Source organism: Cavia porcellus, unplaced genomic scaffold, assembly GCF_034190915.1.
Source record: "Cavia porcellus strain 051 isolate PalLab524CR breed Dunkin Hartley unplaced genomic scaffold, mCavPor4.1 scaffold_7, whole genome shotgun sequence".
In the NCBI taxonomy this organism is placed as follows: domain Eukaryota; kingdom Metazoa; phylum Chordata; class Mammalia; order Rodentia; family Caviidae; genus Cavia; species Cavia porcellus.
In genome coordinates, this window is record NW_026947490.1 from 13810400 (window position 1) to 13919881 (window position 109482).

At 41.0% G+C, this 109482-nt stretch overlaps 1 protein-coding gene, 1 long non-coding RNA gene and 1 other non-coding gene across 5 annotated transcripts; 1 reads left to right on the plus strand and 2 right to left on the minus strand.

Moving 5' to 3' along the window:
- Window positions 1-2710: 2710 nt before the first annotated feature.
- Window positions 2711-10895, plus strand: LOC134476840 (uncharacterized). The gene is made up of 3 exons (XR_010048604.1): window positions 2711-2801; window positions 5160-5260; window positions 6378-10895. It is a non-coding gene; the product is annotated as an uncharacterized LOC134476840 (long non-coding RNA).
- Garre1 (granule associated Rac and RHOG effector 1) lies at window positions 6503-107122 on the minus strand. Of its 3 annotated transcripts, none has more exons than XM_003467198.5 (14): window positions 107057-107122; window positions 69072-70327; window positions 46777-46986; window positions 40685-40825; window positions 40380-40475; window positions 40097-40258; window positions 38670-38828; window positions 34946-35043; window positions 20768-20893; window positions 18406-19430; window positions 13335-13500; window positions 12480-12617; window positions 9577-9655; window positions 6503-9146 (listed from the first exon to the last, which is right to left on the minus strand). In XM_003467198.5, the coding sequence occupies exons 2-14, from the start codon at window positions 69564-69566 to the stop codon at window positions 8838-8840; spliced, it is 3204 nt and encodes a 1067-aa protein (XP_003467246.2). In that variant the 5' UTR covers window positions 69567-70327; window positions 107057-107122; the 3' UTR covers window positions 6503-8837. The 3 variants fall into 3 exon arrangements, with proteins under 3 accessions (XP_003467246.2, XP_013005242.2, XP_063108635.1); XM_013149788.3 differs by lacking the exon at window positions 107057-107122 and adding an exon at window positions 73784-73941; XM_063252565.1 differs by lacking the exons at window positions 6503-9146; window positions 9577-9655; window positions 12480-12617; window positions 13335-13500; window positions 107057-107122 and adding exons at window positions 14555-15614; window positions 73784-73941.
- On the minus strand, window positions 23126-23262 carry LOC111756017 (small nucleolar RNA SNORA2/SNORA34 family). Its single transcript, XR_002790520.1, has one exon. It is a non-coding gene; the product is annotated as a small nucleolar RNA SNORA2/SNORA34 family (small nucleolar RNA).
- Window positions 107123-109482: the final 2360 nt, after the last annotated feature.

Genomic DNA, 109482 nt, shown 5'->3' on the forward strand with positions numbered 1-109482 from the left:
GGTGTTGCAGGTGTGTGGGTACACAGTGTTACAAAAGTAGAATATAGGGTACGTCGGATGCTGGTAAGTGCAACTGAGAACAATCAGCCTGAAAAGGATGCTTGGAACTGAGTTACAATTTTGTAAAATCGTCAAGGAAAAAACAGTAGGCCAGAGATATAGCTCAGTGGCACAGTGCCTGCTTGGCAAGTATGAGGTCCTGAGCATTGATTTTCAGTGCTAAATAAAAATAGATAAATAAACAAACACTAATGAGGTGACACCGAACAAAACCCATAAGGTAGGGGAGGAAGCCATTTGACTATCTGGGAGGAAAGTGTGGAAGCCAAAGGAAGCAGCAACAAAATTCCTGAGGCAAGAGCATGCTTAGATAATGCAGAAACAGAAGGCACGTGTGAATGGAATGAAGGAGAAAGGGATAAAAAAGGCGATCAAAGAGCAAAGGGAAGGCAATAAAGTCACAAGATCTTATAAATTATTGTAAGAACTGGGTGTGGTGGGCCTGGGGATATAGCTCAGCAGCATAACCACCTGCCTGGCAAGTGTGAGGTTGTGAGTTTGATCCCTGGTGTGGTGGCTCATGCCTGTAGTTGCAGAACTCTCGGAAGCCAAGGCAGGAAGACTGCGAATCTGAGCCCAGCCTGGGCAATTTAGAATTTAACAATTCTACAGTCTCAAAATAAAAAGTAAAAGGGCTGGAGAGGTAGGTTAGTGGAAAGGACCTAGGTTGAATCCTCAGTACTGGGAATGCAGCGATCATTGTTACAGATGTTGGTTTTTGTTCTGAAAAAAATGGGAAGCCACTGAAGAATTCTAAGCAGAAGAGGGACATCATCTGACATGTTTACAAAGGGTTAGACTGACAGGAAGCAGGAATATAAGGACACAAATAGGCTAGTGCAATAATGCAGGCCAGAGAGAAAAGCGGCTTCTGTCAGTGTGGTAGGAGTTGGGCATGGTAGTCTGGATGAGGGAAGAATTCAAAATTTCATGGTGACAGGTCAGAATGACATCCAGTTTTGGACCTAAGTTCCCAGAGACATGGCATTATCAACAATTCCAATAACGAGTGTGCTTGTCCAACATGCCCAAGTCCCTGGATTCCATCACCAGTGATGCAAAACAAAGTAAAATCACTGAAGAAGAACAGAAGTAGTGCAAGTCTGATCTTGATTTTTAGACATATGAAATTTCTAAAACCCGTTAGACATCTTTGTTTTGGAGACAGGCTCTCATGTAGCCCAGGCTGGCCTTGAACTAGCAGTGATCCTCCTGCCTCAACCTCCTTAGTGCTGGGATTACAGGAGTGCACTACCATGACTGCCTTCTGTTAGATATCTAAGCAGACCAAGTGAAGGTACCAAGTGGGGCATTCATGTCAGAGGTGCAGGGGAGAAGGCTGAGCTGAAGGAGAAATTTAGGAGTCATGAACAAATAAACAGCATCTGAAGTTAAACGCTTGGATGAAAGAGGGCCTAAGAACTGGACTCTTAAATCAAGCTATTGTGTCACCTGGCTCCCTAGAAAGGCTGACCCACCATGAAGTGTGTCCATTCTATTATAGTGCCAGGCCTGTGATTTCCCTAGCCCACTGCCCACCTCCACGCAATTGCTCCATAGAGAAAGACCTTTCTCTCTGTACCAGAACAATTTGAGATCCTAAAGATGAAAAAGGAAAATAGAAAGTGGCTGTCAGACCTTTACAAGTGGATGTGGCTAAAATGCCAACTCAAAAGACAGTTGTTTAGGGAAATGAGTGATCCAACCAATGACGTCAGTGCCAATCCTTTTGGATCAGCATAAGAGAAACAGACATGCACTAGGAAAGATGCAGGAACCTATTCAGGAAGGTTATCAGTCACTGGAGTCTGGGGATGACATCTCTGATTGAATAGGGGTGGGAGTGGAGTGGAATATGTAGTTTAGAAAAACGTTAGCGTAGGGGCTGGGGATTTAGCTCAGCGGCATAAGTGCCTGCCTTGCAAGCAGGTAGTCCTGAGTTTGATCCCTGGTACCGATAAAAAGGAAAAAGACAAAAAAAAAAAAAAAAAAAAAAAAAGTCAGTGTAAGGTACTTGTACACCCTAAAGAATGTTAAACTTCACTGCTGTCTACTTCTATAACCACTATCATCACCATTTGTGCCAAGTGCAGCAAACAAAGTGTAAGATTAAGACGCATGGTGGTCCTCGACTCAAAGAAGCTCCTTTTTCATGCTCTTAAACTGGGACTAAGGAGCACCCCCTTACCCCCACAAAACCAAAATCTGGCACAAAAACACAAGAGATCCTCCTTCAGCACCCACCACTCTGGAGCACCTTCTGTAAGATGCTCTGGCTCCTGCCAATTAACGGATCAAAGGGGACAGTGTAAGCAAGTTTAGGCAGGAATAGCCCTAATAGCTCTGGAAAAGGAGGCGACTGCTACTTTGCCTGGGCCACAGTTTCAAACAAGAACCCCATTCTAAGACGGGAAAGCTGAGGCATTGGCATTTAGATAAGCCAGGCCTTAATTCCTGGAGGCTAAGTGATCATAAGAGTAAAGGAGAAGGACATAGAGGAGATGACCCGGAGTTGAAACAACCCACAGGAAGCGCAAAGCCAGGAGAGCTCTTTCCACACTGACAGATTTTTAGAAGTTCCGAGGAGGCGTCTCTCCAAGACGCTGAGTCACGATGGGTGGGGGGGGGGGGGGATCGCGCCTCCCTAGCGCCATGAGACGCTCAAGGAGTGGGCATGCGCTGGGTGTGTGCGTGGGATGGGCAAACGAGTCCACGCGCAAGGCGGACTCGACCACGTGCAGGTACAGAGGAAGGGAGGGCGCGCCTGCGTGGGGGCTGACACGTACGGGGTGGACGGGACGAGCGCATGTGCGATGTGCGCGTGCGCCGCAGGGTCTGGGGTTGGGCAGATGAAAGGTGACTGGCGGAACATCCTAGTATGCACGTCTGGGATGGATGCAGTGTGCGCTTGTGCGCACGCGCAGTGGGGCTGTTACGCTTGCGCTCGCTAGAGGTCGCGGTCATTAGGGGGTGTCTGCTCCCTGTGCCCTCTAGAGGCTGTTTGCTTGCCTTGGTCTTCGACACGTCGCGGTTTCCTTTGTGAATCTGCTGCTCGCACTTTTAAAACAGTCTGACCCCGCCAACATAGGGTGCGGTTGCCATGAGAATAGAAAGCTTTATACTTATTAAAGATCTATGTAGTCCGGTCCGTGTGTGGTATTTTATAGTATACCTATATAGATATAGATGTAGATATATGGATATATACCCAGTACTGAATATTGAGCCCACGACCTTTGCATTGAGATACAGCCCCAGCTTTTTATTTTGAGGAAGGGTTGCAGTAAATTATCCAGATAAGGCTTGTTACTTGTGATATTTGCCACGGAACCCAGTGTAATAGTGTGTATTCCTTTTATCCAACATGAGAGCCTTTTTAAAACTCTGGTTTGTTTTATTTAGTTTTCAGCACCTCCTTTCATTTTTCTCAAGTTGCTTGGCTGTGATACTGGGAGCTGTGCTTCTCCCTGGACCTGTGGCCTTCTAGCCTCCTTGCTGTATTGAGGCCTTCTAGTGGGCAGAACAAAAGCCAACACACAAAATTCCAGCGCAGCGTTAAGAGGTGTGATGGATGAAAAAGCTAGGTTAAAAACGACGCTGGCCACAGGTTACTGAGAGGTTATTGAGACGGGCTCAGTGTGTAGTTCAGACTGGCTTTGAATTCAGACTTTATGGCAATCCTCCTGCTTGAGCCTCCCAAGTGCTAGGATTACCATACCTAGTCACTGATGGATTCTTAAGCAACCTTAAAATCAACAAGCAAGGTGCCAGGATGTAGTTCAGTGGCATGGTGCCTGCCTGGCAAATGCAAGGTCCTGAGTTAGATTCCTGGTAAAAAAAAAAAAAAAAAAAAATCAACAGGCAAGATCGTGTGGTTAGGATAGGGGTGTTGGCTGTATGGATGGGAAACCTTGAGATCCTAGAAAGGTAGGAGAGCCTGGGGAGCGCCTGATGGGTAGAGATGTAAGACCATGCAGGAATTCAAATGTACTTGGATGGGCTGGGGATTTATCTCAGTGGCTCAAGCACTTGCCTGGTAAGCACAAGGTTTGATCTCCAGTACAAACCAAAAAAAAAAAAAGAGTACCCCATTTCAGATGTACTTGGAAAAACATGAATAGGGCTTTCTGACTACTTAAATGAGAATAAAAAGAAATCAAGAATGATTTCTAGGATTTCAGTCTGAGCCACAGGCAAACCACTGTGTACTGTGGTACTGTTGCTCAAGATGGACAAGGTAGGGGTGTCTACACTAAAAGATGAGTTTCAACAGTAGGGACTGTATCATTTTCGTAGCAAGGGCCTAGGCCCTACGAAATAAGCATGGTACTCATGAAACAATCCTTCCCTGCTACCTATGCCCATGTCCCCAAGTTGGTCCCAACACAAGCCACATCCAGTCCCTTCCACGGGAATAGCAGCTTGCTTCTATCCCTTAAGAATCATAAGGCTGCTAGAAGCAACATGCCTGTCCCTGTCCCTGGACTCCTCCTGGGTCGGAAGGTCCATATATTTCTACATGGCTTTTCAGCAATTCAGAAGGTGACTTTTAGGAGGTATTAATTTGTTTGAGACAGGGTATCTTTATATAGTTCAGGCTGGCTTCTTGAATTTGTGGTTGATTCTGCGGCATCCCAAGTGCCTAAATCAGCTCTAACCTTAGGGCAGCCAGTGGGAGGGCTATGGTTGTGTGCAGCTTTCTGCCCATCCACTCCAGCTCCTCTAAATCCCTAACCTGTTTTCCCCCTTGATGGGTCTCACAATCAGAGCCACGATGCCCAGCCTTTTTCTTTTTTTTTTTTTTAGACAAGATCTTGTGTTTTCCAGAATGGTCTTGAATTTAGGGCAGTCTTCCTGCCTCTGCCGCCTAAGTGATTACAGTTGTGCACCACCATGCCTGACTTTTTTTGGCAGTTCTGGGGCTTGGATCCAGGGTCTTCATACTGAGCTATTCCCCTCCAACCTACCCCAGCAGCTCTTTTTTTAAATTTGAGTTGTCAAATTTTCTAGGCTAGGCTCAAGCTTGCAGTCCTCTTGCCTCAGCTTCAATTACCAGGCCCAGATGGAAGGTGTTGATTTCTATTTTGTTTTCAAATTAGGAGGCAAGTCACAACTGTGGCCACACAGCACACAGGGGGCCATCTCCTCACAGCTGCACCTGGCAGGAGCACCTGAAGTAGGAAAGGAGGATGCAAATCTTGTGAGTACCTTAGCTGCTGTGTATTCTCCATTTCTTAAATGAGCCAAGGCCCCCAAGAGCTCTCTTAAGAGCCCAAGTATGACATGTGTTCCACTGAATCAAAACAAAAACCAAAGAGCTTTCACTTTTACTGCTATCCATTTACTCAGCACATAGAATCGCAAGACCTCTCTTACAATGTTATGAGCTGAAGCTGGTAAACAGCACTGGTTACTTAAACAGGAAAACACTTGAATAAAGTGGGTGATTTTTCTTTTTCTTTTTTTTGTACCAGGGATTGAACTGACAATCTAGATGCTGTGCTGCTGAGCTAAATCCCAGGCTCCAAAGTGGTTTCTTTTTCTTTCTTGGAGCCTTTTATTAGGGTACTGGTGCTAGGGATTTGGATACAGGACTGTGGGTGTGCTATGCATGTGCTCTACCACTGAAATACATCCCCAGCCCCTTGCTAGCATTTTTCATATGACTTTCCGATGGGAATGCAACGCAACACAGCTGTTAACTAAGTATCCTTGTCCTGAGGTACATTTGGAGGGCTCTGGGGACTTGGTCCCTGTGCTCAACTTCAGGGTATCTAAGCAGTAAGCCTGAATGGCTTGTGGATTATATATTAATGTTCACATTACTCTATTTTCCTAAGTTCATGAAAAAAAAATCCACTTCAGTAAAACGTTGCCTTTTGGTATGCGAAACTGAGTTGAAATTCTTCTATAACCTACCATCCACTTGTGGTTTTCATGATAGTCTATCTTCCTTCTGCTAGGCAGGATGGCACCATTTAGGGAAACAGGTTTTTTTACTCCTGGGAGGGAAGGTCTCTCAGCAAAGACCAATGTCTCTAGTTTTGGCAGGGAAGACAGAACAAATCTGCTTCCGTGGGTCTGCTCCTTGGAAAGGTGGACAGGCAGGTCACAATACCTGTATGCAGTAGGACATGTCAGCAGATCCCAACCCAGAGAGCGTCTTTATCCTCCTTCAGGTGTGTCACTTGTACCTGTGCGAGGCCTAAAGCAGCCACATCCCTGGGGCAGCCAGCAGGAAGGCTATGGTTGGATGCAGCTTTCTGCCCATCTACTCCAGCTCCTCCGAATCCCTAACTCCTCTTCCCTCTTGACAGGTCTCACGGTCAGAGGACAGACTGATGTAAAAATCAACTCATGCACAGCTTTTCACAGTGGTAAGTCAGGTAGCACTTCTGAAGTGGGATCTGCTGTGGTTAGGTTTAAATAAAGATACAGAGTATTATTAAATGTATATATTTTTTAATAAAGCCAATAGTTATTTTACTTATAGGAGCTTTAAAAGTAAGATACAAAATGTAGAGTTCCAGTTTGGAAGCATTGTAACTATTCACAAAATGTCCTGCTGATGCCGGAGCAAGGCAGCCATGCCCGGCCATGCCAAGGACACACTCACGCGCGCGTATACACACATGCACACACACATGCGCTTTGGCGAGACCCCTCTGCCGAGACCCCTCTGCCGAGCGCAGCACCTGGAATTACCAGTGTTCAGAGCAAGGCGGTGCTGGGAACACAGCACTTACATGGAGACTACACAAACAGCTTCACACAGTCTCTCAGCCCATGGAGATACAGTTATGAAATATCTTCCTAAATTGAGAAGAACAAACTGGAAAGTGACAATTAGCAATGTCACTTGCACTGGGGCATTGAGCACTGACCTCTGTCCACCATGAGGTCTTTGGGGAGGCCCTATTAAAAGTACTTTATTATAACAGAACTCCAAGTACTGGGTACTCTGGACACATTACTGAAGGAAACAGAAAACTATCTTACAAGTAAAACAGCCACAAAGAACTTTAACAGAGATTAGTGTGCACACTGTGACAGCTAATACAGACAAGAGCCACACAGGGTTGATGCAAAGCACGTGCCTGAAAAACTCTATGTACACACAGTTTTCTGTAAACAAGGTGAGGTGAATGTGTGAAAGGATCATTAAGTACAGGCAGCAGTGACATCTCCATACGGAACAAAAGACAATACCCAAGGCCTGGAACAGCCCGACAGCACAGTACTAAAAATGCAGGTGGCTGGGCTCAGACAACCTAAGGGTCCTCTGTAATGTGTGTGTGTGTGTGTGTGTGTGTGTGTGTATGGTATGTGTACATATATATATATATATTTATTTATTTATTCTTTTTGGTATTTTTAAATATAAATTTACTTGTATTTGTAGAAAAATGAGAACATAAATGTGTTATTACAATCTTTGCTGGAAAAGCTTATATGGAGTTAGAAAGAATAAACCATTTATTAGTAGTTAACATATATTAAAATGGTTTAATGATTTAAGAAAATATAAAAAAAATATTAATACTGTCAAACTTTCATACCAGAAAATATCATGGATTTTTAATTAGACTTTTTCAAAGATGAAATATGAAAAATTTAAATAAGTTTTATATAAAGAACTTTCTGCAACCTCAGTTATACAGTGGGATATGTCTAGTCTATATAGATATATTTATTATTTCTCAATTTAAGCACCATTCAATTCTGGATCCATTCTGGCTGGAAAATATCCCTAAATCCACAAGATGTTATCTACTTAATCATGGTACATATTAACTGAAAATGAGGTGTTGTTTTGTTTTGTTTTTTTTTAAAGAAAAGACTTTAATTCTTGCTCACATCTTAATTGGTTTGTCTTCTGAGCCAGCTCACAGATATCACTGGTTTCAAGTGCAGGTGTCTCTTGCAATCCAGTGGCTACAGCTCAGCATCCCAACGACTGCACAGTGCCTCTGTCCAAGTGTGGAAGCTCTGAGGGCAGCAGGTGCAGCTCTGTCTGCCCCAGACATCAGCCAGCTGGCTCTTCTCCATGCACCATCAGCAACAGAGCTCCGGAATCACTTTCACAACCCTGCTTTTGTGAATCTGGTAGGGGGTACATCCCCTGGGTGTTTCCGGGGTAGAAAAAGCTGCCCACTCACAGAACACCAGGTGATACTTCTGGCTGCAATATTCTCTACCTTGCCCATTTTGAGTAAGTTTAAGTATAGTGTTAGCACATCCCCAGACTGTATCTGTTATCTTAAACTACTGAATGCATTTTAGGCAGATGTTTTAACTAAAAGCCTACATGAATAATAGCTATGAAATCAGTGATTGGTGTGGTCACCACTCAATGTATTAAGGAGGGAAAAGGAGAAGCTTTCAGAAGAATGGTCAGTTTTGCTGTCAGCCTTCAGGCCTGACACCTTCCCAACACACAGCAGGATTAGCAACCTTAGAACTGTGTTTTTCAGAGTGTGGCCTCTGGCCCCCTGCATCAGAATCACCTGAGGTGCTTAAACATGCAGATTATCCAGCATCCCCCTGAGTGTCAGAAATCTCCATCTTCAGCTGGTTTTCCAGGGGTCTGCTGCCTTCAAAGTTTGAGAAACCAGGCGATAAAGGCTTGGAGCTGCCAACTACCCCTGTTGCCAAGGAGCCCTCCTTGGGACAGGGTGCACTGGTCCTCTTGGGGGCTGGTATCAACTAGTCAGCCATGGGGCAGAGGTACTGGCCCCAACAGCTCTGGGCAGGCAGGCAGGCAGGCTGACCCTGCATCAGTACTGGGGCAAGTAGGCTGGCCTTCGCTCAGCCTTCCCAGGGAAGGCCTTGAAGCCCTTGGGTGCCGCCTTGTGTGCGGGTGGGGCTGGGGGCTGTGGTGGAGTCTGCATGTAGGTGAAGGAGGTGGCACTGCAGTCGTTGGTTGCAGCCCACACAGGGGACTGTAGCATCTGCATGGTGTCGTTCCACTGGCTTCCAGGGCTGGCAACTGCATAGAGCGGTGCACTTGGGCTGGGCATTGTGCTGGGGAGCGGAGAAGGGTGCTGCCAGGGTGCTTTGGGTGGCCACGTTTTGGTTTTGTTATCCTGAGAGAAAGAAGAGTTCTTAGTGGCATGTTTGGTGATTTGTCATCCTTTCCCACCTCCCAGATCTCTGGCCTTTTTTTCTACCTAGTAGGCAGGCAGGGTGTGAGTCCCAGCCTTGCCCTCGTCCTTGAGCACTGGAATTTCTTACAATAATAACAGTGATGTATGTGTTCAACACATAAGCCTCTAGTCACATATGGCTAATGCACCCATGGAACTGAATAACTGAACAGCTGCACATGGCAATATGGGACAGTACAACCCTAGAGCTTCTTCTACATTTGGATGAGCCAGCTGACATAGTTAATCATTCAGACAATCAGGAAAAAAAAGTGATTCAGCACAAAGAACCCTCACGACTTAGTGGTCCTCTTAAACTGAAGCTCTGGAGCTTTGCTCATGGTTTTTACAATGGGCCAGCTGACAATACCTGGTTCATGTCTTCTACTGTAGTGAGGAGAGATGGCGAGGGCAGCGTGTTGGTCTCTTGCTCTCCACTGCTGTGTTTCCTGAAAGAACCAAGAACCCAGAATAGTAGTTGCCTGGCTGCTTGTCCTGCTTAGCTCTGGGGGACACCCTAGTTGCTTGTCTCTGGTGTCGTGGGACTCCGGTTGTATGTGAAGTCCTGAGTCTGTCATGTTCAGGGGTCAGGGAAACAGCACATGCATGCAGATGGGATGGGCAAGGCAGGCATAAAGAAGAGTACTGGCTTTTTTCATCTGCTGGCTGAGACCACCAGCTTTGGCTTTCATTAAATGGTTCAGTAGACCCTGGCTGTTTACCATGTACAGAATTAAAAGTAAATGAGCCCTGAATGCGAGGCAGAACGCAGGTGAGAGCCAGTGCTCTGTGTGCTCCTAGCAGTCTCTGCAGAAGTGGCTCTAGTCCTGGTTCACAGCAGTGCTGCATGCAGACACATGGGCCTCGCACTCGCCTAAACCCTTATTCCTTCACCCTCACACAGCCTCTGCCAGCTGTTCACTCACTTCGGTCAGCGCTCTGTTGTTTAGAGGCCTCATTCACCCTTCTGAAAGGAGAAAAACCCATTTGTTTCTGCAGTTTCAACCCTCACACCTGCTGTATTTTTATTCACAACACCTAACCCAACATGACACTTTGTAAAATCTGCCTTCTTTACTAGTCTCTAAGTTCCATGAGGAAGGAAGGCAATTTTTTGTTTGCTGCTATACCACAAAGGCATAGTATATAACAGATGCTGATGTATGAATGAATACATTTAACTTTGAGCCTCAGTTTCCTCACCTGGAAACTGGGAGTAAACCTGTACTCATATGGTGACTGTTATAGTTGAACTGTCTGCTATCAATTCATATGCTGAAGTTCTAAGCTCATGTGACTGCATTTAGAGATAGGGCCTTACAGGTAAGTAAGTTAAAATGAGGCAGTAGGTTGGGCCCTAGTCCAGCCTGGCTTTTTTTTTTTTTTTTTTTTTTGTATTTTTCCTTTTTATTGGTACCGGGGATCAAACTCTTGACTGCCTGCTTGCAAGGCAGGCACTTATGCTGCTGAGCTAAATTCCCAGCCCCTCCAGCCTGGCTTTTAAGAAGAGACACACTGAAGGGAGATCATTAAAGCCAGAGGGAGAAGCCAGCTATCACCACTCTGCAATGGTAAGACAGGCTGTCAGTGCCATTCAAGGAGGAGGGTTTCAGAGAAAACCAACCCTGCCAACATCTAGATTTCCAGTGTTTACAACTGTGAGAAAATAAATTTGTATTGCTAATGCCATCTACTCTATGATACTTTGTTACGGCAGAGCTACCTAACAAGACAACACAGTGATAGGGAAAAGTGAGCAAATGCATGTGAGGTACTTGGCCCAAGGCCTAGTCTACAGAGAGCACCTATAGCTTGTCATCATGGTCAACATCACTACTAACTATTCTCTGTAACCTACCCTTCTATCTTCATCGACATGCCTCTCACTACTCATCCACTGCAGCCTGGCCCCTCCCACAGGGGCCTGGGAACCAGGGCTTCCCACTTGCACCTCTCTCACCTTGGTGCCCCGCATGCTTTCACATTCTCTCCATGTCCCTTAATTTGCCACCTCTGAATTCAATTTCCTTTGACCCACAGCAGTCTCCAACCTTTTTCTTTTTTGGACTCAGGGCCTTTACGCTAAACTATATCTCCAACCTTTTTTTAAAATTCATTTTTATTTATTTATTTAGAGATAGGGTCTCCCTACATAGTTTGACTGGCCTTGAACTCACTATGTAGCTGAGCTGGCCTCAAACGCTTAGTTTGCCTCAGCCTCCTGAATGCTGGCATTACAGGTGTGTGCCACCACAAAACTCCCCTCCCCTTTTTTTGAGGTAGGGTCTTGCTAAATTACTGAGTTGCCCATGCTGGGCTTGGACTTGAAATTGTCTTTCCTCAGCCTCCCAGAGTGCTGGGATTAAAGCATGCACTACCATGCCTGGCTTCTCCATTGCTTTTTAATCAAACTTGCCCCTTATTTCAAGTCCTACTGCAAAATTTTTTTTTTGATACTGGGAATCAAATTCACGACCTTGCACTTGCCAGGCGGGTGCTTACACCACTGAGCTAAATCCCCAGTCCTCCCAGTGCAATTTTTAATTTTTTTTTTTTTTTTTTTTGGTACTGGGGATCAAACTCATGACTTCATACTTTCAAGGCAGGCACTTACATCACTGAGCTAAATCCCCAGCCTTACAATTTTTAATTTTTATTAAATTGAAATCATCTTGGATCTGAACATGTGATACCACTTTCAATTGTGAGTGCCATTCAGAAGTCATTGTCCCCAGTACCTCCTTTGACAGAGAAACTGAGGATCAGAGAGGGCCAGGCCCTTCCCTGTAACTGGAGAGTCTATTGATGAGGCTAGGTTAGAAGTTACCCAGGCCCTGCTTCTCCCACAGAAAGGGCTGTCTCCTGCGAGGAAGAGACTAGCACGGGCAGACCTTGTCTCTCGAATCCTCTCGAATACCAGTATGATCCACCTATCATACTGACACTTTTGTCTACTATAACCTATTCTACTAGCGAGAACTCAACCCCACATTAGGCCACCTGGTCTACAAGCTTGTGTGGTGGTCCCTCAGAAGCTTCACTAGACCAGGCCTCTCTTCCTTGCAGTTACCTCCTGAAGGTGCTCTTTTTTTTTTAATTAAAAAAATCTTTTTTTATTTCTGAAGGTGCTATTTAGAGGCCTTTTGCCAGACAGTGCTGGAAGAACCCTTTCAGCTCAAAAAGCAAACTGGCAGCAATGGGGTTCCTGACTTCCCCACAAGGTGGCCCTGGGTCACACATCCCACCCCTCTACGTTTAGGAGTCTCTTCCTACCTTCTCTGCTTGACAGCAGCAACGAGGTCAGGCCCGGAAAACATGGAGAACAAGCTGTCCCCGTTGGCTGAAGATGTCTCATCACTGGAGCTGGCTGAGTCACCCTGAGCACCTGACCAGCTGCTATGCAGACCATCCCTGGAAGGTAAAGAGAAGCTGATCCACAGCCTCCTGCAGTCAATCTGGATGCTGGCTGGAAAGCCAAGGCAGTGTCACTACCCACCCAGCCCTAAAGGAGTAGGAGACCCTGCACTTGTGTCCTGACCAAATAATAGTCATGTTTCTCCTATCGAAAAACTTGAAATTTTCTTCTTTCCCCTTGTTTCAAAAGTAATATATAATTCAGTACCTACTTTTATTCCACACAGAAGCCTGTGGCTTCCACGTGAAACCTGGTATGATGATGGTGGTGCTGGGGAGAGAATCCAGGGCCTTGCACATGCTATGCAAGTGCTCTGCCAGTGAGCCACAGCCCAGGCCCCGCTTTCCTTCAGGCAGGCTATAATGATAGCGTTCCATAATTCCCAGAGTTTCAGTCCTGCTCACTGCAGCACAAAGATCATGTTCAATATTATAAACACTATCAGGTAAGATCTTTGTCTCAGATAGAAAAACTTGTTTTAAATCATGAATTTATATGAAGGTTGTATACACAGGGGCACATCATGCCACTTGACAACCTACAGTCATAAAAACTCTAATCCCCTGCAGCTTTAACCTCATCACTCTCTCCTGAGGGCTTGGAACTGAACTGGTGACCAGTGTATTAAAAGGTCAATTAGTCTTCCTTCTCACAGACTCCATTTGGAACACCCAGATACCAAACCTGGCTTCCCTGCTGTACCCAGCACTTACCCTTCTGTGAAGAACTCTGGAAAAGGCCAGGTCCGGTGGGCATCATCCATGGGTGGCCAGTTGCCCCGAGGGTTGCCTGGGCGGTGACTGTGCTGGGCTTGCCGCTTCTGCTGCATTGCCTGACTCACACCTGCCACGTAGCGTGCAAATTCGGGGTCTGAGCCCACTGGGTTGAGACAAAGGAACAAACAGGGTTTGAGGTTAAGTTGCCCTCTTGGTTCCTGCCACACGTACTGAGGACATGCTGCTTGCACACCATGGAAAGTGGTCAGGAGCTGCCAGGCTGGGTCCCCAAAAGTTGGCTGCAAGCTGTGTCTGGTAAGGTGAGATAGAACTTTCAGCAGGCAGGTATGAAACGTGAGGACAGAGTGTGCAGAGACGGTCAGAAAGTACTATGCCTAGGAGAAAGGCATGCTGGATGTGAAAGGAAGATAGAAAGTGAAAATTTTAATTTATGTCTGATTACATTTTTTTTCCCATTTTTTTTTTCCATCTTTTTCCTTTTTATCGGTACCAGGGATCGAACGAATTCATGACTGCCTGCTTGCAAGGCAGGTGCTTATGCCGCTGAGCTAAATCTCCAGCCGCCATTTTTTTTTTTTTGGAGGCAGAGTCTTGCTATGTAGTGCAGGCTGTAGTGAGGCAGAGATCCTTCCACTTCAGCCTCCTAAGTACTGGGATTACCCCAGGTATGTCACCACCCCTGGCATGTATAACTACTATATTTTGTTTTATTGTACTTTATTTATTTTGGTGCTGGGGATCGAACTCAACGATCTCGCGTTTGCCAAGCAGGCATTTACACCGCTGAGCTAACCCCCCGGCCTCCATGACTACATTTTAAAGACAAATACAGTGGTATCTCGGTTCATGAACCATTTGGTTTGCAAATAAGCATCTAGCAAAGTTTTGTTTTTGATTATAAACAGCATTGGGTGACAAATATGAACATAGTCATCTTTTCCACACAAACACAAATGTGGCCATCATTTCCAAAATCATAGAACAAATTCAGTTTTTAAATAGAGGCACCACTGCACTAATTACATCTACATTTTCCAGTATCTTGCTGCTATGTACTTAGTTCCTAACAACCTAGGAAGTCAGATGGCCAACCAGTGACTTGAAAGTTAGCAAAGCATCAGTCAGTCGGATAGAGGCTGGTGATATGGCTGGTAAAGCACTTGCCAAATAGGCAGAAACTGGATCCCCAGCACCAGGGTGGGGTAGGGTGGGGTAAAGATATGGGAGGAAAGTATCTAGGGGTCACAAACAAAATATGATTCAACACTGCATACCTTTTACCTTCTAATTGGGAAAGATTCTAGGGCACAATTCCATTTCTTTTCTTTTCTTTTTTTCTTATTACCAGGGATTGAACACAATCCCATTTCTAGCTAGTTTTTAGAGCACTGTGCGAGGACATATACTAGACAGGGCTGCAATTAAGGATGGGATCTCAGTTCATAAAACCATGCTCCAGGAGTTGTGTTTGTTGAACAACAAGGGCCATTCTATTCTAAAGTCCTTTGTTTGTTTGTCTGTATTTCCTTTTTCAGATATGATCTTGTTATCCAGTTCAGGCTGACTTTAGGCTCACTTTGTAGCCCAGGCTGGTCTCGATCTTGGGACGGTCTTGCCTCAGCCTCCCAAGTGCTGGTATTACAGGAGTGTACCACCTTGCCTGGCTAATGTCCTTAATTTGCACAAAAGGCTATACAGACCTTGAGACCTAGAAGTGGCTTCTACAGGAGGTGATATCAAGGACTTGCAATTCAGAAAGGAACACTTTTAAGAGTAAGATTTGAGGTCAAAGACAAAAAACTGTCAGGGCCTCAGTGTAGCTCAAAGATGATTAATTCTGCCAAACAGTGCTTCGACTCTTTGACACACAGGGTCTGGCAATGTAGTAAAAGGCCCAATCCCCTTGCCTTTTTTTTTGGAGGCAGGGTCTTGCTTTGTCGTGCAAGCTACCCTTGAACTCACATTTCTTCCTCTCCAGCCTCACAGATGCTGAGATTACTGGTATGTGCCACCATTCCTGGCTGTATCTGTGTTCTTGATTTAGTTACATGACTGTCAAGAAGTGTTCAGAACATTTATCACCAACTGGGGAAATAAGTCATGCCCAGCCCACTGGTGGCAGCCAGGGGGGATTGCACTTTCATAGAAGGGTAGAACTTTCCCTGGTCTGTGGCCCAGGACTATGGGTGCAATGTGCCCTGCATCCATCTACCCAAGAAGATGAACAAGCCAGCCTGGGCAGCCCTGGGAGGTTTTCTGAAAGATAAAAGCAGACATATCTTTCATTTAGTGCTAGGGTATTTTAGCAAAGAATCTCCTTTTCTGGTGTTTATTTACTTGGACAAATATTTGCTATGCTTATTTATAATATTTCCTGGTATTCTTCCTATGGATGGAATATATTTCTCACTTCTGAATTCCTTTTGCTGAATTAGAAAAAAAAAGGGGGCTGAGGATTCAGCTCAGTGGTATAAGCGCCTGTTTGGCAGGCGCAAGGTTCCCAGTACCAAAAAGAAAAAAACAAAAACTAGTATAAAGGTCTGTATCTATATACCTAAATGGCATGTACTTTATCATATACTCTTAATAATTTAGAAGCTTTTTTTAGGAGAAAGGAGTTGCTTTTTTAATTTTATTACCAACAAAGAGATGTGCTTTTGGGGAGAGTGCAGGGATGGGGATTAAATTTAGGGCATTCTCATGTGAAATACATCCCCAGCTCTTTTTAAAAATTTTTCATTTTGAGACAGAGTCTCACCTAAGTCACTAAGTTGCCCAGGATGAGCTCAAAATGTGAACCTCCTGCCTCAGCTTCCCAGAGTGCTAGAATTACAGGTGTACCACCACACCTGGAGAGAAATACTTTTTCTTAATCTATAATTTCCTAGAGTTTATACACTTACTTTACTTTCATCTTGCTGCATTTGCTAGAAATTCTAAGTCAAGAGTTACATGCTACAGATTAAAATGGCTAACCCCGGCTGTTTACTGTTTTTTTTTTTTAATACTGAAATGATTTGTTTCATTATGTAAGACATTATTTGCTACTGGCTTTTGATACAGTCTTTTCTATATTCAAGAAATTTCTGCCAGGTGTGGTGGCACACACCTTTAATCCCAGCACTCAGGAGGCTGAGGCAGGAGGATCACTGTGAGTTTGAGGCCACACTGAACTATATAGTGAACTTTTTGAGACCGTGTTTCAAAAAATCCAAAAAGAAAATTTCTTTTATTCATATTTTACTCTGAGGGGCTTATTTTGTTTTGCTTAAAAATTGCTAGTGTCTTTTATCAAAAGCTTTTATAGCATCTATTGATAAGATCAATTTTTATTTCTTGGTTGATAAGTAGTACTGGATTGTTGTATAGTAGCAGAGCTCCTTATAGGAATCATTCTTATATCCCCAAAATAAAAATTTTAGTATCAGTTATTATGGTTTTGAAACACTGCTAGATTTTCTTGCATCTATCCATAGTCTCTGTATTATAAGTGAGATGCACTATACTGCTTTTTAAAATAATCTTTATAACCGTGTGTGATGGTGCACACATTTAATCCCAGCACTCAGGAGGCAGAGGCAGGAAGAGTATTGCAAATTCAAAACCAGCCTGTGCTACAAAGTGAGCTTACAACCAGTCTAAATTGTACAGTGAGACCTTGTTTCAAAAAGACAGGAAAAAAAAATCCTTTTGAGTTTTTTTTTTTTTTTTTTTGTCTTTTTCGTTTTTATCGGTACTAGGGATTGAACTCACAACTGCCTGCTTGCAAGGCAGGCACTTATGCCGCTGAGCTAAATCCCCAGCCCCTCTTATAGAGTTTTTTATGATAAAGTTATGTTGACTTCATAAAAATGAATTAGGTTATTGGTTTCCTCTTTCTGTGTCCATAGTAGTTTAAAACTTAGATTTATTTGAGCTCTAAAATTTGAAAAACAGTTGCCTATGAACCCACTGCTCCTGGTACGATTTCAACATTTTCCTACCTAAGAAAATAATATACATACATTGCTATATATTAACCCCCCAACACCGCCAGATACAGGGGATTAAACAAGAGCCTTTGCACTAAGTTATAACCTCAGTCCTTTTTTAATTTTTTGTTTTGAGAAAGGGTCTTGCTAATTGCCCACAATGGGCTTGAACTTGGTCCTCCTGCCTTATTCTCTTGGAATACCAGGATTATAGGCAGGCACCACCATGCCTGGCTATATTTTTTCATTTTTTCTGTACTGGGGATTGAATTCATGACCTTGTGCTTGCTAGCACTGAGCTAAATATCTAGCCCTGTATTTTTCCTTTTTATTAATTTGGTTTTATCTCTCTCTCTTTTTTTTTTTTTTTTGGTACTGGGAATTGAACTCAGGACTTTGTGCTTGCCAGGCAGGCACTGTGCCACTAAGCCACATCTCCAGCCCCTTATATCTTTCTCTAATTCCTTAGAGTCAATCTGATGGTTTTGTTTTTTACTATCTAGGCTAGAAGAAGCTTCATAGTCTATGAAGGCAGAGGGGTGTTCTACCATCTTAAATAAGTACCAGCATTTAGACAAATGAGCACCACCAGAACAAGCTGTATAACCAGAGATAATGTTACCTACAAAGGGCCATCTGCCTTGACTCTCAGAAGCAGGAGGGCCTAGACTGATACCCATTTAAGCTACAGGAGTATGAGCAATTTGCTCCACTTCTTTTAGCCTCAATCCTGTCCTGCATAAAGTGAAACGTAGTTGCAATTACCTTTTCCATCTCTTTCTCACTATTGCTTTCTTTCTTGCTAGATCTGGCCTGTACTTGCTTCTCACACAGTGAAAAGTGGTCTTTAAAAGAGAATTCAATTCTTTTACCTTTGTAAGTAAGAGTATCACAGACAGGGCTTAACAGTCACTATTATTATTTTTTGCTATATATTCCAGGTTGGACTTGAACTCACAGCAATCCTGCCTCAGCCTTCTGAACGCTGAGGTTCCAGGCATGTGCCACCATACCCAGCCAGAGAAGTCCTACATTTTATGTTCAAATGGTGTAAGAAATGGGAAGGTCTCACGTACCTGCAGGATCAAAAGGCAGAATCTCTCCCAACATTCCAAAGACTCCATCACTTTGGTCACGGTTTGGCCAGGTGTTATTTCTAGGTCCCTGTGGCTTCTGTCCCAAAACCTCCGACATCACATTATCCATATAGCTGCTCACTAGACCCAAGCTGTACAAGTCAGAACTGAGATCAGATATGCCAGGCCACTGAACAAGAGGAGACAGACCTGCTCCCACAGGCTGTGCTGGCTGTTGGGCTGAGCTGTGTACCCATTTTCCAGGTGCTTGAGGCTGAGGTGGGGGCTGCTGTGGCCCAAAGGGTTGCAGCAGATTTTGGTAGTATTGGACTTGGGGCTGCGGTTGCTTTGGGGACTGTTGCTGAGGTGCAGGACCTGGCTGGGGTGTCAGAGTTGTGTGTGTCCTAGGTTGTGTCTGCCGCGGTGAAGGGGGCACTGGCAGTGATGGCTGCACGGCTCCTGCCTTCTGCTCAGTCATCATGGCTGTGACAGCAGAATTACGCCTTGTCACCAGTGGAGAACCTTGATGCGACTGGCTCATGTTAAAGCCTGAGAGAAAATCTATCACCTCCTGCATTTCCTGATCAGTTGGTAAGTTCATGCCCTTTTCATCTTTGCTGTCATCCCCATGCAGGAAGTTTTCACGCCTCTCCACGAGAAAACCATTGGCCATTGGATTGTTGGAATTTTGAGCTGATTGTGAGGGATCTGTAGTCCTAGGGAAATTACCAGTGTTCAAAATGCTTTGTAACCGTGTATCAATATGAGTGGGCATTTTGGCCTTCTCTTCTGAACACCCAGCTATGAAGACATTTTTGGAAGGGGTATTTGGGATGGAATAATTTGTGCTGCTGCTAGAGCTGGTACATGATGCTTTCTTGGTGAAGCGGGATGTCAGTTTGGAGAATGTCTTCTGGAGGCCACCTGAAGGTTTGTTTCCATTTCCAGAAGGCAGGTCAGCCTGGTTCCCAAAGTCACAGATCTCTCTTTGAAGCTGGATCTGGATGCAAGGTAAAGCTTGTTCCCTATTTGGGGACAAACCCCCCCCACAAAACAAAACAAAACAACAGAAACCAAATTTACATATTGGAAAATGAAATGGACCTCTTTGGGGTTTTTTTGGTACCAAGGATCAAATTCATGACCTCACACTTGCCAGGCAGTTGCTTACAGCACTGACCTAAATCCTTGGCCCTGGACCTCTTTGTATGTAAGAAAGACTTCGATGCCTAGCATCCATGAGGCTCTGGGTTCAATATTCGGGAACACACAAACCCAAAAACTTTAAAAACAAGAAAGACCCTGTGGTTAATATCAGGTTCACTTATTTCCCATATATATAAATGAGCACTCAAGTGAGATTTGAGTGTTCCTAATCTATACCCTCTAACACAGGGCTGAGAAAATGCTAACGTTTGGTAGCAAGGGAAAGCAAAGCATGGATAGACTGGGGGATGCAACTGGCTGGGCCTGGCTCTGTGTCTTCAGGACAGGGACTAAGAGCCAGGCAAATCCAGAAGGTCAGTGGACAAATCTACACAGTAGATGGTGGCATAGGGAGGACTCTGGTCACTATACACCAATATTGTTGAATGGATGGCTGTTATTTCTAAAGATTTCTGAGCACTCTTTTCCTGTGCTGAAAGGGAACAAGAAGGATAAAAAAGGGCAAAGCGTACAAGCTCAGGCAGATGATGGCTGGTGTAACCACACAGAAGTCATGATACTGTTATCAGCCTTTGTGTGTGTACTCAGGAGTTAAGAAATAAATGGAAAGGAGGCACAGCTAGACTTTTTTTTTGGCACTAAGAATCAAACTCAGGGCCTCACACTTGCCAGGCAGGCACAGTGCCGATGATCTACCTCCCTGGCCCACTGGTAGAAGTTCAAGATCTTTATCAGTTCAAAAACTAACAGTTCACAAAGAGATAATCTTACAACAGATCTTACAACAACTTTCAGACACAAGTAAATTTCATGAAAGACATAAGTAAATTTTCTAAACGTTTTTCTGCTCCCAGTTCCTAAAGAGATTGTGAACTGAACTGAAAGTTCCCCTGATGGACTTACCCTCATGATAAAAAAATGAGGGCAAAGTGTGAACAAATTAGGGAATCTGAGTAAATGGCAAAGAGCAATTCTTTGTTCTATTCTTGCAAATGTTCTGTGAGTTTAAATTAACCCCAAGATAAAAAGTTGCTGAAGAGCTCTCTTGGTTGCTTATTTACTCACACACAATCAGTGACATGAGCACACACAGAACCTATGAGGCTGCACCCCCTCTGGGTATGGACCTAAATGATTTTTTTTCTTTTACACACAGCTCTTGCACAGACAATTCAAGTGACTGGTGCGTACCAACCTTCCTGCCCTCCAACGATTTAGGTCCAATACAGCTGTGTAGAGCACATCCACTAGGCCCAGGGTCTTCTCAGGATCCAGGCTTCTCTGCAGCAGGGACATGGTGGCAGGATCTTCCTTCAGGCACCTAAGCACAAAACAGGCTGCATTAATTTTGGCAGTACTTCTTCGCAAACAGGTTTCAAGCAAGTTTCACAGAAAAGGTTACAACCCTTACAAACTTTTGGCATCCAATAAAAACCCAGTAATTATAAGAACATTTACAGAATGACAGGGCTAGCATTGGAACTCAGGGACTGCTCTGCAAATGTAGAAGAAACAATAATACATGGAGTCTCATGAAAGTAAAAAATACAATTAAAAAACTAAGAAAGAATACTTCCAGTGGGATATGTACTGATAAAGCCACTCTAGGAAGAAACTACTGTTAGTAAAAAAAAATGCATTTGATATACATTTAAACTAAAAAACATTATAGATTAGTCTTAAACCTATACTATAATTATGCCCAGAACATGTACACTAGCCTACTACTGGACAAAATCATTTAACACAAGCCCATTTTACGTTGAATATCTTACGTAATTTACTGAATACTATATGGAAAGTGATAAACAGAGTAGTTGCATAAATAAGCTTTCACACCATTGTAAAGTTGGAAAAAGTGTTAAGTTAAACCCTAATGTTAGAGACCATGTGCATAAATTTGGTTTCTGTCTCCAGTTCCTGACACAGCAGCACACCCAACTGTACAAAACAAATATTACTAGACATGAAAAAATCAAATAAGCATTGGGCTGGGGATTTAGCTTAGTGGCATAAGTGCCTGCCTGGCAAGCAGAAGGTCATGAGTTCAATCCCCAGTGCCAAAAAAAAAAAAAAAAAAAGGAAAAATCAAATAAGCACTAATACAGTTCTAATGGGGGACTTCAATAGCCCACTGTCACAAATAGACAAATCAATTAGACAAAAACATCAACAAAGAAATATTAGAACTGAGCCAAATTTCTTAACAAATGGACTTAGTAGATGTCTATAGTGTATTCTACCTCACAACATCAGAGTATACATTCTCAGCTACATATGGATGTTTTCCAAAATAGACCACACACTAGCTCATAGAACATGTTTAAGTAAATGCAAAATAACTGAAATTATCCCATGCATACTATCCAACCATAGTGCAATGAAATTGGAAATCAACTGCAAAAGAAACCACAAGAACTTCATAAACACATGGAAATTAAATAAAACCCTCCTGAACAACCAATAGGTCACACATACAATTAAAGAAGAAATTAAGACAGTTTCTACAATTAAATGATAATGCCAATACAACATACTGGAACTATGGGACACAATGAAAGCAGTCCTACAAGGGAAATTTATAGGGGTGAATTCCCATATCAGGAAAATAGAGCAAACTCAGATATCCTAAAGTTGAATCTCAAGCTTTTAGAAAAAGAGGAGCAAGTCAAGCCCAAAGCTTGTATGAGGGAGGAAATTATAAAGACTAGAGCAGAAATTAATGCACTAAAGACTAAGAAAACAATACAAAGAATCAATAAATGGAAGACTTGGTTCTTTGAAAGATTAAATAAAATTGACAAATCCTTAGCCAATTTTATCAAAAAAAGGAAGGATTCTGGGGCTGGGGATTTAGCTCAGTGGCATAAGCACCTGCCTTGCAAGCAGGCAGTAGTGAGTTCAATCCCCGGTACGGATTAAAAAAAAAAAAAAAAAAAAGGAAAGATTAAAAGTCATGCAATTAGTAATGAAAAGGGAATAATCACAGCACATCCTGCAGAAATCTAGAAGATCAATACCTGTGTCAAGAATCTGTTCTTTTTTTTTTTTCTTTTAAAGGGGGTAAAATTAAACACAACAAAATAGAACAAAATAGGACATAAGAAAGCAATGTAAGAGATATAAATTTCAAAGCTAGACGACCTGATATCTTCACTATCTATCATATTGTCTCTTGTTTTCTTCCAAATAGTTGTCCACGTCTTCACATACAGAGATTTCATACAAAACAACATAGTATAAAACTGATCCAAATAGAATGAGGAAGGCGATTTAGGTCTTCAAAACCAGATATTAGGGAAGTCACCAATGGCAGTCATAGAGTCTCTCATTTTCTTCAAAATAGCTGTCCATACTTTCATGTATACTTAAGTTCAACAAAACAAAACAGGCAGAGGGGGAGGGGTTGCTTGGTTTCCCAGTGTTCCAGGTCCCAGTATGGCGCAGGTCCCAGCAAATGCTACTGTCCTGGGCCGTCAGAGCCTGCCACATTCACAGCCGCTGGGGTGGGGGGTGGGGCGCTGCAGGGGTGGTGGTGGTAGTGGTTGCTTGAAGCTGTTTCTTTCTAATGAATTGACCATTTCACTGCCCAAGTTCTGAAATGGCAAACAGACCATAGAAAGACATCTCTTTAGGCTCCTGCTTGAAACCAACATCATTAGGAAGCTGCCGGCCTTGATTCAGGGTCAGAAGAATCTGTTTTCTTTTTCTTTTCTTTTCTTTTGATACTGGGGATTGAACTCATGACCTTGCACTTGCCAAGCAGACACTTACACCACTGAGCTAAATCCTTGGCCAAGAACCTGTATTCTAATAAGATAGACCTAACACTGCTAATAAAAAAGACCTAATGCTGCTACTTATCAACACAGAAGAAATGGACAGATTCCTAGATACACATGAACTTCAAAAGCTGAATCAAGAAACTATAAAAATTTGAAATAAACCAATATCAGATGAAATTTGAGAATGTAATTAAAACACTCCCAACAAAGAAAAACCCAGGCCCTGATGGATTCACTGCTTAATTGTACATGAAATTTAAAAAAGAACTAATGCTGCTACTTCTCAAACTCTTTATAATGAAATTGAAAGAGAAGCAGTACTTCCAAATTCATTACTGGAAGCAAGCATTACCTTAATACCAAAATCAGAGAATAACTCAACCAAAAAAGAGAACTACAGGCCAATCTCTCTAATTAACATAGATGCAAAAGTCCCTAATACGGTACTAGCAAAATGAATGCAACAAATCATAAGAAGATTATACACCATGACAAGTATGGTTCATCCCAGGAAGACAATGATAACCATCATATACAAATCAGTAAATGCAGTACACCACAGTAACAGAGCCAAGTACAAAAACCAAACGACTATCTCAATAGATGCATAAAAAACATTTGCCAATGTCCAAGACCGATTCGTGATAAAAACCATACAGAAAATAGGAATATATGGTCTCTTTTTTTGTCCTTTTGAGACAAGGTCTCACTACGCAGTTCAGGCTAACCTTGAGCTTACTTTGTAGCCCAGGCTGGTCTTAAACTTACAATGATCCTCCTGCCTCAGCTTCCACAGTGCTGGGATTATGGGTGTGTGCCACTAAACTTGGCTTTTGAAAAATGGTCTTTATTTTAACCCGATAAAAGCCATCTATGATAACAAAACAACAGCCGATATCATACTACATGCATAATAACTGAAAGCTTTCACGCTAACATCAGGAACAGGACAAAGATGTTCACTGCCAGCACTCATATTCAATATACTTCGGGTAACGTTAGCCAGAGCAATTACAGAAGAGAACAAAATAAAAGAAAGACAGGAAAGGAAGAAGTTAAAAGTATGATTACTTGCAGCTGACATGATATTCTAAGACCCCAAAACTTCTCTAGGTCCTGACCCAGAACTGCAGAAACCCTGCAACTTCCTGGGTGATAATGGTGCTAAGAGCAGCTGTTGTTCTAGTATTTGGTCTTTGACCTTAGCCCCTGACTCAGAGTGCCCAAATCCCTTGGAATTTCCGGTTCTTCTGTGCTAGCGAGATTACTTTTGATGGGCTCCTGAACATCTTCAGGATAGGAGCTGGTCCCAGAAAGACCAGGCCATCACGAAATACTTAATACTTTCAGCTCCTGGAGGAGAGTGGGCAGAGCTCCAGACCAAGTTAATAATCATTCCTACACAATGAAGCTGCCATAAAACATTCTTTTTTTTTTTGGTCTTTTTGAGACAGGGTTTCTCTGTGCATTTAAGGCTGATCTTTTTTTTTTTTTTTTTTTTTTTTTTTTTTGATTTTTTTTTTTATTTCTTTAAGGAGAAAAGAAAAAAAAAAACAGTGAAAGGGTACAAGTTATACAGATTTACAGAAGAAAAAAATGAACAGTAGGAAATCATTAGTTAATGGATTACATATTGCCATCTTAGAAATAATTGTTCAAGTCACAAAATTAAAGCTTGTAGAGTGGACATTCCAACAATGATACTGCAAACAGTTCTGTTCAATGATCCAATAAAACTCTGTGATATCATTTTCTATCTTATACACTTAAATATACATGCAGCTATATAGTTTAGAGCACTTTCTTTTCCTCTCTTTTGTACAATGACTATTACACATTTTGGGTTTCATTGCTCCCACTGTTATTATTGCTTTTTTGGAAGAGAGTAAAACCAAATGAGACATAACAGAACAGAATCGGTCAAGTCAAAAGGGTGGACATAATAGATAATATAAAAACATAATACAAGGTGATCAACAATGGTTACCATAATGCCTCCTGCTATCTCTAATACAATAAGGCTGATCTTGAGCTCACTTTGCAGCCTAGGCTGGTCTCGAACTCTCAAGAATCCTCCTGCCTCAACCTCTCGAGTGCTGGGTTTACAGGCGTAAACCAGCATGCCTTGCCACCATAAAAATTCTTACATGATGGGGTTTGGAGAGCTTCAAACTGAGTGAACACATCCTGGTACTCAGAGGGGGAAATCTTTGGGGAGGACAGGGGTGGCTGTTTCCTTCTTCCCATATGTATTGCCAGTGTACCCCTTTGTCTGGCTGATCCTCTGTAACAGAAGAGATCTCTGCAATTACAGATCCTCTGTAATTTAAGAGAAGCCAGTAAACATCTAAATGTGTCCTTGAGTTCTGTGAGTCATTATAGCAAATTATCAAACCTGAAGAAGGGGTTTGGGAACCCCCAATTGATAGCTAGTTGGTCAGGACATGTGACAGTCCAAGGCTAGAGTCTGGGGTCTGAAGTAGGAAGCAGTCTTGTGGGGCTGAGCCCTTTACCTGTGGACTCAGTGCCAACTCAGGGTCATGAGTGTCAGAATGAACACGTATACCTATTACTAGCAAAGTAGACAACTGCTTGGTGTAGGAAACTCACATACTTGGTGTCAGAAGTGTGTGCATATGGGACTTTGTAGGCCTCCACCAACGCCTATCTATGTTGAGTCTCTTTAGGAGGAAGAGAAAAACGCAATGAAGGGCTGCCTTCAGGGGTCCTAGTGTCCTCTTACTGTGCAACACCAAGCACAGCCCTGACTTTCCTCAGTGCCCTACTCAGATTCTGTGGTCTGGCACAAAATCTACTTTTTTGCAAAGCTCTGTCCCTCTTTCTTTAAAGCATTTCATGCCTGTACTTAAGAAAGTGAGAGTCAGTGAAGGAAAAACACCCTGACAGTCTGCCACCTGCACTCACTGTGAATTTCAGACAAACAACAAATATGGCCCCCCCCCATAAATTAATTTTATCCCTCTTAAAATGACTATCCCTGCCAGACATGGCTGTGAATGCCTGAAATCCAAGAACTCTGGGAAGCTGGGGCAGGAGGATCCTAAGTTCAAGCTCTGACTGGGCAACTTAGCCCCATCTTGAAAAGAAAAAAATAAAATGGGCTGGGCATGGAGATCAGTGTGCCAAGGTGACAAGTTCAACCCATAGTAATAAAAAAAAAAGTACCCCACACTCCTTTCTCTCCAATGCAATGATATGCTTATCACCTTTCCCATTCTTACTTTCTATTTATTTAGTTAGCTACTTATTTTGCCTTTTTGAGACACAGTCTCACTATGTAGTTCAGGCTGGCCTTCAACTCATTTTGTAATCCAGGTTGTTCTCAAACTTGCAACAATCCTTCTGGCCTCAGCCTCCTGACTACTGGGATTACAGGAACGCACCACCATGCCTGGCTACCTCTCCCATTCTTTTCTATCTCAACTCTCAATAACTGAGAAAATATATGCAAGCAGATGAGAGCTACTTCATTTTCACTCTCCAGTAATTTCACCAATTAACCAGCCTTTGTGTCTACACATCCTGTTTCCTCCTCTCTTAACGCAGGCTCACCCTGTACTGCAACAGGTTGGCTTCTTCCTGAGTGCTGGATGCTGGGTGTCCTGCCTTCCCAAAGGTCACAGAATCAGCCTGTGTCTCTTTGAGTGACACTCCTTTTGGCAATGCAATCAGTTCCTCAACCATCATTTCAGCCCTACATTCTATTCATTACTCTCACTTCTTCACTCCTCATGTTAGTAAACAGTCTCTTTTTCCTACTTTTCTCCTTTGGCTCCATTTTGATTGGATTTTTCTTATCTAACTCCGCTGAAACAGCTTTTTAGTTTTTCCTTTTCATCTTGCTCCCTGCTCCTCAGACAATGTCTTGTTATATGGCTCACACTGATTCCAAACTTCTGGACAGGATATGCTCCTCTCTTAGTCTTCCAAGTGCTGGGACTAACCACATGCACCACAATGTCTGCCTCAAAGTACCTTTGTTTTTGTCTTTTTGAGACAACGTTTCACTGCGCAGTGCAGGCTGATCGAACTCACTTTGTAACCCAGGATGGCCTTGAACTCGCAGCAGTCCTCCTACCTCAGCTCCCAATAAAGAAGTTTCTTCTTTTACTTTTTATTTTTATTTCTGTCTTTTTTTGGCAGCTTCTTAAAATCTAACTTAGGTCTTGACAAAATCAAGGGTCATTACCCGTCTCTACTGTAATCTCTCACAACATTTGCATGTTTTTTCCACCTAAAAAACGCTATTTTCTTTTCTTTTTGTCTTTTTCCTTTTTATCGGTACCAGGGATCGAACTCACGACTGCCTGCTTACAAGGCAGGGGCTTATGCCGCTGAGCTAAATCCCCAGCCCCATAAACGCTATTTTCTTTAAGCCAGTGGCCGCATACCTGGTCCATTTTTCTCCTACCTCACCAGCAGCTGATCTTTGCTTTGCCCTGATGACTCCTCCTACTTCTCTTCTCCTTTGGTATCTCTGTATGCAAAATGCTCCAGGGCTTTGTGCTCTCTCCCTAGAGAATCTGTTTTATTTTTTTTTTAAACCAGGGATTGAACTTTTGACCTCACACTTGCCAGGCAGACACTTATGCCGCTGAGCTAAATCCCTGGCCCTAGAGAATCTTTATTGATCATCCCTAGGCTTTCTTCCTAAACTACAAGCTCACAGACCCTGCTGCATGCCTGACGTCTTTCCTGTACATAGGATGGGCATCTCCAAGGTCACCTCATCAGTACAACTCTTGAGTTCCTTCCCTCCCCAAAACCACTATGACTCCTGCAAATCTTCTAATACATAAGTGACACGTGTCTACTCCATAACTTATGAATCATTTTTAGTTCCCTCATATCCACAAGTAATCTGTCAGCAAATCCTTGGAACTCATCTTCCAAAATGTATTCTGAATCTAGGTACTTCTCACTTCCTTTCTCTCTCTCAATCTCTCTCTCTCTTTTTTTTTTTTTTTTGGTACTGGGGATTGAACTCATGACCTTCATTTTTCAGGCAATTGCTTATGCTACTGAGCTAAATCCGTAGAGCTCCTCACTTCCTCTCAGTCTACTCCAGGAATCTATCACAGAAAGTAACTCCTACTTGGTCTCTCTCTTTCTTTTTTAATTTTTGTTTGATCTCTTTCTTTCTATTATTGTCCCTCCAAACTTTTCATACAGCAGCCAGAGAAAGCATCCTGTAACAAAAATTGGATCACATCATCCTTGCTTAAAACACCCCAATGGCATCTAATCATGATAGAATGAAATTTAAGCCCCTTACCACAGCCATAAAATCCTATTGCTAAGGTCTTCTCCTGTTCTGAGTGATTTTGTTCCTATCTAAGGACCTTTTGACTGGACTGCTGTTCCTTGAGATCTTGGTATGATCTGCTGCTTGTCATTACTCAGGTCTACACTGTCCTTTCAGGGCACCTCTACCAAGTAACCTCTTCTGAGAGGAAGAACTGTCTGAGAAACATGGTCTACAAGGAAGGTGTTGCTTGTCAGCTCATGGGCTATGCTGAGGGTTACTATGGAAACGTGTGCTAGGGAAGCTACAGTGAGGAGGCAGCAGTACTTGCCAACAGGACTTGGCTCAAGAAGAAATCTATGAGCTGGGCATGGTGGCATCTGCGTGTAATCTTGCCCTTGGGTGGTTGACACAGATACAGGAGGATTGCTGCAAGTTCAAAGGCACCCTGAGCTACATACATAGTGAATCCAGGTGAGCCTGAACTACATAGTGAGACCTCAGGGGGGAAAAAAGGAGGAAGGGGTAGAAGAGGAGGGGATAAGGAGGAGGGGGAGGGGAAGGGGAAGGAGGAGAGGAGGAGGAAGAAATCTATGTGAGGATGAGAGCTGGCCAGCCTCAGTAGTATAGTAAAAGGTGTACAACAGAGAAAGCACAGCTAGTGCCCAGTCAGTGTGCAGTCAGACTAATTCCTGGGAGAGAATCTTGGCCACTGAACCAGGCCAATGTCCAAATGCACTCAGTTCCCTCAACCTGGACATACTTGCTCCGTGTTCCCAAGCCGACTATAGTTTTTCCTGTGATTTTTGTCCAGTAGGAGATTATGTGCTGGTCATGCAGATAAGAGTAATGCAGTTTCAAGTGGTAATGATTTTTCTTTCTCAAAAACTGATGAACTGCCATTTTTATATTCATTAGTCTTGCAAACTGATCAATAAAATGCCCTTAACAGATAATCCAAGCTGGGCATGGTAGTGAACCCTTGTAATCCCAAATTTTGGGAGGCTGAGGTATTACACTAGCAAATTTGAGTTCATCCAGGGAAACTTGATAGACTAGGCTAAATCTTGTCTCAAAACAAAAAATAAAGACGGGCTAGGGATGTAGCTTAGAGTGAAAGCCCTATGCTCAATCCCTAGTCCTGGAAAAATAAAAACAAAAAGACCAAACCCATTCTACTGACAAGTCATAAAAATTTGCTTGGGGCCAAGGATATAGCTCAACAGCACAAACCCTGCCTGGCAAGGTCCTGAGTTTGATTCCTGGTACAAACAAATAAACAAACAAACAGATTTGCTTAAAATTCTCTACCTGTACTTAAATAAAAACCCAACTCCTTCATCCTCATCATGATCTCTATCCATGCCAGTTTATTTCCCAGGCCTCTGCATTTGGTGTTCCTTCTGCCTTCATCTGCTCTGCACGGCCAGCTCGCAAATCAAATACCACATCCTTAAATTAAATATCATACTGTTTCTGTCTGACCTCATCACCTAAAATAGTCTCCCCTCCTCCTCTACCTTACTATTCTCAATCATATAATGTCACTCTCCTCATACGCCCCTCATTCACCTGTCAGCGCTTGCACTCATCTCTTCAGTTACTGGCTATCTCCTCCCCTTCCCTGTTACCAAGTCAGCTCTATCAGAGGCACAGATCCTGTCTGTCTTGCCTGTCTCTAGAGCAACACAGGCACAAAGTAGATATTTAGTAAATGTTTGTTAAAAGAAACAGTGGGTCGATAGCTTTAAAAAAAAGCTTCAAATAGTGAGGTAGGTATTTGTTTTAGAAAAAATACAGTATTATTGGGCAACTAGACACTAAAAGCAGAGTATATAATAAATTCTGCTTCCTGGGTTTTTTTTTTGTTTTGTTTTTGGTGGTGGTGCTGGGGTTAAACCCAGGGCCTCATGCATGCTAGGCAAGCACTCTGTCGCTGTGCTACATTCCCAGTCTGTGTATAATACATTCTTTTTTTTTTTTTTTTTAACTTTTTATTGGTATTGGGCATCGAACTCGCGACCACTTGCTTGCAAGGCAGGTGCTTATGCCGCTGAGCTAAATCCCCAGCCCTGTATAATACATTCTTGACTTGCTTTGCCAACAATATTATTTTTCCAAAGATGGTTAAGTTAAGCAATCACTTCTGTTTGTTTTCTTTTCAACAAGCACTTATTTTGTACAGGTTGAGAATCTCTAATCCAAAAATCCAAAATGCTCAAAAATCCAAAACCTTTTGAGGGTCTATCTGACAACACAAGGTGAAAATTTGATACCCGATCTTATGTGGCAGATCACAGTCAAGACTTAGGTGCAATTAAAAAAGTGTATAAAGCTGGGAATTTAGCTTAGCAGGCACAAATGCCTGCCTGGCAAGCACAAGGTCATGAGTTCAATCCTCAATACCAAAAAAAAAAAAAAAAAAAAAAAAAAAAAAATCTGGAAAAAAATACTATATGAAATTACCTTTACACTTTGTAAGGTATATATGACACATAAAGGAGATTTGTGTTTTAGACTTGCATTCCATCCCCAAGATGTATCATTACATACCCCAAATCCAAAATACTGTATTTGAAATTTGAGATACTTCTGGTCCAAAGCAATTCAGGTAAGAGATACTCACAGTACTATTCAGTGAAAACCAAATCAACCCAAACCAAACCAAACCCAAAATCACCCTTAAGATTTTGTATCATTATTGTTTCTCCAGTGTGAGAAACTGAAAGTGTGAATAAAGACCAAAATGTATAATAGATATTGGGAAATGGGAATAAAATGTTCAAGTGAGAAGAGGTATAAAGGAAAAAAGAGGGAAAGAAAAAAGGGACAAGAAAAAAAAGAAGGAAGGAAAAAATAGAGACAAGTTTTTGTAAATAAGGAAGAAGTATTAAAGGGAGCAGTGGAGAATGGCAAAACAAACAAACAAACAAACAAAAAACAAGAAACAAGATATATCATATACGGCTACAAATACCCTATGATGAATGTTATTACGTACATCTAAAATGTACCAGTAAAATAAAACATTTTTGCATCATTACCAAAGATACACAGCAGAGGGAGCCATTGCAAGGAATCACTAGTTTTTTTTTTTTTTTCTTGGAAAAAGGAAAAAACTGCACAGGGAGAGTTTTGGAAGACACCTGAAGTGCTAGCTATTTATATTCACCCAACTATATAAAAGTTCATTCTGTTTTCATCAAAATGAGAATCCTAACAAAGCTTAATTTTTTTAATAAGAATTTGAATTGGAAAATTAATGAGAAATTCAGGAACTCACAATCTTACAGAAAAATAATCTTTTAAATTTATTGTTTGACAGAAATGAGTATGGTTGGCTGGACATGGATTACATGCCTGTAATCCCAGCACTTGGGATGGTGAGATAGGAGGATTGCTATGAGTTCAAGGCCAGATGGGCTACAAAGTGAGTTCAAGCCATCCTGAACTGCATGGCAAAACTCTGTCTCGAAAAAGACCAAAAACAAAAACAAAAAGATATGCGTATGAATTACAAGTAATTTCAAATAACAATCAAATCAAAATTCTGAGGTAGGTGTGGTGTGCTCAGGCATGATCTCAGAATTTGGGAAGCTGAGGGATAAGGATTGCAATTTGAGGAAGTTGTATTGTAAGTTCAAGGCCAGCCAAAGGAACATAGTTTTTTGTTTTTTAAAATGGATGTTTTGGGACATAAAATGAATTGGTAACTCTTAATATAGTAATGGGCTCTAAACTCTTCTGTCTGAATCTACTATTGTTTCAAGAGTAAATAGGGGGAAAAAAGAACAAATGGTTCAGGGCTGGGAAAGTAGCTTATGTGAGGTCTTAGGTTCAGTCCTTGTACCTTAAAAGAAAAATTTAAATAAAACTTGTAAGCCAACAATGGTAGTGTACAACTATAATCCTAGCACTCTGAAGGAAGATCACAATTTGAGTACATCTGTGCAACTCAGAAACTTAGTGAGACCCAGTCTCAAAATACAAAATAACAAAGGACTGTGTATGTAGCTCGATGCAAAGGTCCTGTGTTCAACTGCTACTACTGTACTGAAAACAAATAAGTAAACATGTATGCATTACCCAACCACCACTTCAGTCCACACAAGGACTAATAAGTGTCTTTGTTCCTTATTATTTCTTCCTATTCAAACAATTTAAACATCTTCTCTAAGTATGCATCCCGATTATAATTTTAATACAAAAATTAGACATACATTGGAAGACATTTGCCATGTGCTATTAGTAAAACTCTAATGGCAAACTGCACAGACAAATCTGTATGAATATTGGAAGAACAAATCCTTAGAAGTAGAGTTGTATAACCGCTGAGGTCATATCCTTTATTTTAGGTTTCTGATATAATAAACTACTTTCCAAAAAGGCAGTGTGATTTATTCTCTATTCAACCTTTCATTCTTTGAGCTTGTAAGGTAGACCAAACCAGTACTATAACATTATTTAGCACTGTTATTCTAAAATAGTTAACATTTTTGGCAAAATGGCATCATGTGGTTTCTTGATGTCTTCCTTTGGTCATTTGGAATGGTTACATATTTTCTTCACATATTTGTTGACCACATGAATTTTGTTTGGGTTTTCTTTGCTTTTTTTCCCCACAGTACTTAGGGCCTCCACACTGAGCTGTATTCCCTATCCCTTTTTAATCTGAGACAGAATCTTACTAATTGCTAAATTTCCCTAGGCTAGACTCAAATGTATCCTTGTGCCTCAATCTACCTTTGGGAGTAGGTATTTGTCACTATGCCCAGATTGTTTTTTTTCCAGATGTTTATTTTTTGAGACAAGATCTCACTATGTTAACTCTCAATTCTCTGTCCCTAGCTTCCTGAGTAGCTAGGTCACTGTGGATGGTAATTATTATGCGTTCCTTCTATCTGGTCACATCCTTTGCCTGTTTTTTTCTGACTTCTAAGGAGCTTTTTTTTTCCCCCATTTAAGTACTGGGGACTGACTCCAGAAACACTCTACCACTGAGCTACATTGCCCAGCCCTTTATAAAAAATACTGCCCAATTCTTTGTTTTTTTTTTTTTTTTTTGTCTTTTTGAGACAGGGTCTCGCTGTGCAGTTCAGGCTGGCCTTGAGCTCACTTTGTAGCCCAAGCTGGTCTTGAACTCCAACGATCCTCCCACTTCAGCCTCCCAAGTGCTGGGATTGCAGGCGTGAGCCACCACGCCCAGCTTTGTTTTAGTTTTTTTGAGACAGTCTTGCTATGGAGTCCAGGCTAGCCTTGAACTCATAATCCTCTTCTTCCAGCCTCTCAAGTTTGTCAGAAATATTTGCAAACATTCCTGGCTTTTCTTTATTTGGTGTCAGGGATTAAATTCAGGACTTTTGCACTGAACAATATCCCCAAGCCTTTTAAATTTTTTGAAAAATTTAATTTTTTTGTAGCACTGGGGATAAACCTACACCCTTTGCATTGAGCTACACCCCTCACTTCAACCCTTCGTTCTGAAATTTTGAAGCAGGGTCTTGTTAAATTGCAATGTTCCATCCTCAATTTGCAATGTTCCATCCTCAATGTCGCAGAATGCTGGGATTATAGATGTGTGCCTTCATCACGGCCAGCCTTATTTTATTTAGCGACAAGGTCTTGCTAAATTGTCTTGGCTAGCCTGAATTTGCCAACAGCCTGCTTCTGTCTCCCAAGAGGCTGGAATTACAAGTATGTTCCTCTATACCTGGCATAGGAGCTTTTTAAAAAATAGTAACAAATTAAGAATAATCCTTTGGAAAGAAATAAAAGATGTGCAGTGACATTGGGTATGTGATGACACCAACTCAAAAGCATCAGACTGTGGCTGAGACTGACAAAGCAGATGAAATTCTATGTTCTTTACAGAAGTAATGGTTGAACTGGAAAAAATGTTCTTTACAGAAGTAATGGTAGAGAAATGATGTACTGTATAAAGTTTAGAAGCTGACTCTAATAAAAAAAAAGATACTGTTGCCCCATTATGATTCAAGAGTACTGACATTTTAATTACGTTATGGCAGTGAGGCTATCTTGCAAGCATCTTGGCCTCCTTCCTAGACCAGTGGAGGCGAACCTATGTCATACATGCTGCAATGGGCTGTTTGCCATCACTGACAGCTCAAAAAGGTTTGCCATCACTGTCCTAGACCAATAATCACAATCTATACCACTAACATACCACTAATGCCCATAAACCTGTACATGTAACAATCAATATCTGCTGCTTCAATTAGCATAGATTCTGTTCAAAATAAAGCAACCATTTCAAAGGTACACAAACATCAATCAGCTTCTGGTAATTTAGGAGTCAAGTTACCATGTGGATGGGACTTGAACCACGATTCTGGTGCCTTCTAAACTGATTTGGGGGGCATAGGCTTCTTTATTTTCAATCTGTGCTGTGTCAACCACCACCTAAGAGAGAAATAAAAATAGCCACTAGTTTTCAGGAAGGAAAGTGGAACACAAACATTATCTAATACACACGCCTGTCAGTGCTGAGTGACCGGCAAGAATTATTTCCCTGACAGCACATTATGGCCCAGTTAGGGCCCCATATAGACAATAGCAGGTAACCAATATAGAAACACTTTACTAAACTGAAAGCAGTTTCCGGATGTGTGGTTTTCTGAATTTTCCAAGCACCTCTAACATTCTTCCACACTATGAATGTTAATCAGGAATTACTCTTTCCTGTATCTTAGTATTTTTATTTCTCTGTATTTGAAAGAAGTAAAAATGTCATTGAAAGTTAAAACTTTCAGGAGCCGGAGATTTAGCTCAGCGGCTAAGTATCTGGCTGGAAAGAGTGAGGTTGTGAGTTTGATCTCCAGTACCAAAAAAAAAAAAAAAAAGTTAAAGTTTCAGAAAAATTCATTTTTAATAACTAGATATAAAGCAGAAGTTGGAGAAAGTTTTTAAAAGATTATTCTATTGGGCTGCTGATTTAGCTCAGCGGCATAAGCATCTGCCTTGCAAGCAGGTGGTCATGAGTTCAATCCCCAGTACCAATTAAAAAAAAAAAGATTATTCTACCCTCAACCATATGAGGTAGTATACAGTTGGGGGGCTGAAGCCAGAGAACTGTTTTGAGTTTGCCAGCCTGGGCTACAGAATGAGTTCAAGGTTGAATTATAGAGCTAGACCCTGTCAGAAAAAACAAAAACAGTATCTATATTTCAGAAGGGATAAAGCTGCACAAAGGTGCTTATGATTCCAAATTGGCCTAATACAGCTGATTTAACTGCTATAAACAGAATTCCCACAGATGGTCCCTTCGGAAAAGATTTCCTGTCCAAGGAATAGCCTTTGTTGGATCTGACAGGTGTTTCCTTTCTCCTCCCAGCCCTAGAGCCATAATCTAAAGGTTCTCTGTGAGTCAGACACAAAGGTGCCCTGCAATCAGTGGGCAGGGAACTAAGAAATTGTTTCTGGTCTCTGAATAAGACAGAATTTTTTTTTTAACTTACAATGCTTTTCAAAAGAGCCTGTGTGTCTTGCCTCCTGTTTGTACTCCTTTCAGAATACAGGGCCATGGCTCTCCCAGTTTCAGCTGAGTGGTCTTTGGGAAGTGGTCTAAAGGCAGAGGGTTTTTTTACAGTTCAGAAGGCATCTCCAGTTTACTATTTTTTGGGGGGTTCTTATGATATGGAACAGATTTGAGAGGAAACAGCAGCTTATCTCCGTGGACAAGCTCTCATCTGGCTCTCTAACAAGGCAGCACTGCCCTAAGCTGGGCCACCTGCCCCCTTATCTTCTTACAACACAAGACAAAAAGACAAGCATCTTCCCTCTCGATAATCTTTTTTTTCTTTTGGTGGGGTGGGGCGTGCGGGATGCGGGTGGGAGTAGGGGTGGCAGGGGTGGGTTTTGAGACAGAATTTCACTATGTAGTTCAGGCTGGCCTTGAATTTAATTTATACCCCAGGCTGGTCTTGAACTTGTAGTGATCTTCTTGCTCCCCCTAAATGCTGGGATTACAGGGGTGTGCCATCAGGTCTGATCCCAATAGTTCATTTCATGAATGAAGGAGAAATCAGACTACAAAGAATTCTTTTTCTTTTTCTTTTCTTTTTTTTTTTTTTTTTGGTACTACTAGGAGATAAACACAGAACCTAGACATCCCCAGCCTTTTTTGTTTTAAATTCTGAGACAGGGCCTCACTAAATTGCCAAGGCTGGGCTGGAATTTACAATCTTCCTTGCCTCAAATGGGATTATAGGTGTGCTGGCTCAGTGCCTAAGATTTTATGGATTAATGATGCCAAACAAAAAGCTAAATGGTTATTTCAGACATTTATCTTCTAATGCCACCCAAGATTGGTAAAAATTTTTTTTCTTTAATATATGCGAAGACTAAATCACTACTTTTGAACTGGTATCATTTTATTCCCAATAGGAGATAAGCAGAGAGCTGGGAAATGAAGTGACTGGATGGGGTACAACCTATACCAGTATGTTTAGGGAGGGGAAAAGATCCTGGAGCTGACACCTGGAACTGTCAGGAGCAACCATTAAGATCACAGATGAGTCTCTAGGCTTAAGGTGGCTTAAGTGCAAAGGCCTGAGAGAGCACAAGTTTGGCATATCTGAACAGCAGAAAAACACCTGTGGTAGCTGCAGAATAGTCAGGTCAGGTGAAGGAGCTCTGTCAAATGGGCGCTACTGTAATGTTTGCCCTAAATGAGGAATCCCTACAGCATTTTTCAACTAGGTTTCCTGAAACTACATATTATCAACCTTTAAAAGAAAATCTCTCTCTTTCCTTCCTTTCTCTTTCTTTTCCTCATCTTCCTGCCTCCCTAGAACCCTTTATTTCTTTCATGGTAGGGAATAAACCCAGAGCCATCACACTGAGGTACAATAAGTCTTTTTTAAAAACTTTTTTGAGACAGGTCTTGCTAAATTGTTCCAAGTAGATTCAAACTTGTGTTCCTCTCATCAGTCTCCCAAAGTGCAGAGATTATAGGCATGTTTTCACTGTGCCCCCCACTGCCCCCCCAAAAGACTTTTTTTTTGCCTTTTTGAGACAGGGTCTCTGTTGTAACCCACCCAAAAAAAAGGCCCCGTGATGAAAAACGGGGCAAGATGTCTTTCTTAAAAGATGCGCTTTTATTTTAGCTGGCCCAACAACACAGTGCAGATGGAATTTGCAAAGCTGTGCAACTGAGCTGGAATTTTGACTGATTTTTATAGTTTATTTATGATTAGCTCATTGATCATTAAGTACATAGTGATGAGAAACAGAAACAAGGTGGCCCTTTGTTCCTCTTTGCTTGAGGTAAGAGGCATTTCACAGTGGGTGGTTAGCCAATTCATAGCCCTTGGTCTGCCAATTCCAGGAACATTTGTGTCTCATAAAGGGAACAGTGGTTGACACAGCACCATTTGTCTCTTACAAGGGGAACAAAGGTTGACATAGCACACAGGTTACTTGGGGGGGGGGCGACGTATAAAGACGCATAAAGATGCGGTCAGTTAATCTATAACTATGTGGTTGGTGCTTGGTTACTAGGGTAACAAGTTCAGTACAGAATGACAATAATGCTAATAACTATCCATTAACTATTTTTGCTAATTTTCTTTTAATCAACTATTTTAATTTTTCAGCATCTTAGTATAACAGTCTTACTATGCAGTTTAGGCTGGTCTCAAGCTCACTTTAAAGCCCAGGTTGGTCTTGAAATTGCAATGATCCTCCTGCCTCTGCCTCTCCAGTGCTGTGATTATAGGCATGTACCACCACACCCAGTTGAAAAAAAAACTTTTAATGCTGCTCTTTCTTTTCTTTTTTTTTTTTTGGTCTTTTCTCGTTTTTACCGGTACCGGGGATCGAACTCATGACTGCCTGCTTGCAAGGCAGGCGCTTATGCCGCTGAGCTAAATCCCCAGCCCCAATGCTGCTCTTTCTTAATCTATTACTTCAACACTAACAAATTTTGAGACATTTCATATTTTCATGCATGAACCTGCACCACACCTTCAGGTGCTTGAAATGTCTCTAGTCTCTCATCCATTACACATACATGCATGCTCACTTACCAATCCAGCCTGGCCAAACAGAAGCTGCACAGCAGTCTTGCAGGCACCCCGCCATGTGGATGGGCATACTTGGTTCAGCACTTCTGTCACAGGAAAATCATCCCTGGATGTGATTCCATTATAGCAGCCTGCTTCCTTAATCAGTTGTAACATCGTGTGCTACAGATTGACAAGAGAGTTCACACCTCAAGATAAAGCCATGCAAGATTCTAAACCTTGTCAGAATGCATTAACACAGTCATCCTCAGGATAAAAGCATATTAAGTACACTCGAATCCTGAAATTATCAAGAGATTTTCCCATTCCTATAGTATAAATCCTACAGATTTAGAAACACACGTATAAAAAATACACACATATGATTTCTTTTGTTTTTGTTTTGTGGCACTGAGGATTGAATTGTGGGGATTTGCTTTAAACTTCTTTTATTGTGATACATGGTCTCACAAAGCTGATAAACTGCTCAAACTAGGTTCAAACTTGTGATCCTTCTCCATCAGCCTCCCAAATTGCTGTTATAGGCTTTTTCTTTTCTTCTTCTGTTTCTTTTTGTTTGCTTGGTTTTCTTTGTTTTTAAATACTAGAGATTGGAGCCAGGGCCTCACACATGCTTGGCAAATGCTCTAGCACTGAGGTACAGAAGGATCTTAAGTATTTTCTTTAATTAATTAACTGATTTATTTTGGGTACTAGGAAAACTCAGGACCTCACGCTTGCCAGGCACTTGTAACAGTGAGCTAAATCCCCAGCCCCTTACAGGGTACCTTTAAACTTCTTAGGTTAAACATCTGAAAAAATTATGTACAAAATTTTTTTGGGATATGTCTCATTTAAAACATTGGGCTGAACTCTCAGTTCAGTGGCCTAACATATCTGAAGCTCTGAATTCAAACTTTAGCATCACATAAAGGGAAAACAGTTACCAAAGGGTCTGCTTTCAGACATTCCTGAGGAGAGAGAGAGAGAGAGAGAGAGAGAGAGAGAGAGAGAGTGTGTGTGTGTGTGTGTGTGTGTGTGTGTGTGTGTCTCCTGATGGGGTACTGGGGATTAAACTCAAGGTGTTCTACCAAGGAGCTACACGAGTCCTGTCTTTTCTTTTTTTTTTTTGAGACAGGGTCTTCCCAAATTGCCCAGCTGAATTTGAACTTACAACTTTCCTGACCTAGCCTCCCAAGTAGCTGGTATTGTAAGGATATACCACTGCATCCAGCTCGATTTTGTTTTTTTAACCTACATTCTTCATAAACCCTTAAATTCCCCTTAACAATTCTATTTTTGGGGCTGGGGATTTAGCTCAGTGGCATAAGCACCTGCCTTGCAAGCAGGTGATCTTGAGTTTGATCCCCAGTACCGATAAAAAGATTAAAAAAAAAAAGAACTCTATTTTCAAGTTTATTCTTGGTTGTTAGAACTCCATGGAAAGCTACCGTTTTAAGTTTCAGATTGTCGGCGGCAGACTCGTTAAAAGAGACACCCTTCAGGAAGTGCAATCCTATCTGCACGGGGACGGTGGGAAGTTCACACTGCATGGGCTGCGGGGGTGTCTGCCTCCGCCCTGTCTGCTGGGCTTCTACCTCGCTGCAGCAGCCCTGGAAAACAATTGGATGGGAGACAGGTGAACCATTGCTCAACTGTTAAAACATCTGGTTCATGCTACATGATGCAAACATCTCCCAAAGCTCCCCATAGCTACCAGACAGAAAAGTATACCTGCAAACTTGCTTCAATCGCCTTTGGATTCAGGTGGAAGCCAGCCTTCATTGCATATTCACAGTGGCCCAAACTTTCCAGAGCTATCTTATATGCCTGCAAGTAAATTATTTTCAAGAACCAAGAATATATAGCAGATTTGAATGATAAAATCCGATGAAAATAGGAATTTCAAATATCTATGGTTATCAAAATGCTCCAATTGCTACTTTATTATTCTCTCTAATTGGTTCAGCATCCCAACTTTAATTCCTCCCCTCATTCATATCATGTGAATATCAATATGAGGATTTTGAAAAGCTTACTTGCAAAGCACTGTCAATTTTTATATTCAGTTCTTTTAGCTGGTGCTCAGGAATTGCTGCACTTTGAGAACAGAAGAGCTGCTGAACTTCAATTCCTGCTAGGCAGCCATCACAGCCTCTTTCTCTTAGTCTAGATGTTGCCTACAACATTAATAATGACTGGTAAATACTTGAGATGTTACAGTTACTAGCAACATTAAAACAACAACTCAAACAAAGCATAAAGATATCTAAGCATTGTATATACACCTGAGGTTCTGGATTCTCCATACTGAAAGTGTACAGTCTAAAATTCTGAAAGCCTAAGTTAACCATTTTAATGCGAAAACAAACCTGATCTATCATTACCTTATATGACAAATCTTGGAAAGAAAAATAAGGCTGGCATACCTCTTTTTTTAATACATATATAGCATTCATGAATTTCTAATTCCCCTGCTTTGAAAAGGCAGATTACCTAGGATACTAACATCTGGGGTTTGCAGAATAAAAAAAGGAAGAACACATAAAGGTTGAGTGTTTCCCACGTGCCAAGGCAAAAGCCACAAAACTGAACAATAAAAACAAACATTGGCTTAGGAATGAAGAAACAGAACTTTTGAAATATGCACAAGATTGTTGTACAGTTATTAAAACTTGTTGAAGCAAGACAGAAAAACAAGCAGAAACTAATCTGTGTCATAGTATACACGTTATGCATGTGGGTCAGGACTAGAAGATAATACAGAAAAATATTTGATTTACTAGATGGGTGAAGAGATCCAGATAAACTAACTCACTTTTTCTTTTTGTTGTAATTATATTTGTGAAATAAGTTACATTTTCTGAACAGCTAATTTTTGTTTTTCAAGGCCAGATACTCCCTCTGTGGAGTATCTCTGACTACCAATTAAACTCTGACCCTCTTCAGCTGGAAATAGCCAGACTGGTCTTCACCCTTTGACATCTCACAGCAGTTAGGTGTATTACTTCAAATGGGGAATATTACAGGTAGCTAAGTTACTACAGGTAGAAATATTGTAGGCAGCCAGACAAGGATGGGCCCTTGAGAGGTCAATGCATTAGGTAACTGATGTTGGAGGCATATTCACTGAAGGCCACGCTTCAAGAACAACTACTTTATACTTCCCCTAGGGATGAATAGCAGTGATTGATAATCTAAGTAGGTATCAATTTTTTAATTATAAATAAGCACTGATTGATATTCTAAGTAGGACCAAACCTCCTTAACCCACTCCTTCCAGGAAAGTCCTTATCTAACCCTTGTGTGCTTGCTATGTGACTTTCCAATTTGATCCTTATTAGTTTACCATATTCTTATACCACCATATACCTACCTTGTGATTTCTAACTGGATCAATATTACCTAAGTAACTGTACTTACAATCTTATTGGTTGACTATATAGTTCTGTCCTATCTTAAACCTGCCCCCTTTTGTAGCTTTGCTCAATAAACACCTTGGAGAACAGGGGTTAGTGGGCAACCCACTTTCCAGGCCCTCTTCTCTCTCTCTTGGAAGCTTTCTTTCTCCCCAAAAATTCTTTTTTTTTTTTTTTTTGGATACTGGGGATCAAACTCATGACACGTACTTAACAGGCAGGTACTTATGCTGCTGAGCTATATCCCTGGCCCCAAATTTTTCCTATTCTTTAAAACAAAACAAAAAAAAAAGATTCTCCTCTCAGCCTCTTGCTGTAGTTATAGGTACGTGCCACTTAAAACTGCAAAATATTATGTTACTTCCTGCAAGATACCTAGAGGATAAAACCAGATCCCAGTAGTCCTGGAGCTGATAGCCTCTTGAGCAGAAAAGGTAAATAAAACGTTGAATTAAAAATGGAGAGGGTAAAAGATACAGCTCAAGTGGCACACCACCTGCTTGCAAGCACAAGGTCCTGAGTTTGATTCCCAGTATCAAGAAAGAAAGAAAGAAAGAAAGAAAGAAAGAAAAAAAGAAAGAGAGAAAAGGCTATGCATGGTGGTGCATGTCTATAGTTCTAGCACTTGGGAGGCTGAGGCAGAAGGATCGCTGTGAGTTCAAGGCCACCCTGGGCTACAAAGTAAGTTTGAGATCACCCTGAACTGCACAGTGAGACTTTGTCTCAGAATGACAAAAACAAAAACAGAAACAGAAAAACACATTGAGGGAAGTAAAATACTGTAACAGGGAGCACCTGAAAAACTGAGAAAAAGGCATTTTGACTAAGAGTTAAAGAAGCAGGTGGTCAAAGGAACTGAGTATGTATGGATGTGTCAGGACTAGCAAACAGGTCCCAACACACCTAGGCCACAGAGCCTAGGAGAACAAGAAGACAAATACACAGAACTACAGCCCATGTGAGCCAGGGGGAAGAGGGGCCTCAGATAAGGCTGGCAAGTAAAACAAGAGCCAGACATGGCAGGATAATGCAGGTCATGGGGAAGGGTCCACACTTTACTCTGAAGAAATGAGAAGCAACATCACCCAATTTTTTTTTATCGGTACCGGGGATCGAACTCACGACCACCTGCTCACAAGGCAGGTGCTTATGCCACTGAGCTAAATCCCCAGCCCCAACATCATCCAATTTTAAAACAAAGGATAGCACAACAGGAAGCACAGAAAAGAATCTAGAGAAGTAACAATCCCCTGAACTTGGACAGTGACAGCAGACAAAAAAAGAGGAAGAGATCTGGGAAGTATTTTGGAAATGGGACCTGCAGGACTCTCTTAAGGATGGGACTGATACAGACTTGATGCAAAGACTAAAGGATAAAGCGTTCGTCAATCAATGTCCCAGTATAGGGTGGCACCACTTACTAGCAGAGAGAACTGGAGAGAATCAGATATATGGAGAAAAACTGAAACTGAGACCGCTAAGAAGAGCTAAGGTGGGCAGCAGCCAAATTCAGAGGGCCAGAGCTCACAGGAAGTAGCTGGTTATGTATATCGAGGCATCTCCCATAATAGGGTGTCCTAAGTTTGCTAAGGACATGCCCTGAGGAGAAGGCACCTTGAAATGAGCCTTAAGAAACTCACATTCAGAAGCTGTACTGAGGAGAGTCTAGGAAAGATGAAGGAAGAACAGCCCAAGAGGAAAGAGGGTAACCAAGCAAACCTGGACCTTGAGCTGGGGATGTGGTAGGAGTGGGTAGTTCCAGCAACTCAAGAGAGGCTGAAAGAGGACTGCTTCACAGCCGGGATACATGTCAAATCCCTGTCTTTCTCAGCATTCTCGAGGCTGAGGCAGAAGAACTGGAAGTTCAAGCCTAGCCAGGTCTTAATCTGGGCAACTGTTATGGCCTCATGCAGTTTTAGATGGGGCTTTTTCAGAGGTGGCTGAATCTAGAGTGTATGACTGATTCATCGTGCAATGCTGGGATTAAGGGTGGGTAATTGCTGGATCAGTCCACTGATTGGACTGGCACTAGACTGGATACAATGCAAGGGACAGAAGGAGGCTTGTCTTGCTCTCTCTTGTTCCACTGCCATGAACTGTTGCCCCTTTGCCATATTCCACCCTACATTGGAGCAGCCAATTCTAAACTAAAACTTCTGCAAACTGTGAGCTAAGTAAACATTTATCCCTTTAACTGTGGGTGTCAAGCATTTGGTGTTAGCAATAAGAGATGAGTAATTAAAGCATTGACTTAGCAAGATCTTGTCTCAAAATTCAAGAAGGGTAGTAGATGATTTGGGGAGGTAGCAACAAAAAGACACTGGACTTAATCTCCAGTACTAGGAGGAAAAAAAAAAAAAAAAAGAAAAATGAAATGCTGGGTATGGTTGCACATGCCTACAATCCCAGTACTCGGAAGGCTGAGGCAGGAGGATCATTGTGAGTTCAAGACCAGCCTGGGTTACAAAGTGAATTCAAGGCCAGCCTGAACTGCATAGTGAGACCCTGTCTCAAAAGACGAAGACGAAGACGAAGACGAAGACGAAGACGAAGACGAAGACGACGACGACGACGACGAAGAAGAAGAAGACGAAGACGAAGACGAAGACGAAGACGAAGACGAAGAAGAAGAAGAAGAAGAAGAAGAACGCTGGTTTTTAGACACCAGAAAAGTACAGTACTGCATTTACCCCTTGTAAATACTATGAACTGCTGACTGGAGTTAAAGGGCTCACTGGATTTATAAACACAGAGGGTGGACACCAGTGACTTTGACAAGAGAAGGCATATTCTTATGTAGCAGTGAAAGCCAGGTTTTGGCAAGCTGAATAAAGTCCTTTATATAAAGTTTTAAATTGTCAAAATAATATATTATACCATGCATGGATATACGCAGACACTAAAAACATGAAAATATGCACAGGAATCAGACTGTAAATTCAAGAGGTTTATCTCTACAGTGGAAAGGATGAAAACAGCCAGTAGAGAAGTAAAAAGGGATTCAACTGGATCTGTAATAACATTTTTTCTGTTAAACACAAAAGGCAGGAAGCAAATGTGACACAAAGCTAAGATCCATCTAGCAAAGAACATGGGTGACATGTTTTATATGCTTGAATTACTTTGTAATAATTTTGCTTTATAATGAATGAAGGTGAGAAAAAAGGTAGACAACTCCTCTAGTCTTGGCTGTGAAGAGCAGAGAAACAACGTAGCAGGGTGGATTTTTCTGTTGGAACCATATTTGAGTGCCAGTAAGAAAAAGCAGAGGATGAAGCAAAGAAATCACAGGGGTCACAAAAGCTAGGACCTCGGGGCTGGGGATTTAGCTCAGAGGCATAAGTGCCTGCCTTGCAAGCAGGCAGTCGTGAGTTCGATACCTGGTACCGATTAAAAAGAAAAAGACAAAAAAAAAGGTAGGACCTCAGGGATGGAGGCAGAGTGGGGTTAGGGCAGGTCTGGACAGGAGGAAAGGGAACCTCCTCTATTATTATGAAGGGGAAGGAAATAAAGATGGTTATAAGGTGGGGCCAGGGAACTGTGGCATTTTGGCGATGGGGTGGGACACTGGACAGAAATAAAGGTAGGACAGACTGAGCGGGCAGAAGATAAGCCAAGGTGATGTGGCCAATGTACCACCAGAAAGCTTCATGTGGATACTCAGCATGAAAGATGCCAGCAGGTGGAGCAGAATAGACTGGCCAGGTATTATGGTTTCTGAATGTGAGCAGCATAATCAGAAGCTGGACTGAGAAAAGTAAAGCTCAGTGAGAGAAGTCTGAACTACCTACCACCCAGCAGTCTAAGAGGAAGCAAATGGGATGCACCCCTAATGCAATCTCTACTAAGCATGTTGGGGTCTTTTGATAAAGAGCAAGAAAACAGGAGGCAAGCCTTTACCACCTTTACCATGAAAGGGCTGGAATATAGCTCAGTGACAGCACCTACTTGGTAAGAATGAAGTCTTGCGTTCGAGTCCTGGCACACAAAAAAAAAGTCTAAAAGAAAAAAATATGATGCAAGCATTTCTAAAGTAAAGTGATTTGGCTATCAAAAAATATAGAATTTCCTATGTCCACTGAGTTTTAACTCTGGCGTGGCTGTGGCAGGGGCCTGTCATTCCATTGTCTGCCAAGCACTCCGGCTTGCCTACCTGGCTGCCTGGCTAAGCACCAGTGCTCTCCAGCCTGCTCCACCCTGTGTTTCCTGACACAGGCGCTAGCCATCTCCCTACCCCGTTCTTCTCAGAAGCTTTCCTGCACCACTCCCACTTGGGAACCGAGCCCTTCCGCCGGGGTCCTGTGCATCTCCACCACAGCCATTTACCCATTTATCCTTCTCCCATAGGCTGTGGGTAGAGGTTGTCAGCTCAGTGCCAGGCATAGACCTGGCATAAATTGGGCATTTGCAAGGACAGTCATGATACATGAATGAATAGGCTAATGATAAAGAACTTAAAAATTACGTTTCTAAGAAAGTGGCTCAGGGGCTGAGGACTTAGCTCAGCGGCATAAGAACCTGCGTTGCAAGCAGGCAGTCGTGAGTTCGATCCCTGGTACCGATAAAAATGAAAAAGACCAAAAAAAAAAAAAAAAAAGAAAAAAGAAAAAAAAAAAAGAAGAAAGTGGCTCTATTTGAGAGCCAAAAGGCAAAAAGTCTTCTGGAACCTCTCCCACTTGCACCCAGGGTCTGATCTTCCTGCGGACACTTACCTCAGCAGCACCCCGCCAGGAACGCACAGCTTCTTCTAGTTCGGGTGTGTGGCCCATGCCAGATAAGCTGCTGCCACCACTGCTGTTCTTCTTTTCTGGTACAACTACCTCAGCAAAGCAAGAGTGAGCTACCGGCTGGACTTTCTGTAACGCATGAGTCAAAAACTGGAAATGGACTTGCACCACCGTCAAGAAGCACCGCCCCAATACCTGTGAAAACGAGAGCCAGGGCTTTGAGGTTGTAGGTTGCTGATGGATTAGCACAAGGAATTCTCAATCATCAACAATTTCAGAATTACAGATCTTACAAAGTTAGAAAGCCCTCATACTTTAGAAAGATCTGCCTTTGTTCTGATATTTGGACCTGGGTGCTAATGAGGAAAAGTCACAACATTTCAACCAAATAGCAAACTTTCAGGTTCAAGTGGGCATTCCAACTTCATACCAAGCATCTTTGCTCCTTTCTCCACTCCCCTCACCTGGACTCAGGCTTATCACCTCTGAATGTTTCAAAGCTACTGCAGAACCAGAATAATCCACAATCCGAATTATATTCATTCAGTGTTCAAAAGGTAAAGAAAAAACTACGTGATTAAAAATGAGACAATTCAAAAGATGCAAATTGGGCTGGGGATTTAGCTCAGCGGCATAAGCACCTGCGTTGCAAGCAGGCAGTCGTTAGTTCAATCCCCAGTACTGGTAAAAAGAAAAAAGAAAAAAAAATATGCTGCAAAAGATGCACATTAAAACAATACTGAGATTCCATCTCACCCCAGAAAGAATGGCTATCTATCATCAAGAAATCAAGCAGTAACAAATGCTGGAGGAGTACAGGGAAAGAGGAACCCTTTTCCACTGTTGGAGATAGCAGGGACTGGTGCGGTCACTGTGGAAATCAGCACGGAAAGTCCTTTAAAAACTAGGATTGGAGGTTCTATTTGACCCAGCTATTCCCCTACTGGGTAGCTTCCTAGAAAAAATAAAAATATCATACCACAGCAATATATATATATGCACCATGTTAACAGCTAGATCTTGGAAACAACTCAAATGCCCACCAATCAAAGAATGTGTAAAAAAGATGTGATGTTTTTTACAATGGACTACTCTGTACTACTACAGTACTACTACAAAGAAGGATAAACACTAGGCTTTTATAAGTAGAGACTATACTCATAAGTGAAATAAATTTGTAAGTAGAGACTATACTCGTAAGTGAAATATATTAGACCCACATACATTGTATTATCTCTCCTGTGTGAGAAGCTGACAGAAATGATATGTTAAGAAAGTTATACCACTAACTTCTCATAGTTCACTGAAAAGAAATGTTTGTGCTAATATTGTTTGGACAATTAAAACCAGTATCTTGTATTCTGAGTGACTAAGGACAACAATGTGCGATGTATTAACTACTGTTACAATCTTTATTATCTTCTTTTAAAATTTTATCTTATTTTCTTAAAAAACAATCAAACTGAAGTGAGGCGTGGTGTAATCCCAGCATTTGAGAGGCTGAGGCAGGAAGATCACTTTGAATTCAAGGCCAGCCTGGACTACAAGTGAGTTCAAGCCCAGCTTGAACTGCATATTGAGACCCTGTCTAAAAAAACAAAACAAAATAAAAAACACCAAAAAATAGATACTAGTTACTCAGTGTTAACACAGTTCTTAACATAGTTGATTGTTGTATTTATAGCCTTATGAGACAAACCTGACTAATCAATCCTCTAGGAATCAACAAAACATACGAGGGAACCCTATTCATTAATACATGGAAATCTAGTAACCTGGAACAAATTAATGGTTGGTCAACAGTCCAAGTAGAAACTTTTTTTTCTTCTCCAGTACTGGGGATTGAACTCAGGAGCCCTTTATCACTAAACTACATCCTAGACCTTTTAATTTAACATAGAATCTTGCTAAATTGGCCAGGCTGACTTTGAACTTGTGACTCTCTTTCTTCAGCCTCTAGCGTAGCTGGGATTACAGACATGAGCCCCTCCTCCTCGAGGCTGAGAACTCATTTCTTCAAAGACCAAAAACAAAACAAATAAACTATATTTATAAAGGCTAGATACGGTGGCACATGTCTATAATCCCATCACTGAGAGGCTGAGGTAGGAGGATTGCCACAAGTTCAAACACAGTTTGGACTACATAGTAAGTTCAGGACCAGGCTGCACCACGTGGTGAGACCTTGTCACAAAATGAAACAAACAGAAAACACACACAAATACTATGTACCAAAAAATTTAAAGATATGAAAGTGTATTTCTCAAGCAACCTTCTGGTACCAGCTGTTCTCTGACACCACTGCTCTCTGTTTCCTTTCTTGGCTTAACCACAGCTACAATGTTTTCTCTAACTTTCCTATTTCTCCTTCTTTAAACCAATATTGTACTTGCAATTTGCAAAGCAATTCTGAGCAGAAATCTTCCAGATTATTGACATTTTTTCCTAATCACTTACAGTGGTTTTGCCCACAGCAAATTTGACAATACCAACAAAACCCTTCTGTAACTCTTTTCTCATGTTCCTTCATCTTTGAAATTTTTTTGTATGTAGAAGGTATTTATTTATTTTCATTGGCTTACATAGATTACTCATAAAGGGATTACTTTATTAAGTTAGCAATTCATTCAACTGGTAGGAGCAAACCTAAACTCTCAGTGGTGGATGTTCAGAATTGTTTTCATCCTTTGTCCTACCCACTCCCCAGCTGCCCATGACTGAAAGTTTAATCTATGGAGTGCAGAACTACATTGATCTTATTTATTTACTTGGTACTGAGGATCAAACTCATAACCTAGCACCTTTATCAATCTTATTTTGAAATAGGATCTCACAAAATTACCTAGGCTTGCCAAGAATTTGTGAACCTCCTATTTCAGCCTCCTGAGTAGCCAGGACTATAGGTACATCCAGATAGTTCCTTCAGTCGCTTGACCATTGCTTATCTGCTGTCCATCCTGCTTCCTAATAACTTGTCAATGGTCCTGTACAATCCAGTTCCTAACAGTTTGTATTTGCTCTCAACAGCTGGATATAGTTTAGGGCTGGGAGCACTGAGACCAGGCATAGGACAGAACCCGAATCTTAAGCAGCACAAGCTGAGGGGCTTCTGGAGCTCCAGATTGTACAGACTAGGAAGGAGGAATAGAGCTGACTCCACAGGGATGGACATACTTCCTTCTCCTCCTTGAATCTTAGCAAGTGATGCCAAGGGGTGGGGGGGTGGGGAGATTCTCACAACTTCTGGCCAGTAAGAGTCATTCATTCTTGCAATAAATATATTGCTAAGTGAATGTCTAAAGCACACAAAGCCTGAAGATACCACAAGACATAGAATGAGCAAGTCCCTAAACTCATGAGGGTTACTAATCTAGAAGTACATGCAGTCAGGTGCTGCTGGAGAATGAACATCACAGGACAGATCTGTCTGATGGAATGACCTAGGGAAAAGTGCACCATTTACTTTCCTAAAAGTCAAAATCCTAGGAAAACGACTTTGTAGTAGTCAGAATGTTATACTGTTTTCTTTACTGTAAATAATGGTGAACAGTGGTCAATAGATAGCTTTATATTTAAAAAAAAAGGGGGCTGGGATTTAGCTCAGTGGCATAAAGAGCCTGCCTTGCAAGCAGGCAGTCGTGAGTTCGATCCCTGGTACCGATAAAAAGGAAAAAGACAAAAAAAAAAAAAAAAAAAAAAAAGTGGAAATGCTGAGTAATAGCTCTGAAGGCCTGAGGCGGGGCCCAAACAGGAGCAGCCCGGGCAGGGGCAGGTCCTCTTCCTGCACAGTGCTAGGAATGTGAACAGCGGAGAATGCTGCTGAAGGAGCAAGTGCAGGGAGAAATGCCAGGCAGCTTCAGTAGGTGTTGTTAGTGTGCTTCTCCATCACTTATTCCACGTGTAGCCTTAGCTGCGTCATTTAGTCTAAGTTTCTTCTCTGTAAATAAGGAATGACAATAAGCACTTAGCCAATGAGCACCTCCCTCTTCCTTCCACAGTGTGTAAGGCATCAACCCAGATTATGATTATAACAAATTACGTGTTGTAAATAATTCATTAAAAACCAACCAGGCCAATAGTTATCCTGAGATTTAGAAAGAGCTATTTCTGTGACTATTCACTCTAAAATTTTATACAGAATAACAGATGCATAAACATCACCTTTCTGAGGACAGACTTCTGTGTTCAGCTTGTTTCTGCCCACTCCTTATCTATCTTACTCCTTAGCCTGGCCCTCCTCTTGTGTCAGATTTCCCCCTTCTTGAATCAGGAATGGGTCCTTGAGGATCTTCCTGACACAAATTTGGGAAGAGTATGATAAGTTCAGAGCCATAGGTATTTTGTCCTTCATATGGAGAAAGTTTCCTGGGTCATGAGTTTCCATAGGATTACAGGACAGATGCAGTAGACCAGAATGGACAAATGGAATGGTCAAGGATAGACATTTAAGTTTAAAGTAACAGTGAAATGCTGGGCATGGTGTCACATGCCTGTAATTCTATCACTTGGGAGGTTGAGGAAGGAATAGCCATGGATTTGGGGCCAGCCTGTGCTACCTAGTGAGTTCAAGGCCAGCCTGAACTACACAGCAAGTCCCTGTCTTAAAAAAATAATATTAAAAAAGTAACAGTGAGGCAGAGGATTTAGTTCAGCAGCATAAGAGCCTGCCTTGCAAGTGCGTGGTCATGAGTTTGATCCCTGGTATAAAAAAAAGTAACAGTGAAACTCTTTAATAGCTACCATTTACTGAGTGTTTCAGCCTACCAAACACTTTAGACACATGGTAAAGTGACCCTCTGTGAGGTGTATTTCATCCTTTTTATAGATGAAAGCTAGGTGGCATACACCTGTAAGCTCAGTTGCCAGAGAAGCTGAGGCTGGAGGATCACAAGTCCAAAGCCAACTTGGGCAATTCAGTGAGACTGTCCTAAAATAAAAAATTAAAATAGAATGGACTGGGGATGTAAAGTTCAGTGGTAGAGCATCTGTGGATTTGATCTCCAGTACCTCCAAAACAGAGAGAGAGGAAGGAGGGAGGCAACAAGGAAGGGGGAGGGGGATGAGAGGCAGAGAAAGAAAAGAGGGAGGGAGGGGGAGGGGAAAGGGAGATAAATTTGCTTAATATCAAACAGGTATTAAGTGAGGATCTGAGGATATCAGGTCTGCGTGACTCCAAAATGTGATGTCTAACCACTACGCTGCCTTGTCTTCCTAGGACAAAATCTAGTGGTAGATACAATAGAGGATAGATACTAAAGAGAAGAAGCTCTGAGTTCTAGGCAACCACCAAGGTTCTACTGAACTAGAACCCTATTTTTCAGGAATCCCTGGTGGTGCAAAGTGCACATCTTGACTGCACAGGCACCACAACGTGGATGTTGTGCATGTGGATATAACCAGGATTGTTTTTCTTCTTGGTGACTTATGTTTTATGCAGATTGTAAAACAGATTTTAATTTAAGGTTACCCTATTTTTTTTTTTTCATACTGGGAATCAAACTCACAACCTCACACCTGGCAGGCAGGCTCTCTGCTACTGAGAAATATCCCTCACCCTAAGGCCACCCTATTTTAAGTGCCAAAAGATCACTTTTTCTATGAGCATAGTTGTTGAAGATCAACCTACATGTCAAATCTATCTGTGCAGAATATTTCAAAATTTAGTTGTAGTTATTCTTTCGCTAGGCTTAGGGCCTGATTCAGCTCTAACATGTGTATGACTGAAATTATGAATGCCCAAGTCTACCCTATTTCCCAGAACATTTTATGATTTTTCATATTAATACAAATAACTTTTCACTAAAGTTCGCTGTTATGCATAACTTTACTCAACAGTTTATCTTTCTCAACACCATACTAAATGAAGAGGTAAACCTGACATATATACATTCACCTCTGTTAACACGTTAAAAAAAAGTAAAAAAGTAAAAAAAAAAGTAGAGTGACGCAAAGTAGATCTCAACTGGCTACCCTTACTAGAAATTCCAAAGCCATTCAATCATTTCTTTTTCCATTCAATCATTTCTTTCTCTTCAACACTTCTACCTTACACATTACATTTGGTTCCAAATGTCCTCAACGTTGCTCTTAAATGAGGCCTCTTTTGTCTTTATGAGAATTCCAGAGTCCTTACATAATGATTTAACCAACAGACTAGAAAGTGATACTAAGACTTAAATGTGTCTCCAGAGAAATAGAATGCAGGAGATGGTACTTAAATATTACAGAAAATGCTTATGCAGATTATGCTACAGTATAAAAATGTAGAACACAAGTTCACTGAAACTTATAAAACTATCAAATGAGCCCTGGGGGTATAGCTCAGTGGCACAGTATAGCATGCATGATGATGCTCTGAGTTCAATTCCTAGGACTACAAACAAACAACTAACAAAAGAATCACAAAAAATCTCATTGCAGTCACTGTTGGAGCACAAGGGTAGCTGTCAAACTACATATACAGAAGAACTAAGGAAGGAAATATAGCCAGTACACTCTCTAAGGTGGGACAGTCCATACCAAATTCTAACAACTCAAAAAACCCCTGTATTTTGCCCCAGGACACGCTGCTTTGCTGCTGATGAAAATAACAGCAGAGATGGTTTTGGATCTCGGACTTCATGGGCTAAGCACGATGGTGTACTGAAGCTTTTATATTAGAAGTACAAGGGCTGAGGGTAGAGGTCAGTGGTGCAACACCTGCCTGTCTTCCAAGTGCGTAATCCTGAGTTCGATTCTAAGTAACCACAAAAAGAAAAGGAAAAAAGAAAAAACCCAGAGGTACATATTCACTAGAAATAGATAAAAGGAGAAAAATATCAACTAAATACAATGAAGATGATACTGTGTAGTTTTATAGCTCATCTCAAAAACTTAATACCAGGTTGAGGACATGGCTCAATGGGACAGTGCTTGCTTGAATGCACAAGAGTCTGGGTTCTATTCCCAGAACCACAAATGAAAAAAAATTACCATGTAATATTTGCAGAACAGGAAGTCTTACAGTTCAGCTACTGCAATATATCCTTTCTTTTCCCAACTACTGGTATGGAACGTAGGGTCCTGATGCGTGCTAGGTAAGAGCTCTACCACTGAGGTAGATCCCTAGTCAAACTATCTATCTAGATTATTTGCTGGTATTGGGCATCGAACTGATGACCTTGCCCTTGCCAGGCAGGTGCTTATGCCACTGAGCTAAATCCCTGGCTGTTTTTGACAAAGGGTCTCATTGTGTTGCCCAGGGTGGTCTTGAAATTGTGCTCTTCCTGCCTCAGCCTCAGGATTGCTGGGACTACAGACTGCACTACCACACCCAGTCTGTCTCAGACTCTCGAGCAGCTGGGATTACAGGCATTTTCCATGGTGCTCCACTGAGTTGTGAGTGCATTTTTTTTTTTTTTGCGGTGTGTGTGTGTGTGTGTGTGTGTGTCAAAATCTGTCACTTTCATCAAGAATACTTTGAAGCTGAGCCTGGTGGCACATATCTGTAGTCCCAGCTCTTCAGGCAGCAGGATTACTAGAACCTACCACTTCAAGATGAGCCTGGACAATAAAGGGAGATGTTTTTTCAAAAATAGAACAAAGAATACTTCATACCAACACTTTATAAACTACCTCATTCAGACAAGGACTACTGTTCTTATCTGTCAAAGTCACTTTCATCCATATGATATTCTAACTGGTGATAACTATGATAAGTCCTGGAGAGAGGCAAGAAAGAGCCCCCACCTCCCACTGAAGCATCTGAGAAAGCGGGCCTTGTCCTTCACCTCGAAATGCTACCTTTGCTGGTGTCCAGCACACAATACGTGCTTCATTTTATTCTTGGCTACTTCCCAGTCATCCTCTGCTCTCTGAATGTTGGAGCTGTTCTCTAGCTATACTCACCTGATGATCTCATCCAGTTTTCTAGCTTTAAATACCATCTACTAACTGACAACTCCCAAGATTTGGACCTTAGCTTTCAATTCTGAATTTGTGTCTCCACAAGCTGGGAACATAGCTCAGTAGTAGAGTTCTTGGCTAGCATGCATGAGGACCTGGGTTCCATCTCTAGCACTGTAAAAACAAACATGCAAAAAAAGGAAAAAAACTGGACATGGTGGTGCACATCTGTAATTCCAGCACTCACGAGGTAGAAAGATTGTGAGGTTGAGGCTAGTCTGGCTACAGAGATAGAGACAGATAGACAGACAGACAGAGACAGAGAGAGACAGCAAGAGACAGTCAGTCAGTGAGAGATAGAAAGACAGAAAGGTGCAATAGTCTATCCCTACAGTCCCAGCACTCTGGGAAGCTGAGGCAGGAAGACCTCACATTTAAACCTAGCCTGAAGAACTTATTGAGATTGTCTCAAAATAAAAAATAAAGGAAGTGCTGAGGATATTGCTTAGTGTGAAAGTCCTGAGTTCAAACTTCAGTACTGAGCAAAGAAGAAAATATGGATATTCAACTATCTAACTGAAATCGCCCCTTGAGTATCTAATAAATATCCCAGACTTAGGTTTCCAGCCTACTCTTACCCCAGCACTCCTCACTCCAGCACCACTGTGTGTGTGTGTGTGTGTGTGTGTATCCCAGTGCCAGGGGCAGAAACTCTGGTGCCAGCTTTGACCCCCATCCCAACACCACAGCACTACAATAAAAGTAGTACTTAAAAGAAATATTCATCAGCCTCTAAAAGGAAGGACATTCTTACATTGTATTATAGCTAAGCCTTAAAGCCATTATCCTAAGTGAAATAAGCCAGTCACAAAAAGGACAAATATCCTATGATTCTTCTTCTTCTTTTTTTTTTTTTTTTCTTTTTTGAGATGGGGTCTCACTATGCAGTTCAGGCTGGACTTGAGCTCATTTTGTGGCCCACGCTGGTCTCGAACTCACAACGATCCTCCCACCTCAGCCTCCTGAGCGCTGGGATTACAGGCGTGAGCCACCACGCCCGGCTTCCTATGATTCTTTTTATGGGGTGTTCCTAGAGTGGTCAAGTTCCTAACAACAGAGGTAGAATGATAGTTACCAAAGGCTGGGGAGAAAAGAGAACCAACAGTTATTATTTTAAAATGTAGTTTTAGTTTGGAAAGATTAAAAAGGAAGTCCCAGAGATAGACAGTGCTCAATGGTTGCACAGGAATTGTAAAATTTTTTCTCCTAGTACAATGGATTGAACCCAAGCTGAGCTGTATCCTTAAAGTCCTTTCTGTTTTCTTATTTTGAGATGAGGTCCTGCCAAGTTGCCTAGGCTGGCTTGTAACCTGTGATTCTCTTGCCTGAATTTCCTGAGCAGCTGGGATTGACAGGTGTACATCACCATGTCAGATGTGAACATTCTTAACCTTACTGAACTGTACACATATAGTTAAAATGTCAAATTTTATGTTATGTATATTTTACCACAATAAAAAATGCATAACTGCTTCAAGTTGTCTCCTCTGAAACCATTTCAAGTACTATTATCTTTTGATTGGTAACTGTAATGACCTCTTAACTCTACTTGCTCCTGTTCAGTTAGGGTTAGAATTATCTATACATAGTAATATGCAAAGCCCAAAACCATATAGGGCTTATTCTTTTCTAAGGTAAAACAAACTCAGAGACAAAATCCAGAGCTGGAATGGGGATTCCAGGACATCATAAGACGCTCAATTCTCAAATTTTTGCTCTGTGTTCCCAGGTAAGGTTTCTATTCTTAAATTACTTCATGGTTCTAAATGGCTGAGTGACCTTTACCATTCTACCTGCTTTCTGGATAGTACAGGGTTGCAGGAAAGGAAGAGAGCACACCTTTTCCTTTAAGGACACCTTCTAACAGTTTGTTGAGTTTTTCAAGTTACCTTTTTTATGGACCAGATCTTAAAATCAAATGACCACTGCCAGCTGTACAGGAGACAGAAAAGTGTGATCCTTATCCCTGAAAATATATCAATACAGTATGTCTAAAAGACAAAATCACTCCGACTGAGCCACAAAGCTCTTGGCCCTGGCCCTGCTCCAGCTTGTCCAGGATAGGCAGAAGGCCCTGCTGGGAGGGTCGGTGGGATCCTGAGCCACAGTCTAAGTTCTTACCACAATCTTAGGCAAATGTTGTCTATGAGTGATCTGATTTCAGATTTGTAAAAGAGGGAGGGGGCCGGGAAAGAGGCCATTATTAAGTCCTACAAAGTAATACAGCTGGCCAGCAACCAACCATAACAATTAATTCAAAATGTAACTCAGTAGCAGAGTGCTTGCCAGGGCATGAGGCATACTTACATATTCCTAACATTCTAGGGAGGCCGAGGCAGGAAGATCGCAAGTTTGAGTCCAGCCTGAGCAACTTAAGGGCTTAATGAGGCCCTGTCTCAAAATAAAAAAGACTTGGAATATAGTTCAGTGTGGAAGCCCTGAGTTCAATCCCTAGTACCCCCCAACACACAGCTAGTTCCACCTAAAATTATAGTCAAGAACTCTTCTGTTTCCTTTTCGTTTGCTCATCAAGTCTAATTTCCCCTTTCCATTCATTCAAGCCTTTTTAATACCTCTGAGATTTAAATTAACAATTTTTTTCAGTACTGGGGATTAAACCCAGGAATGTCCAGGTATATTCCCAGTGTTTTAAATTTTCATTCTAAGAAAGGGTCTTGATAAATTGCCCAAGCAGGCCTTGAACTTGCAACTATCCTGCCTTAGTCTCCTGAACAGCTGAGATTACAGAGGTGTGTACAGATGTGCGCTACTACACCTAGCCGATTCTTCAATTTTAAATTATATTTTCCTAAAATAAAGCAACACTGCCACTCACTTACTAGTTACCAAAAGCAGGATCACATTATTCTTTCCATAGCTGGAAGGTTAGCTCAGTGGCATAAATGCCTCCCAGGCAAGTGTGAGGTTGTGAGTTCAATTCCCAGTTTAAAAAAAACCAATGCCACATTACTGTTGAGACTCACTGCCTGCTGGGGTCCTCCTTTAGAAGGTCTTTACTGTTTTTACTTCCCTTGATTCTTCCTTCCTTCCTTCCTTCCTTCCTCTCTCTCTCTCTCTTTCTTTTTTTTTGAGACAAGGTGTCTCTACGTAGCCCAGGCTGGCTCAAGCTTGTGGTGATCCTCCTGCCTCAGACTTCTAAGTGCTGGGTTACAAGCATGCATCATCATGACTGGAAGCCTAGATTCATTTTTACTCTCTTCATTTCTGCACCTTGAGTTTTCTTATTACTCAATAATAGTCCCATTTGACAGAAAATCTCTTCACATATCAAACTTCTCCAAAAAATGGTCCTTAGATTCATCATTTCTATCATATATGTACTGATTTTTTTCTTATTCAAATTTGGCAAATGCTTAAACATATACATATACAGAAGCAAAGCATAGCAACCCTCCCCCACATCAAAAAGCTTCCATGTCAATACTATGTCATGTGTTATGGTTTATGTTCAGATGCCCCCCCCCCCACAAGCCTCATGCAATCATGGAGGTGGCTGAATCTAGCATTTGTGATTGGTTCATTGTCTAGTGCTGGGATTAGTGGTGCAAGAGTTGCACCTGGTGCCCCTGCCCAGGGGTGGAGCCAGCATACAATATAAGGGAGGCAAGGAGGTGTGCTGCTCTCTCTTGCTGGTTCATGCCTGGCTATTTGCAGCAGCCATGAATGGCTGCCCCCCTAGTCATGCCACCCTGCCTTGCAGCCAGCTGAGTATGGACTGAAACCTCCAAGAACTGTAAGAAATAAACCTTTCCTTCCCTAATTTTGGGCATCTGGTATTTTGTCTTAGCAGGGAGAAAAGTAACCAAAACAGAATTTGGTATCAGAGGAGTGGGGTCCTTACTATGACTGTTTCTGATCACATGATTCAAGAGTCTTTGGAAATGGCTTGTGGAAGAGTTTGGAAAGGTTTGGAGATGTTCCCTGAATGCATACAGCTGGAACAGCTTAGGTTGCTCTGCATGGGAGATTTTTGGTCAGAGCTCAGGAGACCAGAAGGCTGATAGAAAGCCTGCCAGTAAAGACCAGGCTTGGGAGATTTCTTATGAGAAGGACTACATTGGTTATTGGACTCCACACAACGTAAGCTATGGCTTGGCAGAAAGTTAGTCTGCATTTTGCTTATGTCTGGAAAGTGCCTGAGACTACCATTAAAGGCAACAGACTGATTAATCTGGCAGAAGAAATTTCAAGGCAATCAAATGTTGAGGCAGTGCCACCACTATTGTTGGGAGCTTTTAGCAGGATTTATGTTGCAGATCAAGAGCAAAGAGCCCAGCAGGATGATTTAAAATGTTGTGTTTGACCAGAAAGTTGTGAACTGTAAAGATAAGAGCTGAGACCCAACTGCTGAAAAGGCACAGAAAAGTAAAAAAGATGGCTTGGGGGCATCCCAGGAAGCAGCATATCTCTACCCTTTGCAGCTTCAAAACTGCAATAGGGAACCACTTTGCTCAGAGGAGAAAGATGCAGTGCTCCAGATTTCAGAGTGGTGACAGAGGCCACAGAAGGTTCTAAAATGGCAGTGGCTGCATCAGGTTCCAGAATGATGGCAACACAGAGAATCTGTTCCTCACAATCAGGTTCAGAGTACTCAATAATCCAGACATTCCATCTCTACAGCTAAGAAGAGGACAGCTTGGCTAATGCTCCAGCTGGAAGCAGACTTTGGCAGAATCCATGTAGTACTGGTTTTAAGTACATGGAGAATACACAAGTTGTGAAGTTGAAAAGGCTTCTACCTCAATTTCAGAAGAAGGCCTGAGAGGCCAGGCAGTGTGCCCCTGAGAGGGCAATGTGTGAAGCCAGAAATGCAATGGAGAACCACAAAGTTTGGAAAAGGTAGGAGCATGATCACCTAAGGAAAGCTACAAGAATTGGGTGCAGCAGGCCCAAGAAAGAAGCTCTGGGAGCTGAAACTACCAAAAGTGCCATGGAAGTGGAGTCACTCAAGCTCTTTGGAGCGTGCAACCAGATTGCTTCAATGCTGAATGTAGAACTCCAGGACTCAATGTTTGCCCTACTGGATTTTGGATTTCTTTTGATCCCAATCCTTTGTATTCCCACCTGTACCCTTTGGAATGATAAGGTTTATCTTGTGCCATTGTAGGTTGGAAGTGTTTAACTTTGTTTTCATTTGTACAGGGGCTTAAAACTAAGAATTTGTCTTACATCAGAAGACTTGGGACTTAGACTTTTCAGAAATGCTGAAACTGTTAAGACTTTGGCAATTCTTCAAGAATTGAAGAATTATTAATTATTAATCCAATTGAAGAATTGGATTAAATGTCTTTTGTTTAAAGGATATGCCTGAGTCTTTGAAGGGCCAGGGGTAGAATGTTATGGTTTGTGTTCAGATGCCCTCCCCATGCCTCATGCAATTATGGAGGTGGTTGAATCTAGCGTTTGATTGTTTCATTGTCTAGTGCTGGGATTAGTGGTGTGAATGTTGTACCTGCCCAGGGGCAGAGCCAGCATACAATATAAGAGAGGGAAGGAGGCGAACTGCTCTGTCTCTTTTGCTCTGTTCACTCGTGCTGCTTGCAGTGGCCATGAACAGTGGCTAAACCATGCAACCCTGCCCTGGAGCAACTGAATATGGACCGAAACCTCCAAAATTGTAAGAGATATACCCTGGGGGCTGGGGATTTAGCTCAGCGGCATAAGCACCTGCCTTGCAAGCAGGTAGTCATGAGTTTGATCCCTGGTACAGATAAAAAGGAAAAAGACAAAAAAAAAAAAAATACCCTCCCTTCCCTAATTTTGGGTGTCATGTAGTTTGTCTCAATAACGAGAGAAAAGTAACTAAGACATCATGATTCTTTCATCTATTCTTCTTCTTCCTTAATCCTTTTTTTCCCTCTTTTTACCTTTAGTTTGAATCTCAACTTCACAAAGGTATTTACTTCTTAAAATTTATTTATTTTTCATTTGTCTTTTTAAGACAAGGTCTTGTTAAGTGATTTGGGCTGACCTTGAGTTCCCTTTGTAGCCCAAGCTGACCTTGAACTTGCACCAATCCTCCTGCCTCAGCCTACCGAGTGCTAGGATTACAAGTGTTTGCCTAGCAATGCATTTATTTTTACTTATTTCTACAGTACTGTACTGGGAAATGAAACTAGAACCTTCACATTGAACTATATCCCCATACCTTTTTAAATTTTTTAAGTTTTTTTTTTGCTGTACCGGGGATCGACCTCATGACCTCATGCTTGCCAGGCAGGCACTTATGCTGCTGAGCTAAATTCTGGGCCCTAAATTTTTTAAGTTTTGAGGCAGAGTCTTGCTTATTGCTAGATTGCCCAAACGGGTTTGACCTGGTGATCCTCCGCCTCCCAGAATACTGGGATTATAGGCATTTATCATCACATGTGGCTCATTTGGTTGGTATAACCTTTAAATCTCTCTCTCTCTCTCGTTTTTGAGACAGGGTTTCATTGGCAGTGCAGGCTAGTCTCGAACTTGCCACAATCTTCCTGCCTCAGCCTCCCAATCCTGCTTGGATTACAGGTGTGTGCCATCATGTTGGGCTCTTTAGTCACTTTTAATCTAGAACCATACCTTATATTAGTTATTTTTCATGTAATCAACAATATGCCACAATCTGAAATTTGTTAGATCGTTTTCTGCAATATTGTATAATTTATTCTACCATACCTGTACATATTTTCTGTGGATTACAAAGTCATTCTAGAAGCCTGATTAGGCTATTTCAGTCTCTCTTCCTTTTTAGGGGAGGAAGAGGAGAAAGTACAAAAATGTATTATTGTTGTGCTATGTGGTTCTTACTATATCACATCAGGACACACGGTCATCTGTCTGTATTTTGGTGACACTCAGACTGATCAATGAGCCTTGTGTGGGGAAGGTGAAATGATTCCCCAGATGGTTTTATTCTCCACTGCTGGCCACAGTTCAGTCACTGAATTCCTCACAGTGATGAAATTTTTTTCTAGTTGCACTAACGTTTACAATTCCCTCATCCATTAGGGTTATTTGGATACACTGAAGAACACAGCATAGCAGGAAATCTGCATAATTCCTCACTTTCTCTTTTTAATTAGTGACTTTAAAAACAGTTAGTTACACAGACATGTCTTGGCAAATCAAGGTCAAAGGGCAAAGCCCCTCCTACAGATCATATTTTTCATTTCAGTGGCAAATGCTCTCTGATGGTGGCTTTTATTCACACAGAATGGGTTAGGCAGACACTGACTCATGTTTGTGGTTCACAATGTAAATTTAGAGTTACTCAAATACCAAATGCTTAATTAATTACAATTCAGATAATAGCAGATTCATGCCAGCAAAAATTAATGTCAGGGCTAGCTTAGGATGTACAGTGTCAGGATGTAGTTCTGTGGCAGAACAGCCAGAGTAGTGGATGGACTGGTAAGATCAGATTTATACAAAACAACTTCCCCTGAAACACATGATGAGTTTGTATTTGGTCAACAGGCTTATCCAATGGTTGCTTGTTATGAAAAGTGCTATGGTTTGAATGAATAAACCCCAATTACCAAAGGTCTGTATGTTAAAGGCTTAGTTCCCAACCCACAGCACAATTGGGAAGTGGAGGAAACCTGAGGAAGTGAGGCCTGGTGGAAGTTAGATCATTGGAGGAGCACCTCTGAAAGGGATGCTGGGACTTCAAGCTTTCTTCCTCCCTCTTTCTTTCCTGATTGCCACGATGTGGGATGCCTCAGGCTATTCTGGCAGATTTTGCTGGAGTTGGTCCCACAGAGATGAATGGGAGTCCCAGAACCTCTGCAACTCTGTTCCCCTGGTGGCTCCACCTTGGGTGCAGATCAAGTGATTGTGGGGATGGTGCCCCCCTTGGATTTGCAGACTTCACTGGGATGGTGAAGCCTGGTCTTCTAAGATCATCAAGTATGTGGCCCCTTAGTCTCAGGGATCCACTTATCTCCAAAGGATCACACCTCATTGAGAGCATGAGCCTCAAGACTACAAGCTTTCTGTGTGGGGGAGCAGCTCACGAGGAGGACTAGGAGAAGGTTCACCCTGGCAGAACCACGAGTGCTGCAAGATCTACTGCAGTGTTGGCTGCCTTCTGGGTGAGGAGCTTGGGGATAAGGTTTCACAGGTCGAAGGAGTAACTGCCCTTTAGGATTTGCCATTTCAGCCACTTCATCACTCCCATAGAATGGAGGGTGCCCCCAAACCAGGTCAGATAGCATGACACCCAGGCTCCAAACATCCATTGCTGCTCCTCGATAAATTTTGTGCAATAGTGTGTAGCCAGCCATGGTCATCTTATGCCTGACAATAAACCTGGTCCCCAAACCATAATCAGTAATTTTAACACTGTCTTTGGTGCCTACCAAGATGTTATTAGATTTCAGATTCCTGTCAACAATGTCCTGGTCATAGCAGCAACTATGGTGTATAGTGCACATGATCTGCTGGAATATTCTCTAGCCCTCTTCCTCTGGCAGACCATTAGCCCTCTAGATGTACTGCCTCAGGTCTCCCCCATCTGCATACTGAGTCTTGCTGACCTCAGTAACTGGGTGACACTGGCATGATCCAGGGCTTTTAGAATCTCCACCTAGTGCAATCAGGGCAATCTCTTGTTTCTTCTTCCATACCATGCTAACAGCCACCTGAGTTCCATTGTTCAGATGCTCAACTAGCAACATCTGGACAAAGCTGCCAAGCCAAAAGTCTTCAGGACTCTGTAGTTATCCATGAGGCTCTACCAATGGGAGGAGGTACCTGTGCAGTCCAGCAATGATACTACCTAATTATGCTCACTACAAAAAAAGGCCACTGTATCACAGTGAAACTTCACAATCTCCAAGTCACCAAATTATCAAACAAGGGGGCTGGGGATTTAGCTCAGTGGCATAAGCGCCTGCCTTGCAAGCAGGCAGTCGTGAGTTCGATCCCTGGGACCGATAAAAAAGAAAAAAGCCAAAAAAAAAATTATCAAACAAATATACTGAGTATAAGCTTCAGAGGTCACTACTAAGAGGCTTCAAGAAGACAAAAACCCACCCCCGCCATGGCTTTATATAGCTAACCTTTGAAATGATCTCACACTGGTTCCATGAAGAGGTCATAACTCACAAAGGTCACCTTGCTTTTTGGCTTCAAAGACCTTTTGGACTTTAATTTTAAAAAAGATCCAAAAAGAATCTGGGAAAATAAAAGGGACTTAGGTTATGGAGACTGACACTTGGTATTAAAACCATATGATTAGGGCTGGAGGTTTAGCTCAGCAGCATAAGTGCCTGTCTGGCAAGTGTGAGGTCCTGAGTTCAATCCCCAGTACAAAAAAAAAAGTAAAACCATAGGATTCTTCAAAGTCCTTTTCCAGTTTGAGAATCTATAATACCTTTTGTTTTTTGAAATTTCACGATGTTTACATTCAACATATCTAATTCAATTTCCCTTTAAGTTTTTTTTTTTTTGAGACAGGGTCCCACTATGTAGTTCATGCTGGCCTCAAACTCATAGTAATTCTCTTACTTCAGCCTCCCAAGTGCAGGGATTACAGTTGTGCTCCATCATGTCTGGGCTCTTATTTTTTTTTTTTGTCTTTTTCCTTTTTATCGGTACCGGGGATCGAACTCATGACTGCCTGCTTGCAAGGCAGGCGCTTATGCCGCTGAGCTAAACCTCCAGCCCCTTATTATTTTTTTTTTTTGAAATAGGGTCTTACCGTGTAGTCCAGGCTGGTCTTGAACTCATTAGGTACCCACGCTGGCCTTAAAATTTGCAGCAATCCTCTTGCCTAAGCCTCTCAAGTGCTGGGATTATAGGTATGTGCCACCAAGTATGTCTCTCTAAATTCTTAGTGATCTCAAAATACTGCTACAATTTCATTGTATTATAATAATGTAATGTTCTGTTTATAAAAATGCAATAGGGCATATTAATATCTATGAAGCAGTTAAGAAGGTACCTATTATTATACTTTCTCCCAGTAATAATCACTAGATTTCTCATCAAAAACCTTGGATGTCAGAAGGAAACAGGTTGAGATGTACAGTGTTGAATGAAAAAGCAAAGCAAAACAAAACAAAACAACCCTCTAAACTAAGAATTATATATTCAGCAAAACTGTCCTTCAAAAGGGAGAGAGAAATTCAGACATTCCCAGATCCGAGTAATGAGAGATTTATTTTCCTACTATTAGACCCATCCTGCATAAAGGGGGTCCTTCAGGTTGACATAAAAGAATATTAGGCAGGAATTCAAAACTGTCTAAAGAAATAACTCTGATAAAGGTAAATAATGGATATTTATGGGTTAGGACTTGTTTTATTTCCTACATAATGTAACAGATTCATGTATCAAAAAAATATTGCTGTTAAAAAAACAACAAGAAGCAGGTAAGTACAAAAAAGACTAAAGATAAAGATAAGCTCACTCTTGAGAGCTACTTAGTCCTACTAGAGCAAGAACTTACACAAGAAATACATTAATCCCTTTTACTGGCCTAAAGAACGCACTATCTTTCGTCATGGCCACACATGGTCAGCAGAAGACTTGCTGGAACAAAACACATCCAAACAACAGCAATAGGCCTTGTCTAGCCCATCAAGTTCAGGAATATTAGGCTACAAAACTTCTTTCCCCAGATAGGAATATTAAAAGAGCTTTCTCATAAAACTTTTGTTTATAAAACTTATAAAACAAAAACAGAGAAAATGTCCAAAAGCCTAGCTATGTCATCTGAGTTGATGGACATTCTAAGAAGAGAGACCCTTATTGGCCTATAGTTAAATCTCCTGGCAGTACACAAAATCCAAAGACAACAAATAACTCCTCAAGGGAAAAAGCAAACTGTTAAGCCTGTAGTCCTACAGTCAGCAGTCATATTTTAAAATTGACTTATAAAGCAGATGTTTGAAACTTAGAATAGACCCAATATTCTAAAACTTCTAGTTTCCAGACTAGCCTTAGAAAGCCTGTGAAGTCCATTATATACAAAAACCATGGCAGTATTCCAATTATCAAAATCTGCATTTCAGTGGGGAAAGCCAAGTCAAAATTCTAAGCTACAATAAGAAATATTTCCCCCTTTCTCAGCTCAAGTGGTCTCTGTTGGACACGGGAAAAAAAGAAGGTAGATACCAACATATTTCCATGGCTCACTAGGGCTCCATATTCTATGGTTGGTTCATCCTCTATAACCATCCTGACCTGGAGAATGAGGGCATTTGCTCTTTTGAGCAAATGTACAGCTCTATGTCCTCTAAGCTGTGGAAGCATAACCTGAAGAGCTCAATAACAATAATGCTCTGGTTCACACAAAAAGTTTTGGCCTTGTTTTTCAAATGATTTGCCTGAAATCCTAAATCAAGCTGAAAGTGCTATGGTATGATGGAATGATAGCTGTAATACTGTTCCATGCTTCTCAAAAGAGCACAGAGTTTTTTCTTATTGCTCTGTTGCCTACCTCTGTTCAGTAGTGAGTAGGCACAATGGTGAACATGTTTTTTGTTTTTTTTTTGGTGCCAGGGATTGATCTCATGACCTTGTGTTTACTAGGCAAGTGCTTGAGCCTCTGAGCTAAATCCTCAGCCCAACAACATGGACTTTTACAGAAAACAAGTCAAAGCCATGCACTTAGTATACACAAATATGTATTTGTTTACATACACAGAGTAATATGGAATGGCACACATAAACCAGTTAATAACGGTCACTTTGGAAGGAAGAATGGAATGGAAGGGAAAAGCAGAAGCTTTAAATTTCATTGTTTGCAGAGCATGGTGGTGCATGGTAAGACAGGAGGATCACTGAGTTTAAGGACAGTGTCGGGAACATAGTGAGTAGAAGGCCAGACTGAACAACATAGTGAGACCCTGCCTCAACCAAAACAAACTCAAACCAAACTAAATCAAACTAGATTCCATTGTCTGAATTTCTTTTTGAATTACAAGCATGGTTTATGTGTAAAATTTTACTGATTTGTTACTTTTTGGTACTGGGAATCGAACTCAGGTCCTTCTGCTTTCCAGGAAGGCATTGTGCCACTGAGCTACACCCCTAGTTATGAGTATAATTCTAAAAATAAAACCATGATAAGCCACTTTTTAAAACATTAAATGATAATTTCTCTGGGTATAAGATGTGATAGAGAAATAATAACTTAGCCTGGAAATGTAGTTCAGTGCTAGAAATTATAAACATACTTTATTAGAGTGATACAAAGTACAATGACCCAAGCAGGTTATTATATATCTAAATTAGAGGTGCAGCAAGCTACACTGACCAAATTTATCCTGTGGAATAGACCAGTTCATGAGGTAAAACTGGTTTGTATACTGTTTTTTAAAGAGTTGGAAAAGAGCTGGGGATTTAGCTCAGCGGCATAAGCGCCTGCCTTGCAAGCAGGCAGTCGTGAATTTGATCCTTGGTACTGATAAAAAGGAAAAAGACAAAAAAAAAAAGCGTAGGAAAAGAACAAGTTAGAATATATGACAAAAAAACACATGTGGCCTGCTAAAATTTCCTTTCTGATTTCTACAGAAAACAATATTATGATCCCTGATTATATCAATGACTTCATAGCTTTTAAAAAATTTTTCTAGCCAAATGTGGTAATGCACACCTATAATCCCTGCACTTTGGAGGCTGAGGCAGGAGGACCACCGTGAGTTTGAGGTAAACCTACATAGGCTACACAGTAAGACCCTGTCTCGAAAACAAAACAAAAGGGCTGGGAATTTACTTCAGCATCATAAACACCTGTCTAGCAAACGTGAGATTGTGAACTTGATCCCTGGTACCAAAACAAAACACAACAGAAAAAAATTATTCTAAACTGGGCATGGCACTGCTTGCCTGTAATCCCAGGGCTCTGGGAAGCTAAGGCAGGAAGATGACAAGTTTAAGTCCCCCCTTGACAACTTGGTGACTCCGTGAGATCTTGAATTAAACAAAAAGAAAGAGCTGAAGACATAGTTCAATGTGAAGGCTCTGGATCAGATCACCAGTATAGCAAAAACAAGCACACAAAAAACTAAGTTCCTCTGGAAATGGCTTCAAAATCACTTTTAAACACAGTAAAAATTAGTTATACTATTTAATATTCTGTTTTTTTTTTTTTAAACGCAGGCTGGGGGGTAGCTCAGCAACATAGCATTTGGCTCTAGTCCCTGGATTCAATCCCAGCACCACAAAGAACAATGATGATAACTAAACAAAAACAGTAAGACCCTCAGAGCAGTATTAGTTAGCTTATTCAGCTACTTTGGTTATCAGATGTGCCTCAAAAGTCTATGACTAGAGCCTCAAAATGGGGAAAAGAACATTCTCCCTTCTAGCACCTCACATCTAGGAGCTTAAAATAGATGTACAAGCACATACGGAAGTCAATCTCAGATTAACCATTGGAGCTGGTAAAAATAATTTTAAAAATGTATCAGTTAAGTCAACATAACAGACCAAAGTTTAGTAAGTCATTTTGTAAATGAAGTAGAAAAAAAAGTCATCCATATTCTGAATGAAATATATTTGCATTTTACATTTTAATCCAGGGGCCTGAAAGAGAGTATTCCATTTTTACCATCAAAGATTCCCAAGAAATGCAGAATTGGATAAGACTCAAGTTTATCTGAGTATGAATAGCTGTGAATTGAGACTGGCGAACTAATTTATCCTATAAGCATGAATGGAAGCTGGCTTTTGCTTTTTTTTTTTTTTTTTGAGACAGAGTATCACTATGCAGGGAATCTGCCTGCCTTAGGCTCCAAGTGCTGGGATTACACGCCTGCACCACCATGTGTGGAACTTTTTACCAACCAATTCTCTACACAATGTAATGAAAATTCACAAAACTTATCATCACATTTAAAATTCTAAGTATTTTTTAACAGTATATTATTTGGAAATTAGTTTCTAATTTGAGGATTTTAAGGAACATACAAACCAATTGTTTGGTATTTCTTTTTATTATGATGCTGGGGATTGAATCCAAGGCCTTGTGCATACTAAGCCCATGGTTTACCATTAAGTTATGACACTACTTCAGCTTAATAATCTTTTAACTTCCTTAGTTTGACATAAAAGTCATTCAGAACTTGGCAAACACAGATTTCTTTTTTTCTTTGAGACTGGGCCTTGCTATGCAGCCCAGGCTGGCCTTCAACTCACAGTGACGCTTCTATCTGAGCCCCTCAGTGCGGGGATCACAGATGTGCATCACTATGCCCACCTTAAGCATAAATTTCTTACAGGAGAAGAATATTAATGTACAGTGATCTGAGAAAAACTAAAACGGTACCTTCACTCACCTCTGGAATACATTTCCCTACCTAAGTATGACACAGAAGTTACTCTACCTCAATGTCCTGGAGACTGAATTCCTTCTGATCTGTGAAGTTTGCTGCCCCAGCACTAAGTTCCATCAGCATCTTGGCAATCTCGGGCTTTATGGCTGAAGTTAGCCGGCTGGCTGCTTCCATGACATGCTCCTGCACATCTTTGAGTTGCATGGCTGCCTTTGAATAGTGAGAGTTCCTGAATACAGTGCTGAACAGATCTGTGAGGAAAGTACTGGCACGGCAGAAGACATTGAGGGCGTCCAGGTACTTAGAGATGCCCTGCTGGATGTCAGCAATAGGAGTGGAGTGGGGCATGGCATGGTGGCAGCTGCCTGCAGCAGTCAAACTGCCCAGTGGGACGGGGGTGGCCGTCGATGCTAGGGGAGCATTCAGTGCCCGGCCCAGCTCTGGCATCGGGTACTGCTGGTGCTGCTGCACCTTCTGCTTGGACCCGCCAAGCAGGAAGCGCCGCTTGTAGTCCATTTTACTGTCCTGGGCACTGCAGCAATACATGCGGGGAACCTGTCCCAGGGACTGTGAGCAGGTCAGGGTTCTGATTCGTTTCTTCCAAAACTGTAGCTAGGTATAAAAATAATGGAGTTCTGCAAATCGAAGTTTTAAAAAACGCATTTCCATGAGGCAGGTGACCAAGTGATCAAACATAGAAGTGAAAAGAACAATAGGTTATAGAATTAATATTTTCAGTGTAGGCAGGATCTCTGACAAAAAAATGAAAGTGTGTCCAAAATGCTGTATAAGAATTGTTTAGCATTCCACTCTCTTAATAAAAACGTATGCTTGTTGAAAAAATGTTTACTTTATAGTTGCTCTGCAAGAATATTTTGATACCTGTATTTACAACGGCAGAAAAATAACTTTTAAAAATGTAATATAATGTATCTTTAATACACCAAAAAAGTTAGAACCCCAAAACCCACAAGCTGTTCAACAGCAGTTTAAAAAGCAATACAGGGTTATTCCACACACAGTCCTTAAGAAGGAAGATCAAATCTCTGTAGAATGTTGACAGAACCTGCCTGTCAAATCATTTACCTGTAAAGCTTCTCCTCATGACTAAAAATCTCCAAATTTCCTGTAATGTTTTCTGAAAACAAGTTTTCTTTAAAAATGGCATTCGTTATTATAAGTCTTCCTTTCCTTTTGTTTGCTGAGGTAGCAGTTTCCTTGTAATATTAATAAGCGATGGGTTGGCCTTCAATTGTAAAGTCTGAAGCAAGAATGCATGGATATTTATAAGGCCTCTAAGTCATTTCCTGTGAAGGGAAAAAAATAAAAAGTCAACAAGGCTGTAAGACAATAAGTAATTCTGGAACATTAACGTTGGTAGTGCTGTCCTACATATAGGTGGGCTACAAATGAATGTGAACTATAAAATGATGACTTAGGAAATTCATCAAGTGATAGTACAAAATAATGCAACAAAAATCTGATTCCACACTAATCACTCCAAAGCCGAGGCTAAGCGGTATAAACTGGTCAGTGTTTGGCATTCCTATATTTCCTTCTCAAAGAACTTGCAAATCTGCAAGAAGATCAAATGATTTCAGCTGTCCTTGGATATCCATGTGGACTGGTTTCATGACCATATGAGACACAAACTCTGAGCATACTCAAGTCCCTTATATAAAATGGAATGATGTTTGCATTTATCATTGCACATCCTCCGGTATGCTTTTTTTTTTTTCCAGTACGGGGAATCAAACTCAGCTTGTGCTTGCCAAGTAGCTGCTATGTCACTGAGCTATATCCCCGGCCTGGCCTCCTGTATATTTTAAATCACTCTAGATTACTTATAATACAATGTAATGCTATGGTAAGTAGTTATACTGCATTGCTTAGGTAAAAATGACAAGAAAAACACCTTACATATTTAGTATACATACAATATTTTAAAAAATATTTCTGCTGCTGGGGATTTAGCTCAGCAGCAGAAGCACCTGCCTTGCAAGTGTGTGGTCATGAGTTCGATCCCTGGTACCGATACAAAAGAAAAAGACAAAAAAAAAAAAATGTCAAAAATTTCTGCTAGATGTGGTGGTACACACCTGTAGTCTCAGCACTCTGGCAGGTTGAGACAAGAGGATCACAAGTTTGAGCCCAGCCTAGGCAATTTAGCAAGCCTGTGTCTCAAAATAAAAAAGAAAGGGCAAGGGATGTAACTTAGTGCAAAAGCCCTAGATTTAATCCACAGTACCACACACACAAAAAAACAACTGAAGTAAAGCTAAACATTTTTGATCTGCAATTGGTTGAAACTGTATCTGGAATGTGTAGCTATAAAGGTCTGGGTGTACGAATGTTATGGTGAGGGTTACTGATGATTCACATAGATCTCACAAAACTTTGAAGGGACTGCAAAAGGGAGAGATGTAGTCAAAGTGAGAGTAATGAGGAAAGTCATTACAAAAATACTGTTCTGAGATAGGCCTTTATAATAAGGGCAGATTCTGACACGTCCTAAATGGATGGTTCACCAAGTAAAGGGATAATCCCAGCACAGGCCTGGAACCAGGATAGCTTCTGGTTTCTTCAGGATACCCAGCCAGACTAAACTTAGGTGCAAACACAAAACCTGCAAAGGTAAGTGGTTGGCAGGTGGCAGTCAGGAGACAGGATTCTTGTAGGCTCCATCTAGTTACTGATTTCCTCTCTAGATGTTCAGAGTGGAAGCCTGGCAGAGTATGTTGGTTTTCACACCCTAGGTTAGCATCTGTGGAACCCTTGGTAATAGGTGTGCTCAAATAGCAGTACCTAGACATTACTGGCTATAGTTCTCAATACCTATAAGGGAGGACTAGCCTGATGAGAGCAAGGTTCCGAGTTTGATTCCTGGTACCAAAAAAAAAAAAAAAAAAAAAAAAAAAAAAAATGAGGAATAGTGCAAGTTCTTATAGAACTAAAATTGGAACATTTGCTTGATCTGTTCTCGCAAATACAATAGTATGAAAAGAAAACTATATATATATATATTCTTTTTATGTGGGAGGGAGTGGGACATTACTAGTATTGAACCCAGAACCTTTGTACTGAGCTCTATCCCCAGACCTTTTTTTGTTTTCTGAGACAGGGTCTTATTAACTTGCTAAATTGCCAAGGCTGGACTCAAAAGTGGAATATTCTTGCCTTAGTCCCCTAAAGTGCTAAAATTCCAAGTGTGAGCCACCACACCTGGCTTCAAGTATATTTTACTGAAAGTTTTATATAGTATGTAGTAAACTTCAACCTATGTCCAGGTGTGGTGGTACATGCCTATAATTCCAGCACTCAGGAGGCTGAGGCTAGCCTTAGCTACATAGTGAATCCAGGTCTGTCTGAACTACACAGTAAGACCCTGTCTCAAAAAAAACAAAAAACAAACAAACAAACAAAAAAAAAAAACCAAAAAAAACCCCACCTTCAATGTATGTAATATCTGTATATAATTTGGCCTGCTTATTTCTTCCTCCTGTGCTGGGGATGAACCCAAGGTCTTTTAAGTGCAAAGTAAGTGCTCTACAACTGACACCTCCAGCCCAGAAATATCAATTGACAAACAGGTTTTCTTTCCATTTTCCTTATATGTAAAAAAAACCTATACATGATATACTGTATGTATATCATATTTTGCCATATTGGAGCCAACTATCATAACACTCTGCAGTTGTGATTGTGTAAAGAACACAGGAAATTAGGTAGTTTATAAAAGCAAGAGATGAGACTACTGAGGACACAAACACATGTGAAAATTCAAGTCAATAGTCACTATTTTTGGCTGTATGTTTAAGAAAGTTGTTTTCAACGTTTTGTTTTCTTGTTTGTCTTTTTGAGACAGGGTTTCACTATGTAGTTCAGACTGACCTTCCCAGTGCTAGGATTATAGGCATGCACCATCACACCTAGCCTAAGAAAAGTGTTAACACTTAAAAAAAAAAAATCAACAGTATAATAGCACACCTATACTTAAAAGCATTCTGGAAGGCTGAAGCATGAAGAACTAAAATTCAAGCCCAGCCCTGGCAATTACACAAGACCCTATCTCGAAAGAAGAGAAGCAAAGCATGGTGGTACACACCTGTAATCCCATCACCCAGGGGCTGAAGCAGGAGGATCACAGCAATGGAGTATAGCCTAGGCTACATAGTGCATTCGACGGCAGCCTGGACTACACAGTGAGATCTTCTCTCAAAAGAAAAAAGCTCAGTGTAGTAAGTGTCACGTGCCTGTAGTACCAGCACTTTGGGAGGACAGCCTGAGATAGTTATTTGTAACAAATTCGTTCCCCAATTTCCTTCTTCAAACTCATGACAAAGAGTTAGTCCATATGTATTCTTGCCCAAATGCTCTATCATAATAAATTTTAATGCCCAGAAGTAGTATTCAACAGAAATAAAGGAAGGCAGGCTATTCACATGGAAACTTCAGCCTGTGAAAAACACCTTTGCCTCAAGCTGGCTGGCCATCCTATCTTAGCAGCCTTGAGACACAAGTACTGTCTTTGTTTAATGATGTACCAATTCCTATCAGCATTATTTTACAGTCAAAATGTAGAAACAACTTAAATGTTCACCAACTGGTAAGTGATAAACAAAATGTGGTACACTAAACAGTGAAATATTTAGCCAAGGTAGGAAATACCATAAATGCTAGAATTTGAATAAGGCTTGAAAACATTAAGGTAAGTCAAACATAAAGAGGTCGTATGATAGACAAGAACAGTGTGATATACATACATGCAAACCCAGCTACTCAGGAAGCTGAAGCAGAAGGATCCCAAGTTCAAGGTCATTTTCGACAACACAGCAACATTCAGTCTCAGAATAAAAAAGAATGCAGATGTAACTCAGTGGTAGAGTGCTTGCCTAGCATGTGTGAGATCCTTGATTCAATCCTTGGGGAGGAAAAAAGAGGTGGGGGTAGGAGAAAAAAAAGAGGAGGTGAAGAGAAAGGGAGGGAACGGGAGAGAGCGAGAGATCAGATGTTTTATGATCCAGATGGGTGGCTGGGGATTTAGTTTAGTGGCATAAGCACCTGCCTGGCAAGTATGAGGTCATGAGTTCGATCCCTGGTACAAAAAAGAAAAACAAACAAAAATTCCAAATAAAGCATATTTAAACAGATTTGTGGTGGCCAGAAGCTGGGGGAGGAAAGCAATGGGGAGTGACTGCTAATAAATTCAGGATTTTTTTGTGGGTGATGAAAATATTCTGGAACATGATAGTGGTAATGTTTGTTCAACTTTGTTAATATATTAAAAGTATTGAAATTAAATAATAAATTTTATGGTATGTGAAGGTTTACACTAGTGACCTCAAAAATGTTTATTTAGAACAGACGAAGGTTTGCTATGTTACATCTGAAAAATGATCCGCTGGTTACTGGGTGGATCTTCAGATCTATAGTAATCTCTGACTACTCAGGTTAATGATTATCTGAGCTTATGTATATGGAGATAATTCATCATATTATCATTACCTGTATACTTTTCCTATGTATTATTCTTCAGAAAAAAAAAGTTAACTAGCAAACAAAGGAGAAAGGCCTGAGGCCAGAGATATAGCTCAGTAGTTCAGCCCCTGCCTGTTAAGGATGAGGTCCTGAGTTTGATCCTCGTACCAAAAAAAAAAAAAAAAAAAAAAAAAACCAAAAAAAAAAAACAACAACAAACAAACAAACAGAGACACAAAGGCTTAGGTAAGGAAACTTGTTTCAAGAAGAACCACATTACTCTGTAGTCTACATTAGAATCAAGATGAACTGTAGATGAAAGGCTTTGGCAAGTTTTAAAATCTAATCCAAACTATAATTTTACTTAAGAGAGAACAATCAGCTCATTAAAACAAACTAAAAAAATAGTAAAAATAAAAAATAAAAAGGGGAGAGATATGATGTCACAAAAGTGGAAAAATAAGACGCCCCTCCTACCACTTCTCCCCTTCATAGAAATAAGAAAACTGGTAAACAGAGCCAAATTTTTTAGTGCTCTAGAAATTAAAAGGCTTGAGCAAACTGGGGAGGAGCATTTATGCAAGAAAAACCGCTGAATCTTGGTAAGAACAATGAGTTCTACAGCATTTTAATTTGACCTAGAAACCCATTACTAGTTCTCCAATTCCACTGCAGCATTAAAAAACAAACACCTGCATTCTCACTGAAAACCAGGAGCTGGCAGCCACTAGAGGAAGCCAGCACAGTTCCTTCAGCTTCATTCCCAGGATATTAATTACTATTTGGTCTATCTGATTGTTTCTGGGAAGACCCCAATTACAAAAGTCTCTGTATTTGACCTGACTTGTAGCTTACCAGAGGAAAGGGGAGAATCAGATTTCCAGACTTGCCATACTGTATCATTTAAAATTTCCAGTTTTTAACAAAAATTATAAGATATGCAATGAAGTAAGAAAATATAAGCTCATATACAGGGGAAAAAACTAGGCAGCAGAAATTGTTCCTGAGGAAACCCAGGCATCAAACGTACTAGAAAAACACTTTATATTGGTCTTTTTAAATATGCTCAAAAACTAAAAGAAACTAAATAATCAAATGGTAGCCAGGCATGGAGAATCATGTGCCTATAATTCCAGCACTGTGGGAAGCTGAGGCAGGAGGATTACAAATTCCAGCCTACACTGCCCCACCAAAAGACAACTGGAGACAAAGGCTCTGGGTTCACTCCTAAGCCCCTGCCATGCCCACTCCTCAAAAAAAAAAAAAAAAAAGCTCTGGGGTATGTTCCTTAATGATTGGTTCCTTAGTTCCAGGTTTGATCCCCAGCACTCCAAAAATTTGAATTTAAGCAAAGTATGAGAACAATGTCTCAGTAAATTTACATCTTTAATAAAAGATAGCCATCACTTTTCAAAAGAACTAAACAGAAATTCCAGAGTTCAAAAAACACAGTAATTGACATAAACTATATCAAGTGGCTCAATATTGGAGCAAGAATCAATGAACGTGAAGACAGGACAACTGAATGAATGAAAGAAAAGAAAAAAAGAACAAAACCTAAACAAAGACCTGTGGTGAATCAGGTGTGGTGATGGTGGTGCACGCCTGTGACCCCAGCACTCAGGTGGCGAAGCAGGGGGATGACTGTGAGTTTGAGACCACCCTGGATTTCACAGCAAGATCAAGGCCAGCCTGGACAGCACCCGCCTGGCAAATTTGAGGGATCCCTGGTACAAAAAGAAAGAAAAGAAAGAAAGAAAGACAGACAAACAGATAAAAGAGCTTTGGGACACCACCAAAAAAGAAAAAAGGACTAGTGGGACACTATCAACCATACCACCATGTATAACCTGTACTAGGGTCCTAGAAGAGATGCAAGAAAAAAATATTTGAAGAAATAATACCTAAAAAAAAACCCCAATTAGATGAAAAACTATATACATCCAAGAAGCTTAACAAATTCCAAAAGGCCAACCTCTTAAAAGATACACATTTAGGATACACTATAATCAAAATGTCTAAAAGCAAAGACAAGAATATTTTTTTTTGTCTTTTTCTTTTCTATCAGTACTAGGGATCAAACTCAGGACCACACACTTGCAAGGCAGGTGCTTATGCTGCTGAGCTAAATCCCCAGCCCCAAAGACAAAGAATATTGAAAGCAGCAAGGAGAGTACAAAAAGCTAATTCTCATCATTTAAAATAGTCATACAATGTTATCACAAACACTGAGTTAAGAAAATACTAAGCCACCACTCCTAGAAGACATTCAGGCCACACCTGAAACATCTACAATACCAGGAGGCTGAGGCAGGAGGAGCCTTGCCAGTTCCAGGCCAGCCTGGGATACAATGCGACTTTAAGAATAGCCTGCGAAACCCAGCCTGAACTGCATAGTGAAACCTTATCTTAAAAAGAAAACGAAAATTAGGAAATATAAGGGTAGAGTAAAAAAAAAAAGAAAAGAAAAGAAAAGAAAACGAAAATAAATAATTCAGGTTCTAGGCTGGGAGTTTGGCTCAGTGGCCTAAGTGCCTGCCTGGTAAGCAAAAGGTTGTGAGTTCGATCCCCGGTACCAAAAAAAAAAACCCCAAAAATGCAGGTTCCTCTGAGTCATACCATTTTCACCAAGCAAGCAATATGTAATTCTGCTCTGTGTATGTTTCTATTCATAGATACATGGGCTTGGGTGTGGCTCAGGGGTAGAATGTGTGCTTAGCCCCGTTCAACTGTTAGTGCCCAGCAACAAAGTTTAAGTAACATAACACATGACTGATTGATATGGAACTTACAGCAAACAGCACATAACTCAAACCTGAATGAAAATTATCTAATATACATTTTCTCTGTAAGGTAAACCACAGCCTCCTGTGCTTAGGAACATTAAATTCCACTTTGGCATTATAAGCAATGAAATTGCCAGCAAAAAAACACATGAACGCAAAAATGTGACATTATAAATAGACCACCAAACAGAAATTTTCTCTGAAAAGTTTTGAGACAGGGTCTCACTATGTAGTGTAGGCCAGCCTTGAACTCACTTACACAGATCAGGATGCCCACAAACTCACAGCTATCCCCCTTCCTCAAGTACTGGAATTATAGGCATGGGCTGCCAGGCCCAGGAATAGTCTGAGAGTTCAAAAAAGAAGGCAATGCAAGCCAGGCATGGTGGCGCATGCCTGTAGTACCAGCACTTGGGAGGCTGAGGCAGGAGGACTGTTGTTGAGTTTGAGGCCAGCCTGGACTACAAAGTAGGCTCAAGGCCAGCCTGATCTGCATAGTGAGACCCTGTCTCAACCCCACCCCCCCACACACATGAAAGGTAGGACATATATACTGGATGGCTCAAACTTTTCGCTCTGTGCATGGGTTACAAATAAACTTTACCGAGTAGACAAACTCACAAATTCAGAATCTACAAATAATGAAGATTGACTATCTAGTACCACTTATAATACTTGTATTCCTGCAGCCAGGTGTGGTGGTACATATCTATGATTGTAGCACTCAGGAGACTGAAGCAGAGAGATTACTGCAAGTTCTAGATTTTGCTATACACTTTGCTATACAGGTTCAAAGGCTGAATTTGGGGTGGGAGATGTGGCTTAGCAGAGGAGCAGTTGTCAGGTATGCCTGATTCCCTGGGTTCTAGCCTCAACAAAACATGTACACGTGCATATGCACACAATTTAAAAGGGACATTTAATGCATACAAATTATATTTCAACAAAGCCACTGCTGTTTTTTTTTTTTTTTGAAGTTAGTACTCATCTTTCTTTGCCATTTTTCTTTTGTAACTCTCCATCTACTACCAAAAGATATAAAAGATGCTTCCCAGGGATGTCTTTTTCTTTGGTTTGTTTTGAGACATGATCCATGCAGTTCAAACCGGCCATGAGCAAGCTACATAGCCCAGACCTTAAACTCTTGATCCTTCTCCAAATGCTGGGAATGTATGTACCACCATGCCTAGCCAGAGAGGCATTAATACTAGACTTTTTCTTTTTAAATTCAATTTCTGATTCTTTATTTATTTATTTATTTTTGTCTTTTTCCTTTTTATCGGTACCGGGGATCGAACTCACGACTGCCTGCTTGCAAGGCAGGCGCTTATGCTGCTGAGCTAAATCCCCAGCCCTGATTCTTTATTTTTAAAGCATAGAAGTTATACGTTTTTAGGTGCTGGGGATTTAGCTCAGCGGCATAAGCTCCTGCCTTGCAAGCAGGCGGTCGTGAGTTCGGTCCCTGGTACCGATAAAAAGGAAAAAGACAAAAAAAAAAAAAAAAAAAAAAAGAAGTTATACATTTTATTTTGTTTCTAAATTTTTTTAATTTTTAATTTTTCTGTCTTTTTGAGACAGTGTTTCACTATGCAGTTCAGGCTGACCTTGAACTCACAGCAATCCCTCTTGCCTCAGCTTTCTGAGTGTTGGGATTTAATGCCAGACTTATTTTCTCCTTTTTGTACTTCAGTTGGAAATCTGTATCTAAATGCTGCTACCCAATCTCCCTGAAAGAACTAAAAGTATCATACCACAGCATATATACACACACTTATGTTTATAGTGGCAGTTTGCAATAGCTAAGTGTTAGAAGTAGCCCAAATGCCCATCAACTAATGAATGGATAAAGATGTGTGTGTTTTCTTACAGTGGAGTCCTACTCTGCCACAAAGGATAAACTTGAGATGTTTCTAGCTAAATGGATGTACCATGAGACCATCCTCTTAAGTGAAATAAATCAGACACACATATAAATATTGCAGTTTTTCTGGTGTGAGAAACCAAAAGTGTAAACAAGAATTGAAATGTATAACAGACGTATGGAAATGGGAAGAAAATGTTTAAATGAGAAAGGGAATGAGGTTGGGAGAAGGAAAGAAAGGACAAGGAAAAATAGAAGGGAAAAATGAAAACAGAAAGGGGAATGTAAATAGAGGGAAGGGGAGAGGGATAGGAAAAAAAAGGCAAGATACACCATGTACAGGTAAAAATTGTTGAATACTATCACTATGGATACCTAAAAGGTACCAATAAAAGAGAAACAATTTTAAATGCTGCTACTCAAAATCAAGATGTTAAATTGCCCCCACTACAACCAAACAAAAAAAAGCTTTTATAGAATATCTAAAGATAGCTGGGTGTGGTGGCACACTCCGGTAATCCCAGCACTCAAGACGCTAAGGCAGGAGGACAGTTGCAAGTTCAAGACCAGCCTTGGCTACAAAGTGAGTCCAAGGCCAGCCTGAACTGCACAGTGAGACCCTGTCTCAAAAAGACCAAAAAATCGGGGCTGGAGATTTAGCTCAGCGGCATAAGAACCTGCGTTGCAAGCATGCGGTCGTGAGTTCGCTCCCTGGTACCGATAAAAATGAAAAAGACAAAAAAAAAAAAAAAAAAAAAGACCAAAAAATCATCAATCAATCAATCAATCAATCTAAGGCTAGGTGTGGTGGCACATGCACTGGGGAGGCTGAAGCAGGAGGATCACTGTCAATTTGAGGCCAGCCTAGACTACAAAATGAGTTTAAGGCCAGTCTGACTACATAGGGAAACTGTCTCAAAAAACAAACAAACGAACAAACCCTGATTTACAGATGAAGGAAGGGAAAAAAATCCCAGCATACTAAATGTCTTACATTAAACCATATAACGTCAGGATCAAACTTGGGTATCTTGACTATCAGAATTCCAAATAATGTGAATGTTCTGATCTGAACTGTTTAGGTACACAGATAATGCTGCAGTAATAAATCCTAAAATGAGGCTGAACCTAATGAAGATTTGCTTCTTGGTCACACAAAATTCAGCTCTTTTTCCAACTTTCAGGGGTGTCATTTTCCATAATCACTCTCTTGCAGAAAAATAAAGTGAAAACACATACCTTTCAGTAATCCACTGGAAGGACACATATCATTTCCTTTCATAGCCCTTTGGCCAGATTTAGTTACACAGTGCCAAAACAAATACAAGAGAGGCTGGGGAAATATAAGCAAACTTATGCAAGCTTAGAGTCACCCACAGCTGTCCACCTAGCTATGTGTCGTACAATGCTGATCAAATGGCAAAAGCAATGTGGACTCTGCACGGAGAGGCTGTTCTACAATGCAGACTCATAAGTGCTCCTGAAATCTCAGTTCCTTACCACCAGAGGCTGCCCCAGGACACAGTTTCTGTTGTGTGGATATATGGAGACTGTGAGAGTAGAGGACTGTGGGACAGGGAAGTCCTTTGAGAAACTGAGAAACTAATTAAAAAACACTCCTCAGTCAATCTCATATTCACACTGCCAATGTTTCCATTGAGTTTTATAAATGGAGGCCTAGGTGAAAAGCCAACTGCCTCCACATCATCATATTCCCTTTCTCTGAGAGGAGGTGACATGCAGCAAGAGGTACCACATGACAGCTTGAAAACTGAGCCTGACTTCTTGCACTCAGCACTGGTCCAGGAGGTTACCAAGCACAGGTACTCTAATGCTAAAGTATTTTGTGAAACCACAGAAAAATATATATAGGACCTTCCTATTTACACATATTCTCAAGGTACTCAACTATGAGCATCAGAAAGAACCAAACTGTCCACATCCAAGAGTAACCCGTTTTATGGACTGAATGTTTGTTTCACCACAAAATTCCTATGTCAAATCTAATTTTCAGTCTGATGTCAGTTATAAATAGAGTTTTGGGGAGGTAATCATCTCAGACGGGTGCTTTTAAATAGGATTGTTTTTCTTAAAACACACACACAGCTAGTTCATTCTCTTTCTGCAATATGAAGATATAAGAAGTTGGAAACCTGTGAATCAGAAGAGGTCTTCACCAGAACCTCACCATGTTGCAACCTCGATCTTGGACCTCCTGGCTCCAGGATTAGAGAAACAAATTTCTGTTGTTTATAAATACTTAATTCTGGCAGCCAGAAACTAAGATAACCTGTATGACAGTGAGTCTTCTCTCTGTAGGTCATAATAAAATACATGGGGTGGTAACAACACCCATTGAAGATTTTTTTTTTTTTTTTTTTGGTACTGGGGATCGAACTCACAACCTGGCACTTGCTAGGCAAGCGGTTATACTGCTAAGCTAAAATCTCTCACCTGAATATGTTAAGCATGGAAATAGGGAGCCGTGTATAGTGGTGCATACTGAACTCTGGGAGGTAGAGGAAGGAGGATTGCAAGCTGGGCCCCGGCTGGGCAATTCTCTTTCAAAGACCCTATCTCAAAAATAAAAAGTAAGCTGGGTATGGTGGTACGTGCCTATAATCCAAGCACTCAGCAGGTTGAGGCAGGAAGATCACTGCCAGTTCTTAGCTGGCCTGTGCAACATTCTGAGTTCAGGACCAGCTTGAATTACGAAGTAAGATCTTGTCTCAAAAACAAAAACAAAACACAAAATAAACAAACAAAAAATGAAAAAAGTTCTAAGGATATAGTTCAATGCAAAGGCCTTGGACTCAATTCTGAATACCATGAAATGAAACAAAATAAACAAAAACAAAAAGAGAATGAGAACAGTGTGGAGAGACTAAGTGAGGGTGTAACTCAGTGGCAGAGCACTTGTTTAGGAAGTGTGAGGCCTAGAACTGGAATTAAAAGAGTGGAAGAAACATTTAGCATTTTCACAAGATGAACATTAACCTTAGTAAAATTAAGATATTAGTAACTAAAAAACTTATGTGCCAATAAATAGGAGAATTTAGAAAAAATGGGGCCAGGGAAAGAGCTCAGCAGCACAGTACCTGCCTGGTAAGTGTGAGGTTGTGAGTTCAGTTCCTAGTACCACAAAAAAAAAAAAAAAAAAAAAAGGTTCCTAAATGCATATGAATTAACACAACTGAACCAAGGTTTAAGAACCCCACATAATCCAGTAACAAGCAATGAAATTGAAACAGTAATAATAATAATAATAAAAACACCAATGAAGGAAAGCCTAGTGAATTCCAATGAATTCACTGCTGAATTTTATAAGAACTTCAGGGAAAATCTAATGCCAATACTCTTCAAATTCTCTAATAAAGTTGAAAGAGAAGGAGTACTCCCAAAGTCATTCCTGGAAGTCATTATCCTGACTCCAAAACCAGAAAAGGACACAACTAAATAAAACGACAGGCCAATCTCTCTCTCTTTTTTTTTTTTTGTCTTTTTCCTTTTTATCGGTACCAGAGATCAAACTCACAACTGCCTGCTTGCAAAGCAGGTGCTTATGCCGCTGAGCTAAATCCCCAGCCCCCAGGTCAATCTCTTTAATGAGCACAGATGCAAAAATATTCAACAAGATACTGGCAAACAGAATGTAACAAATCATTAAGAAGAATCTTCTTAGGGAAAAATTTTTTAAAAAGGGAAAAAAAGAATATAAAGTTTTAAAAACAAAGAGGAAAAGAAGGACCGAAGGGAAGGAAGAGAATAGGAAAATAAAGGAATCAAGATATATCATGTACAGGTACAAATTTGCTATGATGAATGTGACCATTATGTATACTTAATAAGCTTAATTTAAAAATGAAGGACCTTCTCTCAATCTGATAAAAACCATTATGACACATCTACTGCCAATATGATATTAAATGGAAGAAAACTGAAAGCTTTCCCTATAAAATCAAGAACAAGGATGTCTACTATCACCATTCTTATTCATTATTGGTACCCAAAACACTAGCCAGATCAGGAAAGAAAAAATAAATAAATAAGTAAAATGGAAATGCATAGGAAAGGAAAAAGTCAAACTATCATTATTTCCAGATGACATGATCCTCTACATAGAAGACCTAAAAAAATTCCACCAAAATACTATTAGAATTAATCAAATGCAACAATACAGCAGGATACAAAGTCAAAACACAAAAATCAATAGTGTTCTGCTACACCCATAATGAACTCATTGAGAAAGAAGTTGGAAAAATAGTACCACCCATCAGTAGCATCAAGAAAAAGCAAATACTTAAGAATTAACCAAGGGTCGGGGATATAGCTCAGCAACAGAGTGCCTGGCAAGCGTGAGGTCCTGAGTTAATTCCCAGTGCCAAAAAAAAAAAAAAAAGAATTAGCCAGCCAGCCAGTGGTTACAAAGTCAATACTCAAAAATTAATGGTCTTCATAACAGTGATTATAATATTGTGTCACGTGAGTAATACTCACTGTGACAGAAATTAGAGAAACAACACCTCTCCCAATAGCATCCAAAATAAATGAGTCATGTAGGAATCAATCTAATTCAAATGTTGATTCTTGGGATATAACCCAAATCTAATGAATCAATTTGTACACACAGGAACAGACAATACATTTATTTTTTATTTAAGAGAAAAAAAGACAGAAAAGAAAAACAAAAAGCAAAAGAGACAACAATAACAAACCCAATACAATAACGGTATAGGGTTACAAAACAAGATGATAGGAATTTGACAATGGTTGTAATATTGCATATTGTTACCTTCAGAAGGGTTGCTTAGAATAACAGAGACATATAAAATTTGATCTAACCATAAGAATATTAACTGTTCTTTTCCAATAACTAATACAATTGGTAGTATAATTTTGTTTGTTTCTGTTTTGTTTTGGTACCGGGGATCGAACTCAGGACCTTGCACTTGCAAAGCAGGTGCTTATGCTGCTGAGCTAAATCCCTGGCAGTAGTGTAATTTTAACTACCATACACACACACACATACACACACACACACAAGTTTATGTCTTTTCCTTTTCCCTTCCTTCTTCCCTTGTTTCCCATATCCCAATTACTTTTCCTCTTTGAGCAGTTTCTTACCCTATACAGTATTTATTGTAGATTTTGGATAATACATACTTTACAGTTTCTTACACTAGACAGACAATACAATATTTACACATGTGAGTTTATTTCACTTATGAGTATGGTTTCAAGTCACGTCATTTATAAAAGTCTTGATGCAATCTTTCTTTATAAATGAGTAGTATTTCATTATATAAAAATATCACATCTTTTTTAGTCATTCCTTGACTGATGGGCACTTGGGTTGTTTCCAAGATCTGGCTATTACAAATTGTGCTGCTATAAACATGGGGGCACATATATCACTGTGGTATGATGTTTTTGATTCTTCTGGGAAAATGCCCAGAAGTGGGATAGCTGGGTCAAATGGAATCTCTAATCCTAGTTTTTTAAGGAATTTCCACAATGATTTGCACAGTGGTTGCACCAGCCTACATTTCCACCAACAGTGGAAAAGGGTTTTTCCCACAGCCCCTCCAGCATTAGTTATTGGTTGATTTCTTGATCTTGGCCATTCTTTCTGAGATGAGATGGAATTTCAGTATCATTTTAATTTGCATTTCCCAAATGACCAGTGATGTTGAACATTTTTTCATATATTTATTTGCAATTTGTATTTCTTAATGTGAAAACTGTATATTCATCTCAGATGACCATTTTTTGATTGGGTCCTTCAATTTTGGGGGCCTGATTTTTAATTCTTTGTGTGTTGTAGATAGAAGTCCTTTGTCTGAGGGACAACTGGCTAAGATATTTCCCCGAGAATACATTTTTATGGTAAATTCCCTGTGTGATATGATGCATGCTATAATTTGAGAGCCAAACTGGTCAAACTGAAAGCATGCTTAAATCTACCTACCCAGGGCAAGAGTATCACATGTTTCATTATGTCTAATTTGTACTTTTTTTTTTCTTTTTTTGGTCTTTTTCATTTTTATCGGTACCAAGGATTGAACTCACAACTGCCTGCTTGCAAGGCAGATGCTCATGCCGCTGGAGCTAAATCCCCAGCCCCCTAATTTGTACTTAAATAGACTACAAAGAGAAATGTAATCTTTAAATGAATTAAAAATTTCCCATTGAACTAAAAGTGATAGCCATGATTTATGAATACACAGAAGTTTTTTGTTTTTGCAGAACTAGAAATCAAACTAAAGCCTCACTCATAGTAGGTAAGAGTTACACCACCGGTTTCTATCACTTCAGCCAAAGAATAATTTAAAACCACTGAGGCACTTAGCCAATGGAAAACAGTGGCAGGCAGTACCATCATCAGCACTGGCATGGCATAAAGGAGCTTCATTTCAAGACAATGGCACAATAGGCCATTACCTATTTTGCCATTCTCCTCAAATCCCACTCACAAAACTAAAAATGTTCATGACGGAATGACAGCTAATGTGAGGTCTGAGGGCCAATTTTTAAATGCAGGCCACTTTCTAGAAGATAGAAGAAGGCATAGGAAATTGTACTACAAGAAAGGACAAAGCAGAGCTGGCCACTTGCCAGATTATGCAGTGCCAGAGGACAGAAAGGCAGAGGCTATTTTCCTGGAGGAGCTCGACAAATGACTGGCTTTCAGTCAGCAGGTACAGAAAACAAGAGTGGGAAGTTGGCTAATCACCTTAAGCTCATCTGTATTTCCTGCTCCTGATCACTGCATTAGAAAGCTCCCAAAATTGAGAGAACTGCTAGATAAACAGGAAATTTCTGCCAATGAGCTATACAAACAACTCCTTTTTTCATTGGTAAGGGTTACCAGGTATCAAAGAGGCAACCAAGAGAACAAGAGAAGAAAAGGCTTACTGTGGTGGTGCACACCTGTAATCACAGCATTAGGGAAGCTGCAGCAGGAGGATTTCACCAAGTTTGAGGCCAGCCTGAGCTATAAAGTGAGTTCAAGGTCAGCCTGAACTACATAATGAGACCTTGTCTCAAAAAGACTCCCTCCTCAAAAAAAGACAAGAATCAGATCTCAAAAGAAACATTTTTTTTCTCTCCACTCCCCTTGCCCTTTTAAAAATATCCTTCAACAGATGAACATTCAAAGAAAGTGAGATAGCTATATAATGGACTATTTAGCATTAAAAGGAAGGAAATTCTGATAAATGTTCTAATATAGATGACCTTGGAGATACTGTGCTAAAAGTGAAATAAGCTGGTTCACTAAAGAACAAACATTGTATGAATGCTCGTGGACAAACATTATATGAACGCACATGCTGTCTAAGATAGTCAAATTCCAAAAGTAGAATCTGGGGACAGGGATTTAGCTCAGCAGCACAAGCTCCTGCCTGGCAAGTGCAAGGCTGAGTTTGATCCCCGAAACTTGAGATGGATGGTGTGATCGCTCCACAACAATATGAAGGTACTTAATGCCACTCAACTAGACACTTACAAATGGTTGAAATGATGTGCTATGTATATTCTACTACAATAAAAAAAATCATGAGTTTATAATGATATTAAGGAAAATTGAATCTTCGAGACTTGGTTAAGACACCAAGCTATTATTCTGAACACTGACAGAGGGGAAAAAAGTCAAGTAATTATTCTGCCTTTCCTGTGTATACTGTTCTGTACGATATTCCATTTAGAAAGGTTCTTTAAAGATAAAACAAAAACCCAGGGAGTAAATCCAGATGAAATGCTAAGAAGACCACTATCTTGGATCCTAATGAAACAGTGGGTCTAGCCAATGATTATCAATCATTGTTAAAACAATTAATTAATGCTAGGTTTTGTATGCTAACAATCAGTGTATATTCAGTGAAATGTAAACATACTCCCTTTCTCTTTGACCAGTATTAACTTCTGATGATATTATTGCTTGTCACTTGAATGCTATAGCTGTCATACATCTTTGGTATAAGCAACATTTGATTTTTGAAGTGTGCAGACCATTTTCATATTTTCAATATGTAATTATACATTGTTGCATTTTAAAAAGTTTGGCCATCATTCTTGACACATGCTTCTAATTCACATACCTGCACATGTGACCTCTGTGAACAGAAACTTGCATGTATAATCTGTGTTTATTTGTAACTCTCTGGTTTGTTTATATCTGTAGATTCAAGTTACTGAAGTGAATACCAATAAAAAGAAAACCCAGGCCATGTTCTTTGGTTATACATGTTTGGAATGTTAACCAAAAGCAAAAGAAACAAACAAACAATTATGTAAAAAAAAAAATTATTTTTTTTGGGTGTCGGGAATTGAACTCACGACCTCGTGTTTGTTGGGCAGGCGCTGTATTGCTGAGCTATATCTCTAGCTCTGAAAATTTAATGAGGAAATTTATGATGGAGTCAGGTTTCATTATACTTGAACCTAGTGATTAATTCTAGCACCATTAAAAATTAGGAGTAGACATATACACTGTTATTGTGATAAAATATAAAGCACATAGTACCACACAAGAAATATTTTTGTCTAAAATACTGAATCAAAATCCAATCAAGTCTCTTTTCCTAGTTCCCAATTTAGAGGAAACATAAAAGATAAAAAACAAAATTTCAAGAATTTTCTGTAGTTCTTTTCTATTTTATTGTTCACAAACATTTCTAATGACCAATCTGCCAGGGATTTAGCTCAACCTGGCAAGTGCAAGGTCGTAAGTTTGATCTCTGGTACAAAAAAAAAAAAAAATCTAATGACGGATCGTATATCCTAGGTGAGTTATGACTTAAACAGGATTCTCAGAGCAATTTTACCAGTGTTGTCTTTCAGTTTCATTTTTATTCCTATCACCCTTTTAATTTTTTTTTTATCGGTACTGGGGATCCTTTTCTACATATAATTTACAAAGAATCTATACCCAAGTGGTTCCCTGGCGTTTACAGTAAAATCAAACTCCTCACATGACCTCACAGCCCTATGTCCCTCCAACTATATATTGTACCACCTGACCCTCACCCATTCAGCTACACCGCTTATCTTCCAGTTCTTCTTGCAAACCAAGCTCCTTCCACAGGCTGCTGACTCTCTCTGGAAAGCAGTTGCCTTCTTCCCACTCTCATACTCATGTTGCTCCACCCTACTATGTTTAGCTCTTGAAAAAAGTATCACTGTCTCAGAGAAGCCTTCTCCACTCAATTGGTCTAAAAACTAGGTCTTTTTTTTTTTTTTTTTTGGTCTTTTTCATTTTTATTGGTACCGGGGATTGAACTCACGACTGCCTGCTTGCAAGGCAGGTGCTTATGCCGCTGAGCTAAATCTCCAGCCCCAAAAACTAGGTCTTTTCATTCTGGTCTTTTTTTTTTTTTTCTTTTTTCTTTTTGAGACAGGGTCTTACTATGAAGTTCAGGCTGGCCTTGAGCTCACTTTGCAGTCTAGGCTGGTCTTAAACTTGCAAAGATCCTCCTGTCTCAGCCTCCCAGAGTGCTGGAATTATAAGGTGTGGGCCTAATAACAACATCAAGTTATCTGACCACTTCAGCTGCTTATGGGTACAGTACCTTATCAGCTGGCATGTAAACTCTTTAAGCATAGTGCCACCTTTCACTACTGCTTCCCCCAGCATCATCAAGTAGCTGGCACTCTTTGGAAATCTGACATCAATGAGTCCTTGATTGTTGTATAGTGGTACTGTCTTGCAAACCCAAGAAATTGGCTCCTGTGGTAAGATCTTCTCCACCTGAAAGGTGCTGGATCTGCCAATATCTGTGCCCTTAAAATATGTGACTTGAGGGTGGGGATATAGCTCAACAGCAGAACATCTGCCTAGCATGTGTGAAGCCCTGGGTTTGATCCCCAGCATTGGGATAAAAAAGAGGAATGTGGGGAAGGCAGAGATCATCATCTTCACTTCCAAAGCTATAGCCAAACAGTAGTATCCTTAAGCAACATCCTCTCAAGATAAGGCTTGATGTGGATGGACAGTCTTGGGTATTTTTCTGGGTACCTTGCCCTTTATTAAAATTGTTTTTCATATCTTTTACTTTACATATAAATACATATATTCACACACATACACATGCACACATTTCCCCCCTTGTTTCTGTTGTCAAACGTACACCTCTATTCTCTTTTTATTTTCTTCACTAGGGACTGAACCCTGGACCTTTATACCAAGCTAGATTTCCAACTCTTTTTATTTGTTTTTATTTTCTCTAAGGTGCTAAAATGCCTGGGCTGGACTCAAACTTGCAGTCCTCCTGCCTCAGCCTCCTGGGTTGCTGGAATTATAGGCATATGACACCACACCAGGCTTTTATTTCTGTTTTTTATATTCCCAGGCTTTGGAATTTAATTGATCTTTCTAAAATTGAAGATCAAATGCGGATGAACCTACCAAAGATAATGTGCCAAAAATCATTGTGAAAGTATAGTTGAAATCATTACCAATCAGGAAAATGCAAATCAAAATGGCTATAATCAAAGAGACAGACAACATCAAGTATTGGCAAGAAGGTGGACAACCTGGAATTCTCCTAAACTTCTCAAAGGAATGTTAAACAGTGCCAGCACTTGGGAAAACTGCCTAGCAGTTCCTTAAACAATTAAACAGAATCACCACATAATCGAGTAATTCCACTCCTGTGCACATGTCCACAAGGAAGGAATAACACATCTACCCCACAATCTGCAGGATGACTGTTCAGAGCATTATTTTCTTTCTTTCTTTTCTTTCTTTGTTTCTTTGTTTCTTTCTTTCTTTCTTTCGTGGTACTATGGATCAAACTAAGGGCCTTGTGCATGCTAGACAAGCACTCTACCACTGAGCTATATCCCTAGTCCTCTCAGAGCATTATTATTATTATTATTATTATTATTATTTTGATACTGGGGATCGAACTCATGACCTTGTACTTGCCAGGCAGGTACTTATGCCACTGAGCTAAATCCTCGGCCCAAAGGCATTATTCTTAACAGTCTTAAACCAGAGGCAACTGTCTTATCAACTGACAAATGGGTGGCATAAGCAGGCAGCAGAATATTATTCAGTCTTAAAGAAGACAGAAGTGTGGGTGCACGGTGTAACACAGATGACTATAGAAATCATTATGGCAATGAAAAAAAAAAACTCAGCTTAGACAAATTCACTGAAAGATAAAGTAGACTGATGGTTGCCTAAAGCTGGAGAAAAGGGGAGTGTAAAGAGTGACTGCTGATGGTTAGGGTTGTTTTTTGCTTGTTTTCTTGGAGTGATGAAAACTGTTTCGAACGTTTGTTATTTTTTTTGGTACCAGAAATCAAACTTAGGACGTTACATTTGCCTGGTAGGTACTGTGCCGCTGAGCTTTATCTCTAGCTCCCAAGTGTTCTGAAATTGATTGTGGTTAATGGTTATATCACTGTAAGCTAACAATCAGTGAATTAAATATTATAAAAAGTAAATTAAACACTATAAAAAGAAATCACATAGTATATTTAAATAAAGCTGTTATTAAAACTATACAAAGACGAACCATTCCACAAGCAATTCTCTTTAGAGGGGAAAAAAACCACACACACACATACAAATGTTCTTTCCTTTCCAACCCACAACAATGTAAACCCAAATATCTATCCTTGATAATGTGGAGACACTACAGGAAGCTCTTTAGGCAGACCAGTAAAGTTATTGTCTATGAAATTCAAAGCCCAGGGGCTGGGGGATTTAGCTCAGCGGCATAAGCGCCTGCCTTGCAAGCAGGCGGCTGTGAGTTCGATCCCCAGTACCAATAAAAAGTTTTAAAAAAAGGGGGCTGGGGATTTAGCTCAGCAGCATAAGCACCTGCCTTGCAAGCAGGCAGTCGTGAGTTCGATCCCCGGTACCGAAAAAGACAAAAAAAAAAAAAAAAAAAAAAGAAATTCAAAGCCCATCTATGTTTTTAGTTCAGACTGATACAAACTATATTTCGAAATGCACTCTAGAAAAAATGCTTTGAAGAATTTTATTTTATTTTTTTATTTTTCATTTTTTTGGTCTTTTTCGTTTTTATCGGTATCGGGGATCGAACTCATGACTGTCTGCTTACAAGGCAGGAGCTTATGCCGCTGAGCTAAATCCCCAGCCCCTAAGAATTTTATTCTCAACATTCATAGATTTAACATATCCATTCAGGCAAGAGAATAATGCCCTAAGATTCAGTTTTTGTTCTGTGCCTCCTTAGAATTGTACTCTTTTTTTTTTTTTTTTTTGTCTTTTTTTGAGACGGGGTCTCGCTATGCAGTTGAGGCTGGCCTTGAGCTCACTTTGTAGCCCAGGCTGGTCTCACAACAATCCTCCCATCTCAGCCTCCGGAGTGCTGGGATTACAGGCGTGAGCCACCACGCCCGGCTTAGAATTATACTCTTATCTGTTACACTTTAAAAGTGAAGCACTTCTGTCAGTGTGTAATATAAAAAGATGCTAGTTCTCCTAGCTCTCCTCCTATCTCTCTGGCCATTCTTAGTTGCTTAGTTCTTCCTTAAATGTTGTAGTTCCTCAGAGCTCTGTACTGTGTCTACTCTGTTTCTAAGATCAACACATCCTCACTGGGAAGATTCCCAAATCCATCTCTCTAGCCCATATCTCTCTCCTGTGCTCCAGACCCCACACATGCAGCTGCCTACTGGTCAGGTCCCCCAAATCAAATGTCCAAAATCAAGTCTTTGGGTCTTCCAAAGTGTTTCTTGCTGAATGACGCCATCATCCCTGAACATGCAGAAATCTGGGCGTTAGCCTCCCTTCCTCACTGTCCTTCACACCCAACTATTCATTTAGTTTTATTTTCTTTTGAGGGTCTCACTAAATTGCCCAGTCTAGGCTCAAACCTGGATCCTCCAGTCTCAGTCTCCTAAAATGATGGAAATAAAGGTGTGTGCTGCAGTGCCCAGCTTCTTTACTGTGCTCCAACCTTTCTATTTTCACTATTTAGACCTTTACCTCTTGCCTGAATAACACAGGCAGCTCCAGAGTAGTTTTCTAAATGTCTGCTCTTCTCTGCTTGCTGTGAGACTGTTCTAGAATCAATCTGACCATCTCATTCTCCTGATTAAGATCTTCAATAGTTGGGGCTGGGGATTTAGCTCAGTGGCAAAAAAAGAATCTTTGATAGCTTCCACTACGCTTCCCAGCCTTCCCACACTCTCCTCCAATTTCCCAAAATCACCCACTTCCATGTGCTATCTTCCTTCTCACCACCTATCCATTCCCTTCATCTGGAGACCTCTCCTGGCTTACATTCAGGTCTCCTGGATGTCTAACTTTCATTTCTCCTGGGAAACCAGTATGACAAAGAATGTACTAAGGCCCTTTTGTGTGCTACCCTAACACTCTCTTTTTAGCTGTTTAGACACTAACCTTGCTGTACTGTAACATACTGCATCACAACTGCCAAATCCTCAGGGTTTCCCTAACATCTCTCTGATCCGATTACTGAGCTCACTCAAGATATTAAAGAGTGCTAAGCATATTGTAAACATTCACTAAATACTCAATGAATGATTAGTCCATTCTCAGGAATTATTTAGGGACTATTTCTGTACAGCATTCAATCAGCCTTCCTCCACAAAAGCAGTAATGAAGTGCTGGAAATAAAAGTTCTGCTTCGAGGTGGTGGAGAGGTGCCTACTGATGCCATTGTTAAGTATTCCTAAACAAAACAGAACATTCCTTAAGTATCTACAACCAAGAATGTCAGCATGACAATGTCAGATTGTAGAACAGAAACAAATCACTCCAATCTTAGGAAACCAGTCTTCTTTATTCCATTTTACAAAATTTATAATTCAGCATTCAACCCTAATGCAAGTGTTGGTCCTCAACACTTGGAGAACACTATGATTCTGCTTCCCAACACTTGGCAATGTCAGGAGATATTCTGGTTGTCACAACTTGGGAAGTGTGAGTGGCATCTAGTAGGCAGAGGCCAGAAATGGACAGAATAGCATCCATAGAATGAATTATCCACCCCCAAATGTCAATAGTTCGGCTACTGAGGAAACCCAGATAAATAAATTTTCAGCATCTTCATACTCAATTACTTATGTACAAAAAGTTACAGACTCTTTCTGGCAAGATGCTACAAAATTCCCCTACAAGTTTATAAGACAATAAGAAGTGTCACTGGAAAAAATAAATGAATACTAAGTGGTTCAAAAAACAAACACTATAAATTCTAAGAACTGAAGTCCTTGCTGGAGATCTCAGAGTAGACAGGGCACCTCAGTGTTCTTCCAGCCTGCCAGTCAAGATTCTCTGTTAGAAAGTACCCAGAATCTGCCTTCCCAGTCTTAACTGTAGCAAATCTCTTTCCTTCAATCTATGTTTTGCTCCTGCCAAGTTGTGCATCATGACAAGGGCACAACATCCATTTGTACTGTTAACCCTGCAACAAAAGCCTTCACCTGCTTTCCAAAAGTTCTGTCCTCCAACTAGGAGGTAACCAACACACTAGATTGAGGAGGACATGACATCATTTCAAACCAATCATGAAACATCCCTATAACTCCTAGAAGAAAAAGGCAGCAAAAAGACAAAGGTGGAAAATGTTGTACTTGGCTCAGTCTGTTAGGCCTTATCTTCTGCCACCTAAAATCAGTACTTAGCAGCAGCCAGCCAGGAGCCGTCCCACTTCCTGTGCAACTATGGTAAAAATAGGAAGGACAGGAAGTTCACAAAGCAGAAACAAAAGTAATCACTGCCTAGCTTCCTGAACACAAATCACTGAGCAGGGAGGATGTCATTAAAACATCAAAATGAAAGGCAGGCACGGATAGCCAAGCTCAGAGGAAAGGAAGTGACTCTTCTGACTCTACCAAGCCCAGCGTTATTTCTATGCTTAGGAGACTGCTCTGAAAGAAAAACCTGACAAAGCTGGACATTAATCTATAATACAGAAATACTTTCCAAGGAATTAATGCTAAAGCATATTAATTTAAAGAGTTAAGTCAGTTGTGGTAGGACATAGCTTCAATCAGCACCTGGGAGGCTGAGGCAGGAGAACTGCTACACATTCTAGGCCAGCCAAGGTTAAATAGTGAGTTCAAGGCCAGCTCGTACTACAAAGCGAGATCCTATCTTGAAACAAAACAAAACAGACATACAACACTCCTAAAATGTTAGTCCTATCAGCATGAAAGCTGTCAATTATGGGCATGTTGGCAAATGCCTGTAATCCCAGCACTCAGGAGGCTGAGGCAGAAAGACTATGTGAGTCTGAGGACAGCTTGGGCTACAAAGTGAGTACAGGGCCCACCTGAACTGCATAGGGAGACCTTATCTCAATAAATAAATAAATATGGGTTAGGAAAAAATGTCAATAAAAAAGTTGTAGAAAGGCTAATACTAAGATCACCACTACCACCACTAAGAAGTGGCTACTAAAACTGTTAAGGCTGGGTATGGTGGCTCGTGCCTGTAATTTAAGCTACTTGTTGGTTAGGGCAGGAAGACTACAAATTGGGAACCTAGCGTAAGCAACTTAGCATAACCCTTAAATAAGCCCTTAAATAAAATAAGGGGCTAAGGATGTAGCTCAGTGGCAGAGCAGCTGCCTAATGTGTACCTATGTAAACCCCTAGAAACACCTAAACAACTGTTAAAACAAAGATTAAATAATTGAATAATTGACAAAATCTGCTTCCCATGTTATTCTATCCTGAATTATAAAAACTCAAGTAAATACGAAAAAACCTAAATAAAATTCTACTCGGTGGTAAGACTCTACAGTACCAAAACAAAATGTTTTTACCAAACAAAATTGTTTTTGATTACAAAAACAAAAATGTGATCAATAGAACAGAATAGATGGAAGGAGAAACAACCCCAGACACATTCAACTATTTGATTTCTCACAAAGGGGTCAAAACATACACTGGAGGCAAGATAGTCTCTTTAATAAATTGTGCCGACACTAAGTATGTGTGGCGCAAACCTGTAATCTCAACACTTGGGAGGCTGAAGCAGGAGGCTCACCATAACTTCCAGTCCAGTCTGAACTACGTAGTAAGACCCTGTCCCAAAAGAAAATGGAAAAAAAAAAAGGACAAATAAATAAATAAATAGTGCTAAGAAAACTGGATATCCATGTGCAGAAGACAAGTCTAGACCCATACATCTAACCACGTACTAAACTAAAATCAAAATGGTCTGAAGTTCTCAATGTTAAAACAGAAGTACTTTATCTGCTAAAAGATAAAATAGGTAAAACTCTTGAAGACATAGACATAGGCAAGAACTTTCTGAACAGAACCTCAGTGGCACAAGAAATAAAATTGAGAATCAACAAATGGGATCATAAAAAAGCTTCTGCACATCAAAGGAGACAAACTACAAAATGGGAAAAAAATTGCAACTATCCCTCAGAGGACTTAACATCTAGAATATAAAGGACCGAATCAAAAAGTGGGCAACCATAATGAATACACACTTGTCAGAAGAAGTACAGATGGCCAATAGATTCATGAAAAAAATGCTCAACATCATGTGGCTAATACAGAAATGTAACTGAGATACTATTTTAACTCCAGAAAGGTTGGCCATCATCAAGAAATCAAATAGTAACAACTACTGGCAAGGCTGCCAGGGGAAAAAGGAAGCCTTCTATATATTTGGGTGCAGGAATGTAAACCAGTACAACCACGACTGTTTTAAACAATCAGTATGCCGATTCTTTAAAACACTAAAAACAGAAAATTCATTCTACTCAGTCAGGAATCTTCTTTAAAAAGTTAAACTCATGCTACTACAGTGGTACTTGCACACCCATGTTTACAGCACCACAATTTAAAATAGCTAAGTCTTGGAAACAGACTATATATCCTTCAACAGATGAATAGATTAAAAAAATGTTATTTATACATAAGGAGTACTACTCTTTTATAAAAAAAGATAAACTTGAGGCATTTGTAGGTAAATGAATGCATCTCAAGACCATAATGATAAGTGAAATAAATCAGACACACAATAAATATCGTGTGATTTCTCTTACATGAGAAACTCAAAATATAAATAAGGATCAATAGGAAGTAGACCTTTTTCAAATGGGAAAGGGAACAAGAGAGGGAGAGGGAAAGGGAAAGGGATTAAAAAATAGAAAGTTGGAAATAGAGCTTTTTCAAATGGGAAGGGGATCAAGAATTGCCAAAGATCAGGGGAAGAATGGGAAAGCAAGGAGACAGGAGTCGAGATCTGCTGGGCGTGGTGGCACATGCCACCTGTAATCCCAGTACTCAGGAGGCTACAGCAAGAGGAGGGCTGCAAATTCGAGACCAGCCTGGGCTACAAAGTGAGCTGAAGGCCAGCCCAAACTGCATAGCGAGACCCTATTTAAAAAAGACCAAAAAAGGGGCTGGAGATTTAGCTCAGCGGCGCAAGCACCTGCCTTGCAAGCAGGCAGTCGTGAGTTCGATTCCCAGTACCGATAAAAAGGAAAAAGACAAAAAAAAAAAAAAAAGTATTAAGATCTGTTATGTACAAGTACAAACTCCCCACATAAATGTAACTATGTCCTGTAAACACATACTTAAAAAATACATAATTAAAGTATGGTGGCGCACGTTTGTAATCCCAGCACTTCAAAGGCTGAGGCAGGAGGATTGCCATGAGTTTGCGGCCAGCCTGAACTACATAACTACATAGTGAGACTCTGTCTCAAAACAAAACAAAACAAAACAAAACATTATACAGGGGCTGGGGATTTAGCTCAGTGGCATAAGCGCCTGCCTTGCAAGCAGGCAGTCCTGAGTTCGATCCCTGGTACCGATAAAAATGAAAAAGACAAAAAAAAAAAAATTATACATATGTGTGTGTGTGTGTGTGTGTGTGTGTGTATAATAAAAGGTTATAGTTAAAAGATTGTAGTTGGACATATAGCTCAGAGGGCAAGTACTGAGCCCTAGGTTTATACTCAGCAACACAAAAAAGAACACAGCAAGAAGGAAAAAAAGATAATTCTTTAGCCACTGACATGGGTCAGCCCCATGAGCTATATCTGACTCCTCTAAGCTCCCAGAAACTAGAGTGAAGTGGAAAGACACAGCACCTGCTTTCAAGGAAATAGCAGTTTAAAGGGGGAGATGACAAATTATCTGCACTTGGTGACACCTGACTACCTTTGGTGGTGACTTCTGCTGTGTAACAATGTATTATTTGTGTTGTTTTGTTGTATGATACTGCAGACTAAACCCAAGGAACACTGAGTTACATCCCAGCCCTTTTTATTTTTGAGACAGGGATCTGGTATGTTGCCCATGCTGGCCTCAAATTCATGATGTTCCTGCCTTAGCCCATTAGGCCAGTGCCACCATGCCTCGCAAAAAAAAAAAAAAAAAATGACACAGAGGCTCACTGTATAACTCAGGGTGGCCTCAAACTCAATGGCTGTACTCCTACTTCAGCGTTCTTAATGCTGGGATTATAGGCATTTGCCATCATGCCCCACAAAATTTTATCTATAAACAAAAACGGTTTGGGACTATTAAAATTTTTCACAAATACAATTAAGCACTAAAAAAATTTGCAACAAATTATGTTGCTGATGAAGACTGAAGTATAAATCAGGGAAATTTTTTATTATAAAACAATTTCTTTTAGGCTCCAATTTGTTAAAAAAAATCTACATCTATTAAAATCCTGTGACTTGGGCTTAGTTTAATTGTAGTATGGTTTAGTGTGAAAAAATCCAATATAATCTAATCTGAGAGCTGAGTGTGGTAGCCCACACCTGTAATCTCAGCACTTGGGAGACTGAGGTAAGAAAACTGCTGAGAGCTCAAGGCTAACCTAGGCTACATAGTGAGGTCAAGGCCAGCTGGTAGTACAAAGCAAGACCCTGTCACCAAAAAAAAAAAAAAAAAAAAAACCCAAAAAACAAAAAAAAAACCCTCAAATCTAATCTGAGAATGTAAAAACAACAGACTCAGTTTCTCCTATACTCTTAAACTATGCGGTCTAATACCAGAGGTGTGGGGAATTTTCCAAAAAATCAAGTAAGCAAGTTTGCAGGTTCTTCAGGAGACATCAGGTGACTGTCTTCAAGTTCAATTCTGATGTTATATACTTAGAAATACTGTCAGATCCCACAGGTTCAATGTTCAGTCCCACAAGACTTATCCCACTTCTCATGGCAACTAAAACTCCAGATTGTTTTATTTGCTTCTGATGAATGACCAGCTTTAGATGAGAGTACTCTGAAATCTTTCCTTGGATTTGATGAATTTGCTAGAGTGGCTCACAGAACTGAGAGAAACAACTTACATTTACCAATTTATTGTAGAGGACATTACAAAAGATACATATGCCAGGCATGATAGAAAACACCTGTAACCCCAGTACTTGAGAGGCTGAGACAGGATGATCCCTGCAAGTTCAAGGAGAGTTTGGGCTACAAAGTGAGTTCAAGACCAATCTGAACTCAAAAAGACCAAAGAGAAGGGGCTGGGGATTTAGCTCAGTGGCATAAGCACCTGCCTTGCAAGCAGGCGGTTGTGAGTTTGATCCCTAGTACCGATAAAAAGTTTAAAAAAAAAAGAGCAAACAAAAAGACCAAAGAGGGTGGAGGAGACCCAGACTAAGGTGCATGGCACAAGGAAAGTGGGAAGAAACCCTCTCCATGCTAGTCTCTAGGAAATTCTACAAGTGCAGCTATGTAGACACTCTCTGAACCATGTCCTTGGTGGGTTCTTATGGAGGCTTCATCACAATGACTGCCTCCATAAATCACTGCCACAGGTGATCAACTCACCTGTCAGTTCCTCTCCTCTTCCTAGAGGCTGCAGGGCTGGAGCTGAGAGTCCTAACTTGCTATTTCCGCCTTGATTTTTCAAGTGACCGGCCTCATCTTCAATTTTTTTAATGGATGTCAACCATCAGATAGCTCATTAGCATAAAAAAGATATTTTATTACCTTGCAGGTTCTGAGGATTTTAGGAGTTATATGTCAGGAAACAGAAAAGACCAAATAAAGTCTTGCATATCACCATATCATACCCAAAATAAGTTTGAAAACGTGTAAAAGAAAGTCGGAGGGCCAGGGATATAGCTCAGTGGTGCAGTGCCTGTGTGACAAGCACAAGGTCCTAAGTTCAGTTCCTGGTACAAATAAATAAATAAATAAATAAAAGTAGAAGAAGGTTGGACTGGTTAAAAAACTTACTATCCATTAGAAAAGTGATTTAAGAAAACTTAAAAAGATCTGTACTGCTACTCATTCTTTTTGTTTGTTTTGTACCAGGGATTGAACTCACAACCTTGCACATGCAAGGCAGGCACTTATGCTACAGAGCTAAATCCCCAGCTCCTGCTATTCATTCTTAACTTTGTTCTGTGGAACCTATCCAAAACTAACCTCTCCCTATCTCGGTCACCACACCCCGAAGCATCCAAGTCTGGGAACCAAGCCAGCTTCCTTCCACCTGGGTTCCCACTCACTGCTGGGTTCCCATGGGCATACATCTGCCTTGGGAGAGAAGCAGGTATTCCCAGATTCCCTGGCTATCATTACTGTCTCACTAGTACCTAACCCCTAAACGGCTTTTAATAAAAAAAATCCATTTGCAGGTAATACCTAGGTGTAATGCCACATTCAAGAATCTTCCCATTGGGGCTAGGGATTTAGCTCAGTGGTATAAGCACCTGCCTTGCAAGCAGGCGGTCGTGAGTTCGATCCCTGGTACCGATAAAAAGGAAAAAAGACAAAAAAAAAAAAAAAAAAGAATCTTCCCATTATGAGTCTTTGCAACAACTGTCAAGTTAAAAAAGCATCTATCTGCCAGTGGTCCTAACACAGAAAACATAATCAAAACTGTTTTATTAATTTTTTAAAGGCAATACTAGCAGGGCATGGTGGCACATGCCTGTAACCCAGCACTCGAGAGGCTGAGGCATAAACTGCATAGTGAGACTGTCTCAAAAAGGCAGGAAAAAAAAAAAAAAAAAAAGGCAATACTTTGTCTAGGAATGAATCTCAGAAAGACTCATAGTAGAGGCCTACATCAAGAATACCCACTGAGCCAGAGGTGGCAATGTGTACCTGTAATTTTAGCACACTATGAGGCTTAAGCAGAAGAATCCCTAATTCAAGCTTAAACTGGGCAACTTAGTGAGATTCTGATTTAAAAAAAAACACCCACTGGCAGCACAGCCAGCAACATTACCCTGGGAATAACCACACATGTTGAATCAGGTAGTTCATTATATAAATTACACATGATACCTTACAGCCATTTCAAAGATCAAGGGAGAGCCTCCCCATTTCAACCCATCTCAGATGCTATCATTCATAAATCACATCATCATCTTGCACACACTGAGAAAAACCCTCCCATCTGATTAATGACAGACCATCACAGACACATCCAAAATTTCAGGCCCCCTCCAAGCGCCTTCCTGTTTCTGATTCCTCTGCCTCAAGCTGTCTGGGACACATCACCCTTGGAACAAGACCCTCTGTGTCCCACGTCCTCATAGTCCCTCATATTTAAGATCTACTGTTAAGATGAAACCAGGTTTTTGGGGCCACTTGAGTTCCCCCAGAGCCTTTCCTGAGCTCCTATAACTTCTGCTGCCACCACCACCCATCAGTGGCTTTGTACACTTGTCTCTCAGATAAACTGTAGACACCAGAGGTATACATACACTGGACACACTGTCACACTTTCTACAGTGTACTACAGTGTATACAAAGCCATAGCAACCCAAAATATTCCAGCCAGGAATTGTCCTAAGAGCTTTACAAATGTAGTACTTCCTTCATTTTCAAATAGAATAAACTGAGATAAAGGGACGTTTTATGACTTACAGGTGCTGTACAATAGACATTTGTAAATTTATTAATTTTTAAATTTTAATAAAATTTATTAAATTTATTTTTAATATGCATAGTGAAAAAGTATATATCACACGACACAGTAAGCAAGAAAAAGTGAAGTCAATGTAATAGCTTGGTTTCCTCAACCCAAAGACAACCACTGCTTCTTTTTCATCATTCCAGAAACCTTTTTCTGCACTTAGAAATTCAGGGCTAGGGATATAAGCAGTGCAGCACCCGCCTGGCAAGCACAAGGAAGTTTCACTACTGGTACCAAAAAAATTTACTTCATGTGTATCTGTATGTATTTTTCCTTTGTGTGTGTGTGCATGTGTATGTTTGTGGTACTGGTGGGGGTTGGACTCAAGGGTCTCCAGTCCTTTTTGAGGCAATAGTCCCATTAAGTTGTCCAGTGAGGCTTTAATTTGCTATCCTACCACCTCCGTCTGGGATTACAAGCATGCACGACCACGCCTTTTTTCTTAATAACACAAATGGCAACCTATGCATACTGTTCTGTACCTTAAATTATGCGGTGAATGGGGCTGGGGATTTAGCTCAGCAACATAAGCACCTGCCTTGCAAGCAGGCAGTCGTGAGTTCGATCCCCGGTACCGGTAAAACAAAAAAAAAAAAAAAAAGAAAAAAAATTATGCGGTGAATTTGACCTTCATCTGCACTTATGCTAATACGCATTTGAGGGTTTGTTTTTTTTTCCCCCAGTACTGGGGACTGAACTCATTGAGCTACATCCCCAGTCCTTTTTATTTTGGGACACGGTCTTGCCAAGTCTCTAACTTGCAGTTTCCCTGTTTTGACTTCTCAGAGTGCTGGGACTGCAGGCATGCACTACTTTTCCCAGCTCATAGAGCTGTTTTTACCAAAATTCTATAATGTATGTATTTTTATATCTTAACCCAAGGTTGTTTTTTGGGTTAGTGCGATCTTGGCAGGACTTGTATCTCACCATCAATAGGATCACAAAAGCTTTCAATGCTGGACGTGGTAGGGCACACTGTAACCCTAGCAGTTGGGAGGCTAACCCAGGAGGATTGCCACAAGCTCAAGGCCAGCCTGGGCTGCACAATGCGACTGTCTCAATATTCTCTACCCATGTCCCCCGCCAAAAAGCTTTTAAATGTATGAGACATGGAGTAGCCTTGTAACAGTGTGCAGGCTGGATCAAAATACAGAAAGACTGACCAGGTTAACATCTAATATGTCACTTCTGTAACAGAAAATACCTATACCTTAGGGTTTTGGCGAAGGCTATCCAAAGTAAGACACACAAAACAGCACCAAATCTGGTTAGCAAAGTGAGCCTAAGAGCTTAGGACAGTACCAAAAGTGTGGTTAGTGCTCAGTAAGTTACATATTCTTGATAATTGTATAACTCATGCTTGTTCATCTTTATAGCTCTGTACATGTCACAGTCCTGCTTAAGCATCCTCTGCCCTTCAGCTGTGCATTTATATTCACTAATTTCTCCCCCAATACTTAGTTCAAGAACAGCCGTCTCCATGAAGTCTTCCCTGACAATTGCAGGCTAATTCCCGTACAAGCACTTTGATTAAAACCTGTCATACCTCCCATAGGTTATCGGCTTTATCAGTATACCCAAGAACAAGCAAGCAGTTTTGAGACTAACTTAGGCTACATAAGCTCAGGAAGGCCATCTATGAAGTTTATAACTACCAAAAGAGCTAGCAAAGGGGCTGGGGATGTAGCTCAGTAGGAGAAATCTTGCCTAGTTTGAGTGAGGCCTTAAGTTCCATCGCTAGCACTGCACCACTTAATTCCTTACTTCTGAACCCACCACCCCAATTTCCACACATATCATCCCCTCTCCTAGAAACACAAGTCATTTTTTGGAGGATACAAAATTAAGTTTAATCTTTCTGGCTACAAACGCATTCCAGTCATGCCTTCCCAGGGTTATAGCTGGGTCAGTTTGGTTGAATTTAACGTTTTTCCCGAAATTCTTCAAACTACATTTACAAAATGTCTCTTAACTTGTATCTTTTCTAATAGTCGATTTATATTATCTTGATTTTATTCCTAGATGATCATTCATTCAACAAATACTTAATTGTTTCCAGAACACTGTGTTCTAGGCTGGAAGAGAATAGTAGATAACAAGACAGGGAAGACTCCTCAAATCTGGCATAATTTTTCTGGTGTCTTTCCTTTTAGGTACTTATGATACTTTATGGCAACCACTTTTTCACTTTCTTCCTCAGGTTGTGCTTTTCAGTTCTATATGCTGATCTTCCAATAAAGGAATTGACTTGTGCTGTAAGTACCTCACAGCTAACTGAATTCATGTCTAAATTCATGGATCTTGGGCAGGGGATGTATTTTAGCGGTACAAGACCTGCTTGGCAAGTGTGAGGTCTTGAGTTTGATCCCTGGTACCAAAATAAATAAATTCAATGGTCTCATCTTTCTCCTTCAAAATGACCCTAGATTATATACCCAGTCCCTTAGAAAAAAGGTAAAAAACTGGACATGGTGGCACATGCCTATAATCCCAGCACTCTGGAAGGCTAAGGCAAGTGGGACTTTAAATTCAAGCCCAGACTGGACAAGTTAGAGACTCACTCAACAAGATCCTCTCCCAAAATAGAAAGAATAAATAAATAAAATAAAACAAAAAGGGTTCAGGATACAGGTCATTGTCCTAGGTTCAATTCTCAGTGGGGGAGGAGGGGATTTCAAAGTCTAAATCAAGGTGTAAAAAAGAAATGGCAAGGGGCTGGGGATTTAGCTCAGCGGCGTAAGTGCCTGCCTTGCAAGCAGGCAGTCATGAGTTCGATCCCCGGTACTGATAAAAAGGAAAAAGACCAAAAAAAAAAAAAAAAAAAAAAAAAAAGAAAGAAAAGAAAAGAAAAGAAAAAAGAAAAAAGAAAGAAATGGCAAAATATGGGGTCAAACACATGAACCGGGTCAGTGAAAAGAAAACAAAGAACTGACTTGCAAAAAAGTTTGAGTTGGGGGGTCTCTTCGTGGAGGCAGTAAGGTAGGTAGTCCTCTACCCAGAAATCACATTCTAGATTTATGGGAAACAAAAAGCATAAAGCTAGGCCTCAAAAAATATTTCCAGGCTTCCAGGCAAATTAAGAGCAAGTGGAGCAATGAACAGAAATGCAATACACATTCACAAGCCAGGCACATACACTCCTATAATCCCAGCAATGAAGAGGCTGAGGCGGAACCATGAGTTCCAGGCCAGCCTATGTTACCTAGTGAGTTCAAGGCTGGTTTGGGCAACTTATCAAGACCCTATCTCAACAAAAAGGGATGAGGGGCAAGGATTTAGCTCAGCAGCAGAAGCACCTGCCTGGCAAGCATAAGATCATGATCCCTCATACAAAAAAAAAAGAAAAAAAAAAAAAGGCAGTCACATACTTAAGAAAACAACCATAACATCCCCAAGAAACTAATCAAGAATAAATTTGTTCATGACAGCAAGAATGGTCAAATGTTTGCAAAGAAAATGAGAAAGCTATGAGCACTGAATCTATCAATCAATTAGGGAGACTGCAACCCTCAAGAAGGTAACTTCATTGGAGAAAGATACACACTTGAGGCCCAACTTCTGACACTACAGACTCTCAGTGAACTTTGAGCAAAGGACAATGGCAATCTGCTTTTTCTGTAACTCCACAACAAAGTAATTCCATATTCAAACCAACGTTCTTTGTCCACCTCTGCAGGTCATCATTTTTTTTTTTTTGGTCTGTTTCATTTTTATCAGTACCAGGGATTGAACTCACGACTGCCTTCTTGCAAGGCAGGTGCTTATGCCGCTGAGCTAAATCCCCAGCCCCTGCAGGTCATCATTTTCTACTAAGGACAAAGTCACAGGAGGGAAATAGAGTGGACCTTCAATACACGGAATGCTCCAGCTTGCTAGCTCAGACACAATTATTTTCTGGGATTTGAAAGATCTTCTGGACTTACAGCTCCTGGTTATTAGGCTTTGGGCTTTTAATAAAAAAAGCATTCAGTAAAATTTTTACAGAATTATGTGCTACTTATTTTTTTTTTTTAAAGGATGCTTAAAGCATGCCGTCTTCCAAAAATCCAGAGATAATTTTAGATTGAAAAAAACCTAGGCTTGCCAAGGGAATCTGAGAACTTTTCTATCTTGGTCTCCAATGCTAACCTACGTATTCTCGTGTGCAAAAATAGAGGAAGATTAGAATCTCAAATGCCAGACTGAAAAGTTGCCACAACAAACCTGAACTCTTCATATGGAGTTTATTATCTTGTCAGCAAGAAAGTAAGTGAAACAGCAAAAAACTAAACTTTTTGCTTTAAGATACACATATAGTGCTCATTTTGGCAGCACATATACTAAAAAAATATTTTTTTCAAACAAAAAATATTCTGTGGACTTAATGAAAATTAACAAGAAAAAAAGACACTATGAAAAGAAAATACTGATTTGTAAGGTACATGCACTACCTAAGTATAAACAATCTAATTATCAAATTTGTAAACCGTCCCTGACAAGCACATGCTTACAGATTTAAGTCTAAAATAAAGTTTAAAAGTTAGTACTGGGGCTGGGGATTTAGCTCAGCGGCATAAGCACCTGCCTTGCAAGCAGTACCGATAAAAAAAAAAAAAAAAGTTAGTACAACTCACTAGTCACTTGGGAAATGTTTTATACCTTCAACCAAAAATAAATTTTAAATAGATTAAATAGTTAAAAGTAAAAAACATCAAAAACCATGAAACGATGAGAAGCAAACATGTCTGCAAGTTTTTGCAACACCGAGACAGAATTTTACAAATACATCAACAAAGAGCAAACTTTTCTTTAAATGAATGTTACCTTTGACCTCATTTATAAATTTATCCTAATAATCAGGGGCTGGGGATTTAGCTCAGCGGCATAAGTGCCTGCCTTGCAAGCAGGCAGTCGTGAGTTCGACCCCCCGGTACCGATAAAAAAAAAATTATCCTAACAATCAGACGAATCCTTTTTGCAGACTACCTTGTGAAAAACTGAAAACAATTTAAATGTTCATGAGTAGAGAGGGCTTGGTTAAATTACAGTATACTATTAAGTCCATAAAAATGACAATATACATCTGTATTTATTGGTATCACCAAAAGGTTAGCAGTGGTTCTCACTGAGTGGTAAGTTGGTGGATGATTTGCCATTTTCTGTCTTAAGCTTTTTCTACTGTCTTGACCATTTTTCAAGAACGAGAATGAACTGCTTTTTCTAATGGGGGAAAGGGGTGGGATCGAGCTATCTTCAAATTGGGAGCCCATTCAAGCTTAATGTTTTCCTGGTAAATTGTATAAGAAATACAAACAAAATTCTCATCATGCCAACCAAGCACGCCTTCCTCCCACCGCACAGAGCAGGAAGACACACCCCTGACCCTGCACTAGCCCCACGGATGTGGGTGCTTTTTCCTCGGCCCCGGCCCCTCGGCTCCCCGCAGACCCTCCCCTGGCCCCACTGCGCCAACAGGCGCAGCAGGGCCGGAAAATCATGTTCCTTCGCCGCCCAGCGCGATCGGGAAGGTGCGCGTGGCCGGCCCGGCAGCCGCAGGGCGGCGTGAGGGCCGCGTCCCCCACCAGTCCCGGTAGACCCTCGCTTCCCTACGCCCCACAGGCTTCTGACCCTTCGGGGACTGCTCCGCGAGCTTCCGGGAGCGGTCCCCCGCCAGCCAGACCTCCCGAGTCCCGGCAGTGGCAGGGAGAGTCCCCTACCCTCTCAAGACCGGCACCCGCACTACCCGCCCCGCCACGCCCCGCCCCTAGCGTCCCGCGCCCGCGGGGTCCCCGCTGCGCCCGCCGTCCCGAGCAAGCGTCAGGAGGCCCCTCCGGGCTTCCGTCCGCCTGGCCAGTGCTCGTAGAGCCCGGCGTCCTCCCCAGCGGACGGGCAAGGGGCGGGAGCCCGCGGCCCCGCGGCCCCGCGCCCCGCGGCCCTAAGCAAAGCAGCACCTAGCCAGTCAGTCTCGCCGCCACCACAAGCCGCGGCCTACAAAGCCCACCGCCCACCGCCTGACACGGCCAGCCCGCGCTCGCCGGCGCCAGCTCACGCCCGCTCCTCACCTGCGACGCGCCCCGGCCCCCGGCACACCACCCGGACCCGCTGTGTACACCGGAAGTGACGTCTCCAGACCGGCCCCGCCCCCGCCCCGGGACGGATCACCGGGCTGGAGCCGACCCTCCCTCCTCACCAGCGAGACGGGGTGCCCCAGAGCGTCATCCTTGGGGGACCCAGGAGGGACCTGCTGGGGGAACCTGTATGGACGTTGAGATCTGGCACCCAGAGACCCCAAGGCCACCCTGCGCCTCCCCGGTGTGACTTGGCCTCTGGGCCGGAGGGGTCCTCAATGGATTTATTATTGAAATTGATGACTGAAACACCGAGTGCAAGTTGCTAGGCCCAGAAAGACTAGGAACCAGATAGCACTCTTACCCGCAAAAGGTTTATTCTCTAGTGGTGGAAACCGAAGAGAGCTGTGACAAATCTCTGTGATAATATAGTGCCAATTGTGACAAGTGGTAGGAGTGAAAAGTGAAAGACTGAGGAGAGAGTATCTTGACCTAGTGGAGGATGATGATTAGGGAATTCTCCAAGGAAAAGAAAGAGCAGGAGCTGAGATCGTATAAGAAGGAAAAAAAGAAAAACCAAAAAATACTGAGGAAAAAGACATGAGATTACAACAGAAGAAACCGCAGGTGTTTTTGTCTTTAACTGCTTTGTGTTTTAACAAGCCAGGGCCAAAAAATAAATAAATAAACAAACTGGGTCAGGGTGCTGAGAAATTAGATTTTATCTAAGAGCATTGTAAACCTGATGAATTTTAGGCAGGGAATGATTTGACCACATTTAGGGATATAAAGTGATTAATTTGACTGTATCGTGAAGAACTGGGAGAGGGGAGGCAAGAGTGGATATGTGAGGCTGGGGGTGCAGCTTAATGGTAGAATACTTACCTAGCATACTTGAGGCCCTGAGTTAGATCCCCACCACCAGAGAAGGAAGGGGAGAGGAAAAAGAGAGAAAGTAAAAGAGAAGGGGGGAGGAGAAAAAGGGAGAGAAAAAGAAGGAAGGGAAGTGGCTGGATGTGTATGTAATCCCAGTATTTCAGGCAGTTGAGGCAGGAGGATCACAAGTTGGAGCCCAGCCTAGACAAGGTAGTGATTTAGGGAGAAAAACCAGTGAATATACATTTGAGTATTCATGTTCATAGTAGCATTCATGATAGCCGAAGTGCAGAAACACCTTAGGGCCCATCCAAACAAAAATACAAAATGGAGGGGAGTTGGCTGGGAATGTAGCTCAATAGCAATGGCCCTGGCTTCAATTCCTAGTAACACCTTACCCCTCTAAGCCAGCCAATATACAGAAGTTCTAGTATTTTCTTCCTATATCCCAATCAATTACCTTCTCAGTCTATAGTATGCAAACCTCACTTTGAAGGCCACTCACAGACTATGGTAGAGACAATGGAGATGGAGAAAATTGGCCAAACTTGTGGAAATTTTTAGAATAAAATTGATGCAAGCCAATGGTGAAATCCTGGGTCTTAGGAAATAAATCAATGTAATGGTGACACTCACGGGATGGTGAGAATGTCCTGAGGAAGATATTTGGGAGGGTGGAAGACAAAAAAAAAAGGACATGAATTTCATTATGAAATCAAGACCGGTGTGGTGGGACACATCTGTAATCTCAGTACTCAGGCTAAAACAGGAGGATTTCTAGGAGTTCGAGGCCAGCCTAGAGTACCTAGTAGTTCAAAACCAGTTAAAATTACATAGTGAAACCCTGTCTCAAAACAAACAAAAAAAGTTAAGGAAGCCCTTGGGGATGAAGCTTTAGAGCTCAGGAGAGAAATCTGGAAGTAATGTCATTATAGATTGAGATGAGGCTTTTGTGTGTGTGTGTGTGTGTGTGTGTGTGTTCATGGTGGAAACCTTAAAATATGTCTCAGAAGAGCTGGTGGAGAGAAAGAAGCTAAGGAAACCAAGAAAAGATGATCTAATTCATCTTGTGAGGTTCTACAAAGACTAGAGGGAAAGAATCTGAAATGTACAGTGGTAGGTTTCTGCACTTAAGTGCTTTTTTTGGGTAGTGGTGTGAGGACAGTGGAAAAGCTCTGAAAGCAGACAGGTGAGTGGACAGGAGAAACAAGGTAGAGTTCTCACTAGCACTGAGGCTCCATTGCAGGTTGGTAGCCATTACTTAGGAGTGGAACCTTTGGGCTGGGGATTTAGCTCAGCAGCATAAGCACCTGCCTGGCAAGCGCGAGGTCCTGAGTTCAATCCCCAGTACCACAAAAAAGAAAAAGAGTGGAACCTTTCTTCCTGCGAGTGACTTGTTACACACAGTAGCTGTCAGCTGAGAGTGAAGAAAGTAGAGCAAAGATTGGTCAGGGCTTGGGTTGAGTAACAGGGGCAAGAGTGTTACATCATGAGATCATGGGCTATGAAATCACATATGTGTATGGGAAGGATGTGAAGTAAAA

What these genes read in the sequence shown, in the direction of transcription:
- Garre1 (XM_003467198.5), bottom strand. Translation starts at nt 69,566, where the DNA reads ATGTATTGCTGCAGTGCCCAGGACAGTAAAATGGACTACAAGCGGCGC. An exon ending in GTTCAAGTCCCATCCACATG is followed by an intron (nt 20,894 to 34,945) that starts GTAACTTGACTC and finishes TTTTGTGCTTAG; the next exon opens with GTGCCTGAAGGAAGATCCTG. An exon ending in CCAGAGTTCTTCACAGAAGG is followed by an intron (nt 12,618 to 13,334) that starts GTAAGTGCTGGG and finishes TTTACCTTCCAG; the next exon opens with GGATGGTCTGCATAGCAGCT.